Here is a 141961-nt window from a genome sequence, read left to right as displayed (position 1 = left end):
AAGTAGCACACCGAGTATCGGTGCACGACCTCTTTTATACAGTTTAATAGCAATAAAAAGATAGGCGTTTACAAGTTTACACATTTTAGGTACATATAAGGTCATTTTTGGAACACAGCCAGCATGTGGGAGGAGTCCAGTAGTACTGGTCAGTTTGGGATAACATTCCTAAAGAATGACCAGTTGATGTATAAGGCGCATGTGCGCTTGACCAGTACTAAAAATAGCTTGTTGCTGGGCAAAGTAGACGACCAAGGGTATCGAGAAAGGACAAAAGGGCATGCTGACCACGAGGCAGCGTGTTCATACAAATGGAAGCCAAAGGATTCAAAATGGCCCCGTATATTTTAGTCAAGTTAAGAGAAAAGATCATATAGCTGAGCTAAACGCTAATTCAGGAACTGCCAAAATACGACAGACGGCCCTTTTGGCGTTTAGCAAAAGCTACCTCATAACTGAAGTAATCAGGGTATTCATCATTAATATTGAGGGCCATTATCTTCATCATGTCATCATTAATTAGTTTCTCTTGCTTAATAATAGCTCGTTTGGACGGAATACAAGCTGTGATACATACAGAGCATAAGGTAGGACCACATTGAATACATAGACACAGGGAAAACAGTACTCCGATAATAATACATAGAATAGTTAATAGCTTCCAACCCCATGTACTAAGTAGAGTCCAGAACCAACTAGAAAAGGTCCATGTTCCATTCTCTGGGTGAATCTCAGCAGCTATTTTATGCAGCTTAGTAATAGCATCATACACGGAAGGTGAATTATCTGGCACGTACACACAGCAACTACTACCGATAATGCGGCATGCACCTCCACGATCAGCTAGTATCACGTCTAGAACCATCCTATTCTGGAGCGTTACAATTCTAGTAATCTGCAATTCTTCAGTTATGTTTCCCAAAGCAGAGGCAGTTTCATTAGCAACTGCTTCCACAACACGTGTAAGTCGTCTTATCTTTCTACTGTTTAATGCAGCTCCTACAAATGAAAATAATACTAAATTGAAATCTACATATTGCTGTAAAGAGGTATCGGTCTGGTCTACTCCATCGATATCTAATGTTCTTTTAACCCTATTTAGTACAAAATCATGATACAATACATAATCATTATGATACATAGGTGGGGCAATGAATACAGGCGGTAATACAAAAGATATGTAACAAGCTCCTAACCATCCAATTGGAAGACGATGATATCCCTTATTTCCACAAATAAAATATGTATTACGTGATGCTACGAATGCAATTCCATTTGGTGTATCAAATGTAAGCGTGATATTACATTCGCTGCGGCCTACAGGGATTGTACCTTTATTTCGAATACAAAGATCGGCTTTCGTATCAATAACAGTTATCACATGAGAGGTCGATACATTTATGAATCTTTGATTTGTAAAAATACGAGGTATAGATACATTGTCCGGACGGTATTCTTCCCATTCAAATTTAGTTCCTTCAGCTTGTGGATAGCCATCTTTGTCATTGAAGCATATTTTATTTAACCGAAAAAGTAGTCCACCTTTCGTTGGCCATCGTAAAGTGAAAAGAAGAGTGTACCAAGCATTGCAGGAACCATTATGAGAAAACGGGAGAGGAATGAATGGAGTTCCTCCCCTTTTCTGATGTCCAGGCAACATTCCACATACCCAACAATTGGACATGTTGGTCATGTTATGAGTGTGATCGGGGCGTGGCTTGAGCGCCGACTGTGATGGCGGCGTGAGCCCGGAGCTCCGTCCAGGATCCCTTATTTCTCCTGTTTATCCCTGCACCGGAGCTGGCGAAACGACCGGAACGATCGCCCCCCGCACCAGACTTGCAGAGGCGAACGTTGCGGGACCGGCGGAGGTCCTGCGGCGGTGGGGAAAGCCTGCGCGGAGCTCCCGTGGGATAGCGACCCAGCGCCTAAGATGGCGGCGGCGGCACCCAGGGCTGCTGTGACGGAGGTTGGTGGAGCTGCCTGGCGGTGGTGAGCGAGGAGTGGCTGCCGGCGGGCGCCCAGCGGGACAGCGACCTGACCGCACAGGAGGGGCCGACGACGCCCGCGCTGAGGGGAGCGCTCGGCGGATAGACGGCTGGTGGGTTGGTGGCCCTTCCCCCACCGCTGCGCAGAACAAAGGAGCGGGCTGCCCTGCGACGACGGGGCTATCGCTGGCGCTTCTTGAGGGGAGGAGGAGGCGGTCACCCCGGAGGCTGCCGGGTGTCGGCGAGGTGCAGTGGGCCCCCGAGCTGAGGTGGAGCGGCTGCTTGGTGGGGGACCCCGGGCCGTGCCCGACCATTGACTGGGCCTGAGAGGTCAGCGGAGGGGCTGCATACACGAAGTGGGGCGGCGCTGCCTGGGGATCACGCCAGCGCTTCGGGGGCATGGCCAGAGGGGACGACGGAGGCCGCTGCATCACGCAGCTGGGGGCTCTCGCAGGGCCTGAACCGGAGAGCTGCGCTGGGGGACCCACGGAGGTGACGGACTCGAGGGCCCTCTCTTTTCCAACTTTGGGCCTCCGGCGTCAGCTGGCAACGGGGCGCCGAGTGGCGGAGAGCCGCCCACATACACGAGGGCGCAGTGGGATGCGTCCCTGCACTACAGTATAGCTGGGGCCTGCAGGATACACAGGGATGAGTTGATCCCGGAGAAGCACGTGGACACTGCTCATCATTTGTAACTGGTGTGTGCTCCCTGACGCCGGGCGACCCTCAGTGGAGTGGAGGGCGCCTGCTCCAGACGTGGGCGCTGTGCTCGCATAGGACGATAGCCCGGCCTACGGCTTTGGGACTGAGGCGGAACAATTCACCCACGAGTGCTGTGACGAACGTTTGTGGGTTCTCTCAGATGGCGGATGTGGATGGCAACATGGCGGCTGGACGGAGTCAGAGCATGACGGCTGGGCCGGACGGGGCTGACGCTCAGCAGGAATGCCCGGATGCATCGGCGCAGGAACGCAGGTTGAACGCTCGCCTAGATAGTATATTGGAGGCGATTACAGCGACCAAAGAGTCCTTTCACCAGGACATAGGGCAGGTGGCTACGGGGCTGGGCCTCCTGAGGGCGGATCACGCCAAACTATCTGATCGGGTGAAAGACACTGAATCGCTTCTTCAGGAGCTTAAGCCTGCGGTGGTCACCGCGGAACATAAACTTTCTGATATCCTGGCCCGACTGGCGACGCTGGAGAAACGAGCAGAGGATTCCGAAAGTCGCAACCGCCGGAACAACGTCAGGGTGGTGGGCCTGCCGGAAAAAATCGAAGGGGACGATGCTGTGAGGTATATGGAGGACTGGTTCAGGTCCACGGTTGCTCCTGAAGGCTTGTCCCCGTTCTTTTCCATTGAGAGGGTGCATAGGGTCCCGTCTCGTCCTCCCATGCAGGGCCGTCCCCCCCGACCAATGATAGCCAGGCTTCTGCATTTCAGGGACAGGGACCTGTTGATACAGAGGGCGAGATCGGCGGGACCCTTCCAGGTGGACAATAGCCGAGTAACAATCTTCCCGGACTACACCCAGGAAGTTCAGAGGAATAGAGCGACCTTCCTTGCGGTCAAGAAAGAGCTCAGAGAGGAGGGTATTCAATATTCGCTGCTCTTTCCGGCCCGGCTGAGAGTGATACTGGATGGACAGACCCATTTTTTCCACTCCCCTGATGAGGCCTGGTCGTGGCTAGAAATGTATAGGGCGGGAACTGACCGCCAGCACAAGGATGGGAAGGAGAAGGAGAGGCCGACTCAGATCCGAAAGTCTCAACGGATCCGCAAACGCGACAGGCTAAAGCAGGCGATGAAGGAAGAAGCGTTGGCAGCGGAACGGAGGGGAGCGTTGGCTGCCACGGCGACGATAACGGGCTCGCAGCACAGGGAGTTGGAGGAGGACTCGGAATCGGACAGCGGAGGCCGCAAATCAGGTGGAGAACTTTCTGAAGCGGACAGCTCTGTGGGACCGTCGGTCACGCCGCAAACGGCGGATGGGCTGTTTAGCATATAAATGTGGGGGTGCGATGGTGGCTCTTCAATGGTGAACGTTTATCCAGTTGGTCAGCGTTTCGCAGGTACTCTGTTGTAATTTCACATGGGATCTTGGGCATGGGGTGTGGGTTGGCCCGCCGCGGGTTGGTGTCGAGTTACCCCCCTATTGCCCTTACGGCTCCTGTGGCGTCTGCCACAGATTAGTGTGATGTGTGTATTGTTGTGGGTTTGGATGGAGGCTGAAGCGACGTTGTTAGGTCCTGTCCTGGGGAGTGGGGTTGGGGAAGTTTATTGGGGTGTTGGGGGGGGTGGGTGTGGCTGCAATGATGTGATGGGTTGGTTGGTACAAGTGAAGAGGAGCAGGGACAGCAGCGATGGGGTCATTACCTGATGTGAAGTGCATAACATGGAATGTTCGGGGTCTCAGAACAATGTCTAAGAGATACAAGGTGCATGCTTATCTAGTGAGACGGGGTGTTCAAATTGCCATGCTACAGGAAACTCACTTAACCAAACTCGAATGTGATGCATTGCAGAAAAGGTGGCGTGGCCAAGTGTTTGGAACCTCTTATTCGGCGTTTGCGAGGGGGGTGCTGATATGGGTCAGGGCGGGAGTCCCATTCCAGGTCACGGATCGGGTGGTGGACCCCGGAGGTCGATATGTGGCAGTGAGGGGGAGGCTGCATGGTTCTGAGGTGGTATTGTGTAGTGTTTATGCCCCTAATGTTGACCAGGCCCGATATTTTGATGTCCTCTTGGGCTCCTTGGCCCACTTTCTGGCGAGCCCCGTTATCCTGGGGGGGGGACTTTAACTCAATCACAGATATAGTGTGGGATAGGTCCCATCCGCCGTTGGCGGAATCCCCGGTACGTAAGCTGTCGGAACGTAGGAGGGACTGGCAGGACAGGTGGGGTTTGCTGGATGTGTGGAGGATGCAACATCCTACTGATAGAGATTATTCCTTTCATTCGGCGCTGCACGCTCTACATGTCCGAATTGATTCTATATTGTGTAGCGCCCCCGTGGCAGCCATGGTGGTCCATACTGAGTATCTTGCTAGGACCATTTCGGACCATAACCCCCTGTTGATGGCGATCAGATGGCAGAGGACGAGATCTGAGATCCCTACCTGGAGGCTACGGCCGGACACTTTAGAGGACCTGGTGTTTGGGGAAACGGTTAGACAGGGATTAACGCTGTATTTTGATGAGAATGAGGGCTCGACTGCGACGAGATCGCTGGAGTGGGACGCAATGAAGGTGGTGGTGCGAGGTGTGTGCATGGGTAGCTTCTCGAATGTACGGACGTCCGTCCTGGCGGATTTGGGAAAAGCGGAATGTGTGTTGAGAGACATTGAGAGGAATAGGCCGGAACGACCGGATTTGCAAGAAAGACTGATGGAAGCGAAGGAAGTGGTGGCAAGGGAAACAGAGAGATTGAGATGTTATGATTATAAGCTATACCTCGTAAAGGTCCATGCGGAGCGGGATAAGGTGGGCACGTTGTTGGCAAGGATTGCTGACCCAGTGCCGAGGAGCGGCCCGATTATGTGCATCAGAACCGAAACGGGGGAGGTGGTCCACTCGCCGACGGCCATTTTGAAGCGTTTTCAGCGGCATTACACGGGCCTGTATGATACGCGGTTGGAGGCGGGCCCCTCGGATATAAGTGATTATTTACGCGAGATACAGCTCCCAGTGCTAGACGAGGAGCCGGCGAAGGATCTGGGGGGTCCGATCACTCTTATGGAGATTCGAGGGGCTATTAAACAGATGGCCAGGAACAAGACGCCGGGGGTGGATGGACTGCCTGTTGAGTTTTATGCAAAATACGTGGAGGTGCTGGCGCCCAGATTGTTAGCGGTGTACTCGGAGGCGATGACACTGGGGCGCCTTCCCGTTTCCATGAGAGAGGCGCTGGTAGTCCCGCTTCTGAAACCGGGTAAGGATGCACTGGAGGTGACGTCATACAGGCCCCTGTCTATGCTGACGGTAGACTACAAAATCTTGAGTCGCGTATTGGCTACCAGACTGCTCCCGCATATGACCATGTTGGTACACGGCGATCAGGCTGGGTTTATCCCTACTAGGAACACCGCCACTAACACTCGCAGGTTGATCGGTATAATGCAGGATGCCTTGGGCTCGGACGGCGAGTTGGCTGTTCTGTCAGTGGATATCGAGAAAGCCTTTGACAGCCTTGAGTGGTGTTATCTGGATACGGTGCTGGAGAGGTTCGGACTCGGTGACGGGTTTGTGCGCTGGACGAAAGTACTATATTCGTCGGCCACGGCCAGGGTGCGAGTGGGGCCACTTATATCATCTGCTTATCCGGTGCGTAGGGGAACTAGGCAGGGCTGCTCGCTCTCTCCCCTTCTGTTCGCTCTTGCGATGGAGCCGCTGGCGGCACGGGCCAGGGCGGGGGAATCCTTTCTGGGAGTCCGCTGCGGAGAGATTACTCACTACATTTCCTTATATGCCGACGACCTGTTGCTGTATTTGGAGGACACGGAGGTGGCCTTGCGTGGGGCCATGGGGCTGCTCTCCTCCTTTGGCGAAGTGTCAGGGCTAAACGTGAACTGGGATAAGACCTGTGTTTTCCCGCTGCGAGCAGATGCTCAGCGCCCTGCTCTTGCGACGAACGTGGTGTGGGAAGACAGGTGCTTTACATACCTGGGAGATCGGATCTACCATGATGCGGTGAGCCTACTGGAGGGTAATGTGGGGCGGTGTATCAGGGGATTGCGTGGCTGCATGTCCTTCTGGGCTACTCTCCCTTTGTCAGTGCAAGGACGGGTAGCACTGTTGAAAATGGTGGCGCTCCCTCGACTGTTGTATTATTTCAGGACCCTGCCTGTCTGGATCCCGCAGCGGGTTTTTAAAGATCTGCGATCGATGATTATTGAGTTCCTGTGGGGGCTTGGCAGACGCAGGGTGGCGTTGCACACCATGATTCGGCCCAAACTTGAGGGGGGGATGGCAGTGCCAGATTTTGAATTATATTATCTGGCGGCCCAACTCCAGATTCTGACGCAGAATGTGGCTAGGGAGTTTAGGGGTCCTGACCAGGTCCGGGGGATGGGTATCCAGAGACACGTCCTCTCCTACATTGTTATGCAGCAGCGGTTGGCGTTACGGGGGCTTACCTTAGAAGAAAAAACCCTCCGACTCTGTTGGAATAGGAGCCTGAGGCGAGCACGAGCAGTGCGACCGTATGCCCCGGAGATTCCCATGGGGATGCTGACGGCTCTACCGCATGGGGGAGATTGGTCTCCGCTGGCGGCATGGGAAGAGCTGGGGCTACAGATGGTGGGCGATCTGTTTGTGGAGGGGGTGTTGGCCCCGTTCGCGGTGCTCCGGGAGCGGTTTGGTCTCCCGGATGGGGATTATCTCCTGCACGCGGCGGTAACTGCGGCAATACGGAAGCACTGGAGGGGGGGACTGACGGAGCCGAGCACGACCATGGCCTGCCAGTATGTGGTGATGGCCGCGGGTACAATCAAGGCGGTGACCTGTCTCCAATCGCGGATGTTGAACGATGGGCTAGAACCGCTCACGGCGCTGAAAGCTAAATGGGAGGACAGTGTGGGCAAGCCTATTCCGGACACTGAGTGGGGCCACATTCTGGCTCGGACGTGGAAGGGTAGCAGGAATGCCCGGTTCCAACAAATTCATTTCTTCCTCTTGCACAGAGCGTATCTGACTCCGGGGAAACTCCACCGGCACTTTAAGGTGCGAGACGCGGCATGCCCGAGGTGCCTAGCCAGTGAGGTTGAACTGGACCACATGGTGTGGGGTTGCCCGAAGCTGGGTACATATTAGACCGAAGTGGGCGCCCTTCTGAATGCGGTTACAGATAGGGAAGTGGACTTTGACATGGCAGCTTGCCTCCTAATATGGTTTCCCCACACAGCAAAAACGAAAGTCACGAGCAAGTTCATTGATTTGGGGCTTATGTTAGCGCAGAGGGAGATCACCTGGCGTTGGAAAGCTAAGGAAGGCCCGGCTGTGGGACGTTGGACGAATGAGTTGTTGAAGTGGTCGAGGTGTGAGAGTGTATTGAGACTGCGGCAGGCCACGAAACTGGGGAAGGAGAAGGGTTTGGAGGCGGCTAGAGCTTGGGAAACGATTGTGCAGGCTCTGTGTGATCACTTAACGGTAGATACGGAGGAGAGACTCTCGGAGGCTGAGTTCCAGGAAACTAGTAGCACGAACATCTGATTATTTTTGACGACGCACTGTCATGTCCAACGCACATCATCACCACCCACATCAGCAGCAGTTGGAGGGAGGGGGGGGATAGAGGAGTACGTAGACTGCCCTGTTAGAGCGGAAAAGTGGATGGCGCAGACTATTCACCGGGCGGGTTGTCCTGTTGCAATAGGAGCGGGTTAGGCTCTGTGGACCTACTGAGCTTGAGTGTTGTTAGTGTGGTGGGTACGGCCCTTCTAGGGGGTATTTGGGGGGGGGGAGTTGTTGTTGAGGGTACAGAAAATGCGGAATCAGGATTGTGTTGTTGACCAGACGTCCCTGTGTACCAGGTTGGGAGACCTCTCTTGCACATTGATTTAACGCCGCCCTGCCTCCGGGATGTGGGCTGATGGGCTGTGTACTACTTGGGACAAATGTGGCATCTTGTATGAGGACGGGGCTGATGGTTGACATTCCCAATGTTTTGTCTGTAATTCTGCAATAAAAACATACTTTCCCCAAAAAAAATTTATGAGTGTGATGCAAAATCTGAATGAAACTGTTATTCAAATAAGTCTGTCTATGTCTCTCTTCATGATAAGGCAAAGTAAAATGGAAATGCTCAGATGGGCTTGGAGTGGTAGGCAGTAAATGTTCTCGTGCAGGAAACAATTGTTCTATAGTCCAAGCTATTACTGCTATTACCACTATAGTCAAAGCAAACAGTACAGCACCAAAGATTCTCCCCTTTCTTGTCGGAGGAGGTGCCATAGTTCACGAAACAAAATTCTTCAGAAGCAAAACTAAAAAATAAAAAGGTAGTTCTGGACTGAGGCTGCCGTTGGTTTTTTCTCCGAGATTCAAGACGGGTGTCGCTACACTGGACAGAACTGATCCCCCCCCTTGATATTCCCGGCTTCCGTTTCACAAACCTCAGAACGGTAACTAACCAGTTTCAAAAATGCTAGAAAAATTATTTCCTAGGACGTAGATTGTACTTCACTCCATCAGAAACAGTGTGGTCCGAGAAGGCTCCCTCCAGTTCGTTAACAGCTGGGCTTTTTTCTGCATCCAGAATATCTCTGTAGTCAGATAACACCACAGGGCTCACCAGGTCCGGAGAGACACGTCGGCAGTGCGTCGAATGTATCCACCGCTTCTTGTTCGTGACGCGCACAGCCGTCCGTGTTGCTAGCAGCACTTGTTCTGGGCCACGCCACCTCGGTTCCAGGCTGCTTGTTCTCTCAAATACCTTAATCATAACATGGTCACCAGGACGGAGATCGTGAGCCTCTCCAGTGGAGTTATCGGGAAGCGCTTCTCGAACCTGTTGATGAATAGAAAGTAAATCATTTGTTAATCGTGCCAAATAATCGTTCATCATTATACAAGGCACATCAAGGAATCAAACGAGGCTTAGGAACTCCCCAAATATTCATCGGCCTTCCAAACACCACTTCATAGGGTGTGAGGCCAGATCGGGAATGTGGCACTGATCGAATAGACAGCAATGCCAAAGGCAAAGCGTCCGGCCATTTCAAAGATGTGGATGCCACGATCTTTGCTAGCTTCAGCTTCAGAGTTGCATTATACCTTTCTACCAAACCTGCTGATTGTGGGTGAAAGACAGCATGGAATCTTTGCTTGATTCCCAATCCTTTCAGGACGTACTCCACTACTTTCCCAATGAAATGAGGACCATTATCATTCCACATAAACTTACAAACACCGTAGCGCGGGAAGTACTCTTTGAGTAACACCTTAGCTGTTTTCAATGCTGTATTATCTTTCGTGGGGTAAGCCTCAATCCATTTGCTGAAGGCACACACCATCACTAAGATATACTTGAGGTTATTACAGCGTTCCAGCTGGATGTAATCCATTTGCAGTACTTCGAATGGTGCAGTAGGTGGAACAAACCCTCCTTTGGGAGTATAAGTCCCTTGTCCAGGATTGTGCTGTAAACATATCAGACAGGTCTGAACCACTCTCTTGGCCGTACTAGCAATCTCATGATTTTCCCAAACCCGTGTAAGCAATTTAGTAATTGCAAGAGCTCCAACATGTGCCAGCCCATGTGTCATTTGAACCATTGTTTGTAAATAGGCCGTAGGTAATTTCCATCTTTCCATATGTTTACTACGCCAACAACCCTCATCATCCAGCACTCCTTCAGTGGCCCATCTCACAAGTTCTGCTTCAGATGCTGATCTCTGTATGTCTAATATTTCTTCTCTAGCATCGTGCCATCGCTCAGCTTGTGATTTCACCACATACATGGGAGAGTTATTTTGTAGCATAGCAGTCTCTCTCGCAATGCGATTTGCAAAAGCATTTCCTTGTCCTATTTTATCTGTCACCTTTTTGTGTGCACTGCATTTCACTATCGCTACCTTCTCTGGACATAATAGTGCATTCAGGAGATCACGTACCAATTCTCCATGCATGATATGCACTCCATGTGAAGTCAAGAACCCTCGTTCTTTCCAGAGTAGGCCAAAATCATGCACTACTCCAAAAGCGTAGCGACTATCCATGTAGATGTTCACACATAGTCCAGCACTTAACTCACATGCTTTCGTTAAGGCTATCAATTCTGCTGCTTGGGCCGATTTCTGGGGTATTCGTGCTGTTTCTACCACTGTTTTAAGTGTCGTGATCGCATAGGCTGCAGAAGTTGTTCCATCTGGTAATTTCACACATGATCCATCAACCCACAGTTCCCCATCTACATCTGGAAATGGTGTATCCTGTAAATCGATACGACCCTTTGTCTGTTCCTCAGTCAGAAAAACACAGTCATGTTGTTCTTCCTTCTGGGTCTCAGCAACAGGATAGGGCAATAAAGTAGCGGGGTTCAGTGTAGCACATCGTCTTAGTGTGATATGTGGCGCCAACAACGTCAGCTCATATCCTGTTAGGCGTGCACTAGTTAGATGCTGTGTTTTCGTTTGATTCAACAAAGCATCTACCGCATGGGGGACTAACACCAACAATTTGTGTGACAAAACTATCCCCTCACTTTGCCGTATAGCTACTGCTGTCGCTGCAACTGCTCGAAAACATCCAGGCAATCCTCGAGCCACAGGGTCGAGTACCGCCGAGAAGTATGCACAGGGTCTCTGTTTGTCTCCGTGCATCTGCACTAAGACTGATAATGCGCACCCATCTTTCTCATGTACGTACAATGTAAAAATCTTCATGTAATCTGGTGTACCTAACACTGGTGCAGAACAAAGAGCTTGCCTCAATTGCTCAAAAGCATTCTGACATTCATCTGTCCATTCAATGGGAATCGGTGTATCTTTGGACAACAATGCTAGCAATGGTTTAGCAATGTGAGAAAATCCCAATATCCATTGCCTACAAAAAGACGTCAGACCTATGAAGGCACGAACATCTTTCTGAGTACGGGGGACTGGTGTGTCTAAAACTGCTTGAATTCGGTCTGGTGTTAATGCACGGCCCTCCTTAGACAAAAGATGACCGAGGTAGGTCACCTTAGGTCTACAGTATTGTAACTTTTTCTTCGAAACCTTATGATTGTTTTTAGCAAGGAAGGAAAGCAAAGAAAAAGTACTCTCCTCACATTGTTCCTGTGTGTCTGCTGCGAGTAAAATGTCATCCACGTACTGAATAAGAGCCACCCCAGCCTGTAATTCAAAAGAATCAAGCTGTCTTTTTAAAGCCTGACTATAAATGCTAGGACTTTCTGTATAACCTTGAGGAACTCGACAGAATCTATGCGATTTGTTATTTAATGTAAAACCAAAAAGATATCGACTGTCAGGATGTACAGGAATCGAGAAAAATGCATTTTTTAAGTCGATAACTGTAAAAGTAGTTGCCGTCGGTGGAACCAACGTAAACAACGTGGTGATGTCAGATACCACCAGGTACTGAGGCACTACTATCTTGTTAATTTCCCTCAAATCGATAATAAAACGATAAACCTTAGTATCTGTATCTCTCTTAAGAATCGGAAGAATTGGGCTGTTACAAACATTATAGGAAACTTCCTCAACCACCCCTGCCGTAATCAAATCATTTACAATGTGTATCAATGCAATTTCGCCCTCCCTAGATATCTTGTATTGTGGGACACGGGGCAGAGATACGCCCTCCTTTACAGTAATACGCACTGGAGGAATAATCATCTGTCCTACATCAGTATCAGAAGTGGCCCACAACGTTTTTGGCAGGGAGGCTAATACTCCCGATTCTTGGAGAAGACACACTCGCTCAATTTCTGGATAATTTTCATTTAACACGACCCGTACTCCTTCCGGAGCACAACGAATAGTAGCTCGAAAATGTTTTAACATATCGAGCCCCATAATGTTATCTGGTGTGTTTGGGGACAGCAAAAATGGACATGGTGCAGCAAATTTATCAACATAAAATGTAACAGGTTGAGACAATGGGCTAGGAGTAGGTGTTCCATCGAACCCTATAGCTGTAATTACCTCGCCAGACAGGGGAGCCCTTGGAACCAAGTGTTTGGACAAAGCGCTACGAGTAGCTCCTGTATCTACCAGAAACTGATCAGTAGAACCCAAGACATGTGCTTCTATATATGGGCCCCTTTGATCAACTGGTACTTCAACCGATTCCACACCCCATCCTACGCAACCCTATGCATGACGCTCGTCACGTGACTCAGGCGAGTCACTCTCATTTATCTGGTATTGATTTCGTCGATCAAACGTGTTATAATCTGTCTGTCCACGACCCCTCACTTCACTCCTTCCACGGTCATTCGCTCCACCTCTCGATCCCCCATAATTATTCCTAGACCTTCCACTTCCTCGACCACGCTGACTACGCTGTTCTCTCAGCACCGGACAATCTGAAACCCAGTGTCCAAACTGTTTGCAGTATGCACACTGATCCTCAGAGATGTCGGAACGGGGAGGAGGCGCATTATTATACGATCCTCGTCTACCCCTATCATTCCCCCTCGTAGCCTGGACCTGAGCCAACATTACCTTAGTCTTCAAATCCTTCACTTTCTTATCACTACTTTCCTTTGCCTCCAATTCCTGTCGTTCATAGTATTGAGCCATAGTCAATAAAGAAGCAGGGGTTGCCGTGGTCCATGAACTTTCACTCGCCTTTAATCGTTTTGCAATCTCCGGTAGGAGATTAGCCACATACTTATCAACAAATAAATGCCTGCCTGTATCTTCTGTTAATGATTGGCCACTGTAATCATGAAACGCTTCCTCAAAACGAGAAAAGAAATCAGAGACCGATTCATCTATCTTCTGTTTACAAGAGGCCAACATGGTCCAATCAATTTTCTTAGCGGGAACAAGCGTTTTTAATTTGTTTAGTATAGCCCCTGGGAGTTCCAATATTAATTGACAAGGCTTACATGCTGGTTCCCTGTCTAAATCAGCTTGAGCTATATCCTTCCAACTTGCCCCAAGAACCGTTTGGTCATCAAACTTACGAATCGCTCTCCACATATCAGGGGGCAATATCAGCCCAAAAAACAGATCAATATCAACTAGTGTCATAATACACGAAGAAATTGCACTTTCAACACTTTCATAGAAAGCCGCTGGATTTTTACGGGGATCAGGCAGAGCATTCTTAAGCGCCATAACATCTGCTCTATTCCAAGGCGTATAAACCCAATTATATATAAAATAACCCTTCGCGTCTTTAGACGTTTTATCGTCATCTGTGCCATCCCCTTTATGAGGGACATACAAAGGCGCAGCTTCCCGCATAGGTCTAAAATTAATCGCGGCGTTCTTATCTGTTCCAAAGATAGAGCATTCTTTGGATATTTCCGTCGATCCAGACGTAGGTGAACCCGATGTCTTTTCCAACTCCCGTAGCCGCGACGCCTCATTCCGTAGCTGAACCAAACGCTTGAAAAACTCATCCGCATCTGAAAGAATAAAGAGACCTTTACGAAAGTTATCACGACCCTTCGAGATATCCTTAGGTTCTAACTCAGAAGAATACTTTCTAAATCGGTCAACAACCTCATCTCCAAAATGATCTAAGAAATACAATCGCTCCTTATCAGACCACTGTTCCATATGCTTACTAATCTCAGAAACAGTTATAGTATTAACATTTAGTTTTCGTGCAAGCGAACGTAATTCCGCAGTTCGATCCGAAGATAACCTAGTACGCTGTGTATTCGGATCTTCCTCATCCGATTCCTCATTCGGAGCTGTAGGTGCAACATACGGAGGCGGGCAACGATCTAATAACGAAAAATCATCTATTTCATTAGTAAGGACCGGATAAAGAGTACGTCGGATAGGGAATTGCCCATTAATCTGCAAATTACGTTCTCGAGTCTCCCTCTCTTTCTGTTCCTGTAACTCCTTCTCCTGTAGCTGTAAAGCTTTGTCACGCGCAGCCCATCGCTGCACCTTCTCCGCCAAGGCTTCCTCACGCTTCAATCGTTCACGTACCTCTTTCTCCCACATACGCACACAATCAAACATATCCTGCCTAGACCTACGCTGAAACAAACACGGCTCCACATATTGCACCTTTCGTAAATCAAATGACCCATGTAGTGACCATTGCAATTCATGATCGGCTTTGGTATACTTATGCCACAATGAACTATACATTATTGGCGGAATGCCAAATTTTACATACATCTCTCGATTTGGAGTCCCCTCTGGGGGAGCCGGCTGTGATTTATTTAATCGATAACTGGTACCATTTCCAAGGCAGCACATCCCTCGGAGTGTGCTGAAAACAGGCATGTCAAAAATATCACGAAAACGTGATACTACATAAAATGGCACTTAATATACTTTATACACGGTGTGCCGCTCAAACAAAAAGCAAAATCAGAGAAATATCCCTACATGCCTGCCTAGGTGAGGTGCACTCCACATATACGTCAAATTCATAGGTCCAAACGTTAGCTAACTCAAACAAATTCAAATTCAAATTCAAAAAGCCACAGTAAGTGTCAGTAGACTACCTTACCAATCATAAGCTTACCAAGTACCTTCAAACGTCCAAGGTCCAACTGCCAAGTTCTTTAGTCGAATCAGCCAAACGGCACTACACGACAATCCAAGATCAGAATCTCAGTCGAGGACCGGCGCCACCTGGAAGGTCGGATCAGAAGGAAGGAAGAAACACCGTGGGTGCCAAGACTCGGGTCACTCAAAGGCAGCGATCGCTTCCATGGCGAGTTTCCAATCCTTCGTCACGACCTCTCCTTCGGGCATCCGAGTCGCCGATGAGTCCCTTCGTGGTCGCCAATTGTGGTATTGGGTTCAATCAGGCCTACATACTTTGCTAAACTCTCGAACACCTTAGTATAGAAGTTGGCACGGACACTGGAAAATGCAAAAGACAGGTTTATTAAGACCCCATGGGGTGGTGGTACATTCCTACAGCACCCTTCGGCAATGCAAGAAGTAGCACACCGAGTATCGGTGCACGACCTCTTTTATACAGTTTAATAGCAATAAAAAGATAGGCGTTTACAAGTTTACACATTTTAGGTACATATAAGGTCATTTTTGGAACACAGCCAGCATGTGGGAGGAGTCCAGTAGTACTGGTCAGTTTGGGATAACATTCCTAAAGAATGACCAGTTGATGTATAATGCGCATGTGCGCTTGACCAGTACTAAAAATAGCTTGTTGCTGGGCAAAGTAGACGACCAAGGGTATCGAGAAAGGACAAAAGGGCATGCTGACCACGAGGCAGCGTGTTCATACAAATGGAAGCCAAAGGATTCAAAATGGCCCCCGTATATTTTAGTCAAGTTAAGAGAAAAGATCATATAGCTGAGCTAAACGCTAATTCAGGAACTGCCAAAATACGACAACAGGGTCAGACTGATTTGCATATAGCGATGTCTGAACTGGGGTGGCAGAGTGGGCCAAAGAACGGTGATGGATCAAACCCAGATCTTTTGACTGGGTGTGAGTGTTTGATTGGTTCTGATGCTCCGTCCATCACCACCCCCTTTTGTACCGCTTTTGGCCGCCATAAGTGTGGCAGGGTATGCTCAGACGTGAGTCCCTTGCTCACTTTGCCACTGGATTCAAGCAAGCCGGGCTGAAGACGGCTGGAATGCCAGAAACCGGTCCTCGGAAGCTTGTTTCCGGTCCAGGGAAGGCATGGCTTGGCAGTTCGGGCTGGACTGTTCCCATGAGGCACAGGGTCAGACTGATTTGCATATAGCGATGTCTGAACTGGGGTGGCAGAGTGGGCTAAAGAACGGTGATGGATCATACCCAGATCTTTTGACTGGGTGTGAGTGTTTGATTGGTTCTGATGCTCCGTCCATCACCACCCCCTTTTGTACCGCTTTTGGCCGCCATAAGTGTGGCAGGGTATGCTCAGACGTGAGTCCCTTGCTCACTTTGCCACTGGATTCAAGCAAGCCGGGCTGAAGACGGCTGGAATGCCAGAAACCGGTCCTCGGAAGCTTGTTTCCGGTCCAGGGAAGGCATGGCTTGGCAGTTCGGGCTGGACTGTTCCCATGAGGCACAGGGTCAGACTGATTTGCATATAGCGATGTCTGAACTGGGGTGGTAGAGTGGGCTAAAGAACGGTGATGGATCAAACCCAGATCCTTTGACTTGGTGTGAGTGTTTGATTGGTTCTGATGCTCCGTCCATCACCACCCCCTTTTGTACCGCTTTTGGCCGCCATAGGTGGGGCAGGGTATGCTCAGACGTGAGTCCCTTGCTCACTTTGCCACTGGATTCAAGCAAGCCGGGCTGAAGACGGCTGGAATGCCAGAAACCGGTCCTCGGAAGCTTGTTTCCGGTCCAGGGAAGGCATGGCTTGGCAGTTCGGGCTGGACTGTTCCCATGAGGCACAGGGTCAGACTGATTTGCATATAGCGATGTCTGCACTGGGGTGGTAGAGTGGGCTAAAGAACGGTGATGGATCAAACCCAGATCTTTTGACTGGGTGTGAGTGTTTGATTGGTTCTGATGCTCCGTCCATCACCACCCCCTTTTGTACCGCTTTTGGCCGCCATAAGTGTGGCAGGGTATGCTCAGACGTGAGTCCCTTGCTCACTTTGCCACTGGATTCAAGCAAGCCGGGCTGAAGACGGCTGGAATGCCAGAAACCGGTCCTCGGAAGCTTGTTTCCGGTCCAGGGAAGGCATGGCTTGGCAGTTCGGGCTGGACTGTTCCCATGAGGCACAGGGTCAGACTGATTTGCATATAGCGATGTCTGAACTGGGGTGGCAGAGTGGGCTAAAGAACGGTGATGGATCAAACCCAGATCTTTTGACTGGGTGTGAGTGTTTGATTGGTTCTGATGCTCCGTCCATCACCACCCCCTTTTGTACCGCTTTTGGCCGCCATAAGTGTGGCAGGGTATGCTCAGACGTGAGTCCCTTGCTCACTTTGCCACTGGATTCAAGCAAGCCGGGCTGAAGACGGCTGGAATGCCAGAAACCGGTCCTCGGAAGCTTGTTTCCGGTCCAGGGAAGGCATGGCTTGGCAGTTCGGGCTGGACTGTTCCCATGAGGCACAGGGTCAGACTGATTTGCATATAGCGATGTCTGCACTGGGGTGGCAGAGTGGGCTAAAGAACGGTGATGGATCAAACCCAGATCTTTTGACTGGGTGTGAGTGTTTGATTGGTTCTGATACTCCGTCCATCACCACCCCCTTTTGTACCGCTTTTGGCCGCCATAAGTGTGGCAGGGTATGCTCAGACGTGAGTCCCTTGCTCACTTTGCCACTGGATTCAAGCAAGCCGGGCTGAAGACGGCTGGAATGCCAGAAACCGGTCCTCGGAAGCTTGTTTCCGGTCCAGGGAAGGCCTGGCTTGGCAGTTCGGGCTGGACTGTTCCCATGAGGCACAGGGTCAGACTGATTTGCATATAGCGATGTCTGAACTGGGGTGGCAGAGTGGGCTAAAGAACGGTGATGGATCAAACCCAGATCTTTTGACTGGGTGTGAGTGTTTGATTGGTTCTGATGCTCCGTCCATCACCACCCCCTTTTGTACCGCTTTTGGCCGCCATAAGTGTGGCAGGGTATGCTCAGACGTGAGTCCCTTGCTCACTTTGCCACTGGATTCAAGCAAGCCGGGCTGAAGACGGCTGGAATGCCAGAAACCGGTCCTCGGAAGCTTGTTTCCGGTCCAGGGAAGGCATGGCTTGGCAGTTCGGGCTGGACTGTTCCCATGAGGCACAGGGTCAGACTGATTTGCATATAGCGATGTCTGAACTGGGGTGGCAGAGTGGGCTAAAGAACGGTGATGGATCAAACCCAGATCTTTTGACTGGGTGTGAGTGTTTGATTGGTTCTGATGCTCCGTCCATCACCACCCCCTTTTGTACCGTTTAAGGACTGAGGGCCAAGAAGTATGAGAGAAATTCCTGAGCCGAATCAAGAAGAAATTAATCTGAACTTATTAAAGTGCTTTTGGCCCATAGTACAAACCATAGCTGCATTTAACACATACAATTGTAAACAAAAAAGAAAAAGAAAAATGCATTTAAAAAAAACAAAGAAAAATGCAATATACTCTAAGATCAGAACCAAATATGACAGACCCAAGAAGTCCAAGAACATATAACAGTAGCTCTTTGAGGCAACTCACAAAGCGATAATAAACAGGATAGACACTGAAAGTTTTCTTGTTAAGCGTTCTGGAGTTTTGTACAGATGTCTCAACTGAGCCTCAAGTATAGACCTGTTTTTTCGTCGCATGTTCAGCAAGGTCATCTAACAAGAAGAATACTTGTTCAGATTTATTTCCAGGTTGCTCTTTGCATAGGATCTTAGTTATTGTGTTGGACCTAGCCTTGCTGTAATGGCCGCATACCGGCATAAAATGTTCCAGATCTTCTTTTTCACCAAAAAGGCCTTTGTCTGAAACCTTGTGGTTCCTTCTGTTCTTAATTATATTTAGGGGCAGTCATCCACCACTGGCTAGTCTATGGAAAACATTAATCTCTCTCTGTAATTAGCAAGCAGAACAAGGTATTGTTGGGCGTGCAGGGATGGGTCAAACAGGCCAATATGATGACTCGTTTTTACTTTTCCAAGGGAGGCCGCTGTTTCATGGAGTTTTAAAATTGACGATTGCTTATTAATTATGGTATTTTGCCTCTTGCATGATAGCAAATTTAGGTTAGAAGATGGCAATATGCCCAACCTCTCTGCTTTCTTGTTCCATTGAGGGATAAATGTATGTTTCAGTCAAAGGTGATGGCTTATTTGGATGGCCACAACAGAAGGTGTTCGGTGTTACTCTTAATTCTAGCAGTAAGTGCAGGTACAAGAATAAATGGATACTTTTGTAAAGTTTAAGAAGGAATTTGGAGCAGAGCTGGGCTTTCTGAATGGTTACAAGTGTAAAATAAGGTTACACAAGAAAGCACAACCAGTTGCAGTGAAAGTTAGAAGAGTATTACTGAATGTGCAAGAGAGTACGTGCAAGGAATTTTAATAACATGGGGGTAATCAAACAAATAGAAGCTACAGAGTGATTGATGCCAGTGGTAGCTGCATAGAAGGCTAACGGGGATAATCGAATTTGCACTGATTTAAGGGTATTAAATCAAGAAGTAATAGTAGATAAGTTTCCAATACTCACCATTGAAGAAATTGTCACAACTCTTGCTGGAGCCAAATATTTCACATCAGATTTGACTTTGATGTTTCATCAGATAGAGTTGGAAGAGAGTTCCCAAGATAATACCACTTTCATAATACTGATGCTCACATTTAAATGTAAGAGGATGCCATTTTCGACTTTTTTTGGTATCCTTTGTATTTCAGAGAATGATGATGGATGTTTTGGGATTAAATGGGCTAAATGTTATTAAGTCAACTTATTAATTTAAGGAGAGAATTTTCAGCAACATGATATCCGTGTTCGTGAGGTGATGGGAAGGTTGATGGCTGCTGTGTTACACGGAGGTTAGAAAAAAGCAAATTTGGCATATGTGAGGTGAATTATCTAGGGACATCTCGTTATAGGTTCAGGCTCATCTCCAAAAAAAGACTTGGTAGACATGATTGTAAGATGGAAAGAACCAAGTAACAAAGAATAAGCAACTTCCCAAGTTTATGAAATAATTTACTGACAAGCTGGTTCATTTATGGAGGTTTCTCACTAAAAAAGTAGAATTCCAATGGGGAAATGGATGTCCAAAAGATTTTTAAAGAATAAAACAGGATTTGCTAAGTGCACCACGTTTACAAGTGTTTGTGCCTGATGATGCAAAAGTGATAGAGACAGCTGCCAGTGCAAAAGATATACAAGCAGTACTTCTGAAGAAGAGAAAAGGAGAAGGGAAACTGATTGTGTGTGCTTCAATGTGTTTAAGAGGTTTCAAGATAAATTACTCTGTAAGGGATAGAGAAGTGTTGACCATTTTTTGGGGTGTGAACAAATTTAGAAACTTGGCCTGGAGAACACGTTTTAGGGTATGCACTCATCAAAGACCATTAAAAGCAGTTTCTATGAAAAAAAAAGATTTGGATACAATGTAATCCTGGATAAGGAAGTAGGTAATATTATTGCAAGAATTAACTTTTAGTGTGTAGTACATTTCAGATGTCAAGAATTGTTTGGCTGATTGACTATCTACCTTACTGAGTGTGCATGAGGATTCTGATATTGATGAAGTGTTTGAGGATGTAGAAATAAATGTGTGTGAAGTAACGCTTTGTACAACTGAAGTAGAAGAATGGAAGTAAGACTTAAAGAAAGATGTTGTTTTGACCAAAGTAGTGGAGTAAGTTACATTTGGGAAGGCTGTAAACTTGGATATTGATAATAAAAAGAACTTAAATGTATCACCCAGAAACAAATTGACTATGTCTATGTCGGGTATTTATAGAGCACGCTGTTACTCCAAGGAGTGTCCTGGCGCTAAAAGCTGAAAGAGATGCAGCGGGGAGGAAAATATTATTGGCAAGAGTAGAGCCAGGTTTTCAGTTTCTTTCGGAACAGAGGTGTTGATTCAATGTTTCTGAAATGGAATGGCAATTTGTTCTAGAGGTCAGGCCCCAGGTTAGAGAGAGAGTTGCCCCCAATCTCGACTTTCTAACTCGGGGTGTTAGCTAACAGAAGGTCAGAGGAACTGAGAGTTCTTTGTGGGGTATAGAATGTGATCTTGTGTTTGAGGTACTCTGGTCCAGTCCCATACAGGGCTTTCTGGGTAACGAGCAAGGTCTTAAAGATTACTGTTTTCCGTACTGGAAGCCAATGAAGGCTCCTCAGAAGGTGGGGCACTTGCGCATTCAGGGAAAGCTCAAAGATGGTACGGACTACTGCATTCTGGACAAGCTGAAGCCTGACCAGCAAATAACTAGGCATGCCCAGATAGAGACAATTCCTGTAGTTCAACCGGGATATAATCATGGCTTGAATCACCTGTTGTCTAGCAGCTCTTGACAGAAAAAATAGAAATTTCTGCCAGAGACGTAACAGGGAAAAGCAGGTGCCAACCACTGCATTGACTTGGGTGCGGAATAGCAGCTGGTTGTCCATTATGATCCCCAGATTTTTCACTACTGAGTTGTTGTTAGCTGTGCCCTGGAGATAATGAACAAAACAATGAACCAGTGCATCAGTTGGTGAAAGCAAATAATTTGGATTGAAGAGATATGTTGCAGAACACAGACCACTTATTAGTTGTCACCACAGTTTACAACTGGGAAATTACTGTTTGACTTCCTTAAAGGGAGATCTCCATGCACAAAGCTATGTCCTGGTAGAATAAAGTGGAATAAATAATTGAAAATTAGAGATATAGAAGAATGAGCAGGAAATTCAGCTAAAAAGGAAAATAAACTTTGATGGCGAAAAAAGGGTAAAGACTGCAAAGGAAAACTTAGGTGAATGAGTAAAAGTGAAAGCACATATTTAATATCAGGAATGGCCAAAATGTTTCAGGGCTATGAAAGTGATAAAGATTTTTTAAAACGCTATCAAAACTAGAAATGGAAGGGGAGGATCTGGATTAAAAACACATTGTAAATGTTCTTCCTCCGTTGTTGAGGAATGAGCAGAAAACAAAACAAACGGAGGTGAGAAGAAAGGGATGTGGTTGGTTAGGATGCTAGTGAGGGGAGGCAAACTGTAGGAGAAGAATTGAGAGAATACAAAGACTTCTGGGGTACATAGGTGAATAAGTAGGACACTTTTCACACTTCGCATTATTTATTTATCCATCTGAATCCAAATAAAGAAAATCATATTCTATTGTTTCAATGGTTGTTGCACATAATTATGTTGAGAATGCATTATATAAAGAAATAGAATATGTGCTACGTGCAGGTATGTTCAATTTATGTTAATTGCTGTATGGGAAATGTATTATATAGCTATAATTTGTCATGAGGGAAAAGTGTGATATATGGATGTGTTAGTATTTATTTAAGTAACGGTTGCCAGTCCAAGCCATTGAATGTTCTTGTGAAACATTAAAATGAATTGATTCAAGTTGCAGGGGGGTTGGAGCAAGGGGCTGTGTGGATGAGGTGCATAATATTTCCTGCAGCATCTCATTATTTGGAGTTATTTGCAACGGTGATGTGATATGTGTAGAGTCAGTTGCAATTGGACACTGAGTCAGCTGGATGCAGCATGCCGTGGGTGAGAATTACTTGGAAATAAATAATCTCAAAGCTGTAACTTGCTCTCTTGGCTTATTTACAACAGTGACTCTTAAGTTATTCAGGGAAAATCAAGGATAACATGTAAATAATTGAACTCTGGTACCTCAAATTACAGAAACTAAAAGAAAGTTATACTCAGACTTTCAGCATTTACATTTAAGCATAGTTGGAATGTATGACTGTAAACTGGGCCTGTTCCAATTAAAAAACAGTCTTATGGCCTGCAAATTAATTCTCATGCAGGGCAGGTTAATTAGTGCACAATCCATACAGTCCACAATTTCACTTAACATCTGTGGGGATCATTGCCTTTCAAACAGCATAGTGTTGATTCCCTTCAAATAAGTATGCCTAGATCATTAATCACAGGATTTACTTTGCTTTAACACTACAAGAGCTACGCATAAACAGACAAAATATGAATCAGTTTCACTTTTCACACAAACAGTAGTCATCCTTGATATTAACAGAAGACTTTAGGTCATAGCAAACATTTTTATTTAATGCAGTGGTGGATTAGTGTTCATTTACCCAAAAGGTATACACGTTGTGCTACTTTTTTTAAATTATTAATTAGTGCATCAACTCAGATCAGTAAATTAAAAAAAATCTAGTTCACTTTGTAGGAGCGCACTCAAAAAAATGTCCCTTATCCATGCAGCGCAGCATCAGGGATGCTGTGCATTGCTAAAAAAACATTGGCAGAGCCAACTGCGCACAAAGAGGAGACCTGTTGGATTTGCCAGTGGTTGTTTGTCTTAAAAGTTGACAAGCAGTTGAGTTCTCAGTTGTAGTTTTAATATATTTTGAAAACTTCAGCAAGCGTATATCAAAGGTCCATTTGTCTTTAATAATTTCATAAGTTTAGACAAAAAAAACGTGCAGGCAAAACATAGATCCCTTGTATTTACTTTAAGGGGCCATTGCAACAACCTTATTGCTGCGTACTTTCTTTTGTTACCGTGAGTCGTTCTTCAGATTCTAAAATAGACTTCTGCTTTTTATTAAGCCAGCATGTGTTAGTAGCATTTCTTTTAATGAAAATGACAGTCGAAAGATGGCGGCATTTCCAGTCGCTTTGTCCTCCCCAAGATGGGCACTGGTGGCACTTCCGGCGGATTGACGCGGCGCATGTCGGGAAGTAGGAGGGGGTACTTTCTATGGGCAGAGCGTCGCTTGACGGACCTCCGGGCTCTGCGAGAGAAGCCTTCTGAGCGCCCGGGCGGGACACAGCAGCTGCCTCCATGGTAAGCGCCTGCCAAAGAAGGGAGCAGTGTGTGAGGATGGGGATGGCTTTTCGTCCGCTCTCTTTTAGCGCAACAACAGGCGTACACTAACGGGGTAACGCTGGGAGACCGAGCCCTGGTTCTGACCTTCTCAATATGGCGGACCTGCCAAGACTCAATATTTTCGTAACGTCATTTTCAGGCATTGTTTGAGTATGCCTGGACTTCGTTCCCTATAGCAGTGGGCATTTGAGCCTCATTGCGTAAAATCCTGGGGACGCTAATTTGCTTTATTCAGAACATCGTTCTCTTCCTTCTAAATCGCTTCCTCCACTCCTCAAGATCCCTATTAGTGCAACCTCGCCTACATCGAGAGCGGGAAGGTAGTGATTTTGACATACTATCTTAGAGTAATGGGAACATGATTTGGAAAAGGACGGGTCAGATACAACAACTCACCTTTACATACCCACTTTGGTGGAGTTTCGGCCGTTTCCGGTGCCCTTTTAGTGGACTGCCACACTTAACATGGCACCGCTTCCGCTCATTCTGGATTGTCAAGGGCTGGGGATTTTTTTGGGGGAAAGCCACTATGAATTTTTTCTCATAAGAGCACAGCGAACCATACGAACTACATATTTCCTCTTAATAGTCACACCCCGCGCCATACCATTCCAAATAAACGTTTTCAGTGAAAGTTGTAGGACATTACTATTCCTAGTGAAATCAATTACAATCTGGTGTTGTGTATTCTATGCTTGTAGTCCAGTCTGTGCCCGTAGTAAAATGTGAAATATCACATCTAAGTAAACAAAATTCAACAATCAGGCTGTGTGTATTTTTCCGTCGTCCGATTCTAATAGCTTCATGGAGATCCGATATTCTTTTCGTATTTTTGTGTAGTATTTATCCATCTCATCTATTTTGCTTAGTTGTAGATTGGCTCGCGAGCCTATAGGCCTCATAGTGAGGCCCATGTGCTCTCACCAGACACCCATCAGCGATCTAACGTTGGCTAGAATGTGTCGTGTGAAGTAAGGCAAGGTAATCGGATAGCTGAGCCGGCCCTTCTCTGAGTCTAATTTGTAAACTGGGAGCTACAAACGTCTCTGTAACCTGTCCTAAACAACTGAGCTGTTTTAGTGTCAAGGTTGTCATACAGTAGGGACAGCGAATTACAAGTTTATTGCAATGGCTGTGGATTAAAACAGTACGGTTGTGACGAAGTGTAAAAAGCGACACCTCAACCCTGTTGAGCGCTTTAAACAAATAACATATTGGCTTACATATTAAAGTGAACTATCTCTTAGTGCTAATTAACGGACAATAAGCTTCTTGTTTCATACTTGGCAGTCATCACTGGCCAAAAAGAAGTAGCAATTTTTGTTTAGAAAATGATTAGTGTAACAACTACATCACAAACAGGCATTTCCAATGCAGGGGGACTCGCATTAGTAAACGTTTGAGCTATTGGCGCAGTAAATAATATTTGTTTGTTATTTTATTGTTTAAAAATACCCCAGCAGTAGCATAAGTAAGAAAAAAAAGTTCAGTTAAGCAAGGAAAGGGTGCAGTTCCACAGGCTGTTACTATGTGTTTATGTGGTGTTGTAAATGGGCCTCTATAAGCCACATAAGGTACTGCACCATTTCCTTGCTTCGTGGAATTTTTTATTACCTATGCAACTGAGGGGATATTTAAAACAATAGAATAATCTAACAAACATTTTGATTTGCAACTCCAATAGCTCTAACTGTCACTAATGCAAGGTCTATTGTGTTGTAAATGACAGTGTGTTCTAGCTACAGAAGGAGGAAAGAAAATGGAAACAGAAAGTATGCCAGAGAAAGGAGAAAAATGAAACTGGGATGGAACTCTAGAACTTGAAGGAACCCTACACGACGAAGGAACTGAAACAGACAGGTCCGTTTGCCTAATGGCTGTGTACTGTGACTATAGACATTAAACTTGGCGGCCATTATAGATTGATAACATCCTTGTTAAACTTTAAAATCCTGAGCCTGTTACACAAGCAGGCTGAGCCTAAGAATTTATTTGAGTGGAAAGAAACAGTTGACTGGGTAAGAGCAACATACTGTGACAGAAATTGATGCAACATAAAGAGTGCAGTGAGGGGAAGTGCACATCGAACACAAGCGCTGATAGGTTTGACAATGTCACGTGACGCGGAGGACGCCCATTGGGAGACCAGGTATGTTCAGTGAGTTGACTTGCACAGAAGTAATGGAGGGACGTCTAGGAGACACAATGAGTGAATGCGCCATGGGAGGGAACTAAGCGCACAAAGGCAGGAGAAGTATCACAAGTACTGTACAAAGCAATCCTACTGATTATTATGAAAAGATCCTTGAGAGAAAATATAACTGCAGCTTCCAGAACTGGAAAACAATGCCTCTGATGAAAAGCAGAAACACAACTTCTCCCAACTGTGCAGCTGTTACTGTACACAAATAATCATAAACTCTAAAGCGCACCCAACTAGGCACACTGTTACTGTACAAGGCAATCCCACTGATCATTATGAAAACATCCTAGGTAAAAAAAATGTAAGTGCGGCTTCCAGAACAGGGAAAACAATGCCTCTGTTAAAAAGCTGAAACCCAAAACTGCCTCCAACTGTGCAGCTGTTACTGTACAAAGCAGTTGTGCTTATTATAATTAAGAGATCCTCTGGTAAAAATAAAGTTGCAGTCCGGAAAGTATGCGTCATGCGTGCAGCATTCATTATAAGAGCCGTTGAGGAAAATAAAAGCCACAGTCCGTAAGGTGGTCCCTGTACATGCAGAATGTTAATACACAAGCCATCGCCCAAAGGAAAAAGTAGTGCGCACAAATGCACGTTAATTAAAGAAGGTGGAAGACCATATGTAGCAGGGGCGGCCCACAAGGAGGATCTAAAACTGCATAAAAAACAGGAGTAATTCGACATGCTGACCAAACAGAAGCATGAATTTATAAAAGGCACAAATGGGAACGAATGTAAAAAAAAAGAAGGGGCTTCAAGCCACAGTGTACATCACATGTAGCCTCTTTGCAAACCCAAAGCAGCATAGGGAATGTAAAATCATCTCCGAACAGTGAACATATTGCATATAGTGCATACCCTGACCACAAAGCTATAATCAATGATGCTTGACTGTTAGGAAGGCCACGGGGATTCATCTGTACTTATTGACAATCCATAGGGAATATTGCATTCATCTAGCCATTTTAAACATTAGCCAACAATGTCTTTCTTACAGGCAATGTAGATGGCACATATGTTTTTACCCTGCGGTAGGAGTGCTCATATCCTAGAAGCAGGTATCTCTCCACATCCAGCTGCACATTCTGTGTACCCACTTCTTTCCCTGTGCAGTTTACTAAGCTTCTTTTGTATGGTTAACTCAGCTTCTTTTGTATGGTTAACTCTTGCGTCTGTGAGTAAACACCATAGTACCCCACGTTCACTCCCATACGAGCCCACTCTCACCAGCTAGATAGTTGTCTAGTCTCAGCAGTGGGAGGTTCCAATCTACCGCTATAATGTAGTTCAGATATCCAGGCTGTGCAGAGTAGAAAATAATTCTGAAGTGTCTGACGTGCCCCTTCTTGAACAGAGGTGGGCCGTCTCTTGAGACGTTTTGAAAAGAGCAGGCATAGTCTGTAACCGTCTAATCTGGTCTTGTCACAGTGCTTGCGCTGTCATCACGCATACAGTCTATCTCACTTCTTTATTTTGGATGTCTCAACCAGCTTTGACGTAGATTATGACAGGAATGCTAACTCTGCTGTTGCTGCATGCCTGAAAAGTGGCTGTGTTTTATGCACGGACAAGGGTGGGGGACTCGTAATACAAAACACAGTTGACTACGAAAGGGCTTGTCAGACCCTCCTGGATGACAAGAAAAACTACATCCCTCTGACAAGAGATCCAACGGAGGACCTTCAAGCACGAATTACGTATCTTGTCAGAAGAGCAGAAGAGGATGGGCAAATCTCCAAGAATGAGGCAGACTTTCTCAGTACCAACGAGAGTGTAACCCCCTATTTCTTCACACTACCCAAAACGCACAAGAATCTTATGCCCCCCCGCCCCCAGGACGACCAATTGTGTCGGGCATTGGCTCCCTGTTAGAGCCACTATCGCGCTTCTGTGACCACTACCTCAAGCCGATAGTCCAAGGTACTCCGACCTACCTCAAGGACACCAAAAGCCTTCTCCAGTTGCTCCAAGATCTCCATTTCACAGAAAATACAGTAACACTCGTGACGCTTGACATCGATAGCCTTTACACCAGTATCCCTCAGGACGATACCATGAAGGTCCTGGGGGCGGCTCTCGACTCCATACCATGGAATTTCCAGGCGTCCAAGAAGTTGATTCTGGATTGTGCAACACTGGCACTCAAAGAGAATTTTTTATCTTAGAAATGCAACCTTTTCCTACAATGCACTGGAACTTCAATGGGCAGTACATTTGCCCCTAGTGTGGCGGGCCTGTACGTGGCAGATTTTGAATCAAAATACATCCTACAACCAAATAGCCCCTTCACTGAGTCCATACAAGTCTGGCGGCGTTACGTTGACGACATCCTGGTAATATGGACCGGCAATGATGAGCAGCTACAGGCTTTTCTTAATTGGATCAACACCCTTGACCCAAATCTAAAATTCTCACATGCAACTAGCAAGACAGAGGCGACCTTTCTGGATGTAACGATCAGTGTCACCGGAACAAGACTTACAACAAAAACGTTCCATAAACCGACCGCTAAAAACAATCTCCTTGAATTTACCAGTTTCCACCCCCGCCCACTGAAAGAAAATCTCCCATATGGCCAGTACCTACGGTTAAGACGCAACTGCTCTGACCTGCAGGATTTCAAGGCTCAATCTGCAGACCTTTCAGTCAAACTGAAGTCAAGAGGCTACCCAGCAGCAATAGTAGACAAAGGTTACAAAAGAGCGCGTAACCAGCCAAGGGAGGCACTCCTTGAGGATAAGGTCAGTGGCCCCAAAGACATACCACTAACCTGTGTAACCACATACAGCACTTTGTCTAACTACATGAAAAAATAAATCAACAAAAACTGGAGATTCCTGTCCAGTACAAACAAAACTTGTGAGAAACCCCTTTTCTCCTTTAAGAAAGCGCGCAGCTTAAGAGATGCGTTGGTCCATACACGACCAAAACCTGCTGCCCCTGACACAGTAAGATCAGTCACTGATTTATGGGGCCTACCAAAAGTGGTTGGCCATTTCCCCTGCTCAAATTGTAGTGTTTGCCATCTCACTACACACTCTAAAACACTTGAGCTCGAGCCAGGCAAAACGTGGACTCAAAGAGATCACACCAACTGCAACACACAAAACGTGATATATCTCATCACGTGCCCATGTGACCAACGCTATGTGGGCATGACCAGCAGGAAGGTCAAACAAAGAATCTGTGAGCACCGTTCCAATATCAGGTGCAAAAAAACGACAACGAAAATGAGCAGACATTTTCTGGAAACCAACCATACAACTAATGATATGCAATGGACGGTCATTGAACATCTGAACAGTGGCAACAACATCTGCAATCGCCTCTTTGAGAAAGAACAACGATGGGTATATAGACTAGGGACCCATCTCATTGGATTAAATGATGACATCCCCTGGAATTCCGGGATCAAGTGAACATTGTGTGAGCTCAGACATTATCACCAACTCGGTACCAACTTGCAGCTACAATGACACGTCACCTCTCAGTCTTAATGCACAGCCTCACCCTCTACACACTAGATAATGTGTACAATAGCCTGTACGCTCGCCACCTAGTATGGAAGTGCATGAGAGTTACCTGGCACCGTAACGACCCTCTTGCACTGAGCTATTAGCTTACTTGCCAATGGAGTCCTCAATTACACGTGGCAATTTTTTTGCCCTCAAGTCCACGTGATTAAAGGAGCATTTCACTCGCATCGTCCATTTATATCATACTCTCACTTCGCTTCATAATGGCATTTATACGATGTGAGATTCTGACACGAGCATACTAAATGCTCTACGTTCTCCCGCATTGCTTCACATCACCATAGCAACGCGGTAGGACGTCATCTCCGCCTTAGCGAGCGCGCAGGGTGACGCGCCCAGTTTCCCTAACAACGAGCATACTCGATCCGAGCATGTGACCACCTCGTCACGGTCTTGAAGACTCTCGGATTGGCCCAAACCAGGGCGTCGACGGCATTCCGTCTTCGGCCACGCCCCACCCGGAAATCAATCACCGCCTCGCTGACTAACCGGTATATACAGAACTCCCGGCCCCGCGTCTACATCTTCGGGGTCCAGTTGAGGGTGATGCAGGTACACTGAGGGTGCCGAGCGTCGAGGGCGTGAGTAGAAGCTGCAACTCAACTGTCATTTCATCTCATAGCTAAGTTCCGACGCTGTGTCACAGACTTATTGTATGTCTTTCTCTACTCCCCTTTTTTTGACAAACGCGCAGGGTGTGCCAATTATGTTCCCACTCCCTCCTGTGACCCATGGTGTACTTCCCTGACACCACAAAAGTGAGACATTTTAATTTTATTGTTTGAAGCCATCATACCATAACCTTGATCGCAACCAGGAAGTTTACTTCCCTTTTACCTTCACCAACACGATTATCTTGTATCATGTATAGTACACAGCACCTCCTTCCTGCTAGTGAGTAAGAACCCAGGGGCTATGGTGGTGATAACTATATCGTTATTTTGCCACGAATGTCTCTATACCACGAACTGGAGCACCATAGACTTACAACTGCGATCAGTACTATTACTAAACGTTTGTTCTGTCCTACATGTGCGTCTATGTCCTTTTGTTATTTCCAGGTGCAGAAACCATAAAGCTGGAAGCCTCCTAAACCAGGAGTAATTAAGAAGCAAATCTTTCTTCTTAATTGTTTTGCACTTTTTCACCCTTTTTTTGTTATTTTCACTTTCACGTCCCTAGGTAAGGGCTTAGCGCGTCCATACCGCCAGGGTTTAATACACCAATAAGTCCTGAAGAATGCCTGGTAACTTTACATCGTTTCATGGCTGAAACATGTCGACTGATTTGTAAGGAAACTACCACTTAATTAATTGTGGACTCTTTTCCAAACACAAACATTTTAATAAACCTGTCCTTAGTGATCAAAGAATAAAATTATTTCTGATACACTACTGACTTTTTAATCCCTCACCACTCATTAGTTAGATTTACTTTGCACAACACATCTGAATCTCACTATCCTGCTCCGCAGTAAATCTGGCGTTGTAGCACACCAAAGTGGCACTCTTGTCTCTTTGGTGGGGCCCGATGATGAAACATGTCATCGCCAGGTGGTGAGTGAGGGCTTTCCTTAACGTCCTGAGTGAGGCCGTCAACCCCTATCTTAGCTGCTCCTGATTGTGGCCTGGTATAACCATTTGACACTCTTTTCTTGTTTACTGTGTTTTATGCACAACACTTAACGTTAGTCCTGGCTTTTTGGCTAACAATACTTTCCGTTTGAACTTTTGAGCCGATGTTAAAATGGGAAGAAGTGCCAGAATGCAATGCCATGTTTGCTAAATAGCGAGGACTAGTTGAATGTGTGCCACGCTTAATATTGGGTGTATTTGATATCAACAGCGAGACTTGTTACAGGGAATACAGGTCGTTTGTTTTATCCCCAACCATGAGGGATATGCTTTTGTGTGGAAAAGTTCATCCACATGCTGTGACCCTGTCAAAATAACAAATGGACTTTAAGCAGGGCCAGCATTTCAATGCCAAAGGTTCCTTTTACAGTGTGTTAAAAGCCTTGCATAAAAGTATCCTCGAAGTAGAATATTTATACTATAGAAACGTTCATTTAAATTCCCCTAGCCCCGTCTGCTTCGGAGCAGAAAGCAATAATTCATTTGCATATTCATTTTACACACAATTACTATTTTCACATCCTCCACCCTGAATTCACACCTACCTTCCAGGTTGAGTCCACTTCCTAGTGGCTCCAGGCTGATGTACACTGTACATCATAGTTGCAAGGAAAGGGGTTCTAGCAAATCTGCCATCCTTTTACAGACGACCGTGGCGACTGTACAGGACGGATGCCTGTTTTTCGCTCATCAGCACCGAATCTTCCTGTGCACAAATACTTTGAGTCACTGCCTGGGCCAACTCTGAATCTACCTTCAGGCGTCGCAAGAAGAGTGCTTAACCTGGATTCACTCTTGTTCATTTTGGGCTGTCGCTGCCTTACCTCCGGTCTGTCCTGATGAAGTCCCGCCTTGACTACCTAAGGGAGCAAAATTTGGGTTGAAACATCGACGACCTAGCCAGGTCCAGATTGACGAAGGCTCTGCACACCAAAAGAATAATCAATATCCAGCAGTCATTGTGTTTCCAGAATTATCTGCCCTACCCCCCACATGTACATATTTTAACCACCCTATATAAATTGCACACCTCTGAACACACTTGTCATTTGATCACCCTTTACTTGTAAATTTCACCTCATATTGACAGCTGTGATTATATATGTGAAAATATACATGAATGATTTAATTCAGATAAAACAAAACAGTAAACAGCAATTTGAGTCACATGTTTTATTATTTGCGAAAATGTTTCCTATGTTTAGGCGGTTGAGACACGAATGTTAAATATGTGACACTAAGCGCTCTGAAAAGAAATGTCTGATGAACCCGTCAGAACCACTTTTTGTTTGCTTCGTTTTCTGCATGTCACCTTAGATTTTTTTGCCTTTTTCCAGACACCATTTTTGCTGGGTTTTGACCTCTGCCTTTTACTCCAGCTAAACAGGAGTAAAATGCCTGTGCTTCCCCTTTAAACATGGTTAAATTAGCTATCCTTAATTTACATATTTAACTTGCCAATAGATCCCTAGTATATGGTGTAAGAAATTAACCCAGGGCCTGTCATTTAAATGTTACCTGTGGACTAAAGCATCCTATGGTGCCACTCAAAGTGTTGGCCTGTAAAACACGGCTTCAGGCCTACCATGTGTAACCTGAATGCAGCAGTCTAAAACCTGCTTTTAAACCGGTCTAGTAACCTTTAGTGACTGGCAAGAGACCCTGCTTTTAAGTGTTAATACGTTACCCCTGTTTACATCTTGTTGCTCACAAGGTAGGATGCTTAATATTTAAAAGTGGAACATATACGAAAGGCCAGTTGGCATGTTCCTCAAGCGTCTATATCCCAAAAGCTGTTTTTTGTGGCAGGGCTGTAGGTGTATTCAAGAAAATGTCAAAGTACATATTATAAACTTTAATGTGTAAGTTTTTACAGGAAATGGCTAAAATAGTTATTCAGAGACTGTTTCATATTTATTAAAAGTCCAGTTCATTGGTAAAGTTAGGTTTTTTAATAAGTATTTAGAAAAAGTAACTTTCTTAAACTTACTTCTCTATGCCTAAAGCTCCTGGAGGCAAATTTGCATTCAACTGACAGCAGCTGCCTAGCAAAAGCTTGACCGCAACAAAGTATGAAACTGCTCCCAGAGCAGAACAATAGATTATGCCTGGTTACAGGATAGTTTGGGTGTGGGATATTTGATCCCTTTCAGCTCAGAAAGTACAGTTTGGCTGGGCCCCGGAATGTTTATTAACATGAAAGGGCGGGGTGAGGCCTGCCCATTCATAGTTTAATGTAAGGAGAGACCTGCGGAAGGAAAAAACCTTTTTCCAAAAGGCCCCCCCTAGCCCATCTATCTCCAAACCGAGGGGGAGGGAAGCTACCTCCAGAAGTAGTATTGAGTGGGCAAGGAAGGTGTTCATTTCCCTGCTCACACCTCTGTGGCCAGGGACGCAAGAGCTCTGCGCAGGGAATGAAGGGTCCCCTCGTCTTGGATTTTTGGATTGAGGGGCCTTGTGGGACTGTTTGCAGTAGGGCAAACGAAAACAGCTGGAAAAGTGGGTAGGGTTGCCCCTGGAACATTTGCCACATTGATTAGGAAGTAGCCAGAAATAACGCCACCCACCAGCTAGTGCCAGCCATAAATTTGGCATCCCGAGGCACCCTCCTCGTAACAATTTCTAGACATGCAGAACATACATTTTTTTTATGTTTGCACCTGCTGTCCGTGACCTGAGAGGAACTCTGAAGGATTGGACTCGCTCCCTTTTGGACCTAGGGCAAAGAAATGGACTTCAAGGTTTATTTGGCTGACATAGTTTGTGACTATAGGGACACAATTAGCTATAAGAGGCCTTTTTAGGTCGAGCTGACGTTAGCATTCATGCGAAGCATGAATGCTGTCAGCATGAATGCTAACGTCAGCTCGACAACTAATGTGATCCGTTTTTAGGAGAGTGGACACCAAAGTGTTACGAGCGTTTTCAGTGCCGGATTTCACCTCGGGAGCGCGCAGCATTGTCTGCAGTGGCAGTGTCAGTTTCGCTTTTTTATTACTTTCGTTTTTCCCGAGGCTGGCTGAGGCTGGCTTGGAATGAACAGGCTTGCCCCCGCGCATGCGCAGAGTAACTCACAGCCCTTGTTTATATTTGTTTTAGTTCCGTGATGCTCCGATCTTTGCCCCTTCCGAGTGGAGCTTCCGAGTGGAGCTTCCGAGTGGAGCTTCAGAGTGGAGCTTCAGAGTGCAGAGTGGAGCTTCAGAGTGGAGCTTCAGAGTGCAGAGTGGAGCTTCAGAGTGGAGCTTCAGAGTGGAGCTTCAGAGTGGAGCTTCAGAGTGGAGCTTCAGAGTGCAGAGTGGAGCTTCAGAGTGGAGCTTCAGAGTGGAGCTTCAGAGTGGAGCTTCAGAGTGGAGCTTCAGAGTGGAGCTTCAGAGTGGAGCTTCAGAGTGGAGCTTCAGAGTGCAGAGTGGAGCTTCAGAGTGGAGCTTCAGAGTGGAGCTTCAGAGTGGAGCTTCAGAGTGGAGCTTCAGAGTGGAGCTTCAGAGTGGAGCTTCAGAGTGGAGCTTCAGAGTGGAGCTTCAGAGTGGAGCTTCAGAGTGGAGCTTCAGAGTGGAGCTTCAGAGTGCAGAGTGGAGCTTCAGAGTGGAGCTTCAGAGTGGAGCTTCAGAGTGGAGCTTCAGAGTGGAGCTTCAGAGTGGAGCTTCAGAGTGGAGCTTCAGAGTGGAGCTTCAGAGTGGAGCTTCAGAGTGGAGCTTCAGAGTGGAGCTTCAGAGTGGAGCTTCAGAGTGGAGCTTCAGAGTGGAGCTTCAGAGTGGAGCTTCAGAGTGGAGCTTCAGAGTGGAGCTTCAGAGTGGAGCTTCAGAGTGGAGCTTCAGAGTGGAGCTTCAGAGTGCAGAGTGGAGCTTCAGAGTGGAGCTTCAGAGTGGAGCTTCAGAGTGCAGAGTGGAGCTTCAGAGTGGAGCTTCAGAGTGGAGCTTCAGAGTGCAGAGTGGAGCTTCAGAGTGGAGCTTCAGAGTGCAGAGTGGAGCTTCAGAGTGGAGCTTCGGAGTGCAGAGTGGAGCTTCAGAGTGGAGCTTCAGAGTGGAGCTTCAGAGTGGAGCTTCAGAGTGGAGCTTCAGAGTGGAGCGTGGAGCTTCAGAGTGGAGCTTCAGAGTGGAGCTTCAGAGTGGAGCTTCAGAGTGGAGCTTCAGAGTGGAGCTTCAGAGTGGAGCTTCAGAGTGGAGCTTCAGAGTGGAGCTTCAGAGTGGAGCTTCAGAGTGGAGCTTCAGAGTGGAGCTTCAGAGTGGAGCTTCAGAGTGGAGCTTCAGAGTGGAGTGGAGCTTCAGAGTGGAGCTTCAGAGTGGAGCTTCAGAGTGGAGCTTCAGAGTGCAGAGTGGAGCTTCAGAGTGGAGCTTCAGAGTGCAGAGTGGAGCTTCAGAGTGGAGCTTCAGAGTGGAGTGGAGCTTCAGAGTGGAGCTTCAGAGTGGAGCTTCAGAGTGGAGCTTCAGAGTGGAGAGTGGAGATTCAGAGTGGAGCTTCAGAGTGGAGCTTCAGAGTGGAGCTTCAGAGTGGAGCTTCAGAGTGGAGCTTCAGAGTGCAGAGTGGAGCTTCAGAGTGGAGCTTCAGAGTGCAGAGTGGAGCTTCAGAGTGGAGCTTCAGAGTGGAGCTTCAGAGTGGAGCTTCAGAGTGGAGCTTCAGAGTGGAGCTTCAGAGTGGAGCTTCAGAGTGGAGCTTCAGAGTGGAGCTTCAGAGTGGAGCTTCAGAGTGGAGCTTCAGAGTGGAGCTTCAGAGTGGAGCTTCAGAGTGGAGCTTCAGAGTGGAGTGGAGCTTCAGAGTGGAGCTTCAGAGTGGAGCTTCAGAGTGGAGCTTCAGAGTGCAGAGTGGAGCTTCAGAGTGGAGCTTCAGAGTGCAGAGTGGAGCTTCAGAGTGGAGCTTCAGAGTGGAGTGGAGCTTCAGAGTGGAGCTTCAGAGTGGAGCTTCAGAGTGGAGCTTCAGAGTGGAGAGTGGAGATTCAGAGTGGAGCTTCAGAGTGGAGCTTCAGAGTGGAGCTTCAGAGTGGAGCTTCAGAGTGGAGCTTCAGAGTGCAGAGTGGAGCTTCAGAGTGGAGCTTCAGAGTGGAGCTTCAGAGTGGAGAGTGGAGATTCAGAGTGGAGATTCAGAGTGGAGAGTGGAGCTTCAGAGTGGAGCTTCAGAGTGGAGCTTCAGAGTGGAGCTTCAGAGTGGAGCTTCAGAGTGGAGCTTCAGAGTGGAGCTTCAGAGTGGAGCTTCAGAGTGGAGCTTCAGAGTGGAGCTTCAGAGTGGAGCTTCAGAGTGGAGCTTCAGAGTGGAGCTTCAGAGTGGAGCTTCAGAGTGGAGCTTCAGAGTGGAGCTTCGGAGTGGAGCTTCGGAGTGGAGCTTCGGAGTGGAGCTTCAGAGTGGAGTGGAGCTTCAGAGTGGAGCTTCAGAGTGGAGCTTCAGAGTGCAGAGTGGAGCTTCAGAGTGGAGCTTCAGAGTGCAGAGTGGAGCTTCAGAGTGGAGCTTCAGAGTGCAGAGTGGAGCTTCAGAGTGGAGCTTCAGAGTGGAGCTTCAGAGTGGAGCTTCAGAGTGGAGCTTCAGAGTGGAGCTTCGGAGTGGAGCTTCAGAGTGGAGTGGAGCTTCAGAGTGGAGCTTCAGAGTGGAGCTTCAGAGTGCAGAGTGGAGCTTCAGAGTGGAGCTTCAGAGTGCAGAGTGGAGCTTCAGAGTGGAGCTTCAGAGTGCAGAGTGGAGCTTCAGAGTGGAGCTTCAGAGTGGAGCTTCAGAGTGGAGCTTCGGAGTGCAGAGTGGAGCTTCAGAGTGGAGCTTCAGAGTGGAGCTTCAGAGTGGAGCTTCAGAGTGGAGCTTCAGAGTGGAGCTTCAGAGTGGAGCTTCAGAGTGGAGCTTCGGAGTGCAGAGTGCAGATTCGGAGTGGAGCTTCAGAGTGGAGTGGAGCTTCAGAGTGGAGTGGAGCTTCAGAGTGGAGCTTCAGAGTGGAGCTTCAGAGTGGAGCTTCAGAGTGGAGAGTGGAGATTCAGAGTGGAGATTCAGAGTGGAGCTTCAGAGTGGAGCTTCAGAGTGGAGCTTCAGAGTGGAGCTTCAGAGTGGAGCTTCAGAGTGGAGCTTCAGAGTGGAGCTTCAGAGTGGAGCTTCAGAGTGGAGATTCAGAGTGCAGATTCAGAGTGCAGATTCAGAGTGCAGATTCGGAGTGGAGCTTCGGAGTGGAGCTGAGCTTCAGAGTGGAGCTTCAGAGTGCAGAGTGGAGCACTCTACAGCACCCCGCACTCTACAGCGCCCCGCGCTCTACAGCGCCCCACGCACTACAGCGCCCCGCAGCGCCCTGCACTCTACAGCGCCCCGGGCTCGACAGCGCCCCGCGCTCTACAACGCCCCGTGCTCTACAGCGCCCCACACTCTACAGCGCCCCGCACTCTACAGCGCCCCGCACTCTACAGCGCCCCGCACTCTACAGCGCCCCGCATTCTACAGCGCCCCGCATTCTACAGCGCCCCGCACTCGACAGCGCTCTACAGCGCCCCGCACTCTACAGCGCCCCGCACTCTACAGCGCCCCGCACTCTACAGCGCTCCGCACTCTACACCGCGCTCTACAGCGCACTGCACTCTACAGCGCCCGCACCGCAGCCTACAGCGCACCACAGCGCCCCATACTCTACAGCGCCCCGCACTCTACAGGGCAACGCGCTCTACAGCGCAACACACTCTACAGCGCAACGCACTCTACAGCACTCTACAGCGCCCCGCACTCTACATCGCCCTGCACTCTACAGCGCCCTGCAGCGCCCCGCATTCTACAGCGCCCCGCACTCTACAGCGCCCCGCACTCTACAGCGCCCCGCACTCTACAGCGCCCCGCACTCTACAGCGCACCGCACTCTACAGCGCCCCGCACTCTACAGCGCCCCGCACTCTACAGCGCCCCGCAGCGCCCTGCACTCTACAGCGCCCCGGGCTCGACAGCGCCCCGCACTCTACAGCGCCCCGCAGCGCCCCGCACTCTACAGCGCCCCGCACTCTACAGCGCCCCGCACTCTACAGCGCCCCGCACTCTACAGCGCCCCGCACTCTACAGCGCCTCGCACTCGACAGCGCCCCGCATTCTACAGCGCCCCGCACTCGACAGCGCTCTACAGCGCCCCGCACTCTACAGCGCCCCGCACTCTACAGCGCCCCGCACTCTACAGCGCTCCGCACTCTACAGCGCTCCGCACTCTACACCGTGCTCTACAGCGCACTGCACTCTACAGCGCCCGCAGCGCACCGCAGCGCACTCTACAGCGCACCGCAGCGCCCCATACTCTACAGCGCAACGCGCTCTACAGCGCAATGCACTCTACAGCACTCTACAGCGCCCCGCACTCTACAGCGCCCCACGCTCTGCAGCGCCCTGCACTCTACAGCGCCCCACAGCGCCCGCACTCTACAGCGCCCCGCACTCTACAGCGCACCGCACTCTACAGCGCACTCTACAGCGCACCGCACTCTACAGCGCACTCTACAGCGCCCCGCACTCTACAGCGCCCCGCACTCTACAGCGCCCCGCACTCTACAGCGCCCCACACTCTACAGCGCCCCACACTCTACAGCGCCCCACACTCTACAGCGCCCCGCACTCTACAGCGCCCCGCACTCTACAGCGCCCCGCACTCTACAGCGCCCCGCACTCTACAGCGCCCCGCACTCTACAGCGCCCCGCACTCTACAGCGCCACGCACTCTACAGCGCCCCGCACTCTACAGCGCCCCGCACTCTACAGCGCCCCGCACTCCACAGCGCCACGCACTGCGCCCCGCACTCTACAGCGCCCCGCACTCTACAGCGCCCCGCACTCTACAGCGCCCGCACTCTACAGCGCCCCGCATTCTACAGCGCCACGCACTCCACAGCGCCACGCAGCGCCCTGCACTCTACAGCGCCCCGCAGCGCCCTGCACTCTACAGCGCCCCGCAGCGCCCCGCACTCTACAGCGCCCCGCACTCTACAGCGCCCCGCACTCTACAGCGCCCCGCACTCTACAGCGCCCCGCACTCTACAGCGCCCCGCAGCTCACCGCACTCTACAGCGCACCGCAGCGCCCCATACTCTACAGCGCCCCGCACTCTACAGCGCCCTGCGCTCTACAGCGCACACACTCTACAGCGCACCACGCTCTCAGCGCCCCGCAGCGCCATGCACTCTACAGCGCCCCGCGCTCTACAGCGCCCCGCAGCGCCCCGCACTCTACAGCGCCACGCACTCTACAGCGCCCCGCACTCTACAGCGCCCCGCACTCTACAGCGCCCCGCACTCTACAGCGCACTCTACAGCGCCCTGCACTCTACAGCGCCCCGCACTCTACAGCGCCCCGCAGTGCCCCGCACTCTACAGCGCCCCGCACTCTACAGCGCACCGCAGCGTCCCGCACTCTACAGTGCAACGCAGCGCCCCGCACTCTACAGCGCCCCGCACTCTACAGCGCCCCGCGCGCAGAAACTTTTACAAATAATAGAAATCCCACCATCGACAGTAGTCAATTTATCCACGAAAGTATTGACAAGGGATGAGGAATCTGTCCTCAATCTAGGTTTAAAATGTGTTCCCAGTCAGCAAACATACAAGGCAGCTCCAATAATATCCTATTGGCGAGCTAGTCCTGACAATAGTGAAGAACGAAATTAGCAGTATTTCACTATCATGACATGTAATACATACCTACACATGTCCCACCTTTAACATACACTGCACCCTGCCCCTGGGAGTGTCTTGGGCCTACCTTAGGGGTGTCCAACATGTAGTAAAAGGGAGGCTTAGGGCCTGGCAAGAGACTGCACTTGCCAGGTCGACTTGGCAGTTTAAAACTGTACTCAAAGGCACTGCAATGGTAGGCTGGAGACACGTTTACAGGGGTGCTTATATGGTTGGCACAATCACTGCTGCAGGCGCACTAGATGCATTTGATTTACAGGCCTTGGGCACACACAGTGCACTTTACTAGGGACTTACCAGTAAATCAAATATGCAAATTATGGAGAACCCAGCAGAATTAAAAATGACAGAGGTAGCATTTGCACTTGAGCACTGATTAGCAGTGGTAAAGTGTACGGAGTACATAAAACAGCAAAAAAGAAGTCCAGCATAACATCAAAAATACAGGTGGTAGAGCAAAAAGACAGAGGAAAACACGTCAAGGATGCCAGGTCTTGCAACTGCTTAGAGATCTTTGAGTGATGACAGGTCACATTGCCTCTCTCTCATCGTCTCATGACCCCAAAAGACAGAGGTCAGTCGCAGGTGTCTAGGGATAATTGGTGCACCTGAGCCCACTACAAGAGAGCGCTTCGATCCACGAGAATCCACTGCAATAATCAATCTAAATTACACCGCGCTGTGTTTGTTTACACTTCCTCTCTCGGGTGGGTTCTTTTCAGATGTGATCCCATTTGTAGCTCAGCAGACAGCAGCTTACCCTGACAGAGCAAGAGAAGGATGATCCGCACTCTGCTGCTTTTGGTCCAGCTCTCTCATTTATGTGTATTTTGTTGCCTGCGAGTGTTGTTTTTGTTATCACAGGAGAGGGGCTTGGCCTGATTCTACTCCCCACTACGAGCAAGGAGCCACGTGAATATCACCTGTGTATGTCCATTACGAAGTGATGCTAGAACACGTTTTATTTTAAAAATGGATTAGGCCCCAGAAGGTGTTCAAACAATTTCGAGGCATGGTGCTCATCTTCTCAGCATGAGAAGGATGAAATGCTGAGCCGAACTTGCTTTGATTCCAAACTAGTGGCCATTAGGTTGCAGTTGCATCATTGTAACAGGTGCATCAACCAACTGAGCTAGCTTGAAAAATTCCGGAGTGCAAACATACTAGATTAATAATGTAAGGTTCCTTTTGTAACACCTGCTTAGGACAGCTGCTAATCACCAAACATCTGATGCAGAGACACGCATTTTTTCCTTGACTGAAGCAACTATAACGATGATGCATATGTCATAAGTACATAGAAAGCTCACGAAAGTAAGCATGTGATGCTGAACATTTAAAAACATGATGGAATAACAATCTAGTATTTTAGCTATTCATCTTAACAAGACCAATGCATTGAACACCGTTACGTTGGCTGATAAAAGCGCATTTTATTTACAGTAGTCTAAAAGAGCAAAACTGCAGGAAAATGACCACTATACAAAATAAAAATAGCACTACTCTGCGCGCCGCCACTCCCGTGCACCATTTTAATTATGAAGACCCGGCCCGGCTCCAGTGCGTACCACTACCAACTATTTAATTAATTTTAAAAAGGCTCAGGCCAGGCCGGTAGGGCGTGCGCACCACGGCACCATAATTAATGTTTATAGGCCGGGGCCCGTTACCATCCGTCCCTGGCGTGCGTTGCGCACTGTAACTATTATAATATAGGCTTGCCTGCTTGCTTGCTTCAGCAGCAGCCGAGGGCAAATGGAGCAGGCGAGGAAGCAACAGGGGTTGGGGGGCTGGTTGAGTGCAAGGGCGAACCCAATATGGAGGGAAGCGGCACACAGGCAAGAACAGAGAGCAACACTGAGTGCGGCCCCGGGAGCAAAGAAGTACAGAAGCGAGAAAGCATGTTCTATAGGAGGGACAAACACGAGTGACAAGTTGGGACATAAATAAGAAGCAGGCAAATGCGCGACAGGAAAGCAACTAATTAGTGCACGCAGCAGGCCTGGAGGCAGGCAGCCAGCAGCAGCCCTGCCCCGCCGGTCGGTGACGGAGACGGAGTGACAGACTCTGAGTGACTTACTTTGGTCTTCGGACTCGGATTCGGAAATCGGACAGGGCAGCTCAGCGTGGGCGGGCCTGGCCGCCTGGCTGCTTTGTCTTGGACTTGGAAGGCAGTTAAGTTCGTAGTTTTCGTTGTTCTTCTCTTGTCTTCTTCTTTGGCTATGCGCGCCGCCTGCCGCGCCCCATATGCCACGCACAGGGGCTTACTGCTTATTGGCCCGCATGATGTTGTGCGTGCCCTGGGGCTGCCTGGCATTGCTCACCACCACTCAGCAGCAGCCAGCCCTGCTGCCCACGCCCCCCACGCACGCGGCACGCGCATACGCGGCGGCGGAAGTGCGGAACGGAAAGTGAAAGAAAAGGATAAAGGCCTGTCCCGCGTCCCGCCGCCATTTCATAGAATCAGGCGGGCTTAGACTAAGATAACAAAAAGTGCCTTACACACTGTGTAAGGCACGGTTTGTTATCATTGTCACTTTTGCCTCATGTAATGTAACGTTTGCCTTTGTATTTTGTTCACTAGTAATGTTCTCATGTATCAGTTCTGTTTCTATTGTGAATTCGCTCTGACACCTTCGGGTGAAGTCCGCACATCCCTTCTTACTCGGCTTGCTTAGCTGGCAGAATGGTGTTGCAGCGTTGGCTAGGAGTTTATTATAGTTGAGCTTTTTTCTTTCAGTCAAACAATAAAGTAACATTCATACAACCTAAATTCAGGATGCTGCCTCCCTGCCAATGTTTTAGTCATCTCTCTTTTTAAAGTCGGGAACATTCTGTTAAAACAGCTGTTTAGGATGTAAGGTATTACTTCTCACGAAACACACTGATTTTTGATAATGTCCTGAATGCAGCAAGGACCGTCTGAATCAATGTAAAGAATTGCAGTGTTCCTAATGTTCTATATGCGATTTGCCTTCAACTAGTAATTACCATTGGATCATTGTGTGCTGTCTCACTCTTAATGCCTGTTTAAAAAGAGTGCTCTTTATGCTGGACCCAAGTATGTTGCTATTTAAACAACACCAGCGATCAATGCACGCTTCCACCACACGCACACAGAACCAGACGTCGGTGCACGCTTTCACCAGGCGCACACACACACCACCAACCGTCAGTGCACACTTTCACCAGGCACACCCCATCAGCCGTCAATGCACGCTTTCACCGGGCACACACGCCACTAGCTGGCAGTGCACACTTCCACCAGGCACACACACCATTAGCCATCAGTGCACATTTTCTACAAGCACACACACACCACCAGCCATCAGTGCACGCATCAATGGTTAGCACATCCACAATTAACTATTGTAGCAATCGCAGTATGGCGCACTTTACTTCTAAACATGTCAGTGCACGCTTTTCCACCATGCACACACACCATCAGCCATCAGTGCACACTTTCAACAGGCACACACACACCACTAGCCATCAGTACATGGTTTCATCAGGCATACCCACCACCGGCCGTCAGTACACACTTTCAACAGGCACAGACACCATAAGTCATCAGTGCACGCTTTCACCAGGCACAAACACCACCAGCCGTCAGTGCACGCTTTCACCGGGCACAAACACCAACAGCCGCCAGTGCACCCTTTCACCAGGCACAAACACCAACAGCCGTCAGTGCACGCTTTCACCGGGCACAAACACCACCAGCCACCAGTGCACCCTTTCACCAGGCACAAACACCACCAGCCGTCAGTGCACACTTTCACCAGGCACAGACGCCATAAGTTGTTCGTGCACGCTTTCACCGGGCACAAACACCACCATCCGTCAGTGCACGCTTTCACCGGGCACAAACACCACCAGCCAATACAGAGTTTGGAAAAGAATTCATGCAACACATTGTCATATACAATGCCAATAACTCAAACTTGAATGCTGCGAGACCTATTGCATTGCAAATGCTTGTTCCTGAAGTGACCAGCTGACCAGGAGCTACTAGACCTTGGTGGTGGTGTCTGGTGGAGTAAGTTGTGGGCCGGGTACACAAGGGTAAAGCTGAAAGCCTGGTAGGGAAGCGGCCCAGTAGTCCTTGGAGGAACTCATCTCTCACTTCCTGTACCCCTGTAGTGTGAAATATAGTTAACGAATTCTCTCCCTCCAAATTTAATACTAAAATTACATTGAAAAACAATTCATTGATATCACCAGTAAGATCCTATATGCAATATTCCACATGGTTATCTGCTACAATCCTTGCAGTTAATTACAAGGATGGGACATCCACTTTATTTTCAATCCTGTGAATGCTCACAGTATATCTACTTCAGTGCTGTCTACTCCTTAACATACATTATCCTAGTGCACCATGCACGCTATAAATAGGTTGCCACAGTACACACAGTGAATTCCCGCATGTCTGATCTCAGAAGCCTTCGGGCCACACATACTTGCTTACTCCTAACAACTTGCTAACCGCAATTAACCACCTTCTCCTCAGATTTGTGTAGGCTGTGCAAAAAACACATTAGGTGAGCTACTATTTCAACCACAGTATTGCAAATCATGTAAGCACTGCTCTGATGTTCAGAAATCTACCATCTTGATGAGAAGCCATGAAATGTAACAATGCCAAATCTAAAATTGTGACAGTCGGGCTTAGACCTAGGCTTTAGAGTTGGCTCGATATTGCGGTTAGTTGTGCCTGTTGTAGCTTGGGCTTCTGCAAGGTTACCGGTTCATGAGTTGTATTTGCTTGACTGCATAATCCTAGCTAGAGAGCAGCAAATGCAGGCAGGGATTGCGGTTAGCATTCAGGAGAGAGCCAATTTACATAGTGTTAAAATGTTTTGGCCTACTACTCTACCCAATGCCGTAACTAACCTCCACATACAGGAATAACACCCCCTCTAATCACAAGAAACTTCCATTAATACAATGACTGTTCAGGAGTGTTTTAAGTCTAAAGAAACTGTGTGTTGGGCACTTCTCAGTGAAGATGCTTACCCCAGGCGATACGTATTTCTGCTGTAGTATTTCAGCATAGTTCTGACTTGGTTGGGCTGGGAATAGGTGCCCCATGACTTTAGTCTTGTTTTGATTGGTGTGGAAAGTGAGGCCATTCCTGTGATAAAAACTCTTGTCGGTGACTGCGAAGGCAGCGATGTGAGCCCAGCTCTCCATCAGTCTTGTGCTGATTGTTTATGGGAAGCTAAACATGTAGTATCTACATCCTAAGAATACTGCTATTATAAAGCACTGCATATTGCTGTGTGGTAAGAAAAATCTTAGCCTGCTAGTATGTGTCATGACTGATGTCACAATGACAGCGGCCCAGTAGGTTGAGCTAGTTGGTCTTTCTGTGGGGTGACTTTACACATGAAATAAAATGACGGGGGATACAACTGGAGGTGAAGCTTTGGTAAGTTGAGCAATTATTAACAATAAGGATTAGTGTGTCAAATCTAGGTGCCACACATCGCTTGTTTGAGTTGATCAGGTGAATTGGGGTTTTATGCCCACTCATTGTTTCAGTTCTTGCTTCAAAGTTTTATGGTGACTTTATGTATGTGGTATTTGTACATCGAGAACTTGTCCGAAAGCAGTGGAGTGCTGTACACGGGTCAAAGGCAACCATACAGTCAAAAAATAGTGGAAGAGGTAGCTAGATCCTGGGAGCAGAAGTTTACTGCTTCTCATTGTGACTGTGAATGCAACATTCGGCATATAGTGGAGTGTGGAGCCACTGAAGTGTGGTGTTTCTATGAAAGACTGGGAAGCAGGTGTCCAGGTCGGATGTTGCTTGGGAAAGTCTGTCACACTAGCAATCGTTCTACAGTTGTGTGAACATTGTTCCCTTTTGGGCTTCTGTGATGCTTCCTATTTTGTTTGTGTCTTTGTTTTTATTTCCATCCTAATAGTGTGGTAGGCCGATCCCCAGTGGTTTCAGCTTATTCCTATCTGTCTTGCCTTGTTTAAATTCTTTTTGCAAATGGCTTCCTTTGGATCCAATTGCTTGTATATCGTTTTTCGGGCATCTACTTGTACAGCCATGGCAAAAAAATGGGTCCATGACAGAAACATTTTTTGATTGGTTAGGGTTGTCTAATGGTGTTTATTTGGCGTTTTATGTGGTGTTTTTAAGGTTTTTTTTAAACAATGTACTTTTTTAGCTAATATGTTTCCCTAGTATTTAGGCAGATTAATACAGTATGATGTTAAAACTCTTCAACCTACAACTAGGTCAGCACTTAACATTTCAAACATTCCAAAAGGGAAGGATGGTACTATATTTGCAGGTTCCAGATCCAACTACTCTTCCATCCACTAATCCTCCAAAGCATGTCCATGGTCCTGTTGACCACCTTGGAGAGCCCCCTAGTCTGCAGTATTGCCTAACTTTGCGGTTTTGTATGGCCATTTCTTTAAGGCAGGCCCCATCACCTAAGTTACTGTACAATTTTATTGAGGTTGGGTCAGGCCATTTTGTTTACTGTGAAGATCATACCTGCCATGCTAAGTCCACATTGAACCAAGGGGGGTTCCTATGAAATTTAATGTGTCACAAGCCAGGTTAACAACCCATTCTTTAACGCATGTATTTTTCCAAATGTGTCAACTAACTTGCCACCCAGTGTGCAAATAGTGCCTGATTGTTTCCAAAAGCAAGGATGTGTAATAACTGGCCAAATGCTGAAACATCATGAAATGGTGAACATCTTTCTTAATGCCAAGATTGTGTTCCTATTGAACCGCTCCCACTCCATTAATTTTAGCTTGCAGACCAAATTCGTAGTAAGGTGATGTACTGAGATCTCCGACGAGTGCTGTCACTTTGATGCCTGGTCTCTACAATGACTTCCTAAAAATTGAGTTTTATATCCTTTGCATAGGTTTTCAGCAGTCCATTGGTCCCATTTACTCTACCCACCCCCTCCCCCCTTGTTGGTCAGTCACCCAAGCATGACTTTTATGCACCACTCCAGTTTATTGTTGCCATTCATTATTGTGTATGTCGAATACTCAGTCCAAATTAGTGTTAATCTCATTAATGGCAGGTTGTTGTTTAATCATTGTCCTGGATACCAAGGCTGGTCACGTCCTTATAACTCTTCACCTGTGTACCTACCTCCCAGTAGCATGAGCTGAGGCTGCTGGCTTCCACTATCTTCAAGGGTCCATGTTTCTTCAGCAACTAGAATTCATGCATCCTCCCCATGGGCAACTTGTTATTCCATCAAGGGTTTACTTTTGAATCAGTAAGCAAGCGAAAAAGCCAGGCAGTACGATCAGAGGATAAGCATCAGGAAGGAAAAGAATGTTTTTTTAGAGTGAAAATGCTGAGGGAAATGAAGACCGGCCTTTATCTTCTCACCTGCACTGTTGGCACCTTAACTTTGATTCGACACAGAACCCACTGGCTTAGGCAGAACTCTAAATACACAACCGGAGAATTGGGAAATCTGAAGGTGCATTTTTTTCTGAAAAACATCTTTGATCCCAGTATGCCTTAGGTCATTTTTGATGTTAAGATGTGAGGAATCCATCTAAGATGTTGGATGCCCTATGCTCTGATAAGAAGTGCAATTTAATCACAGGTTTCTTTAGTAACAAAATCTCTTTGGTTGCCTCGGCACTGCAAATTTTATTATATAGTCAAATGTGATTCTGTCACCTTTTCTGGTCCAGTTTGCTTTGGTTACTTTCCAAGTTCTTCCCCTTCAGCTAGCAGGAGTTCCTTTTATTGGTTCACAGATGTAAACTTTCTCGTTCGCCCAATTATTTAGTTCCTCCAAAGATCCACAAAAATATTTGTTGTTGGCTCCTGATTTCCCTAGAGCTTTTGTAAATGTTTTTGTAAATGTTTCTCTAACTTCAAGTCTAGTTTCCGCAAATCTAAAATTTGGCTTTAACACTTTTGTTATTAAAGACACCCCTGCTTGACCCAGAAAATATTAACTACTTTCATTGTGTGAGGTTTGCTCCAGTTCAGATCATGATGCTGCAAGACCAGATGCTTTCCCATTTAATCTTTCATCTGCACTTGATTCCCCAGGCCTCTCATTGAGTTGTGGGGTTTTGGTCTCTATGCTTATGATAACTGTCCCTGAAAATATCGGGGAATGTTCACAGTCTGGCCTCAAAGTTGACTAGACTGAGATGCTTTACCCTGTTATTTTAGCTCCATTTATGGGATCTCTGGTATGGGATCTCTGGTTTTGAAACCCCTTCCACCCACATTCTGTACCCCTTGTTAGAATTGACTCTGCTTTGGTAGTGGCAGATCATGTCCAAGCTTTAGTGCCAGCCTACTTTTTTGTTGTTGTTGTATTCTCTTAGAGACTCATTCCTTTGTCTGTTTGCTTTTCATTTTCCTTATTGGGTCTCCTTTGGAAACTGTTAATTTCAGCACGCTTGTGATGCACCAACGCAGTCTGCTTGGCCCTACCTTGTTATTTGATTCACAAACTACAACCTGTCCAAAGCTACGCAGCTAGACTGAAATTCCAGGATCACATCTCCGGGGTCCTTGTTAAGCTGCATTATCTGCTGGTCAAGGAATACATTAAATTCATGTCTAGTCCACAAATCGATGTATGCTTCTCTAAACCATAGCCACTTGGACAGCTGTTTAAGTGGTATACTCAAACACTAATGCTGAGATTTGTGAGATGTTTTGTTAGTGAATCCTTGGTTACAATGGTAAATAGTACACAACCATCCCTTGTTGCGAGTTACAGCAATATTTAGAAATTCTTTGGCTTATTCCAGCGACAAGAGGCCTCCTTGCTCTCATTTGGTTTTGGCTGTTCATGCAGTCTTTAGTTTTATTGTCCCTTTCTACTTCTTCCCTACTTAAAGATTTTTCAATGTGCCCTTGGGTTGACAGTGCCAAGGTACCCCTCAGGGTGAACGTTGCACTTTAGTCTTCTCCCCAGCCCATAAAAAACAGAAAGGCCATGTATAATGTGTGTGATAGCATCCCTGTTATATCTTTACTCGCACAAAAGAGCGGTTAGAATTGTGCAGATGATCATCTAAATGATTAAGAGGTAACTTACTCATGAAATAGAAAATGTCCGTCTGGCAAGAATGATGTGGCACAAACTCTGCATACCTAACACAACGCAGCTAAATTTTTGAGTAGGCCCCTTAAAAACCTTATGCCCAACATTGTAATCGTGCCATTCGGATTCAGCGACCATCGCACCAATACTGGTGCCTTGGATTGGGGGGGTATTGTTGTGGAGCAGCCAAGGCACGCCAACCCTGAGATAGCAAAGAAAAACTGGATTATTTTAAAATAGGAAATGGTAGGCAAAGCGAAAACTGCCAAAGTTGTGGTCAGCAAAAGACTCAATGACATTATGACCCGTCTGGCAGCAAACCCGGATCCAATACTTGTAAAAGCAGCCTTTGACAGAATCTTATCAGAGGCCTAACAGGCATTGACTAGGGAAAAAACAACTACCAACTAACTCCCCAGTCCCAAAATGGTTTGACCAGCCATGCACTAATACTCTTATCAACCTTGCAACTGGCTCCCAGATCCACTCCTAGGGATGCAGAACTAGTTAAGATTCTGAGGTTTCGTTATACAGAGGCAAGGAAGCGGAGAACCAATATCCTTAAGGAAGAAGCTTGGGAGAAACTACCCATCCGCTCTCTCAAGAAACGATAGGGATTTCCGGGTAGTTATAAATGCTCCATTTCTTAAACCTCCTGAAGACCCGAGTATAGCCTGTCTTGTGGATGAGGACTCCTGGATCTTAGACTTTTCCCCAATTTTTAAAATCCCTGCTGAGGAACTGGCCAACTAGCTGATATTGAGTAGCTCTCCCATTAAATCCCAGCTACGTTTTAATCTACTCTCTTTCATAGTCCTCTACTAATGGATCTCCCGGTCCGAATGGCACACCGGCAGATCTTTTTTTTATGGAGCACCCTAATCTATGGGGACCGGTGTTGACCAATGTTTTTAACGTAATAGCCATGGTGGGTCCACCAGACTCGTGGAAGTGGTCAAGTATCATCCGTATCTATAAGAAAGGAGATGCATTTCAGCCTAAAAACTACCGGCCAATCTCTTTACTAGACTGTACGGCCACTTTGATGGGCCATGTTGTCCTCAATAGACTAGAGGAATGGGCTACACACAATAATGTCCTGAACCCGGCTCAATACACGTTTTAAAAGGGGAGTGGTACTCTGGACCAATTCCCCAATCTAAGCTTATTATTGGTCAAGTATACCCAGGCAAAGCAGGGGAAACTATACTTGGCATGCATGGATCTTTCAGCAGCATTTGACTGCGTAGCACACCACCACCTATGGAGAATAATGGCAGAATTGGGTATTGACGAGGGGATAACCACTTTTACAAGACCGCTTTATTCATCAGCCTCGGCAACTGTGTGCTATGGGATCCAGGGTGAGTGTTCTAGGGCGTTTCCAATCAGGAGGGGAGTCCGCCAGGGCTGTGTTCTAGCCCCATTCCTCTTTTCCGTCTATATGAATGGGGTGGAACAACCCCCGCTGAACTCTACATCGAATGTCCCTAGGATTAGTAATACGCAGACAATGCTGTAGTAATTGCCCGCACTAGCCGAGGTTTACAACTTCTGCTAGAGATCTAGGTAAATTATATGGGTAGTTTAGATTTAAACACAATTGAGTCAAAAAATCTCTCGTGTTAATTACAGGGCGTAGAGAAAGGAGGGTTTCACACTTCTACATAGCAGGTCTATAATTGCCCATACAGACACCTTTATAACTTTTGAGAGACATCTATCCTGGACCAGGATGATCACTACCAGGGGCTTAGCTATGGAAAAAGTATAATTGCACTCCATTTCTTTACAAAGAAACTGGGTGCAAAGCCCACCTTTTATAACTTTTGAGAGACATCTATCCTGGACCAGGATGATCACTACCAGGGGCTTAGCTATGGAAAAAGCATAATTGCACTCCATTTCTTTACAAAGAAACTGGGTGCAAAGCCCACAAACAATCAAAAAAGCCTGTTCTGCCAAATCAACATCTGTGGCAACTTATGGAGCGGGGATATGGGGTTTTACTAAGTCTCACACCCTTCAGACTTTCAGACTAACGAGAACTCTTTTTGATAAAAACTGACTGGCCTCGCAACAAGCTGCTCTAATTTTATATGCCATGCCGAGCTGGATGTCCCTTATATTTAGGACATAATCAGGCTGACACCTATACTTTTATGGCATTCGATCTGGAGACTGTTCATCGGTGAACCTTACTCCGAATTTAATAGCAGATTGCCTCCATCTGGAATATGCTCAAAGGATCCCGTGGTTATGCTATATTAATAATAGACTCGCCTCTTTTGGTTTAGACTACTTATATTCCTCGCCAGCAAAGTGTACCACAGTCTCAAAAAAAAAAATTAAACCATTATTCCTAAAAAAAAAAAAGAGCACTCAAGATAATCTTTGAATTGTTCAAAAGTGCTTGTAAAAATGGATCTTGAGGGTCCAATTGATCAGAAAGGTGCACCCCCATATCTATCTTATGTGACTAACCCACGTCACTGTTTTATTTTAATGAGGTTTCGATTGAACCTTATTCCTTGTATGTTTTCCCATCCAGCAGGCATTTATTCTATTTCTGACCTACCCCCTTGCCCGTGCATGACTATTCTCCCCAATCTAACTTACACATTCTCTTATTCTGCAAATTCTACAAGGCTCACTGCAATGGATTTATCCGACCGCTTATGTGTAAATATTTTAACCAATGTCCAGCTCTGTACATTCTACAACTATTGCTTGAATATCTAGTATGTTTTTCTGTGGCTTTGTTTTTACTCTGCTCGTGGAAGACTAGGCGGCTGGGTAATCTTGCTCCATGGATTGTGTATCTAAACTCTGTTTTAAAACCTTTGTTTTATATGTTTTTCATATCATTGTCAATATTAGCACTATGGAAACTGTACCTCTTTTAATCTGCATTTTATATTGTGTACCTTGTACTTTTATGATCTTATTAATTAACTATCAAATAAAGTGATTGACTGAGTAGGGTTGTACTAGTTTAAAATAAGTGAAAAGTTGTATACTAAAACATGGGCTCACCTTTTGGATTATGTCATGTCTGTGGGATTGGCGTCTGCGGACACCGGCATTTCGAAACAAAATTATGTAGTGATAAAGTTAACATTGGTGATGTACAAAGCATAGAACGCTACATGTGTTCACTGTTTAAAAGGTGATATTGTACTTATTGAGTATCTGTTCTATCAGTCAACAGTCGGTTTCTTATCTTCAAGGCGAAGGACGACAGCAGCACTCTTATCTGGTGTCATCCGCCTTTATTTCGCACACATTGCGAACAGTGGAACGCCACAGAAATGGCCAAAGTGTTTCGGTAAACACTGCCTTTGTCTGGACCAACTATCAACTATAAGAAATATTTATTTAGGCCACAATAGCGATGAGTTTAAAGTAATTAAGGCCACAATAGCGATGAGTTTAAAGTAATTAAAGGAGTAAAATCACAAGAGTTCTCAAAAAATGAGATTAAAGGGTAATGCCTCCATGTTTAAATACATAATGTTGGGAGTGTCATGGAACTAGTCTGTTATTTCCTACGTCTGTATAGATTTAGTTGCTATAATGCAGTGTCTAAAATGTTAGACAGTCAGTAAGTGATGCAGTGCTCACCATAGGCATATTGGTATGGTAAATAAATGCACTACAAATAAAACAATATTGAATACCTGATTTGTGAATTTTTTTAATATTTCAAGTATATATTTGTTTATTTAACACTCTGATATATATTTGTGTGTTAAAGAGTATCATATTCTGAACAGGCGCTGATGCCATCCTAATGTGGCAGGCAATAGAACTGTAAATGAATTGAATGTTAAACCTACAGGTTTTCTGAAAAATTATACTGTTTATAACGATGTGAATGAGGACAAAGTTCCTTTTTAACATTAGTATTTTTGTAAAGGTAAAGTTAACATGAATTAATTCAAAGTTTAATAGAGAGTATTGTTGTAGGTTTTCCACTTTCTCAGTAGGAACGGTTAGTTGAACAACATAAACGTTGGGATGGTCCCAGACTGATTCCATGCACCTCCTCAGGATATGTTTGCCACAGTGCCTCCATAAGTACCCCTACACCTGATGAGGCAACAAACGTTTTTGGCAACCTCAGAACATGACAACCCTGGCTCCACCAAGGAATCGTGGTAACAGATTTGGGAACCTTTTCGCTGTCACTTGTGCATACTCAGAAAGGTACGCAAGAAATGCACAAAGGGGCGTTTCAATATGTAGTGAACCATTGTGATTCTTGCATAAAATATATGCGCTGCAATGATTAATAGACAGAAGCAGATAAGTGATTAGCAGTATATGAACAGTGAAACTGATAAACTATTCCACCATTGTGCTAGCACAGTGTATATATGCAGGCATACAAGTACTGGGTATAGTGTACTCCTGCTATGAGTTACCTAAGCTAGTTTCCCAGGGTGGGTGTTTTGCCAGGTCCCCTAATGGATGATCCCTATTACCTGAAGTCAAGAAATGTAGGTCTCAGTCTCGGTCACAAGGTGGATATCCCTCATCGCAGAGAGTAAACGTGAATCAGCTGGGCTGAGGCTCCGACACAGCTCCGACCTTTCAATGATGGCAGAGTGCGCCTCTAATTTGAGCACGGAAGTGCATGTATATTTATAATAACCTCATCCATGCTTCTGTGTCAAGGCTTCAGTCAGGCCGACATTGTTTGTCTTTGTGATCGCCATGTCGCCGCATGGACGAATAACAGATAACATTTGCCCAATGTGTGTTCAGGCCTTTTACTAAATGTTCAAGGTGTCCTGACAGTGTACTTACGAGGTGGAATTGTAAGCAATGTGGTTTTAGATACCCGAATCCTGCACTGTCACACAAGTAAATGTGTCAAAAGTCATCATGCAAAAAAGAAGATAACTTAAGAAATGTGTTCATGTGAAATGGCAGGGTTTCTTCCCAGGCCTAACCTAGCCGCATGATCGCATAGAAGTGTGTACATAATCTCCTAAACCTCATAGCACCACTTGTAGGCAAACTACCTGAATAGTCTGTATGTGTACATTTATATTATGAATCATACATGTCACCATTATCTATTAGCTATAATATGGAGTCTTAATTTCCCCGCAAAAAAACAAAAATGCACAAATCAAAAAATACTTTTGATACCGTATCAGTCTTCGAGGAAATAATGAACTTCAGGATCTGTATTGAGTCCTCTTACTACTGCTGTGACTCATGATCCAATAGGCCTCGACCCATCTTTGCCTCGCATTTATTTTATTCTGTTTCATCGCATGAAAGCTAATATTCAAGCCCATCTCTAGATTCTGAGGGGTTAGTTTTCGGGGATAGGAGAGGCAGTTTTCAGGGATGGGAGGGTTTTAGAGCTCAGGGTGGGGGGCTGGGGTCGGGGTAGTTTTTTGGCCCGGAGGCCGTTTTAGTGCTCAGGACGGGAGGGTGGGGTTGGGGTAGTTTTCCGGGCTGTGGCTGTTTTAGGGCTCTGGGCAGAGGACAGGGGTTGGGGTAGTTTTTTGACCTGGTGTCTGTGTTAGGGCAATGGGTTGGGGTAGGTTCTTGGACTAGGGCAGTGGTTCCCCAACTTTTTCGAACTGCGGCTCCCTTGACCCATTGGCCTTTGCCCGTGGCTCCCCACTGCTACTTTTTTTGGAGGGTGGGAGGGATGTAATCCCTGCCTCGGAAGTACTTGTATTTTTCTCACTTAAAGTAATTGGGACCAGATTTAAACTAGTATTGTCTGCCTTTAAAGGATGGCGATCAATTCGGAAGCTTATTTCTCTTGGACGTATTAATTTCTATACTCCATGTACTTCTACAGAATTGCTTCCGCCAATATTTTGGGATCGCACTATGTCTACATGGGGGGAAAAAGGCATGATATCTATAGGCACTATGGTTAAGGATGGTACAATCGCTTCATTTCAGGAGTTAAAAGATATATACAGTCTCTCTCAACATGATTTTTTTTGAGTATTTTCAAATACGCTACTTTATTCTTAGGCACCCAAATGTTCTACCACTTTGTCCAAACGACTTTATTGAAATACTTAGGAAACCATCACGTATAGGGACTCTATATAACCATTTGTTGAATACACAACAGGACGATATGGGATTGCAGGAGTGTAAATGGTGTATTAGATTGGGTACAGTGGCAGTACCCTTTCAAGAGTCAATTTATACTGCTTCTAAAATTATTTTGTCTGCCAATTTATACTCGCGGCATTATAAAACTTTATTTAATCTTTATCATACACCGTTTAAAATGTTGAAATGGGGTAATGCTTATAATGGGAAATGTTATAGGTGTCAATCTGACCAGGCTGATATTGTGCATATATTTTCAGATTGCCCAGTGTTAAAACCTTTTTTTATATCTATAGAAAAATTCCTGGCTCATATTACAAAATGTGATGTGGTAATTTCAAGAGAGATGATTATTTTTGGTTTATCTAATGACACCAACCCGTTCTTAGGGTATCAAAAAAATAGATATGTTTTATTTATGGCTATGGCGGTAGCTCGCTTATATATATCTTCAATGTGGCTGCAGCCAGATGCACCTGTATATGAAATGTGGCGAGCTAAGTTTTATAATGTTTTTTATTTAGAATGTAATCTTTATCGGATTAAATCACTTAGTAAAATGCAAAAGGGGTGTAAAATTTGGCAGGCAATGATGGACCATTTGGGTCCTTAAGAATGATATTTCTCTTGGTTGTATATGGCGATATTGTTTATATTGTATTTTCGATATGGCTCTTATTTATTATTATTATTATTTTTTTGCTTTCTTGTTTTTGATTATTTTAGATTGTGTACCTGCACCATAAGCTTATCTGTGTATACGATTTTTGGCTATGTTACAATCACAATTGTTTTGCTTTTATTTTTTTTGTGGCTTTGCACTGAACCAATAAAAAAATTAAGTAATTGGGATGAAGCTGATGAAGGTTTTATGATCATATACGCAGGGTGTTTAATATTACTAAGGCGGCACCTCTAATTAAATATTCCTAGTTACGCTTCTTTGCCCTTGCCTTTTTTTAGAGTACCCTCTCAAACCTTTTTATCCCACTTAGTGCTACATAGCATCCCTATGCATGTAGGCCCCATTGCCAAAGTGTTTCAGTGCTTGAATATTTGCATGCACTTCAATTTCTATCCATGTCATATGTGCCAACACACCTGTTTCAGCAGGCTGGCTTGCGAATTTTTAAACCACATACAGCTTTTTGTTTTGCTGTCTCCTCCCTAAAATTGCCTCCAATTCAATGCAAGTCAAATAAATTACTCACATTTTTTTTTACATTTTTATTTATTTATTTATTTCAAACGTTCCTCTTTCTTGCTTCCAAATGTTGGCATTATGGTGTTTTACTCCCCTGTGATAAAGGATAGTCAAGGCCTGTCTGGAAATGTATGTGTACTGTACAAATGTCAATACTTAATAATACTTAGTGTATTTAACCCCTTCCATGCTGATGACGACCCGGCCGTCATGCACTACGGTGGGCGTGTGCTGATGACGGCTGGGGGCTGTCATGAACCCGCCCACTCATTAAAAGCACCGCACAGGTGCAGAATCGCGCCCAAGGGGTTAATAGACAGAACAACTGTACTTTCCTGATAACTTGCATTGGTGTTAAATGCATTTGGAAAAAACGAAACTATAAACTAATCTAACATAATAAATCGAGCATCTTCCGCTTTCTTTGGGAGTGTTGGATCGTGGGGATCCAGTGAAATATGGAGGTAATCTCCCTCAACATGCCATCAATTAGGCACCACATTTACAGCTTTAGGAATGTTACTTACACATCATCTGCATCATGCGTTTGTCTAATTAATTTAACTGAAGATCACAGACCCTTCAACATTAGATGCATTAAAGGGCTTGCTGCGTGGCTCCCCTGGCTAGGTTTGACGGCTCCCCAGGGAACCATGGTGCACAGTTTGGGAACCACTGGACATGGGTTTAGGGTAGTTTTTAGGGGTGGGGTGCATTTCAGGGCTAGAGTCTGGTTTTTAGGGCTGAGGGCGGGGGATCGGGATAGTGTTTAGGGCTCAGGGCGGGGGGTATTGCAGTGCTGCCAGCCAATTTTTAGGGCTCAGGACAGGGGTGTGATCTTTATCACAGATGACCTTTACCGATAATGCCTTTACAATGAAATTAGTTGTAAAGGCATGCATGGTAAAGGCATGCGTGGTAAAGACGCGTCGTAGTTGAGACCGTGTGGTTTAGACATGCGTTGAGGCCTGTGTTGTTCTATCATACAACCCTCCTCAATGTATCATTTAAAGTGTCTATAAACTCTGAATCCTCCCTGCAGTTCATCAGTGTATGCATGAATGATCGAATTGCACACCATATTCTTCTTGTTCATATTACTAACAGTACAATTATTTATAGTTCAATGCCCTGCAATTATATTCCCTCCTTAACTGATTTAAGTGAAAATAGTATATTACATTGATTCTGATTCAGCTTGAATTAGAGTAGATTCTTTATCGTAGTCAAATCTACCCAATTAGTAGATATTACCTACTCATTGGCCTCACCCTGAGGAAGTCATAAAGTGCAGCGCCTGCTAGATGAATTGCATGTTGGCAGAAGGAACACAAGTACAACCTTTAAAACAATTCTTGAGATTTTATTGGACAAACGATAACAGATCTATACAGTGCAATTACATATTATGACGCGTTTCCTTAAATTACTTAATATCTAATAAACCATTACCTGTGTACTAGTATGGAGGCATTTTGTATGAATATTTTATATAACTCACTCAACATTGTGGCATCTCTGCATATTTTACACAATGTCAAAGGACTGTTAATAAACATCCCCTTTAAGGTGAGAGAGGTTGCTTTTAAATCAAAATGGGATCACAGGATACAGCCTCACTAGAGTTATGACAACCACCGAGTACACTCTACCCTCGTCTCTGGCGAAAATCCCAGGGTACTTCCTGCTGACCTCTATTCCAAAATCTGTAATGGATTTTATTTGTAACCCTCACACCCTATTGGTGTCATTCTTCATCATTTGTTCTCATCCTTGCCCATATAAACCAGGATGGGCTCTGCTGTATTTCAGGGAGCATCCATACGGGATGACGTTGCAGCACGCGCAGGTCCCGCGATTGCACGGAATGCTTGAAAAACATGGCTAGCTTCTCAGTGAATGATCAAAAGCTGGGCAGAGCAGAGTAGAAGTAGGTGTAACTGAGGCACTGCACCCTTGGACTAGTAAGTGGACTACGAGATTGTTTATTGATAACAGGTAAGATTACAATCTTAAAATAAAGGGATTCCAGGGTGCAAACTAGGTATTTTTATTTTACACTCTCTAAACCCCCATCAGAGGAAATAGCTTAAGTGCTCTCTGAAATACGCTCGAGCCCATAATGGTTTATAGGGACCCCGATGAGACCTGATGGTGAAGCATGACACCAGTAAGGTGTGTGAGGGTCTCAAACCCATCAGGGACTTTGGAATTGATATCCGCTGGCAGTTGCCTTGGGTTTTACACAGAGATAGGGGTACAGGGTTCTCAGTAGGTCTCTGCATAGTGACCCTCGATCTTGTAACCCTAAATTACAAAGGATATCTCAGTCATTGCTGGGTATTCTCTTCCTCCCGTTATCCTCCCCTGCTAAGTGACATTGGGTCGGGACGGCCCACTCGGCTCCGCTTGTTATGCAGAAACTACATTACTGTTAACCGACAGCAGTACCAAGAAACATAAAATACTTTCTCTTATTAAGTCTGGGGTCTGACCCAAAGCCTATCCCATGAGCATTTGTTGCACTCCTGCTCTTTAAATCCAGTGCTATCTATGTTCAGCTGCTGTGTCACTCCCAGCACCGCGCAGCTGCCCCTCTGGTCCGGTGTCATGAACAGTTCTGTAAAATAGCTTGTGTAACTTTGAAGTGGCTATCTCCAGTACACATCCTCACAGCTGTTTCTCAAAGCAGCTTCAATGTCATCTTCTCATAGATCCATCATCGTCTTTGAAACTGAATTGGTGGCTCTTTTGATCGAGATGCGCCCTCAGTTCAAAAAGTTTCAATCTTTCTCAATTATTTGTATGGATATTTCAGTCACAATGTCTGTACAGGACCTGACTCACTAGCAGCAGAAGACCATATTCTTTAAACTGTTTTCATGGCAATTTCTGTAGGTAATCTTTTCACACGCAGCATGAGTAAAAGCAAGCCATAGGCATAAAGTAAATGGAAAACAAAATCCTTGTTGACTATAATTAATTGTTATTAAAACAGAATACATAATTTACTGTGAAAAGTATATTCCATAGTCGAACGTGTTTGGGAACCGAAACAGAACAATGTTGTTACTGCCAAACACTTAATGACTTCTTAGTAAATCACGCAGTGGTGACTGTATTTTCTTCTCCTATATGAAGTTATGAGGGTATATTTGTCTGTTAAAAAAAAAAACCCTTCACCCATAAATCTTTTGAAACTAAAACAGATTCCCCTCTGTCATGGTGCCTTATTCAGTCAAGATAAATTCCAAGCTAAGCACCTGGTTGCTTCGTGGAAAGATATTGGATAGGGTCCAGGTTTTGGCATATAAGCCAGTTAGCTATGTATTTGTTTGCTGGTTCAGAAGGTGCCTTGTGGCCCTATGACACAGTCTGTAATGTTACAATGTCAGTAAATGCTGCATGGTCTAGCCTTTTTATATAAGTGACACAACAGCCATGCTTTGACTTGTATTCCCCATTCAGGCCTGACTACTTCTGAAACCAATCTCAGCTAATGTAACTTTGGGGAAAGGTGTGGGTCAGAGAGAAATAGGGTAAGTCAAGAGTTGTCCTTCCCTTTTGATGTTTTGTATTGCATTTTAAGCTCCCATGATACTAAAGGATTACTGGTAGCGTGCAGCTTTATGTGCAAATCCACGGTGCACTGCTCAGGAAATAGGAGGGGCCAATATGTAATGATCGTGAACAGACTGAGAAAGGGGATCCTTGATGCAGATGAGCTAAAAAGGTGGTAGGTGTATTGCGAGTGCTCTGCCCAATCTGGAGCAATGTTTTCCATTAGTTCTGTTCACTCCGACAGCACTGTGTTTAGTTTCACAAAGAAAATATGGTGTAGTGAACCTAGAGCATACTCTCGCTTATGTACCCATACCTCTTACTGGGGTTATCCAGATCAGGTCTACATCTGGGTGATGGATGCCCAGCTACAGCATCGGGTATGTGCAGTGACTGACACAGCAAAGGCATTTTGATATTACTAGGCACTCCGTTAAATCTGTGCTTGCTTAAAAGAAATGCAATGGAACAGAATGTTAAGCCAGTCTCAGGAATAAACAAACGTTTGAGTCCTTTAAATGGGCTAACCCCATCTGCATAAAACCTTTTCTTTGAGCATTATACCGTGGTCCTCACCTTGTATTTTCTCCATGTTTAATCTAATCAAAAGAAACACTCCTCAAGTAACTTGATTTTTGTACTGTAGAACTTTATTCATTCTGAATGTAATAAAGACATTAAGCCCACACACTTAGCTATTACATCCCATGGTCTCCATTGTGGTTTTTACCCATTCTAAAATATTAGTTACTTTACACACTTCTATGTTAAGCTTATTTTCTTCCACTTAAAAATGAGTAACAATAGGTGGTTTTGGTGCTAAAGCTACATACATACATACATACATACATACATACATACATACACTCAGTGAAATCTTCTCTTTTGCCCAGAACTATTACCCATGGATGCCACAACAGTTTTGCACCATTTATCTCGTTCGCTGAAGCTGGATATGTTTGCAGAAAATCTGAGTTTTTGCAGCCTCACCATATGAAGCATACTCCCAGGCTTGGTACATTTCTCTACAATTTGAGTGAATCCCTGTGGCGATATTGCCAAGCTTCCTGTATAACATGTATCTGAAGGTTACTGATTAGAAAGGAGTGTTGGTCGGGTGCCTTGGAAGAAACTGCTGGTTGGACGAGGCATAGGGTGACCGAGGACTGACTTTACTACATGCCTGAGTGCTTGTTGGTTGCATCTTTAGAACAGCCTTCTCTTTCGACACTGCGCTCTTCTTATGTGTTCTTATCTTTCTCGCATTTCTCCTTTGTTTAATGTATCATTTAATTCCTTATTGCTGCAAGTAACAGCGCAGCGGTTTTCAGGCTATTGGACATCATTCTTTTTTGTGAATTTGACTTGTGGGAATTGCTGGCCCCGGAGGTAGTTTGACTTATGAAGTCTAACTCGCATAGAGAAGCACCTCCTCCCTCCCCCTGGAAGTCTTAAACACCTCTCCATAGCTCAACATAAGAGACATCCATGGATATTGGGGCAGGCAAATTTGGAGAGGCCCTTGTGAGAGACTGCTACTTTTTTGCACCAACCTTGTGGTATTGCCAATGGAGGAGTCTTCAGGAAATGCAGTACTTGCAGATGCTGATGTGATTTCTTACCCTTTGAGTTTAGGGGCAACAAGTGCACAACATTGCACTGCCTTGAAGGAACTGAAGGGGGTCCCTCTCTTCGATGCAACTGATGGTGTGAGACTCTACGCATTGGCTCTGGTCTATGATCTGCCTCCTTTATGCTGCAGACTCTGGCATCGGCAGGGGATATTGAAGCATCTCCATCCAATGATATATGCTTCTAAGAAGGGAGATGAAGGTTCAAAGGAGATTAAGACTACTGGGGAATCGATTCAGTATCTCCCGGTGGGAAGAGCAAGCCAGGACCAAACCAGCGAAATGGTGATAAATCTGATGTCTTTGAGAAGGATGCAGTTGTTTCTGAATCATTGGATACTTCATTACCATCTCTTTCGCAATTGCCAGTATGTATGGTGGATACTCTGCCTAAAATCTTGCTTCCAAAGTTTAGCCAATTTGAGGCTTCAAAAAGTCTGTCATTGGCCATCTCTTCTCTGCTAGATCATTTAACTAAGAATGATGATGACGTTCCTTTTTTTTTTTTTTTTACCTGACTCAACCAGATCGAACAGTGAGGCATGAATTTGGAGCACGATGCAACTAAAGAGCAAAAATGTGTAGATTATGCCAGGAAAGAACTCTCCTTGTTAAGGATTAAATTAGAAGAGTTGGAAAACCATTTGAGGCGTTCATACTTTACGACTGTTGGCATCCCAGGGTGGGTCGGGGGGAGGGGTCATCACCACCAATTTCCCCAGCTGATCTATCAATCCTGCAGGCCCATCGGGTCCTCTTGCACTCTTATCCAAACGTAAAGCAGCCACAAACTATTTTGATTAACTTTTTGGACTACAGGGACAAGGAACCAATTCTATCTGGGGCTATTAATTAGAAGGCCTTTGTATTGGAGGATGGCACAAATGTTCTGAATATTTTTTTTCTTACCTCTCCTCTCTATTGTGGTAGCTCTACATAGGAGAGAATTTAAGGACATGATTGGGGTGTTTAAAGTGTCCGTAGCCCAAACTGTTATTTATCAGAAATCAAAACTAAAAGTGCTTTTATAAGGGTCAGTTTTTAGGTGCTTTCCTCGGGTACAGAGGCTAATGATTTGCTAAAACCGGTTCAGATGAATTCAGTTGAAGGGGGCCCTTGATATGTGATGTATGATTTAAATACTACGATTTTACTTGGTTGTTGACTTTGTTTTCTATTTATTGTGAGTTGGAGTGAGAGTTTAGCGGTCAGTGGCGGCTTCTCCGCTAAGGCAGAATCTCAACACCCTACTGCTTTGCTGCAGTGAAACACAGGAAAAATAAAATGATCACTGAATGTTATTTTATTTTTTCCTGCTGCGTCCACTTTGTGGGTAGTGCTGCTCTCATCTCAGAGCAGGGGGAGGAGTGGTGGGCACACTCTGTAAGTGCACATGACTGTTTGGCCGGCTGTCTTGGGCCGGCCAAACAGTCAGGCGCACTTTGCATGTTCTCCACCCAGGCTGCTTTACAGCCTGGGTGGAGAACATGCTCCGGTTCCCATTCCCTAGCTGAGCACCGAACCATGGTGCTCAGACCAATCGCAATGCTGCAATGAAGCGTTGTGATTGGCTCAGGGGAGCCTGGGTGCTTCCTGTTCCAGCCCGACACGATGGACAGATGTGATGATAAGGTAAGCTGATTTTGTTTCTCTTTAACACCCCATGGCCCGCCGATCCGTGCCAGCCACCACTGTATGCAGAGCAACTCCAGGGTGTCCATCAATTGGGGAGTGAACAGTGCAGAAGGGTGTTGTTGTGGAGTTTCCTTCTTTGGGAAGGGATGGTGGGCCTTGGGGATGGTTCTGGGGATGTTGGGTGGGAGGTGGGCAGGTTGATGGAGGGAGGATGCATACATTAGTTTCTGTCCAGGTTGAGACTGGTTTGACCAAATCTTGAGATATCAGATGGTACTTCGATAGGACTCTTCTATTGGATGAGAGCTGGAAAAACGCAATCTGGTTTTTATAGAAGAGTTTTTCAGGCCCAACAGTAACTCTGCCTTCATGTTAATTATCTGGGAAACCTTTAAAGGCATGTTTTCGTCGCCAGATTGATTTTAAAGTAAAACAAGTCTATTCTCACAGACCAATTTTCAAGGAAATTCTAGATAACAAGAGAAGGAAATCGGCATGAGCATAACCAAAATCCTGTTACTGCTAAAATGAGAGAACTGTGTTCAGGGAGCATATGAGAATCTCGAACATGTTGATCGTGCCTTGGCATGATCTGTAAGGTTTAGAGCCACTGGGATAATCGAGGTGATGGATCCAGTCACTAATTAGTTTACTTCTTATAGAGAGGCTATACAAAGAATTGTTTTTGAATCATTATTCTGCTCTTTATTAGGCTCCCGCGGAGACATCGGCAGATGCCATCTTAAAATTTCTTGATCCAAATCCGATTTCCCATCACTCGACCGAACAAGATAGTTTAATTAAACAAATATTAGAAACCGAGTTTTATGAGGCCTTGACATTCATGGCTGATGCGGAGTGAGCAGGCATTGATGGTATTCCAGTTGGGTTTTAGAAGGATATTACCCCGCTCTTTCAAAGATTTCTTGATTAAACTTTTTAATGAAATCATTTCCAGTGGTTCTATATCTACATCCTTTACTGAATCCATTGTATTAAGTTTAAAAATCATAAAGATAAACCATCTCAATCCTAACTGTTATAGGCCAATTCATTTGTTAAATGCAGACTATTCAATTTTGATGAATATCTTAATGAATATGCTCCTCTGCCCAGAAATGTATTATTGGCGAAAAGAACAGTTTCTTCCTTACAGGGCAATGGTAATTAATACTATCTGATTCAGGCCATGAATTATTTTGTGACCAATAAAACTAGAGCGGCTGTGATTATGGTCGATGCAGGTAAAGCCTTTGACCAGGTAAGTTGGGCAGCACTATTTCAGATACTGAAGTTTGGTTTCCTTGACCAATTTTTAAAGATTCTGAAGAATCTGTAATTAGGGGCGGTAGCTTTGATCAGTATTAACTTGTGTAATGTAGGTTGATCCATATTTTTCTGCAGTTGCCCCGTGGGTGCCCACTCTTGCTGGTTTTCTTTACTCTTTTTATTGAGCCAATGGCTATTCCTTTACGGAATGATGATGATTCAATTCTACCGCCCAGTTTTAGGTATGTCTAAGCTGAAACTCTTTGTTGACAATATAATTTTGTATCTGGATGCAACGAAAGCTAATATTCAAAGAACCCAGGACAGATTTAATGAATTTGTTTTAATTGGGGGTTATAAGATTAATAACAAGTCAGAAATTCTGCTTTGTATTGCTTTGAAGGAGTATGTTCCCATTGCAATTATGGGTCAGTGGGTGCCTATTCGACCCATTAGATTTCTTAGGCTGTTTGTAAGGTCCAATATTAGACCTTTTAAAGTTAAATTAATGTGCCTCGCTGTGTATTGTTAAGATTGTTAGAGCAATGCCATTTTCTACCTTTGTCAATTATTGGTTGAGTTGCCTTAAGTAAAATGTCGATGTATTTTTATTTCTAATGTCCTGATTAAGCTCAGTAAGAACTATTTTAAGAAGATTGATTGCTTAATTAGAAAGTTTATTTGGAAACAGCAGCGCTCATCTATCAATTTGACTATCATTAAATTAAGCAGAGGAGGGAAGTTTGGTGCTACCTGATCATCTGTGATCCCAATATTTTATTTTTAAGGGCAATGGTTTAGGAGTTTAGGACTTCTTTTGTTTTATTTTTTATTCGGAAATGCCCCAAACAACTAGGTATAAAGTTGTAAAAGAAATGATTTTGCGAAAAAATTAAATTGGTGTACAATAATAATGATTGCTGCTGATTTTTGTTCTTTACAGGATTGTAGCAGTCTGGGTTAAAGGTCCTGGAATATGTAATTACACTTTTGAATAGACACAGGTTTGGAATATTATCGGGTTTTATAATAAATGGTAGGTGGGAGACTTTGCAACAGTTAGCTATCCAGGACTATGAGAGCACTTCTGTTCTTTGGCTCCGTGTTGCACAAATTTCCAGGTTCCTGCGGGATTGTAACCTTGATTATAGAGCTTTTAATTTGGATTTTTTAAAATTAATCTTTAAAAATAATATGGTAGGGGTCAGCAGCTGGTACCGGAGGATTCAGGAATAAACTACTCCCAAATTTGTACATAAGATAACATCAGTTACGGGGTGTGTCATTTCCGGTATGAGTGATTTGATATTTCCACTTACGGTTTTAAACTGTTTAGAGCAGCAACATTTAAACAAATTAAATTTTTTGCTAAATGGACGCTTTGTTATACCCTCAATGTTGGAATAAATGTTTTCTAATGTTTCTAATAAGTGTTTTAGATGTCCTACAATGGTACAAGGAGATTGGGCTTATTTTATGTTTACCTAGCCAGTTTTGCAACTGTTCTAGGACAGATATGAATTCAACAATTATCAAAAAGAGGGAAACACGACTTACTAGTTTTTTTTTTTTTGGCTTGTTGGGCAATAATGAGGCTTTTGGGAGGTCTGAACAAACGTTTACGTTTATTAGCGGTCTCAATTGCAAGATCACCCATTTTACAATTTTGTAAGACTTCTAAGTGTCCATCATTTGCTCAATGGCATGCTAAAATGACCCTTGCAAAATGTGAACAGTTGTGGCGTTTTCTTTCCCCGCTGATCAAGGGGGTGAACAGTTGTTTACAAGAGATGTGGGGCCATGCACTTGCACTCTTGGATTTGTCTCTGTATTTTTTAGAATGTCAAATCAAATCAACACATTTATAGAGTGCGCTACTCACCCGCAAGGGTCTCAAGGCGCTGGGAGGGGGGTGTGTAGAACGTGAGGCGGTTGTTGAGGTATTTGGGGCCCATTTCGTGGAGAGCCTTGTGAGCGTGGGTGAGGAGCCTGATTGTGATCCTTTTGCTGACGGGGAGCCAGTGCAGGTCTCTCAGGTGGGCAGAGATGTGGCTGTGTCGGGGGATGTCCAGGATGAGTCGTGCAGAAGCGTTCTGTATGCGCTGGAGTCTTTTCTGTAATTTGGCTGTGGTTCCAGCGTAGAGGGCGTTCCCGTAGTCCAGTCGGCTGGTGATGAGGGCCTGGGTGACCATCTTTCTGGTTTCGGTGGGGATCCACCGGAAGATCTTTTGGAGCATGCGCAGGGTGTTGAAACATGACGACGAGATGGCGTTGACTTGCTTGGTCATCGTGAGGGAGGAGTCCAGGATGAAACCCAGGTTGCGTGTGTGGTCCGTGGTTTTCGGGGCGGTGCCCAGTGCAGGGGGCCACCAGGAGGAGTCCCAGGCGGACGGGGATGGTCTGAGGATGAGGACTTCCGTCTTGTCTGAGTTCAGTTTCAGACGGCTGAGCTTCATCCATTCCGCGACGTCTTTCATTCCTTCCTGGAGGTTGGCTCTGGCGGTGTCGTTGGTGAGGGAGAGGATCAGCTGGGTGTCATCAGCGTAGGAGATGATGTTTAGGTTGTGTTGGCGGCGATGGGTGCGAGGGGGCTCATGTAGATGTTGAAGAGGGTGGGGCTGAGTGAGGAGCCTTGAGGTACGCCGCAGATGATCTAGGTGGCCGCTGAGCAGAAGGGAGGGAGGCAGACTCTCTGAGTTCTGTTGGAGAGGAAGGAGGTGATCCATTCCCATGCCTTTCCTTGGATCCCGGCGTGGTGGAGGCGGTTTGTTAGGGTGCGGTGGCAGACTGTGTCGAATGCGGCCGATAGGTCCAGGAGGATGAGGGCAGCAGTTTCCCCGTTGTCGAGCAGGGACCTGATGTCATCGGTGGCTGCGATGAGGGCGGTCTCGGTGCTGTGGTTTGCTCGGAATCCGGACGCGATAGGTCCAGGGAGCCGTTTCTCGAGGAAGGCGGTTAGCTGTTTGTAGACGGTCTTCTCAATGACTTTAGCGGGGAAAGGGAGGAGCGAGATGGGGCGGAAGTTCTTGAGGTCCGTGGGGTCCGCGGTGGGTTTCTTCAGGAGAGCGCTGATCTCCGCATGCTTCCAGTTCTCCGGAAAGGTGGCAGATGCGAAGGAGTTGTTAATGATGTGCCGGAGTTGGGGTGCGATGATGGAGTCAGCTTTGTTAAAGATGTGATGAGGACAGGGGTCTGCTGGAGAGCTGGTGTGGATGGTGTTCATCACGCTGGTGGTGTCTTCAGTGCTGACGGGGGTCCAGGCGCAGAGGGTGGTGGTGGGGGGTGTTGGTTGGGTGCGTGGTCTGGGCGCCGAAGCTGTTGTGTATGTCGGCGATCTTGTGGTGGAAGAACGAGGCGAGTGTGTCGCACAGGTCTTGCGAGGGCGTGATGTTGTTGCTGGGGTTGGAGAGCTCTTTAATGATGCTGAAGAGTTCCTTGCTGTTGTGGGTGTTGTTGTCTAGTCGTTCTCTGAATGCTGTCCTTTTGGTGGTGCGGATCAGCTGGTGGTGTTTGTGGATGGCGTTCTTGAGGGCTGTCATGTTTTCTGTTGACTGGTCGTGGCGCCAGGCTTTCTCGAGGGTACGGCAGAATTTCTTGGAGTCTTTGAGGTCGTTGGTGAACCACAAGGTTTTCTTGCTTCCGGGTCTGCTGGGAGGATTCTTCAGGGGTGCAAGGGCATCGGCGCAGTTGGTGAGCCACTCTGTGAGGTTGCGGGCTGCTTCGTTAGAGTCTGTAGTGTTGGTGGGAGGGTTTTGGCTCAGGGAAGTGGTGAGCTGATCGGTGGTGATCTTGCTCCAGCATCTTCGTGGAGCCTGTTGCGGGTGGTGGTGAGTCGTGGTTTTCCTGAAGTTGAAGTGGACGCAGCTGTGATCGGTCCAGTGGCTGAAGGAGATGTGGTTGCTGGAGGAGAAGACTGGGTCAAGCGTGTGGCCGGCGTAGTGGGTGGGGGTGTTCACCAGTTGCTTGAGTCCGAGGTTGTCCAGCAGGGTGGTGGTGTTGTCATTGTTGTTCTCCAGGTGGAAGTTGAGGTCCCCTAGGAGGATATAGTCTGAGGAGGTGAGGGCAAGCGGGCTGATGAAGTCTGCGATGGCTTCGCTGAATTGTGTGCGTGATGCCGGGGGTCTGTAGATGAGAGTTCCTCTGAGGGTGGTCTTGGGGTTGGTGTGTATCTGAAAGTGAAGGTGCTCCGTGAGGGTGTCGTCGGAGTTGGTCGTGATGCGGATGGTGTTTCTGTGGACGATGGCGATGCCTCCTCCGGTTTGGTTGACGCGGCCCTCCGGGATGGCTATGGCGATGTCGGGGGCTGAGGAGGTGTTCATCCAGGTTTCTGTGAGGAAGGCGATGTCTGGCGCTGTTGTGTCGAGGAGGTTCCAGAGTTCGACGGCATGCCTGTGGATGGAGCGGGTGTTGAGCAGGATACACTTGAGGTGGTTGTTGCTTGTGCCTGGTCTGGCGGGTGCGGTGCAGGTCCGGAGGCAGGTGAATTTGCAGGTGAAGGGTCTGTGGGTACGTTTCGGGGTGGCTCGGTGGCAGGCGGGGGTCCGGCCGGTGTTGAGGGCATAGAAGGTGGTGTCGTCGTAGCTCAGACGGGTGGGCTGGTATCGTCGAGGGCCAGGGGTCCTGGCGCTGGGCGCGGTCCAGGCGCAGACAGGCTTGCCTTTGGCGCGCCCGCTGCGCGGCCTCCATATGAGGGGGAGAGGGAGAAAGGAACAGCTGGGAGGCGGGAGCGGGGCGGCCAATGAGTAGCGAGGGGGCGGGGACGCAAGTGGCGGGAAAAGTGGCACAGAAGGCAAGAGGGGGCAGGGGGGAGAGACGGGGACAGCGGGCGCAAAGTAAAACAAGGGCACAGTAGAACAGGAGGCAAAAAACGGAGAACAGTCAACAGGGAAGCAGTCAATACGCAACAGACCAGTCTGCAGGGAGGCAGACAACACGCAGCAGCAGCAGCAGCACACGGGGTCTGCACAGTGGCAGAGGGAGCGACCTGCCTGGTCCCAGGGTCGCTCCTCTCACCACCGTGCGGCCTCCATATGAGGGGGAGAGGGAGGGAGGAGCAGCTGGGAGGCGGGAGCGGGGGGGGGGCCAATGAGTAACGAGGGGGCGGGGCCGCGTGGGATGCGAGCGGCGGGAAAAGTGGCACAGAAGGCAAGAGGGGGGAGAGAGACAGGGACAGCGGGCACAAAATAAAACAAGGGCACAGTAGAACAGGAGGCAAAAAACGGAGAACAATCAACAGGGAAGCAGTCAAACATGCAACAGACCAGTCTGCAGGGAGCAGCAGCGGCACACAGGGGGTCTGTGCGATGGCAGAGGGAGCGACCTGCCTGGTCACAGGGTCAAGGGTCGTCCAGTTTGCTCAGTGGTCCCTGGACTTTATTGAAATCTTTGCACTATTTACAACTGCACTTAGTTTCTAATTGCATGTTTGCACATGGTTAGATTTTGTTGGCCTCTTTTGGGCAAATAGAAGTATTATTTTTGTATGACTGTTTTACTCCTGAAAGTGGTATTATAAGGTTTGTATCATAAACCTACTTATAGTTTTCAATCCTTGTATTAGGTGATCATTATATGCAGTCCAGATCGTAACAGTAATTCCGTTGTCTCTTGGGGTTAAATTATTGGGAGATCAAGGAGGGATTAGCTTTTATGGTTGTATCTAATATCTATCTGTGCTATAAAATATTCTCTGTATTGTCTATTTATTGGGTATGTGTGCTAAATAGGTGGCTGTGTGATTATTTAACCATCTAAATATTATATAAAACAAGTGACGGGCACAAAACCCAGTTATTCACGTTTATCCAGCACTCCAACTAATAATGAAAACTCCAGTTGGAATTCTACTCTACTGTGATCTAAAGTCTGCACTTGTGTGGTGTCTGTTCAGGAAGCTAGATGTGCTTTTGTGCATAATTAAGGTCTGTGAAATTAGAGGGTCAGTACATGTTTTCCATAGCATCCGCGTATAGCGAAGAATAATTCTACTGTCTTGGGCCTTCTGGATTTGTGTATACTGACTGGTAGCTCTGTTCTCTTTTGTCTTCAAACATACAATTTGTGTTGCATGAGCATCCGAGAGCGGGTTAATCAGGAGCAATCGGGTGAGTGTAAGAGGCCATCTGCAGCAATTGCATTGGCTGCCAGTGCCACAACGGATTATCTTTAAAATACTGACACTGGCCTTTAAGGCCGTTAATGGGCTGGGTCCTGCTTATTTGAGGAAAAGGTTCAGTCGCTATTCCCCCAATAGACCTCGGCGCTCTGTTGATCAAAATCTGATGTTGGTCCCGCGCTTTTGTCGCTCACGGTTAGGAGGACAGTCAATTGCTGTCCGTGCAGCCTCTGCTTGGAACAGACTTCCTCTGTTCCTACGATCTATCCCGAATTTTGGTCCATTTGAAAAAGCTTTGAAAACTCACTTGTTTGGGATTGCTTATTAGTTTTCTTTATGCTGATCTCTTTCAAGGCCGCTTTTTCTCTTCTTCATTCCGCGCCAGGATCCTCCGGTAGTAATAGAGCGCGTAATAAAACAGCATAATAATAATAATTCCTTCAGGGCTAATGGGGCCAATTAACTTTTCAGTGGTTCATACTAGATAATCAAGGCACTTTCTGTTCGAGCTACAAATGTTATTCATTGGCAGTGCTTTCCTACAGCATAGCTTATGCCATTTTAATTTTTATAAAGCACAGAGCACATTCAGCACAAGACTTTATCACCAATCCCATCTCCTTTTCTGCTACAGGATGTCTTTCTTATGATCCGCCATCAGAAGACGACCATCTTCACAGATGCCAAGGAGTCCACCACGGTTTATGATCTGAAGCGGATTGTGGAGGGTATCCTGAAGAGGCCCCCTGAGGAACAGCGACTATACAAGGTGACTTGTGACTGAGCTGGGCTCCACATTTTGTGTTTGTATTTTACCCTTGAGCTCTTTTAAAAAAAACACCTGTTGCCTTGGGCTGATAAAATAACATGTATTGCCTTACAATTTGAGGGGGGAATGTGGGTGGCTATCTTCCAACCCCATTCTATGTTGGAAAGCCATGAAATGTTAATGAAATTTGAGTGAACTATTTCTGTGCAATTTGACTGGACGGTGGTGTCTTACTTTATCGCTACTATACTTTTGCATCTCTCGCTTTGAACAATAAGCTGCGGGGTGAAACTCATCTGCATTGCTGGTGCAAGTTGTTTTCAGAGAAAGGAACCAAACGTGTTTTTCTTGATGTGCAAAGTGGCGTCCTCAGAGTTAAACACATTCCTCTGATGTGTATGGTCATCCCAGTTATGGTTTATGACTCCCAGGGCAGCTCTGACGGCAGCAGCCTTCTTAAAACCAGATTCAGCAAATAGTAGGAAAGTGTTGTCCTAGCAAACCTTTCTCTAATCTCTAAAGATCAACCTGGAGGAAAGGGGAAGTTGAGTCCAGTCTGACTACCAAGGTAGTGGCATTATTATGCGTCTGTTTTTCTCGCAAGGATCTGCTATCCTGCTGTAAAACTGAACCCCCACTAAAGAAATGAACCCATGTGGAGCATGGGAAAGGATGGAGCAGCTATGATAAAAATGTGACAGCTGGAATATGTTAATTGCGGCGCCTAGGGCTGGGTAGCAGAGCCAGGCCTCGAAGACCCCGCTGCGACAGGGGCAGCTGTTGAGTTAGTCGGAGGCTGGCCTGAAGAACACCTGTGTTGTCAACTGTTCACCTCCTGCAACTGTGAACTCTGCAGATCCCTCCGCGGTTGAAATGGTGCAGCTTCAGTGGAGATGGACACCTAACAGGACTATGTGTGGCATCTACCTAAGGAGGCGGTGCAGCCGTGGCACCAGCAGTTCTAAAATGAATAGAACTAGATGTAAAGCTCCAACTGATCGACTCCTGAGTGGCAGCAGGCAGATACTGACTGCATCTTGTACTCTGTATGCAGAGGGCTGAATAAACAAGGGGACTCCACCAGCAGAATATTCGCTCAAGCTGAACTTGCAGGTGTGGCTCTTTTGGTAATCCTGATGTTGGAAAGGAGTGCTACTAATTGGCGAAGAGTAATTAACAAGTGTCAGGCAAGCACCAGTTGTTGGGACACTCGCTGAATGACAGTTTGGTTCTGCACGGTAATATTGGTGATTTGTCCCCTGCTTGCATACCTTTACTAACAAAGGTTTTCTGGCAATAGTCATGACAGGCTTTGGAGACAGAGGAAACAGGCATGTGAACAGCACACTATGTTCAGGGGTGAACACCCGGAAGCGATCATTGTGGACGAGGATGGTACAGATGCTTCCAACGGATACAAAAACGATTTTACTAGACCTACAGATGGGCATCAAAGCTATTGATGGCAAGATCAATACAGTTAAAGCGTGTATGGATCATCTAAGGAGATGGCTGAAACACCACAATGAGTAAATTCTCATAGAACCCATAGTGTCCTTTGGGTTCTTCCTGATGTTACAGGACAAGGAAGGATGTTGAAGTGGGAATGGAGACTACTCTGCTGACCATATTTCTATGATTTCCAGAAGATCAATAAGGCTTTCAATGGTGTCGTGGATATTAAATATCTTCTTGCCTGCTGATCTAGCAGATTGGGTCTATTTATGCATCTGAAGAATACCCATTACTGCACTTCCGTCAATAATTTGAGGAGATAGTTACTGTTTATGCCCTAAGGTGTTCTTTACTGGTTTAGGTAAGTTGGTGTGCACGTAGATTACCTGTTGCCAACCACCACAAACTGTTCTTATTCATTGATATCTAAGTTTGATGAGAAGCAAGAAAAAAGAAGATTGGAGATCGTTTTCCTTTCTGACTCTAGCCTTTAGGTGAAAGAAGACTACAAAGCATGTCTTTATGAGCAATACTAAGCTGCTAAATTAATAGAAGTTGTAAGTAACTTATTTAATTATGGTATGCTGTTTACGAGCAAAGGTGATCTCCGAAGAGCAGAGGTGGCTATGCTGCAAATGCCAGCGTAACACAGTGAAGTTAACATATGGCTCATGAAGCTGAAAGATCATCAAGGCAACTAAGGGAGCGAACTACCAAATCAATACCCTGAGGAAACTTAAACCCTTCCTCCCTGCCAAAGACTTCCAAACTGCAGTACAAGCACTAGTCATCCCTCGAATAGAATATGGCAGCATCGCCCTCTGCGGACTCCCCCTAACTACTACCGCACCCCTAAGAGCTTCTCTAAACGCTGCAGCGAGACTCATCACTGGGTCAAAAAAACACTCACATATCTCCCCGGACTTGAAATACCTGAACTGGCTACCTTTTGAAGCCAGAATACATCTGAAAATCGCCTGCATGACGCACAAGGCTGTCCACCTGAGTTCACCCGGCTATCTCACTCAGAAGCTGACAATTTCTGGCGGCTCTAGAAACACCAGAGGCACAAACAATCTTCTGCTGAAGCCTCGAAGATTCCGGAAGGAAAAAACTTATAAACGCTCCTTCTCAGGAATGGCACCCAGGATCTGGAACTCACTCCCTCCTGAAACGAGGCTCATCTCCTCCACTACACTGTTTAAGAAAGAAGTAAAAGCTATCCTCATGGCTAAAGACACTAGAACTATTATTTTGGACTCTTTTAAGACTGCGCCGACATGTACTACTTGTTCGACCCCTTTGCTTATTTGTTTTACTTGTATTATCGACTTACGTGATTTTCTATGCTCCCACGTATTTGTACTATTAGCATTACTGACGTACCTGTTTCACTATGCTCCCTCATGTTCCCCCTTTCTATGTAAAGCGCTCTGATATCTGCAAAGATCTTGTTCGCGCTATATACAACTTTCAAAATAAATAAATAAATAAAAATAAGTAATTTCACATTCTACTGCAGTGTATCCATTTAGCATTGGATACAGGACAGAAGAACCGCAGGGTTTATGACACCATCTTTAGATATTGATCCACTAATGCTAAATTTGTCTGTAGCTGTTAGGTTTAGCTATCTCTCAAAAGTTAATTAAGTAGGAATGCCACTACAATTATTTGTTGGTGCACACCAATTTAAGGAATGCCACTACAATTATTTGTTGATGCACACCAATTTAATGTGTGTTTGGAGGCTAGCTTGAGTGTTCAGATATGTAAGACTCAGGTGAAAGTTACTTTGAAAACAGAGATGTTGCTCACAGGTTGCTCGAAAGTGCACATTTCTTAAGGGGAATGTAGGAATATGTTGCCAGTTTCCTTTTCCAGTCTAGCCAAGGTCCTTGTAGGAAGCTTTTTGGCAGAAGGGACTAAGCCTTTCCATCTGTTTACCTTCCCCTGCTTCCCTCCCCAGTGATATGTTTCAGTGAATCTGATTAGAGCTTCCACCACATAGTTCGTTCAGGTTTATTAAGCACATCTTGGCCGGTTTACACACCAGAAATGTACTGGGACACTTTACAGAAAATAGACTCAACAAGGGACTGGAAAAGAGTACATGAACTAAGTAAAATGAAAAAATACTCCCATTGTTTGAGAATGGGATGGGATTCCTTATCTGTTGGACTGTCGGGTGGAGGGTGGTTTAAAATAGATCAAGTTGAAAAGTATGCAGACTGGCCATTTATAATAGAGGGGTTTGCTTCAAAAGTTGCTCTCTAGGGGCAGTTGGGGTGTTGAGTCATGTGGTTTGATGCACAGGTTTGAGAATAGACTACACTAATGATTGTAGCCCATGTCATTGAACAGTTCCCAGAGCAGAAACACAACTCAAAATTGCTCACTGGTTCAGGTGCCTTCAAGAGAGCAGCATTCGAGACCACGTGCTCAGAAACTAGAAATGCTGAAAGTAGGGGCTCCTCAGCAAAGAGTCACTGGAACTGAAGGTCAAGCATGTTGCTGCTTTTGCTTAAATGATGTGTGGTTTGAGGTGGCAGTGAGTTTTCGTGGTGTTTTGGAGAATTTTAGTGTTGGGAATTTGTCTATGGGAGTGGGTATTGGGTAAATGTGGGGTTGAGAGGCAAGACTTGTTGGGTGAAGGGCTTTGTTGGCCATACATGTTGGACAGTGGGGGTTACTGTTACAGTGGATGTGGAAGATGCATCACTCAAGGTCTTCTCTTCTTCCTGGCTGTTTTCTCCAATAGGATGACCAGCTCCTGGATGACAGCAAAACACTGGGAGACTGTGGCTTCACCAGCCAGACTGCCCGGCCACAGGCCCCGGCTACCGTTGGGCTTGCCTTCAGAGCCTCAGGTAAGTAGGTCTGGCACCCTGTCTACTTCAGGCCTTCCCTGGTCTAGATCTGCTGCCCCAGTCTTGTATGGGCCTGGCACCCCTGCAGTGGACCAGGCATACTCCTGCACTCAGTATGTCCTAAAGTATGTCAATATGTTCATTCCCATTGAAGTGTACACTAAACTGATTGGCCTTGATACAGGTTCTGTGGGATCTGAAAGAGTTTTCATGTTAACCTTTGAGCTTCGCATGACCGTTTCTAACCTGCTCCACCAATGTTTTCTGATCTTTGAGAAATCCGGTAAAAGCTGCCTATTCTCTTGGGATCGCCTAAAAATAATATTTGTGGCCCCATTTACGAGATTGGGAGAGGGTAGTGAACACTGGTTTGTGGGATGGAAAGACACCAATGAACGTATGGGATAAAGTGTTTTAATGGAAGGGTTAGAGTATCTCGTTAAGGTTCTCGAATTCAGAGTCCGTCTAGAATTTTCATGAGATGTGACGGCCTTGTGCCTAAGTAGACGTCCGCTGTATGATCTCACCTCCGAGCCAGAGAATCCAGTCCAAAGCCCAACAATTTTGAAGCTTGTGTTTTTATACCTGAAGAGTGTTTTCTTAACATTGCAAGTTCCAAACGAGCTCCTTTGCCTTCATTGCAAGCCTCTAAAATACTCCAGCACTAGGATAGACCCCAGGAAGCACTGTAGTCTTCTCTGGATTCTTTTCATCGCAGCATAGTTTTGAAATCATGTGTTCGAAATTGTGTGCTCATTAGTGCCTTAGTTGGGAGTGGGCCACAATGGTTTAATGTTTTCTTATTTTTTAAAGAAATGCTACAGTTGCTGCTTTATCAGTTCATTCATCCAAGTTTTAGAGAACTTTGGACTTTAAGCTCAATTGCTTCTAAGGGTGCCTATTTTTCTACCTTGCTGTGCTGTCTTATAAACCTCTTTGCATTGTCCTCTCTCCTCTATTCCTCTTTGATGGGCTCATCACTTCCTATTTTGTGAGCGCTCATGCTGCACATCTGTGCTGTTCTCTTCTGCCTTAGGACCCTCTGTTGGGAGGCATCCCAACCCTCTTATCCCTCCTCCCATATGTTAAATTCTGCTCCAGCTCAGTCCACCCTTGTGTAAGCCCTTGTGTTCTACCTCCAATGGCTGAATGACTTTTTCCCACCATAGGTTCTCACCATTTAGTGCATGCTCACGGTTTGCCCTCATCTCTGTTCCTTGGCCTAATTTGTTCCTCTGAGTGTGCACATCCAGGCCATTCTCTGTATTGAATCCCTCCCAATTCATCTGAAGGCTCGCACTCTGTTTTGCATCCTCTGAGCACCCACCCTGGGTTAATGCACTTGTCTGGCACTTTTCTTCCATGATCACCCATGCCTCTGTTCCTCCCTGCACCACAGGATCTGTGTGGTCCTCAAGTTTTTTTCTTCTTAAAGTTGTCTAAATATGATGGTTTTATGAGGTGTACTGCCTCTCCAGCCATCTCCCATTCGTTCCAAACCCTGATCCCAGGGATCATCAGTGATCTTCTACACAATCTGTCCTATTTTATTTTTATCCTCCTGAGCCTTTTATATAACCGTTCTTCATTACACCTTGAACCCGACCCTCTTGAAGCATTGGCACCCTCTTGTTTTTAATTTTTGTTTCAAACCTCCATCTCTCTCGTCTGGAAACCCTGAAAAAGTGCACCCTCCCCTCTTTCTCCCCCCAGCCCCGCTCAATCCATTCTCTTTTTGTCACTTTCTGAACTTCTGCCTCAGGTGCTGCATCCCTAAGGTTTGTTGCCCCGTGCCCCTAAATGTATTGCTCTTTTTTTTCCTTCTGATTCTCTACACTACAAATTTAAACCCTCTTCTTGCTTGGCTTTTCCTTTAAATCCCTTGTTTTGTATGCTCATAAGCCCCTCTTAGTTCCCCGATTTACCAATTATTTCAACGTTTTGCAATCCACCACCATCCGCTTAATAAACCCTAGAATTTTCCCATCCTGGTCTCCTATCCATGTAAGTCATCCCACACACCACGTCATGGCAGTTTGTTGTCCCCTTTCTACCCTCCCCCGCCTCTCCCAGTCAGTAGTTCGAACACCAACATCTCGGGCCTCCCTCAGCCCCTATTTTCGCCATTTGAGAGCTCTGATTAGGTTTTCTTCCCTTGTCAATCTTGATTCAACTCGTCTTGATCTTTTCTACTTCGGAATAGATACCCAAAAGCCATCCCTGGCTTTGTTTGACACTTTCTGCTCCCCCACAACTCTGGTACCTTAGGTGCAACATTCTGTTTATTGTTTATATATAAGGCTCCCGGTTTTCCGTTTTTACTGATTTTTACAGATAATTACAGACAGAAAACATTGTTTCCTGTCTGATTTTATTTTTAATAGCAGAAAAATACAGAAAATTGTGCTTCTTATGGATGACTCTCCATGCTGTTTTTCGTGATTTCTAGGACAACAGCTGAGCAGTTAGGCTGCATTGGGAGTTAAAAATAGGTTGAGATTTCCCTAAATGCGGGTGTATGGTAACACATTTGTATTATAATGCTCATGTTTACCTGTAGGTGTAGCGTTTTGCCAAATTTGGCTGCTTAATTTGCCAACATGACAGGCAGCAAAGTATGAGTTTATGTTTATCAGTTAAATGCAGAAATATACAATTTTGGGACTATATTCTCAAAACAGAAAATAAATATGGATAAATGCCAATAAGAAGGGTAAAAAATAAATATGGATAAATACAGACGGATATGTTAAAAAAAATAAAAATACCATAAAACCAAAACCTTGTATATCACTATACTTTTTTCGGTGTCCCAAGCTTTAGTTTTTATGAAGGAAGAGGTTTTGTGTCCTAAAACAACACGTTTTTTTTTAAATAAATCAAGACACCCTGAGGAACAGTTCTCACAGCTTTTCATCATGACAATGGCAGCACTTGATTGTGGTTTCAGTTGTCACACTTAAATCTGATCGACCCAAATCATAAGTGTCCTCTCAGAATGTTTGGTTACACTACCATTGTAGGTAAATGTTAAAATATCGTCTGTCTTATGCTCCTCATGTTGTAGCCCAAATAGATAGATTGCAGCGCTAAAAGTGGGTTCCCAAAAACTGGAAGGTTCAGTAATAGGGCTAAGTGGTGTATGGTCGTTTGTCCATTCGGGCTGGAGATACCAGGGAATGTTGCAGTAGTTTGAGCACCCAGCACCTGAGCACATTTCCCCTGTTGCCGGTTTCTGTGAGTTTGTCTGCTTCACTTTTCTGAGGCTTTGAAAGCTTCTGTAGTACTCTTCTTGTGAACAAAAGGGTTAATTGACGCACTATAGATAATCTGTTAAATGGTTTAATATTGTACCAGTATCGTTCTTTTTTTCTGTTGTATGCAGGTGAACAAATGCACCCGGGCAAAAATAAAATCTTAAAACTCCAAGTGACACCACACTTTTTTTCAAGTTTGAATTACAAATGCATTAGTTCTGATGCAGGCTTTTCAGTGGTATCGATTTCCACCATTGGAGAAGACCACACAGAACCTTTAGTTGAGTTAATTTTATTTGCATGGTTAATAAAAACCATTGCATTACAGTTCAAAAGAGCCAGATCTCCTACATGAAAATGAATTTAAACAAGACATCAGTTTAAAAATTCCCATTATTTGGTCTGTTATTAAAACCATTTCTAACAAACTAGAGTTTGAGATGAAACATGTTGACACCGTTAACAGAAAGTAAAAGCTACGACTGATAGATCCTACAGTCTGGGTTTATTGTTTCCCCAGGCCCGATTGATTCTTTATGTGCTTTCCCTGTGCGTTACTAGGGCAAGTTTACCTTTATGTGAGCCCCCTGGTTCCAAACCGTAAAGTGCTGCTTGTTGGTGCAAATGAGGATCCCTTTAACCTGGTTATAAAGAGCAAATATCGTGCAAAAGAGCTCAATTTGAGTTAACTTGACCCTACGCCTTCATATTCCCCCAAACAATTCAGGCACGAGAGTCAACCTCTTGAAGTGGGATTATAAAGAGCAGTTATACACCTTAAGCACAGATGTATGTCCTATTTCTAAAATCTAGGATTTCCATTTCCAACACACACCAAGATCCCACCACGTGTAGGTGAGGGTCTAAGCATTTCTTTTGCGATAGCGAAAAAAGTGAGACTGAGTGCGGGACGAAGGGGGTCGACCACAAATCTTCAGGAATGATGGGCAGATTAACTGCTTACTCGCCCTCTTAGCTGCATAAGTCAATTTTTTTAAACAATGTTACCGTTTAGAGATAATTAGGTAGCACATGCCTGTATGTATCTGCTGTGCTTTCTTCATACGTTGGTCAGTGGGAGGTTCGGTGAGGTTCTTTGGTGTGATGCCTTTCCAAGTTGGTGTTGATGGTAAGATTGTTATAATTTCTTGAATTAAAGATGATTCCTAACACGAAAATTAATGTTTAGGCATTGTTGAGCCTGAATTCTGTGCAGTTGATCTGGTGCCTTAATGTTTTTTATCTTAGTAGTAATATTGTGTAATGTCTTTACCTTGGTGTTGGTGAAATCCTTTCAGGTTCTTGTTGCTTTATTTTGCTGTCAGTGAGATCTGTAAGGCACCTTTCCTGGTTGGTGTTAATGAGACCTCGTAATATTATTGGCTGAGGTGGTGGTGGTGGGGGTAGGGGCAGTGCCAATTACGGTTGTTAGTGGTGAGTATGTAAACGTCTTAGTTGTCGTCTGTGAGGTCATATAATGCTCTTGTCAATAGGAATGGTCTGTAAATGTCTTGATTGGTGGTATCTTTCCTAGTTGGGATCAACAGTGAGATATATTGAGTGTTTATTACCTTAAAAAAATACCACTGTTCTAAGCTTGTATGTAGGTAGGGTTGGTGCCCATTGTGTGACTGTTTTTGGGTCATAGCTTACTCATTAGCATTAGTGATGATAGCTGTGCTTATGTCTTCTGTGACTGCAGTAGAATTTTTGTTTTCTGGCATGTTGCAGGTACTTCTTGAGATGTTTTACTAGGCTGGGCACATGAAATGTTAAACCAATTGGTGGTAGTTGTCTCCGTATGAAGTCTGTTTTAGTTATTGTGGGAATACCAAAATGTTTGATGGCTGGAAAAGGGTGTGTGCCTCATTTCCAATGGTTAACTTATTTCTTGTCTTCTCTCAGATGATTCCTTTGAGCCGCTACGCATAGACACCTTCTCCAGCCCACCAGAACTGCCCGATGTCATGAAACCCCAGGACTCCAGCAGCAGCGCCAATGAGCAAGCTGTGCAGTGAGGGGGCATCCGACGGAGGGGAGAGATCCGTCCTCCACACAGTTCCTCCCACTCTCACATCTGTTCCCTTCTTTCCTGTACCCCATCACCCTTCTCCCTCTACCTTATCTACCCACCATTGCGCTGAAGTGGACTCCACCCAACACCTTTCACCCTATGTAGTGGCCGAGGGAGCATGGGAGTGCGTATACCAAGGCTCATTAAAGATGCACGTTTATTAGACGCGTGTGTTGGACTCAAAAACGGTGACGGCGTCTCTGTAGAAAAAGCTACTATTTGACAAAGGTTCTTTTTTGTTTTTGAAAGTATTTTTCTTTTCTTTTTTGCTCAATAAAGGTTTGTCCTGTTTCTTTTTCTTTCTTTCCCTTTTTTCTCTTTAATGAAAGGGCCGCAGTTGTGTGTCCTCCCTGCAACCCTGACAACTCTGTACTCTTAAGTTAAGTTTGAGAAAAAATACACGTTTTTAATTTAACATTTGGTTTGTCTTTTGTGCAATCTGTCATTTATTTGTTGTTTGTTTGAGATAATTTGTAATTGTAAATTGATGGATTTGGTAAATGGACCTCTGGTTAATTTGAAAACTGACATACATTATGAATAATGACCAGTTGCAGGGAGCCTTTGAATTTTATGTGTTACAGGTATCAGCAGAAAAGTGAGTCACTGATCTATCTAGCCATGAAAGTTTGTGTCAATGTACACCTTTCATTTTTTTAGGTAATTTAGAGGGAACTTTGCAGAGCAGTGTTGTGACGGCGATGTTATGCACACATACTGGTCATCCTGCAGTAACCAAGCTCTTCACTGATAACTAAACTCCTAGCTGAAAGCTTTTACTAAAACATGGAACCAAGAGCTCCTCTCATACATTTGTTGATGCTTCATCCTTAACCCTATCTGATCTCAAGTCAGATTGCTGGGTTTGAAATGTGTTTTGGGCTTCAGTATAATCTTAGTAAAGTTTTTCGGCTTTTATTCATGATCTTACATAGAAGTTGTAAGGTTGAGATTGGACAATATCTGCTCCCCCCCCCCCCCCCCCCCCCCCGGAAGTGCGATCACTGAAAGTTTAAGTTGATTTAGAATATATACATGCAGGAACCAGGCCTTGATGAAGTTTTGTTTCATTTCCGGAGTTTTTTATAGCGCAAACTTGTCCCGAAGGTATCCGAGTGCTTTACATGAGCACTAGTTGCGTTATACAAGGACACATTCATTTTTTGTTGTTGTTAGGCACAGGAAGATTAAGCAATTTGCACAGAATCGGAGGGTGTTTAACGTTGTTGCCGAGACTAGAACCTGGTTCCCCAGATAGGTCGACTGCCCTAGCCGTTAAGTCTCAAGCAAAGAAAGAAAGAAAGAATTGCCTAAAACAAACCTCAACATTCTGAGTTTCTGGGATGTTAGAGGCTGCTTTCAAGATGAAGTTGGTGGGGGAGAAATGCAACACTTGAGCTTGTTCATTTCTTGTTTCCTATTATCTTTGTCAATGTTGATTTAAAAGATGCTTTATAAAATGCTGCTCTGATGCTGTTTTAGTGTGTCTGGCTTCGATGTAATTGTATATATAAATCATCCACAATTCTGAGGCACGAAGGGAGGCGCAGAAACCGGGTACAGACCACCAGAGTAGATAGTGCAAATAAGTGCCTTTATTCCAGAATGGGCAGCAGCATGACTCGTTTCGTCTGGGAAACCCGGACTTGATCACATGACATGCTCAGAGAGACCAAGGTTTAAATACTGCTGAAAAGTCCCATCATGCCCCACCTCCTTAATGCCATAAACATAGAAGAAATACTACTTTATATCATTTTGGAGTGTGAATATCTGGTTAAACAATAAAAGGTAAACATAATCAATACAAGAGACGAAATAATAATACTATCTCCAGTATAGTCTAACTGTATATATAGATATACACTCTTAAAAGTTAGACTCGCTACTTTTTTTGTTAACATATACGTAATGTTGTATAGATTTGCATTGTATAGGCTATTAATGTGAAATATACACCACATAAGAAACCAAGCTATGTTGGGACAAGAACAATCACTTATTGACAAGGGTAAAATCCCATCGCCTGCTACAAATTTTAAATGGTGCATACATATTTGGACAATGCATTTCACCATAAAATAACAAAGCAAATACTAGAGTAATGAAAATCAATTGAGTGCATAAGGGAGATGGTGTGTGTGTGTTTTTGTTTTTCATGCAAGGGCTCTTTGGTGCAATTACATTTACAGTTATGTAAAACTTCCCTTTAGGTTTATTGCTTCATTTGTCATGTTTCCACTTTTCTTTATTTTTAAGACCTAAAAGTTACTTCCTCAATTCTAGCAAGTCATTTCACGACGCCAGAGCTTCAGGGACTCTGGCCTGTGTGGATTTTGTCACCTTAGCATGTTAACTTGATGGTAATGTGCAAGAATTTCACCAGTGTTTCGGAAGGTCTTCCAGAAAATGTAAAGACATTGGGTAGCAAGGACTGAATCAATTGCAGCCTCCTTGCTGATTTAGCCCCAATCTGGAACAGAGTACACACTCTGAGCAAATAAAAGGCAGCAGTGACTTTGTTTTCCTCATCTGTAATCATCCATGAACAAAAGATTGTTCTAAGAACAAAGAATCTATTCTAGAGTGAAACAACAAGGGGAATCAAATTCTCATCCAAAAGATCCTTATCAGTAGTCATAAGCACCAAATATTCTTGCCTAACTGCGGGGACCCAGGAGCACATATTAAATATATATTATATAGTATAAAAATATGTATGCAGTACTGAATACATTTGTATGCATTTATGCAGCCTATGTTTTTTTTTTTTAGAACTTTATTCACAGCTGCAGTATCGTATATTTGCCCATTACATTACACAATGTCAACATATCAGCCGATGTTTTCTATTTTCACCCCGTGCATGACCCCAACTTTTTATTTTTCCACATACTAATTGGAGACATTAACATTAGTAATGCACAATTCTGTCGCATATCAGCATCATAAGATGATACAAAGGTATCGTCCAAACATCCCTACGCCCCCCCACCTCCCCCCACCCTCTTGTGTACATGAACTTCCCATCTCCAGGCGGTAGATCAATACTCCCATCTAAAGTGTGCTCGGACGCATCTGGCTGATGTAGGCGGTAATTTATGTTGCATCATGGGGTATTACAGGTAATGGTGCAAGGAATAACTGGGGCACACCCTCACTCACTATATTCCGTGTGACTCTTCCTGTCTAGGTCCCCGATCCGTCCCCCACACTCTGGGTTAGGTCCTCGCTCTCCAGTGTAATGAGCATAGCCTCCCACTCCTGGGAAATTGGAAATTTCCGGAGGCCATGTGTTTCCTCCCTCCTGAGTGTTGTTCCCTCCACCCTTCCCCATTTAAGTACTTCTGCCTGCCAAAGGTGTATCCCTGGGGATCTAGAGAACTTTCATCTCATTGTGATTGTCCTGAGTGCTAACAGCAGTGCTAGGTCCAGTAGTTTCAATTGGGCCTTCAGCGCTTTAGGTCTTCTGCGCAGACCCAACAGACAGTACAGCGCCTCTTCTGGCACCGGCAGGTTCGTGACCGTCCGCAGTGTCCGGCTCACCCCCAACCAATACTCCCGGAGTCGTGGGCATAACCATAACATATGTAGGAACCCGGCCAGTTACTCTCCACAGCGCGGACAATTATGGGGAGAGTCCGGGAACATCTTATGGAGCCTCATAGGGGTCAGGTGTGCCCTGTGTAAAACCATCGCTAGTATAAATCTGAACCGGACATTGCGAGATACCCGCCTGGGATGTTCTAGTATCGTGGCCAGTCCTTTTCGGACACCTCTTGGCCCGTGTCGTGCGCCCATGTCTGCAGAAGCGCGGTGAGGGAGACTGCTGCATGCACCCTAACCCCCGTGTACAACCATCTCACTAGGTGTCCTCCCGGTCCCATGTAGTACAACAAGTGTACTAGTTCATGTTGTGGGGGTTGTAGGCGTTGGGGTGCCCATCTGTGTTGTATGTAGTGTGTGACAGCGGCATGTAACAGGTACAGTCTGGGGGGGCACCAGTGGCCTGTACAAAGGCCTCATGAGTAAGAAGGTGGTCATCTCCAAAAAAGTCCCTAACCCTTTCCACTCCCGCCTCACGCCATGGTCGAAGCACTCTGTCCGTAAGCCTGCCTTGTGGTGTCGGAACACCCAACAGTGGAATGTTAGCCGCATACGCCTCAGCCGAGGGCGTATATGCGAAGGCTTTCCGCCAACATCTCAGAGCTGTGCGCAGGAGCGGGTGGCACTCCGCAGGAATGCGGCTCTTCGGGAGTAGCAGGGCATGCAGTTCTCCCCGCCTCAGTCTGTCAGTCGTATAATCTATTTCGTGCAGGTTCCGTCCTGCCGTCCAGTAGGATAGCCATTGAAGTTGGCTAGCATAGTAGTAGCCTCTAAAGTCAGGGGCACCCAGCCCACCGGCTCTGGTGCCCAACTGTAGCTTACGAAGTCCAATCCGTCGTCTCCCCGCCCCCCAGATCAGAGTGGTTAGGAGCGAATTGAGGGTGTCAAAGATAGACTGTGTCAGAATTACCCGTAGATTAACAAAGAAGTAGAGCATGCGGGGGAGCATTACCATTTTAGAGATCGCGATTCTTCCCATGATCGAAAGTGGCAGCGTCGTCCAAAATCCCACGAAGGCGCGGAGACGTGATATAGCTTTTTAAATATTTCCCTCTATCTGGTCCTCTTGTTGCCTATAGACCTGAATCCCCAGGTATTTAAATGTAGCAGGAGCCACCGGGATGAGGTGAGCCCCAAAAGGTATGGAGCCGGGATTCGGAGTGTTCCGGAAGTAGACGCCAATGGACTTCTCAGGATTAATGGCCAGGCCCGAGATTGCGGAGAAGTTCTCAAAGATCTTGTATATATCCGTGTGGTCAGTCTCCAGGTCGCGGAGGAACAACAATATATCGTCCGCGTAGATCGATATCAGATGTTGGACTCCACTGCTGGGGATACCCCTCCGTTCCATCCTGGTCCGCAGGGCCACGGCCAGGGGTTCCAGGGCCAGGACAAAATGCAGTGGGGACAAGGGGCAGCCTTGTCTAGTGCCACAATGGATCTCACATGCGTCAGAGATATGCCTCCCCATGCGTGCCCTTGCTGACGGAGAGGTATAAAGCAATCTGATCCACGCCAAGAGGGGGGCAGGAAGCCCAAATCTCTCCAGAGCCGGGAACACATACGACCAGGCCAGTGAGTCGAAAGCCTGTCGGAGGTCTAAGGCTATACAACCCGCCCTAGGGAGGGTCGGTGGAGTGGACGCCATGAGTGCGTGCAATCGTCGCGTGTTCATGGAGGTGCTCCTCCCCGGAAGAAACCCGCATTGATCTCTGTGGATCAGGGCAGGGAGGTGCGTCTGCAATCTCAGGGCTATAACTTTGCTGAGTATTTTGTGTTCCGTGGAGAGCATCGATAACGGCCTGTAATTTGTCATCTCTAGGGCATCCCTCCTGGGTTTAGGTAGCGAGACGACTAGCGCCTGTTTCGTGGATTCAGGCAAACGGCCTTCTACCAGTGCCGCGCGGTAGACTTTCTCCAGGACTGGCACCAAGATGTCTGAGTAGGTCGCATAGAACTCCACTAGGAGTCCATCCATGCCCGGCGTCTTCATGCGGTTCAGGGATTTGATAGCCACCCGTATTTCGTGTTGCGTGATAGGGCCCTCGAGGTCCTTTTGGGCCTCAGCGGTCAGTACTGGGAATTGGAGTTCAGACAAAGTCAGAAATTCGATCTGGGTCGACGCGTGTAGGCTGCGCATATAATGCAGTCAGGTGATCATGGAACGCCCTGTTTATTTCAGTTTGCGTGTTCACCAGATGTCCGTCCCGCGTCCTAATCCTGGTTACCACCGGGATGTCTGGGTGCTCCCGAACCAAATGGGCTAACAATGCACCCGATCTATCCGCCTCTGCATGTTGTCGACGGAGGTGTTCTTTGTGGTCAATGACTCGTAACGTTTCGAGAGTATTCGCGTGTTCTATGTTTTCTAATTGCAGTTCTCCCCTCTTGGTGGGATCGACCCCTACCTCCCGCTCCAACCGTTTAAGCCTGTCCTCTGTCTTGTAGTTTCCGGTGTATTTCCCGTTGGGCTCCCACTAGTTGCCCAATCGCCGCTCCACGTACCACCACCTTCATGGCATCCCAAAGTACTAAATTCGTAGAAGCTGTGTCCCAGTTTTCAACAAAATATTTGTCCAGTGTCTCGGACAAGGATGCCCTGAAAGGGCCATCTTCAAGTAGGAGCGGGTCTAAGCGCCAGGTGGTGACCGGGGTAGGAACCTTCCCCCATAGGAGGGTGCACGTCCGGGGCCTATGATCCGAAAAGGTTTTCGCTAAATATTCCGGATTTTCAATTCTGGACATCAGCTGTTCGGAACAAAGGAACCGGTCAATCCTAGTCTGGAGCATGTGTATGTGGGAGTAGTGAGAGTATTCCTTGTCCTCTGGGTGAAGGGAGCGCCAGGCATCTCGCAAGCCCAATCCCGTTGCCCATGTATGAAAGAGCTCCGTCAACCTGGAGACTCCCGCCACCTGTAGGGGGGATGTGATCTGTCACAATCCAGATCCATGATCATATTCCAATCTCCTCCTAATATCCAGGAGGTAGTGGTCCAGTCTGCTAACGCCAGTCCCACTCTCTGCAAAAATTTATCCTGATCAAAATTCGGGGCATAAATACATCCTAGCTCCACTGGTGAGCCATCTAGCGTACCCCTCACTAATATGTACCGTCCCTGATCATCCACACTCCTTTCTACTTACAGGAATGGTGTGCCATGTCGAATCCAGATTGTTGCACCTCTAGAGAAAACAGAATAGGTCGTAGACAAGATTGTGCCCCTCCATTTTTTCCTCCGTTTAAGAGCCTCTGATGTAGTAAGATGGGATTCCTGGAGAAAAGCGATCTGTGTGGTGTCTCAACAGGAATGCATGTATTCTGTCTCTTCTGAACTGCCCCCAGTCCTCTCACATTGTGATCCTATACTTCCCCGTTGTATCAGCCATAATCAAAAGTGTGCCTACTCTGCAACCTCCAACGCCCACCAGCCTGAGCTCTACTTAACCGCCAGGAGAGCCCCCACCCACCACCCTTAATACAAAAAAGAACCATAACGGCGCAGCTGTAGAACCAAGCTGGGCCCAACAATTGAACAAGTCTCGAAAGGACCAAAACGTCAGTGCGTTCGCCATCGGGGGGGTTGGCCGAGCACCATGTCAGTCTTCACTTGCAGCCCAACGGGCTCCGCCGGCTCTACGGCAAGCTGTCCTTGGGGCAATGTTACCAATGTGTAAAGGGGGAAATAAGTCCCTGATAACCCGTGCCTTACATACTTATCGAATTACATCCGTGCTCGATCAAGTGTAACAGGATACAGACTAGGTCAGCAGTGGCAGCCACCCATGTTAGATCTATCTCCCTCCCCAGACCCAACAGCAGTTACTGTACATTACATAAGCAAGTAATAGAAAAATACAATACGGTTTGTAGTCCGTTCAGCTACTTCCGGTCAGGTCTTTGTTCCCGTAGTTGTCCATCACCTCATCAGCTGTGCGGGGCGTTACAGTGGGGAACAGGAGTACACTATGGTCTGAGTCCGAGTGAACCGTACTATCTTCAGAGTCCGACGTGATCTTCTTGGGGTCCTCTTGAAAGGTTCCTGCCATCGCCAAAGTGTCCAGCTGTTTCTCCTTTTGCTGTTCCCGTGAGGGTCCACGCCTTCGTCCGCTACGTCTCAACTTGGGGGGCTCCTTCTCCTTCGCGTTCTGGGTGTCGCTCAATCCAGCCGTGTTCAGTCCCTGTGAGGGGCCTTGGCTCCCGTCCATTCCCGTTACCTCCAGCCACTCCTCGACGTCCAACGGGCTCTCGAAGAAGTGGGTTTTCCCATCATGCACGATTTTGAGACGGGCCGGGAACAGTGCGTACTTGAGGTTGGCCTTTTGCAGTTTCCGTTTCACCTCCAAGTAGGACGATCTTTGTTTTTGGACCATGTTGGTGTAGTCCGGGTAGAGGGAGATTTTTTGGTTGTCATACTGGATAAGGGACTTCTCCCTTGCCTTTTGTAGCAGTACATCCCTGTCCCGGTAATTCAAGATTCTAACTATAACTGGGCGTGGGGGTCGTCCGGGAGTAGGCCTACCCGTCGGGATTCTATGCGCTCTCTCCACGCAGAAGTGCTGTGAAAGGCCCTCCTCTGCCACATGTTCCCGAAACCATTGTTCCATAAAATCTGCGGCTTGAGTCCCTTCACAGCGTTCCGGAAGGCCTATAACGTGGATGTTTCGGCGGTTACGACCTTCCGCATCCTCCACCCTGTCCATAAGAGAGGCGACCTGAGTCTGGAGCTGTTGAATAGAGGCTGTATGTTCCGACATGGTTGGCTTGATCTCGCTAATGGTCAGGCCTTGCTCTTTCACTCTGTCCGCCAACTTTCCATGGTCCGCCTTCAACAGGGATAGGTTTGTCGTCAGGGTGTCCATTTGCTGTTCCAGGACCGCTCTAGAGTCTCTGATTTCCTGCAGGATGATGTCCAATTTATCGATCTGTGGCCCTTCCGTTTGTTGCTGCGCGTCAAAGCGCCTTCTCCACCATGCACCGTCGTCGGTCCCCCGGAACTCTCCACCGCCTTCCCACCCCTCCGAACCATTCTGTGCGATGATCCTGGTCCTCCGCGCGCGATCCGGCAGAACACTCGGCACTAGACACTCGACAGCACCACGGCCGGCAGAGTCCAGCTGTGGGTGTAGTGCCTAACCGCCCATAAAGCAAAGTATCTGCAGTGCGGCTCCAGACCTCTCTTATACCTTCCCGCAGGGCCCGTCGTGTGGTGGCGTGGGTGAGCCTCTGCCAGTGGCCTGCGACTCATGATCTCTTCGAGGGGAGGTGGGGGCGGGGAAGGAGGATCTCGGGAGCTCTCGCGGCGTCTTCCTCTGCCCAGTCCGAGCCAGTCTAGATCCCTGACGATGCGCCCTCTCCGCAGGGGGAAAGCGTGGTCCGCTCCAGCTGGGCCCCCAGGCGCAACAGCTCCTCGCCTTCTCTGTAAGAGTGGGGGTGAGAGGGGTAGCAGGAGCTCTCACGACGTCTCTCTCTGCCTATTCACACCTCATCTGAAGTCCAGTAGATGTCCAGGCGCAGCGGCTCTCCGCGTGTCTTTTCGGGGGGCGTGAGGAAGTGTGGGAGCTCTTGCGGCGTCCCCCCCCCTGCCCTGTGCGCAAGAGTTTGGCACCCCACCGGTGGACAGCCCTAACCGGGAGGATCCCGGCCTGTCCCTGTGGGACCCCCCGCAGTCCAGGTGCAGCAGCTCCCAGCCAATGGCTCATGGGCTCCTCAGGTCTTCATGGAGCCTCTGCCCTCAACAGGGTAGGGAAGGGCAGGGGGGCAGCCAGAAGGGGGGCACCCAGGATAGCCCCCACGCAGTTTCAGGATAGCGCCCCTCCCTCGGTAGCACCGCCGATATATGGACGGATCGGCGGGAAGGGGCGGGGGGGAAGGAAAGGCAGTCCAGAGCAGGGGTGGGGGGGACGAAAAAGGCAGGCAAAGAAAGTCCCCACGTTACCAGGGTGGTGTCCGTTTAATACTCCGTGTGGCCTCTCCCCATGCGCACCGGTAAAGGAAGCTCCGAACGCTGCCGGCCGCCAGCGCTTGTCCTGCAGCGCGGTTTCTCCTCCGGCGATTCTCACAGGTGGTCCGGGGCGCTCTCCGACGATAACCATGCAGGCACCTAATCTAGCGGCGTATTATGTTCAGGCCCGGCTCTCAGCCTTCGGATGCTTCCGGTGCCCGCAGCCGTGGGCCGGACGGCCTCACCATCTACTGTGGGCCCCGGTCTCAGGCCGCACACCTCTGCTGTAGGCCGCACCACCGGAGTCCCGGATTCACCGTGGTGTCAGTCGCCCCTCGGCGGGTGACGAGTGTAGTCGTGTCCAGGCTCTATGTTCCCCCATAACAGGCAGGCACCCCGGGAGCACCCGGGGTGAGTTTTGTAGGATTATGCCCCGATCAGCGCCGGAGCCTCAGCGGTGCACGTCCGTTCGCATGGCCTGCTAGCCACGCCCCCCATGCAGCCTATGTTAAGGGCAAAAAGTGCCCTATGTACATTGCATTTTCCTTTAATAAATCAATTACAAGACTAGCATTTCAGTAAATCAGAAAGAGAGCATACATTTCAAAAATACATTATTTATTGAAGAGAAAACTGCATAGGAAGTCAAGGCATTGTTAGCCAACAGGCTGTATTAAAATTCTAACGGGCGAAAACTGGCACTGTGCTTTTGAGACCTCCAGGACCCACTGTATCCCATCATGCTTTAGAGGTCAGTTATTTTTTCCGGCTCCTTCCGTCAGGACCCTGGAGTGCAGTCCCAGATGCTGATTTCCAACCAGTCATGAGAAGAGAACAAGATTCACTTCCAAAGGTAAAAGAAATTCCTATTTGTTCTCCTTTGGGAACGAATGTGCCCGCTGGACACAACTTGCCTGCAACATCTTAAGTGAAAAAACAAAGACCGATGTCGAGAGACTCACCTAAAAGAGTTCTGTTGACAGTGACACATCTACGCAAGCCGTCAAAGTCCATGCCGTCGAGAGAACGCCATAGGTCTTCATCGCTACTCCATCACTCAACCACGAGCCAGGTTCACTTGTTGGCCACTCAGTTGACTGCAAGTAGATGCCATTCGTTGTTGAGACCGACATTGCATCTGTCAGCATCAAACAGGCAATGGTCGACGTCAAGACACACACCTCTGTCAATGCCAATGAGACTGCATTCAATGTTGAGGCACCCTCCTTCGTCAACATTGACCAGGTGATGATAGCTGTCGAGGCATATTGCTTCATCGATGAGACATACTCCACCAGGTGACCATCTGTTGGCAGAAACCAGGTGCCGTACAAGGTCGAGAGACACTTATGTCGCTGCCGGCATCACGGCAAGTATCTTCCAGGCAGGCTCCTGCCCTGGTGGAGAAGCATAAATCAAAGTTGAAACCTCATTCCTCACCAAGACATTGACTTGTCTAAGCAGAGATCGATCTGGGAAGGAAGGTTTTCTCCTTCCTCCACTAGATCCTCTTCACTGTCTTCTCTGCAGGGACAAGAACCTCCATTCCACAGAGGCTTCCATCCACCTGTCTCCCAGATGGCTAGTGTCCGCAAGTGGCCCGTTCTACGGAGTCCAGATTCTCCGTACTCTTGGGCATGCTAGCCTTCAAGGTCTCTTCCACAAACACCTTCTTCAAGACCACCATGTGCCTAGACTCCTCTGGCTCATTTGGCAGAGGCCATCTCTCCATCTCCTTCAGACAGGGTGCCTGGAGATACCACTCATAGAGACAGACCCAGGTCTGCTACTCCTGTTCGGCGGCCTACATCGCACCATCGGTCACACAGATATCCCGTATGTGGTCTACATCAATACACTGTTCAAAAATAGACTATTCACCAGATCTTACTGATAGTCCATCAGTGTGAATATATCCAGTGGATGACCTCAATACGTTCAATGAGGCATTGTTCAGGGGGGCGGCCAAACTGAATATTGACATTCCAGTACACCCTACAACCTCTTCTGTCATTTTCGAGATCTTACATCACAGGTCCTCCTCGCAACCCTTGCTACCTCTGGTCCCAGGTCTTATCCAACCAGTTATGGATATTTTTTTTAGTCTACCCTCTCTTTGAGCTGCTCCAGTACAAGGCTCTGGAACAAGACCCTTTATGACTACAGTCCGACCCTCCATCAGACTCTGTAATTATTGCTGCCGTCAAAAAAGTTAACTCGTGGTAGCCTCTTTTTCTGTATCTCCGTACAAGTATAGCAAACACTTGTATTCTTTGGACAGGTAGATGTGCAACACTTCGGCCTCATTGATTAAAGTCTTTACTGCCGCATCTATACTGGGACTTTGACAGGTGTCTCTGGGACTCACTCTCCAGATTCTCAGAAAAACTCCCCAGATAAAACAGGCAGGACTTTGAGGATATTCTATAGGAAGGAGCTTTAGTAGCTAATCAACTAATTAGTGCAACTGCAGATTGCACTGATCTCGGGGCTCACGAATATATTTATATGGCGTGTGTGCACAACATTCCTCTTGGCTTCGTCTGACAGCTCTGATGCCAAGGCACAGCAACGCATACTAACCCTACCTTTCATGGGCACCTCGTTGTTTGGGTCACATATGGATGATGAGATAGCTAGAATGAATACAAAACACAAGAAAGGCCTGAGGAGGTTTAAAGACTAGCTGGGGACGGCTCCCATCTCTCATAACTAGAAATACACAAAATAAAGCCCCTGGGTCTCAATATCGAAAAAGAATGCCGGAGTATCCCTTTTACAGTACGGTGTTATGTAGTTCCTATAGGAATTTCTGAGAATAGCACGACTGAACTACTCAGATTCTAGTGTTAAATAGGTACCCAACCAACGTTTGGCGCCATGTCGTGTAGTTCCTATAGAAAATATACAGGGTAGTGTTGAGCTCTATGTTGAACAAGTGGCTACAAGAGGCCTGTGTGCCATCGTCCAAGCGGAGTCTCCATGTTACAAACTTCTGGGAGGCTTAGCAGTGCGTAGAGCTTGCTATGGTGTCCTGCGTTTCATCATGGAGAGTGGCTCCAAGGGCTGCGAGGTGGTGGTCTCTGGTAAACTTCGAGGCCAGAGCGCCAAGTCCATGAAGTTTGTGGATGGCTTGATGATCCACAGTGGAGATCCTGTGAACTATTATGTTGATACTGCAGTCCGCCACATGCTGCTCAGGCAAGGTGTGCTTGGGATCAAAGTGAAAATTATGCTGCCATGGGACCCAAGTGGCAAGATTGGGCCCAAGAAGCCACTGCCTGACCATGTCAGCATTGTGGAGCCCAGGCGTGAAATCCTCCCATGTCTGAGCAGAAAGGAGGAAAACCAGAACAGCCACCACAACAGCCGCAGCAACCACCAGCCATGCCTCGGCCAGTTCCTACAGCCTAATGTGTCACGGTGCGCCTGAGAAATGTCTGGATACAGAGCTGTAAAAAAATAAATATGAAAAACCAAAAAAATATATATATATACAGGATCTGCGCGTTTAGACAACATACACTGTAGGATTGGTGTCAGATGACCTCTGATCACCCCTACTCTGTTAGCCTTTCTTTATCTGCTAGCTCACAGTGCCACTACAATCTCCTCTTACCCAGAAGAGATTTGTTTCTGGCAACCTCTGAACATGACAACCCTGATCCCTCAGGACCATGGAAACCATGTACTACTTTTCGCTCACTCACTCGTGCTTTCTTAGTTTCTCTCCGAGATACACTGAATAAAACAAGCTGGGCTTTTTCAATAATCATTTGTTGAACAGTTGTTATTCTAGGGTCGAATAGATGTGCTGCAGCAACCGTTAGACAGTTTAAGATATAAATGATTAACAGTACTATGAAAGTAAAAGGATGGTATATTTCTACTATCTTACTAAAATCATGAAAACGTTAAAGTATATGAAACTCATGACAAAAGGTGCGTACCCCCGATGATTCCTCTCTATCTAGATTTACCTAGCATGGTTGTTGGTGTTAACCCAAGAATTCTTCTAGGATCTAGTCAACCTTTTAATCTGCAGTGAAACTGTGGGACCCCGTCCTGGTTTAGAGTTGGACACCCGGCGAGGGATTTTAGACCACTGCGAGCTGGAGTGTCTGCATGCAGGAACCTCATCGTCTCTGGTTAGTGTGTCAGCCTCTCGCAATCTTAGCAAGACGTGATGTATATATACCCATAGGTCTCCCCAGGGGTCCTACCTTGATTTGTTACTGTGTCGGCCAAAGGATGACGTTGGGCCTGAACTTTGTACATAGATTTTATACAGGAGATGGTAGTCCTGCTGTGCTTCCAAGAACCCTCATGCATAATGTAGGAGATTTCGAACTAGGGAAAATCTGCTTTCTGAATGCAGTGTAATGTCTAGGTAAAACGTCAGTCCCTGTAAACCGTGAAGTGTAATGTAGGGAGAGAATATAGGTGAAGGGTAACCATGTTACTGAGGCCTATATTATAGTACCTACATGGAACATAACACCCACTCCTTTTCCGAATGGACGACCTAGTTTTAAATTCTACACGTACTACTAGATGTTCTAGATATGTGTACGCAAATATACAAAACATTAGTTTGTCATTGTGTTAAAAACATTTGTTTAAAAATGTTTTTCTAAAGAAAAATGTTTTGCTAAAATGAGAGCATTAAAAATTGACAGCTAGGCTATTGCTCTAATATGTCCGTAGGTATAGTCCAAACTACTACAAGCATTTTGAAAGCCATACATGCGTAAAAGGAATGTCCATTTCAGATATAGAGCTTCCTTTTTCTGTATTGTTTTTAAAAAGCCAGATTTCTTCCCAGCACACGATGGGCCAAATGAGTCAAATGTTTGTGTCCTGGCTGGTAGATGCAACATTCTTGTTGTTTGCTTCCGCAGTTGGCGGTCCCTGTAACACCTCGCAGATTAGGTCTATTGAGCACAGATGATTTTCCGTACTGTCCACAGCCGGTGCTGAGGCAGCCTGTACGCCATCCAAGACCTGGATGTCCGAGAAGGAGCCGATGTCTGTACCAACAGGTGCTGATGTTACCTGCGGTGGCTCTAAGAAGCCGACATCAACATAGGAATATGCTGGGGACACTGCAAAACATGGGCCGTTATTGGGTCCTGTAAAGCGCCAACCTCCGGTCGCGCACAAGATGGGAGTGTCAGACAGAGATCCATCACGCATTCTTCTCTGCAAAACAGGCATTGGAGGACAGGTAAGATGCAGTCGATCTAGACTGGTCTGAACAATAAGAACCAAGAAGCCCTTAGTTTCCTTAGGGTGAGGTGTGCCTAGAGGTTTTACCATGTGATCACAATATTTTCTCTCCCGGAGTACTGTTTCCATCTCCTTGGTGATTGGGATGTCCATTGCGTAGCAGAAAAACGACAATCAGGATACCTGCTATTAGAAACCGGATCCGCGGCAGTCCTCCAAAAATGCTTCCCAATATGGAGTGTATAAAGCTTGGAATAACGCTGAGGACCGTTTGAAAGGTGCTTAACATACAAAACTTACGTTTTTAAATAGGTGAAAAATGCCTGTCGAATCAGACATGTTAAAAATACGATTTACCATATCTGCGAAATGGAAAGGGCAGTTGGTACATAGAAGTACCTGTATCTCTGCTGAAGACCTTGCTACTTGGAGATCAAAAGTCTCTCGAGCAGAGATTAAGGGCTCTAATTTCTGTGTAAGCATGGGTTTCGTTCTGTACAAAGTATCAAACCGTATTAATGAATTATTTAATGAAGGTCATAGAGGCACCTCCCTGACTGTATGTGTCGGGGGACGGGGGGCGGGGGAGGGGGGTCAATACTTGCATACAGCAAGTAACCCTGAAGCTTACAGTTACCAGATATGCGATGCTCGGAAGCATCCCACATCAACCTTGATCATTCAGCATACAGTAAATCCCATTCAAAAGTAGTTTGAATACTGGAGTTATCATGGCCTCTGGGGGCACCCTCTAAGTGACAGGACGGATTTGCTATCAAACCATTACAGGCCCCATGAAGCATTATATACTGGCATATACGTTTTTTTTCTTTTTCTTTTGGTGGTTTTGTATAGCGCGAACAAGACCCTTGCGGGTATCGGAGCGCTTTACAGATCAAATATAGGTAAAGGCATATAAATAAATATAAATACAGTGTATTATATGAATACAATACTGGGAACAATTAAAGATTAGCACATAGCTGCAGTAGTGTAGAAGACAAGTTCAAGTGAATTTGGACATGAGAATTGATTTCACTTCTTTTTTTTAAAAAGGCTGCAGATGGATTAAGTCTCGTTTCTGGGTGTAGAGCGTTCCATATCCTGGGGGCCATTCCTGAGCAGGTGCGATTGTATGTTTTTTTTCTTGGAGAAACGTTGTGGTTTCAGTAGAACGTTGTTAGAGCTCCTGGTAAACCTGTTGCCGCCTGATAGTACTAGTTTCTCCGCTAGGTATCTCTGGGTTTTGTGATGAAGTGCCTTAGGTGTCATACAGGCGATTTTTTTTTAACTGGATTCTGGTCTCAAAAGGTAGCCAGTTGAGGGCCTGAAGGTCAGGGGAAATGTGGCAGTTGCGTTTGGTGCCTGTTACTAGTCTAGCGGCTGTATTGTTAGAAGCTCTGATAGGAGCGGTCTTTGAATGGGAGTGTCGCACTCTGTGGTCTACCCAAGAGTCAACTATGGGAATTACTAGAGATCAAACTGCCTGTTTGAAGTCATTAGCGGGTAGGAAGGGTTTCACTTTTCTTAGTGTGTTAATCTGAAAATGTGCACCCTTTGTTGCAGCGCTGATGTGTTTCAGCATGTTTAGTTTATCATTTAGGGTTATTCCCAGAGATTTAGCGGAATCAATGATGAGAGGTTGACCGTCTAGTGCCGTTATATGCTCCATCCACTCGCAGAGGATCGTTGTTTGGTTGGGAGGGGCGATTAAGAGGAATTCTGGTTTTAATGTTTTTAGTTTTAAATGGTTCTTAGCTAACCAGATCTGTGTATCTTGGAGCGTTGAGTTAAGGGACTTGATGTATTCAAGAGATTGGACCTTAATGTAGAGTTGTGTATCGTCTGCGTACATGTGATATTGGATATTTGCGGAGTTGAAAAGCTCTGTGAGTGGTTCCATAAACAGATTGAAGAGTCTTGGGGGGAGAGAGAAGATCCCTGAGGAACTCCCAAAGTGACAGGGATGGAATTAGATAATGATTGGTTGATCTTGAAACGTTGTGTTCTGTTTTGGAGGAAAGAGGTGAAGCAGTTTAATACTGTTCTAGATTGCCCCATTCTATGCTTCAGGAGGTCCAGTAGGACGCTTATGGTATTTTCGCTGTTAGACTGCTAAGAAACACTTATTTTCCCCAACTCCGGCATCAAAATCTGTACAGCAATTTCCAAGATTCCTTGATGAATTCCTTACCCATTTCCTCATATCTGCCTGCCTGTATTTGTTCTAGGCAATAATGGAATTGAAAGGTTGTGACCAGGAGAGTTATGTGGCCATTGATTAACCATTCTGTGGTTGGGGATTCTGCTACTGTAAATGTTAATATGTCCAGTTTTTCAACGCGCAGCATTGTATACTTCGCTCCCCTCTCTGCGATTTCTATCGGTTTCTCTGTCAGATTGTACGAGGAAAACAAAGATGTGCTGTTTATAAAAGCCATGGCACATAGCCTGCGCACAAAGATTGCAGCATCCAGCTTAACAATATAATAGAACGCACTTGCGATTGCCTATGTTGTAGTATGGACAAGTCTTGTTCTAGTACATCGATAGCAGAAGATACAATGTTGCCCAGTGAATATATCCTCGATAAGGTTGTTAACCCATTATCAACCACTGATAGAGCTTTCTCTAGATTTAGACAATCGATTTCTCATAATCTTTCTGCGGCCTCTTGTTGAGATATTTTCCATATTTCATTATAGACAGCATACAAAAAACGTTTTGGACGTGGTTTCCTAGCACCTAATAAAAAATGCAGCAGGTCTACATTCCCTATAAGTGTTTCACCTGTGTGAGTGTTGAGGTTTGTTGCCAATCGAGGCATAACTTCCCAACACTGATGTCACTACTCCTGGGTGTTGTCTCTGTACATAGCTTGGATCTCGCCTATTGATACTAAGTCCTTCAGTTTTACCCAAGAATCTTTCTTGACAGTTATTGGTGTCTGTGGGCCAAATCAACCATCCCTCCCAATCAGGGTCTGATCTATTGCTTTGCAAGATGTCATCTATAGTAACCACTTTTTGTGATGTTGTATTCTCCCCAGTGTGTGATGGTCCTGGCACCCGAGGTGTATTCAATCAAATCTTTATTCCTGGTATATCCAAGACAAGTTGTTTGTTGTACTGTTTCATTTAAGAACCTTATTTGTTGAGGAATGAGACCTGCTCTAAATAGTGCCTCTGTTCCCTGGACCTGCCAGTCTCTAGTACCCCAGACCGATTTTAAGTCTATTGTTTCTTTCCATAGGTTGAACCCTTGTTCTGACAACTGGGGAATAAAGGAAGCAGACTAGATCGGTTTGGTGTTTGTCAACATATTTTTCTGTGCTGGTGTAGGTGCAACCTCATAATATGAGGCTGGGCCTGCCGTGTTAAACCCTGACAATATGTACATTTTTGTACAAATGTCTTTGGACTGCTTCTCGGCAGTGTTGGGCAATGTTCCCATTGGGGATATGTGAAAACATTCCTAGGGTTAGCAGATTTATGCAAAAAATTATGATTATAATGTTGATAGCAATACATTTTCTCAGTCTGATGTCTTCTAACATTTCATTATTAGAAAAAGCAGCAGATTTCTCAAAATCAGACCAGATATCCGTTAGTTTCATAGTCCTAATCGTCGGGAAATGTACTTGAGGTAATATCACTCAATCATATTTTGCATAAATGTGGTATTTTTAAAAGTTGTAGAGACAAATATATCAAAATCAACCTTGTTCCCTACTCTACCATCAGGTATAGGAACTGCTGTAATGTTCACTGTTGACAGGCCTCTTCTTTCACGATGTGATGATAGGTGCTGTTTCAAGATCACATTCACTTTTCGTGTCGTAGAGCTTCCTTGAAGATAAGTCCCATTAATAAGCACACTAAAACCAATGAGGGGCTCGGCCAAGCGGGCAGTGGCGTCAGACGTGCTCTGTTCAGACCCCCCAGGGTATAGCGGCATGGATTAGCAAATTTAGCGGCACAAAATGGAAATTTAGCTGCAATTTTGTGGCATTTTATTTGGCAGTTTTTCCTACAACAAATACAGATATCTTAGTGGGCACTTTTGTAAAAATCGTGGCATTTTTACAAAAGTGCCGATTTTGCGGCAAACCGCGAAATCCTGGCGGATCTGACTAGTGGAGAAGTTACTGACGTCATGCCAGGTGAGCGTTGTGGGTGAGGGAAATCCTTTAAAGAGTCATTTTCTTTCTGGATTTCCCTTCTCTTTAAATTCAAGAGCAGCAACATTGTGGTGTCACCAGGGCTTTAAGCGGAAGCTTTTTCAATATTATATGTAACAAGCCAAAGTTGCAAATTATTTATCTTATGCAACTAATAACCATTGACAAAGCCAATAGTCCGGACTTGTTGTAGGTATGATGTTACTTGTTGTATCACATATCTGAATGCAATGACAGAAACAGCAAAATACAAGTCGGGCGGCACACTATGCTAAGCACAGATTTTTAGCGTGTTTTAAAGCCACGCTCTTAATTACATCGGCCTCGACCCTTTGAGAGACCCCTGTTTTTTCATCCCACTTAAAGCCCTGCAAATACTCATAATATAACACAGCGCAATAAGGGGTTTTGTTTCCTCACAGAAGGATGTTTTCCACATGGAGAAAAAAGTTAAAAAGTCAAATTAATCTGAAAGCATTTTCACAAGCACGATTTTTCACTACATATATGAAGACAGAATTGCTTTTGCATGGGCATAATTTGGAATACACCACACTTTTCCACCAGTTCTCTTGGAAAAGTCTGTGAATTCTAAAAAAATAATGAATCTTTACCCACAGATTAAATCTAGGGGGACCCAGATGTATTATTTAAAGAAAAAGAAACCACCATGTTCATGGAAAGGGTCCAAAGTCACAGGCAGCACGGATTCAGCAATGGACATCTGGATTTCGCTGGCACTTTTGTAAAAATCGTGGCATTTTTACAAAAGTGCCGATTTCGCGGCAAATCACAAAATCCTGGAGGGTCTGTCTGTTAGAGCTCCGTCCCGACTTCGCCGCCAATATATCCGTACTAGTGCTCTACCGGGGCTAAAGACCACCTGCATCGGACCGTGGTCGGGTCCAGAACCAGTTAACCCGGCTACAACTGCCAGGCAGCAGCGAGGGCAGGAGGCCGGGATGCACCGGAGCCTTCGGTATGCAAGTACAGCAGCCCTGCCTGACCTCATGATTACCAGAGAGACAGCGGCTGGCCAATACACACGATTATGACAGCAGGAACCCTGTACGCGCATGTTTCAAAGGGGCTGAAAACGCACGAGGAGCTGGGAAAAAAACAGGCCTGTGGCCACGGTCTTGCTGGACCAGCAGTGTTTGTCACCATACACTCAGGGGCCCCAGAGATGGCATGGTAACCCAGAAGCTCCTGGCAAAGTAGAAGGCAAGCCCCCCTTCCTTTTCTCCGGGTTCACGGGGGAGATAGATCAGTCACCTACCTTTGCGGCTCATGGGACTGATGAAACGGACTTTGTGGGCACTGCAGTGGACACCTGCGGGATGAACTGGGACTGCTGGTGTCTTGGATTTGCCTTAAAGGGACCTCTGGACCTAGGACGGCCTACAAAGCCCATGGACTGCGTTGTTTGAAAAACTCAATACCGCATACAGGTTGCTGTTACGACAAGAGATGCGATGACTAGTGTGATTAGTGGGGCCATAGAACTGACAGCATCCAACCCATATACAATCACACCACACCATATAATGTCTGTTAACGTGCCCAGTAAACTATCGCTATTCGCATGTAGCGACCCTATGTCACAAAGAGGACGGCCACGGAGAGGAACCGGGGGCCACTCTGCCCAGGCTCTCTTAACCTGTGCACAGATAAGATGGATGTAGAAGGGTCAACAGAACCAGATGACTGACAAGCAGGACGCATTCCTAACAGCGGTAGAAAGACTAAATGAAACCATGGATCAAACTCGCTTCTCACTAGAAGGTACAATCGACAAGGTGGCAATCAATTTGAACCTGCTGCACGCAGATCGTAAACTGGTGAATAGAGCGTCTGCTACAGTAGCAGAGATTCTTCTGCAAACTACACCCGTGGACAAACGCATTAAAGATCTTGAATCCCGCATTGATTACCTACAAAATCGTGTGAAGGATGCTAGAGGGCGATCGAGATGCAATAATGTGCGCCTAGTGGGCCTTCTGGAGAGAGAGGGAGGTAGAGATGCAGTGGCATATGTTGAGTCCTGGCTTTGTAATTTGATACCAACAGAAGCACTCTCCCCCCCCCCCCCCCCCCCCATTTTGTCATTGAGAGAGCACATGGTGCCGGCTAAACCTCCGCCTCCAGGTGCTAACCCTAGGCCACTCCTGATTCGCGTGTTGAGCTACAGAAACCGATGTCATCCTCCAGGACACCAGAGAGCTGCAGAAAGTGCAAATGGGTAACAACGCCATTGTGTTTTTTCAATACTTCATGGCAATGGTCCAACAACAAAGATACTCCTTCATGGCTGTGAAACGTCGGCTCCGGCAGCAAGACCTTAAATACTCCTTGCTGTTTCCAGCTAGACTAAGGGTGATAGCGCAAGGCAAACCGCAATTTTTCAGCTCCCTGGAGGCAGCAGGCGAATGGTTGGACGCATGGGAACCTGGAGGGAACACATCAGTCTCAACTGGATCAAAAGAAACCCATTCCGACGGCCAGAACGGAAAGACTAGAAGAGACAGGAAATTCATCAAAACCCTAAGGTCGCAGCCCCTTGGACCAAACGAAGAACAGATGAAGCAAGACCAACCAAGTGCTCTACTGGCAGCAGCGGAAATTGGTGGGACGCAAGGGGAGATTTTGTCTGAATCCAACATACAGGGGAGAGACAGTGAAGAGACTCTTTATTCACAAGACTCAGAAGACCTCCCATAGATCACCCCACAAACCGCGGCCGATGTACATTAATCTTTGTCTCAATACTTCCAGAACGTGCTGATTGTGATGTAGCCAACATACACGCAAGCACATATGGCCTAGTATATGAATACCATGTAGCAATGTTCTGTAAAGTTTATTTGTTGAGGTTGCTACATGCTGCGCAAAGTGGTGTATGGGGGATGGGACTGACTTGTGTTCATCCATAAAAATGTCGTAGTTGGGTATACGGCCCTGACCTACATTTGCAGTGATTGCCCTAGTATATGACTTCCATATTGGAAATTTTAAGGGATAACATGAACGGGCAAAACACCTGGGCCAGATGGCCTACCAGCAGAGTTCTACAAGGCATATGTAGGAACACTGGCACCTCAGCTTAAGAAAGCCTATGATTCCTCATTCACTGATTCTATGCTCTCAGTTACGCTAAAAGAAGCACTACTTATTTCTCTTCTCAAGCCAGGCAGAGACCCATTAATGTTAGGATCAAATAGGCCGCTAGCGTTACTTAACATGGACTATAAGATCCTGGTGTTGATTATAGCTGTGAGGTTAGCCCCACTGGTACGGTCTCTGGTACATACTGACCAAAATGGGTTCGTTCCCACCAGAAACACGTCACTTAATTTCCGTAGACTCTTCAGGGTATAGAAGTATGCTACAGATGCCTGGCCTCGCTCAGGATGCCTGGTGTTGGATTTAGAAAAGGTATTCGACTCCCTAGAGGGGCTGTACTTATTTGCAGTATTACGTGGATATGGTCTGGGTGACTCATTCCTACATATGATCAGCTTACTTTATATGCAACCCTCTGTCAGGGTCAGGACAGGGCAGCTACTATTGGATAATATAGAGATCAATAGAGGGACTAGACAAGGCTGCCCTCTATCGCTGCTCCTTTTTTCGCTGGCAATGGAGCCACTGGCAGCACAGCTCCGCAAGGAGGGTGCGGACTAAGGCATCCGGCTGGGGGATGGTCTGCATGCTGTCTCACTTTATGTAGACTATCTGTTAATATATCTGAAAGACCTACATAATATACCCCCATCCTTAGCCAACACCCTTGGAAGCTTTGAGAAGGTGTCAGGGCTCAGAGTAAACTGGTTGAAATCCTGTCTGTACCCCTTCCGGGAAGAGACCACAGATCAGAATTTCCACATTAAGAATTCGCTTCTCCATTGGCAACCAAACACTTTCCGATACCTGGGCATATTTATATACCGAGACCCCATGAATATTTTGGAGGGCAACCTGACCAGGGCTGTAACTGCCATACGAGCGCAGAGCAAATTCTGGAGGGTGCTTCCATTCGATGTGATGGGTACAGTAGCTTTGAGCAAGATGGTAGTGCTACCCAAATTATTATATTATTACTTCTCCAACCTTCCGGTTTATGTCCCAGCCAAGATATTTAGGGAGTTCGGTAGATGATCCGAGGGCTTATCTGGAATTCAGGCTGTCCCAGGATAGCACTATGAAAACTCCCTGCCCCTGCTGAGCGGGGAGGCTTGGCGGTACCCAACTAAGAATTATATTATCCAGTAGCCCAACTACAATGGGTAACAGAATGGTTTGTTGGACATGGCCTGGAAGACATGGCTACGATGCAGCAACCATGGTCTCAATCTCAGATATGTCACCTGTTCCACCCAATTGATCGGCTTGTGGGCCCCTTGCAGGCATGCCTTGACTTGGCCAATCGCTGCTATAGGAGAAGCTTATACCTTACCAGAAGTACGGTGCCGTATGCCCCACTGCTCCCACTCTTTGGACGCCCATAGGAAAAGTGGGTACCTATGGCGGGACGTTTACACAATGGCATGTAGCAGAGTTCCTCACTTTGGGAGACCTTTATGCTGATGGAGAAAAGATACCATTCGAGAACCTAGAGTAATATGGCCTACCAGCAGGACAATTCCTGCTATACAACTCCATTAAGAGATCGCTTACAGCAGCATGGGGAGACGTCAATATAGAGCCCAAGATGCATCTCTTGATACAGTATTTGCATGTAATTGGCAATGGATCACACATAATACTCTGGTTGGTTGAGGCATTACTAACTCATACGACAAAACCTATGACAACATTGCGCCTGAAATGGGAAGAAGACAAAGGAAGCCCATGGACAGACCGCGAACGGCAGACTATACTAGCTAACCCCACATACACACCACGGAATTCTAAATTCCGCTAAATACAAACATACATCACACACAGAGCATATCTCTCACCAGACAAATTGAACAAATATTTTAATATGACCACCTCGGTATGCTCCGTTGTCTACAGACCAATTCCGACTTTCTTCATATGGTCTGGTTGTGCACCTCCCTCAACATGTACTGGCAGGCAATTACAGAAGTGCTACCGAAGTACACCGGTAGACCACCCTTACAATCGTGGGAACAATGCTTACTAGGCTTTTACCCCAGATCAAAGGAACACAGTCACAGCAAGGTTCACTGATCTAGGCCTTATAGTGGCCAAAAGGTTAATAACAAAATGATGGAAACATGCAGACCCTCCAGTCCTAAATAGCTGGAAAAACTCACTTCTAGTATGTGCTCAGGCAAGAGAGCATGGCACTACACACGGAGGAAATAGCAGGACTGCGCACATACTCCATTGCGCAGCATTGGGATATCATGCTGGCGGAAGTAAAGTACATAGACAGGGAAGATGGGACCAACTTCTTGCAAGCGGTGGATGAGCGAGATTTAGATGCTGATCTTCAGACACCCGGTACTTCGGCCTCGCAATGAGCCAAATTCTGTCATGCCCATGAACGACTATATAGGGAAAAGCAAAGTACTAAATATGTGAGAGAACTAGTTGCCCATCGCACAAGATACTGAAAGAAGGGAAGCGTTGGGCAAACTGAATTAAAAGTACATGTATGACTACATTTTCAAAACATTACACCCAGCCGCAGCAGACTAGATGGTATTTCTTCTTTCACCTTTGTTTGAATATTTGGTTTAAAGTAAATTGTATCGCATTTGCATTAAATTGTATCGTTGTATTGAGAATAGAGAAATATGATTTAAGATTACACAGTACATATTGAAAGGGTGAATAGAAAAAAACAACCCTCTTGGGGATAGGGGCATGGTACATTAGTCTAATAAATATATATACAGTTCAGCCCATATGTGATCTGTCTCCACAAGTATACATACCAGCTACATATGAATGCATGATGGTTTAAGGCCCACGATCGCCATGGGGTTTTGAATCTAATATATATAGCTAAACGCACTAAAGAATATTATCTTTGCAGTGACTGTCTCACCCTTATCTCTCATGTATTATGTTTTACTTTCTTTCTTACCTCTACTGTATACATCTGAAAAATGAAATAGATATAAGAAAATATATAAGCCTACTAAAAACAATTGCAAGGCCTATCCAGAAAAGAAAGAAAAGTATTCCTGTAGATGCCCAGAGTTCCACCCAAGGTGATACCAGGTAAGTCTTTTTGAGAAAGATATCAAAGTCTTTAAATTGCTGTAGACTAGTTTTTTGGGCTGGCGTCGTTTCAGTTTTGCTTGGATCTAATGAGAAGGTGTCATAGTCAATGAAATAGCCAGATGCAGTTCGATCAATTTTCGGTAGTTCCCCAGTTTTTGTGGAAACTGTAGCTTGCTCTTGTTGGGTCATGTTGACATAGATATCTGTGTTTGATCAAATTGAAATTTGTCTTTCAGTGGAGTTCTCATTTTGAACTTCAGTTTCAAGATGAATGAGTTCCAGTGCATTGTTGCTTAGTCCTTCATTCCATGCCGGTGTCTCTGAGAAAGAATGTCAATCTGTTAGCTTTCAGGAAGGATTTAAAATCATGGCGGTTTGTCCAGTAGTGCTCATCTCCCACTTGCCTGTTTTCTTGTCCGTGTTAGGTCTGAAACGCCGGAACACTCCTCGGAGTAGCTGAGGGCTATACAAAACCCCCCTAACATAACATAACATAACATAACATAACATGTAGGTGGCCCTTCAAACGTGATGAGTCTTTCTGTTTGAACTTCTTGTATTTTCTGTTTGAACTTCTTGTATAGTTGTGAGAGGAGGGTGTCTGTTACTTCGGAGTCCACGCGACCTACTATTCAGTATTAGCCACATAGTGTGGTTTGATTGAGTCATTTGAGACGCATCTTTTCTCCTTTTTAGCTGCAAGAGGTGGCAGAAGTGCCGTTCTTGTTTCTTCAACTGCCAGGACAGGTACAGACCTGCATGATGGCCCAAATGTTTTGTCCGCTATTTTCTCTCAGACTAAATCCCTGACTTTAAGGATCCAGACAGGTTTTGCCGTGACACTTTTTGCTTCCCCAGTGGTGTTCTTCTTCATATTAACATTCCTCTATTGCGCCCTGGCTTCATTCAGGTATATGGATGTCAAAAGGTTTTTTATCCACCACTGTGCCTTCACAATTAAGATCAGGTACCCACATACTTGTCCCAAATAGGGCCTCATAAGGACTGACCCCCCTCGGAGAGCTTCTTGGCTGATTATTCAACGCTCTTTGGACTCCATAAGATGTTTTACCCAATTGCCACCCAAGCCTAATACTCTAGCTGGTAAAGATTGCTTTAAGTCCCGTTTTTTTCCTCTCCACAACCAAATTTCCCTCGGGATAGTATAGAGAGGAGTACCGCAATGCTACACCCAGACTTCCCATAGCTTCCTTGTCAGCCTGAGAGCTAAACGAGGGGCCGCGGTCAGAATGAAGTGTGCCTATTGCATATGTCCCTATAAAGAGTCACAAAATCAATAACAGTTTGAGCGCCAGCCTAGCGCTGGGGCCACACACATAGGAACCTGGAGCAGGAATCCACTGCAACTATGATATTCTTGTAAGCCCCATCAGATTGTAAGGGGCCGCAGTGGTCCAAATAAACACACAAGAGTGATATGTCTGATATTAATAAAGGTGTCTGCGCTGGACGTGTTACGGTGGAGCCTTTCATATGCTGGCAGATATTGCATATTAATAGCATAGTCTTTAGTCTGCCGCCTTAGCCCTGGCCATCAGTAGCGTTGTTTCAATGGGGAAGCAGTAGCCGAAACTCCTGCGTGTGCAGAACCTATACCCTTGTGTGCTGCTAGAATTAATCCTAACCTTCAATCCATATTTGGTATTAGTCTTATTCCCCTCTCCAGGAATCTGAGCAAATGGAACATTGTTTGCATCTAACTTGTAGGAGTACTTGAGTGGAAACTTTTTCGGTACTGTTGAGTTATTGCGTGTGGCAATAATTGCAACCATTATTTCACCGTCTATTCTCGTTTTTGAACAAATGATTGCAGCTACGGAAGCCATGCGTACAGCCCCCTTTGCGGCTTAGTCAGCCAATGAATTCCCTTCAACGTGAACACCATCACGTTGATTACTCATTGTGTGTTTCACGTGAGCCCTTGGTAGTTCGTTTTTCAACTCCACTACCTGTCCCCATAGCATTTTGTGCTTAATTGTGCCACCTTTTGCATCTTTAAACCCATTCTTTCCCCAGTGATGTAGATATTCATTGTATGACTGTTCACAGTAAAAGGAATCACACACAATTAGTGTGGGGAATTCTCGATCCGTATTTACCTGTGCCAGTATTAGTGGTTTTAGTTTTGCCAGCTGCGTCATGCAGTCTCCAAGAGACTGTGTTTTTGTGCAATTTGGATGAAATTGTTCATCCTGCTTCCGGCCTTTAACGATTGAACACGCAGCACTATATTGCTGTTTACTCCCTATTGCCGGTTGCGCAGAACCATCAGTATAAATAATGTATTCGTACCCATCTAGAGGCATTATTTCATTTGGTAGAGGATATTCTTGTTCGTATTGCAGAAATGCTTGTGTTTTTAAGTTTGGGTCGTACCTTTATTCTACATCTGTTACAGTGAGAGAATTGGCCCGTTCTATCCATCTTGGATATAAGGCATTAGCGTTAGAAATGCTTGCCTTTGTTGCAGCCTCTAAGGCTGGAACCAGGGTCACGACTATTATACGGTTCCCTTGAGCCAGGGCTCTTTTTCGAACTACAGCAGTCTGTACTGCTGTCATACTTTTTTCAGTAGATGAGAAACTCATCTCAGCATTTGTGTACAGGTGAGATTTATATGCTATTGGTACTGTTTCATCTTCATTATATGTTAAATAGGTGTAACCTGATTGATCCGCATCTATTCGGATCCCCAGGTTGCGTACATTTATGCGTGTCTGTAAGTGTTTGGAAGCTATCATGTCCGCTTGTAAGGAACGAAGTGGACCTGTGTGTTCCTGTGTCCATTTGCTAACTGAAAAGTCAAGTTTTTATTAAATTGTAGAAAGGTTTTACTCTTTCTGCGTAATCCAAATTGTATGTTCTGCCAAAATTCAAGAATCCCAAGATTGATTGTAAGTTTTTTAATGATTTTGGAGGTTGGAGCAGCGCACACTTTTCTAAAAAAGTTAGCTGCCAGGCTTTTTCCTTCACTTGAAAGTTCATATCCTAGAAAAAGGACGTTAAGGTCGGCTATTTTTTTTTTCTTTTTTTAAGTTGAATTTGTAACCCTCAGAGGCAAATCCCAAAATTATGGTGTTCACTCTGTTCAAGTGTTCCTCCCGGTCATTGTCCGTAAGATAAATAACCACATAGGACAATGCCTTTTCACCCAGATTTTGAAGTAATACTCTGACTGTGAATAACCCCGGGCTGTTCTTATACCCCTGAGGGAGTCTGCAAAATTGCTGTTGAGACCCTAGCGCTGAGAATGCGGTCAAGTATCTGCTCTCAGGTGCTAGATTCTGGCAAAAGAATCCATTTGAGATAACTATTGTTTTGTATTTTTTCCCGCACAATTGTATTCATTAATGCGGTGCGGTCTGCATTTTGGACAGCAAACGCCTTTGTGCAAATGTGTAAATGTCTGTAATCTAAAACTAAATAATATGAATTGTCTGGTTTTGATACTGGAAACAAAGGGTTATTCATTTGAGAGGTGCATATTTCAATCACCCCCTGATATTCAAGTTGATCTAAGATCTCCCTGGCCTGTTTTTTAGCCTCTTGCTTTATAGGGTACTGTCTTTGTGCAGTTGGAGTGTTTTTGAGTGGAATAATGTGGTGGGTTGAATCCTCATCCCATCCAACATGGTTTTTGTATAATGCTGGAGCCTGGGCTACCGCTCACTCCTGCGCATATGTATATTTTAAATGTTTTGGAACGTGGTTGGAAAATGCTGGTAAAATTACTGTTTCTCCCCTAGGGAAATCCATGACTAATGCTGGCGGCCAATCTTGTTCAGCTAACAAAATGTTGTAGCCAAACGTCAGCTTCTCCCAGAAGAGACCTCTAACTGTCCTACATTTTCCCCCCTCCATTTGCAGTGTTATTTCATACAATTTATGTGGTACTCTCACCCTTGTGTCTGGTGTTTCCACTGTGATGTAAACATTCAAAGCCGCTGTCACCAGAAATTCCATCAGGTTCTGGTGAGCTATTGTTACTTCTGCCGCATTGTCTAGCATCGTCGGAGCCCATTCCCTGTTCAGTAGTCAAGTCCTCAGAATTCTAGGCATGTCTAATCTTTAAACCTGCAACCTTCTTTTTGAACTGTGGCTTTGGTTTTGCTTAATCTTCTTTTTTGGAAGTATATTCTGCTTGTCTCTGGACTTTGTTGCTCTTCTAGTCTTTCTGGCTGTCCTTCCTTCTCTGAGTTTTTCGATGAACCCTGAAAGGAACGAGAGGAACGTGCATCAGTATCCTGATACCTGTCAGATTTCCTAATGTTTTTTTTCTTTTTAAAGTTTATTTATTAGTTTCAAACTAGCACAGCATGTACATATCACAACAGGTTTCCTAATGTTATCCCCATTCCTAAGGTTATACCTCCTTTCGGAGGGCTCCTGTGGAGGAGACCTACCTCTGGACTGAGATCTTTTTTTCTTTAATACTTTGTTTTTTGTTATTGTCCCACTTCTTGTTAGAAGGAGCAGGTGTCTGCTTGAAAGTCTCCTTCTCGAAGCTCTCCACGAGTTGTGGTTTTAATGCTTTCCCCACCCAAACTGTCCCTGCCTAATTCTACATACTCAGTTTCAATTATTTTGGGTAGTTCCTGCTCCTGTTGTAAAGCACTGAACTCCCTTAGGCGTTGATGGATGGCCACTGATTGTGCTTCCCCTTTAATATTTCCCAGTATTATCGCTGATACCTGGGCATAGTTAACTAGTAACTTCATCCCTAAGTTCAGAGCAGGCTCTGCTCCGTACTCCTTTTGTATTGGTCTTAATACGTCTGGAACTACTGCTAATGACGGGATACCATGAGTCCTGGTATATATGGCAGCGAAAACTGTACCCCACTAGGTACAGTTCTCTAGTTTTGGTGTGATCCCCATGGGCAAGCAGATTGTTAGCATTCTGTGTTTTTCATAAGGGCTTGTATTTGGGAATACTGCTTCTAGCGGTGTTATTTTCTAAGCTATCCAGGATAGCATTTGTTTGTTTTGCGGGCATTTTACCCATTACCCCGTGTAAGGTTTGTGTTGTAATTTTAGTTGTTGTATTTTGAACTTGAGCTGTATTTGTTGTTACCATGGCTGGCTGGACTGTAAATGTCCTCATGTGTAAAGTTTTTTATTAATTCTTTGTGAAATATGAGTAAGTCTGGTCCTGGCATAGTTTCAATGTCCGGATGTGGTGTATAAGGTGCCAATATTGGCCATGTTGCTCCTTCTCTTCCGAGAGGACCGAGTCTTACTCTTCTTATATGGGGTAGAGCGCCTTTAAGCCAGTGTAAGTGTTCCTGGTTCGTAAGCGGAACCTCAATGTCTTCAAACTGACAATATTCCGCTGGTGCATCACCTTCTGTGTAGGTGTGAAATGTTTTTGTTCTTGCATTTACTGCTGGGAATGTAACCCATGATTAAAATACCTCTCATCTGTGCCTCGATCAGGAAAGCTACTGTGCCACCCCTAGCCGCTAGACCATGCGCCAGCAATTTCTGGTTGACTGTATGCCAACAATTTGCCGTATTCTGTATTGCGTCTGCATCCACCTTGTCTTCTGAGAGGGGCACTGCTTGCTCTAGTGTATTTATGTCCGTGTTAGTCATTGTGTTCTCAGAACACCAAATAACCGTTCAAGGAAACTAATATAAGGTTTTTGCACAATTTTTAGGAACGTTTTGTCCTTCATGCTTGATTAACCAACAGCCAATAAATAGGATGTTTGCCTACTCAGCTGTGGCGGGTTTTAGCCTACCCATGCCAGACGTCTGTGGTGTTTTGTGAATAGGAATTTCTGAGAATAGCACAACTGAACTACTCAGATTCTGCTTTTAAATAAGTACCCAACCAACGTTTGGCGCCATGTCGTGTAGTTCCTTTAGAAAATATACAGAATTCGCGTGTTTAAACAACATGCACTGTAGGATTGGTGTCAAACTGATCACCCCCACCGGGTATGTTAGCCTTTCTGTATCAGCTAGCTCACAGTGCCACTACAATCTCCTCGTACGGAGGAGAGAATAGTTTCTGGCAACCTCAGAACATGACAACCCTGAACCCTCACGACCGTGAAAACAATGTACTACTTTTTGCTCAGTCACTCTTGCTTAGTTAGTTTCTCTCAGAGAGATACACCGAATAAAACAAGCTGGGCGTTTTCAATAATCATTTATTGAACAGTTGTTGTTCTGGTGTAGAATAGATGTGCTGCAAAAACCGTTAGACAGTATAAGATGTAAATGATTAATAGTAGTATGAAAGTAAAAGGATGGTATAGTTCTACCATTTTACTAAAATCATGAATACATTCAAGTATATGAAACACATGATGAAAGGTGCGTACTCCTACAAGGCCTCCCTATTTAGATGTACATAAATGTATCTAGCATGGGTGTAGGTGTTAACCCAAGAATTCCTCTAGGATCTAGTCAACCCCATTACCCTAAGTGAGACTGTGGGACCCCGTCCTGGTCTCAAGTTCGACACCCCCCTGAGGGATGTTAGACCACTGTGAGCTGGAGTGTCTGCATGCAGGAACCTCGGCGTCTCTGGTCAGTGTGTCGGCCGGGAAGTCTCGTTCTCCTCTCGCTATCTTAGCAATACGTGATATATATAAATATACACCCATATGTCTCCCCAGGGGGTCCTACCTTGCTGTGTCGGCCTAAGGTTGATGTCTGGCCTGAACATAGTACAAATATTTTTTACAGGAAATGGTAGTCCTGCTGTGCTTCCAAGAACCCTCATGCGTAATGTATGTGATTTCGAACTAGGGAAAACCTGCATTCTGAATGCAGTATAATATCTAGGTAAAAGGTCAGTCCCTGTAAACCGTGACCGGTGTAATGTAGGGAGAGAATACAGGTGAAGGGTAACGAGTTTACCGAGGCCTATATTATAGGACCTATATGGAATATAACACAGTTTCCCTCACCCACCCGAAGGTGGCATGCTTCATCATAGGGTAACCTCCTCGGACTGCGAACCTGGTCGCAGTGATTGCTAGAACACCCTCTCTACGAGGGCGGAGCTCAGGGATGTTTTGTTTGTCAAGCAATAGAGGTATTCTAAAACCTGTAGATGAGCAGGGTGTAGTAAGGGAAAGAAAGGGAGTATGTGAGCTAAAATGGACTCTCCGGTATGCCAGCCAAGCTTTATGAAGGCATGCTGAGGTCAGGATTAAAAATGATGCTGTGACAGGGTATTCAACCTGTCGTAGAGCAGTGAAGGTCGACATATTCCAGCCTCATACTCGCAGCAGAGGTGTGGCGACTTTCATCTGGACCAAAGTAAAAAGACCTTTTTTGGGTGAATACCCCCTAAAAACCATAAATGAACAATGCCGGCTAGTTACATTTGAAAGTGGGGAGTCGTAAAATTTGTGGTGGAGTGCACTGTGGTGTGCGAGTGCAGCGAGCGCGTCTGAACAACCTAAGGGGGCACGGGGGGGGGGTTCTCCCCCGAGAACAATTTGAAAAAATAGTAGGCAAATGGTGCATTTTCAAGTAAATTTGAGAAAGCTAGAAGGTTAATAAAGCAATTGTGAAAGTGCAGGTATTATATCCATAATGAGAGTGCAATATTGCAACACCACAGCAGCTCACTAATATTAATGCAAATAATCTCTGTGATGCTGTCCCATTTCTCATATGTGTGAGGTACTGTATTATGTATTGATCTAAAAGGATGTTGCATGAAACATAAACTAAACAACATTTTGCAGAAAAATGTTAGACTAGTCTCACACATCACCCACATTAAAAATAAATGAAAGGAAAATATTCAGGAAAGTTTTTCCAAAAATCTGTTTAAGTATCGTTGAAGGTCATCAGGGCAAGACTGCAGAACAGAGCGCTCTGTTTTTCTCTGAGAAGCTGAAGCATACAGGCTGCGTGCCAGCAGGCACTTGCTGTCCGAAACATTTCTATCTACTAGGAATGTTATGTTTCTGAAGCTAGGCCCTGCTGGCAGTGATACGCTGCGTGTATGCTTTTCAGAGTGCGTGCCAGCAGGGCCTAGCTTCAGAAACAACATTTCTTGTAGATACTAGAATTGTTTCTGAAGCTAGGACCTGCTGGCACTCACCTCTTTAAGGTACTGCCATTATTGCACATAAGAGTTACAGCTGCTCTGAGAAGGAGCTCCAGGAAACCCTAACGCACTCTTAAATAATATGTATGAATGAAATAAATATATAAAGAGACTGCAGTGTAGTTGACAGTGTATGAGTTTTCATGCTCTATGAAGATGTGCTGAGAAAAAAGTTCTTAGGATAGCAGCTAAAATAATCTAAATGAAAGGTGTGTGCAGTGTGAAGTCGGGAGCTAAGCAGGTTCTGGAGGATATTCGAGGGAGAAATGAGGAAGCTGGGTGAGGTGGGGTCCAGGCAGGCGGCTCAAACTGGTATAGCTTTTCCATCTTAAGGATTTTTGGGCCCCCCTATTTGGAGCAGCTTAGAATGAATTACTCGATTTCATCCAATTGAAGTCCCCCTGGTGTCCAACACTATTGACTTACATGTGAAAGCTTCACAAAAATATCTAAAGGTTTGGGCTCCCTGACTTTTACCAGACAAATACTAAAACAAGCATTGGCATAGCCAATAGGTCTTGCCTTTAGGACCTTTGTAAGTGTTTAGCCATGCAACAGTTGATGCTGTTGTACCAATGATATTGTGCTGCATAACTAAATACTTATAAGGTCCCAAAGGCGAGACCTTTTGGCTATGCCAATGCTTGTTTGTTTTCCAATGTATAGTCACAGCCATTCAAAGTCTTGTTCTAGCCTGGGCCTAGTTTTGAAAAGCATATGGTAACACCAGCTAACCAGTACTAAATCTTAAATAAGAACAGAGGCCCAAATATTTTATTAGGGGTACATTTCCGACTGCTGGGATTGCTAAATAGCAAGGTCTCCCTGTCTCACTGCATCTCATGCCTTTTTCTTCCACCACTCTAACACTTCCCGTATCACTCATGTAGGTTCTTTCAGTCCCTGCTTTCTCCCTTAGTCATTGTTTTCCTGTTTTTCGTCGCCTTCCCTTTTCTGCCTTTATCCCTCTTGCTCTGAAATGATGAAAAATAAGTCCTGTTCCCAAAAATGAGTGCAAGTGCCATCACATGTTCATCTCTGCCGCGGTGCTCTAGTTATAACACAGGTCCTCTCCTCATGCTGACCTACAGGGACCAGTTCTTCTGGTTCATGAGCTACTCTGGTAAATCACTAAGGGTGTAACCCCCACTCCCTGCGGCGTTCGATTAGCGCACATGTCCTGAGTACCTCCAACTGTTTTCAATAAGTGCACTCAGTCACTGAGCACCTCAACTTCGCAGACACTTGCACACATGAAGCATCCCTGTGAGCTGAGCCCCGGCGCCCATTGAGTATTCCCGTGCCACTGTGTCCTCTGGGTGTCACTTTCAAGGGAGCGCTGTTGAAAACAGAAAAGGGCCCAGGTGTGGGAGCAGTAAGAGCGAGCTGGAGAGGCGCTGGGAATAGATGGAGAAGAGGAGGCCAAGAGAGGCACCGGGCAGAAGACGAGGGGTGCCTGGGTGTGAGGGAGGGGGTGAGCGAAGAGAAGGGGGTGAAGTGGAGATGTGCTGAGAAGGAGCTGTGGAGAAGGATGAAAGAAGCAGCAGGGTTTTCCCGGAGGAGATAGCGAGAAGCAGGACAGGAACCAAGGAAGAGATGTGAGGAGCTGAAGATGGGTGGAGACGAGCTGGGGAGGTGCAAGTCGAGAGCTGGAGAGGAACTCGGGATGGTCAAGTAGAGTAGCAAAGGTCCTGGGGAGACACAGGAGAGGTGTGTGGTAAGCAGCAGAAACTTTCTATAAGAAATGCAGAGGTGGGGGATGTTCAATCTCCTAATGCATTAATTCATTCATTTTGACCAGGGAACTATACGGCGCCATTCTCAAATTATTTAATCATTTATTGCTTTTGAGCTTTGTCATCCTTCATTTTCTTGTAACTATAAAACTGAAAAACTGACAAATTTGTGCTTGTTTAATCACATCGTGCTCCCCTGTCTTCGTGACATCACACCACCTGAAAACACATCAGAGGACACAGCTGACAGCACTCGCCTGAGTGGAAGCTGAGCGAACACTGCCCGCCCCCGTGCAACGGAGAGGCAACCTGTGCAGAGCTCTTGGACAGGGCGATGCAAACCTATTCGAAACTTGCAAATCACTGCAATCGGTTCAAATAGTGGCACTTGCTGCAAACATACTTTACACCTTCAACATCTTGAAATAAAGCATCTCTCCTTGATAATTCCTTCCATTCCTGGCGCAGAACGGAATAAAAATGATCTGCCCTGAAAACACAGCAAAGAAACTTCAGCGCTGCTTTTAACTTGCACCTTGCCGCCCTGGCATGCGAAGCACTGGGCCGCTGCTTTCATTGCTGCAGAAGGTGCAGTGTCACTTCATACCACAGACCTGAGGGGGGTCCACTGAACCCTGATTATTGCTGTAGTTCATTATCTAAACAGCAGCCGTGGGCCCGGGGCCTTCTTGGCACTGTGGCCCGTGACACACTGGCTACGCTACTGACCAAGCAATGCTGGCTGTGGAACGGGCTCTGCGCACACACGTGTCACCTCTCGCTCCCTCCTCTTGAATGGCAGGGATGTAACACCCCAACCCCCCACTCCACTCCACCCTCCTTCAAAGCTACGCCCCTGAAGACAAGGCTTTGTTTCCTACTGTAAGCAGGCGGGAAGAGGTGTATGTCACATCATCGTCTCCCTACATTATGGGTAAAAGTGACCCCTTCACAGAGCCCGGCGGGCCAGATGCAGACTGTTACCATCCAGTGGAAAATAATAAAAATACTTTGTTGCGAAATTCCAGGTCCTTTGCGAGCACTCACCCCTTTGTTACTTCAACAATGCAAACCAAGACTGATCAAAACAGACCGTATCTACAGAAAAGAAACAACTCTACAACAAACAAGCACGCGCGCCTCGTGCTGACGAGAGGAGGAGGAGGCAGTAGGGGGAGGGGAGAGAGGAGAGAGGAGGGAGCCTGCGCCTGTTTCCCTTGCGGGAGCGAGCAGGAACCATATGTTAATTAAAACCATGTGGTTTTAAAGCTCGCTCCCGCAAGGGAATCGCCAAACGTGCACGCGTTGCCATTAAAAGCAATGCAACACGTGCACTTTTTTGGGACACAAACTGAATCAATTGCTTAAAGTCTTTTTCCTATGCAGCGCATGCGTGTTGCGTAGGCGAGAACTAAAAAGAAAGTTTTGATTAATGATACCACACCCCATTAACCGTCTGAAACCGGCTATTCATCTCCAGGTTAGATGGTAACCCAGTACCAGCAGGCGTGTAGCCACTACATGCTTAACAAGCATTTGCAATGCAATAGGTCTCGCATTTGCGACATTTTAAGCTATTGGCATTGTAAAACATAGAAATAAAAGGAATTATCATTTATAATACCAATAGCCTAAACTCTCGCAAATGCGAGACCTATTGCATTGCAAATGCTTGTTAAATTATATAAGTGTAAATTGCAAAGATGCAGAAAGGTCTTGACCTTGCGTTGTGCATGTAAAGATTTATGGAGCTGCCTATTGGCAACTTTCTTGCCTGAAAGAAGTACACAGCAATCTTCTTAAACCCTTAAGTAGGCAGGAATTTCAGTCAATCTCTCCATTTACTCCACAGGCACAACAGCTGAGGCATGAAGCCCTGCCTCTAAACCAATCCAGCACTTTCACAGACATTTTGCCTTGAGTGTCGTGCACTTTAGATTCCTCATAGAAATATAATAAATAGAGGCAGTTGGCAGTTTGCCGTTTTCCAAAAGCAGTGACGACGCCCACAAAATAGAGAGAAAGGCCCAAACATTGAAATTGGGTTGCACTGTAAGGTTGTTCAATGGAGATATTATTATTACATATAAGGTCCTGCTTCAAATCTATAACTTGCCCTCGTAGCACTATAATACACAACTCCCTATTACCCACTGCACCAACCTGGTTTCAACTATGTGAATTTTCGGTCAGACACAGACCGCTGCAGTGATCAGATTAACCAGTTGAGGTCATAATTTTAAAGAGTGGATTTCCCACTAACTAGTTTAAAAACTTGCTGTTATGTTTTTGCACCTTAAGGTGCAAAAACAGCACTATAGTTACACAATGTTGTGTTCTCTGTAGACATTTCTTTGACCTGGCCACCACACTTGCCGACACTTGCCCCGCAGCACTCCAGATCAGTTCCCATGCCCTTTATGTTAACTTATCACTATAAATGAAGACAGACTGGAAACTCGACAAATAAATAATGTTGTGCCATCTTCATTTACAAATTCTTGGAGGCTTTTCCTCCTCTGGGAATGCAGCCACAAAGTCTAAGGAGGGTGATTGGGTGTAGGGAGACACGCCCCACAGTTTGAAGACCTTCACTCCAAGGGATAAGTGGTGGATAAAAAAAAAATATATATATATATATATATATATACACATATATATGTACACGTGATACCGCTGTTCATTTCAGTCTGTGACTGTAATGGGGAGGCCAGTTCATTGCAGCAGAGTTTCCGGTACCGCATGGACTTGGGCATATGTGGTGAGATGTAAAAGGGTGACTCAGGAGAAGAGTTTTTAAGACCAGGACATCGGGACAATTTAAGCGGCCCCTATACATGTTCGGTCGCGATCACCAGCACTCACTTTGGGGTTTCAAGAGTCTAAGGAAAATGCTTACCTGTGAGCCAAGATGGTGCTCTCTGGGTAATGTAGTCTACAGAGCGAGGCTGCAATGAGGCGTTCCAGAAATCACCTGACTCAGCTGGGCTTCGACCAATGGAAGTAAAATGGATCATTGAAGAGCAACAGGCGCCAGCTAGCGATGTTTGGCATATGATTAAGGGACTTATCCCGAAACGTGTCATGCCTCCGGTGTTTTAATAAACGAATCTTCCAGTTTCCCCTTTGTCCCCCTCCGGTTCTCTTTCTCTGGTGGTGAGGAGCCTTGCATGTAGATTTTGCGCGTTGGCCCTGGCGCATTTGGGGGACCCGTCTCGACTGTGGCCAAAACTTCAAGGGCAACTACTTCACGGCTTTTTGTTTCTAAGGTATTGGATAAACTTTTGGCCCCCGCATCCCAGGACAACGTGATACCGCTGTTCATTTCAGTCCGTGACTGCACGGGGAGGCCAGTTCATTGCAGCAGAGTTTCCGGTACCGCATGGACTTGGGCATATGCGGTAAGACGTAAAAGGGGACTCAGGAGAAGAGTTTTTAAGACCAGGACATCGGGACAATTGAAGCAGCCCCTATACATGTTCTGTCGCGATCACCAGCACTCACTTTGGGGTTTCAAGAGTCTAGGGAAAATGCCTACCTGTGAACCAAGATGGTGCTCTCTGGGTAATGTAGTCTACAGAGCGAGGCTGCAATGAGGCGTTCCAGAAATCACCTCACTTATTTTTATTTTATTTTTATTTATTTATTTTTAAAGTTTTGTATAGCGCTGGCTAGACCCGGAGGTATCAGAGCGCTTTACATGAGAATCAGATCATAGTTACAGGTTACATAATTACAAAGGTTACACAGTTCTTAGAGCATGGCAACATAGTTACATGTAAGGTCGAGATAAACAATAAGCACAAATACGTAAGGGGAAAAGCAGGCAAGGTGAGAGATTCAGGGGAGGGGGGTTGGAGCACGGGAAGTAGACAGATAATGAGGGCGGGAAAGGGGAGGGGCCGGTGACAGACACAGCATGGGAAGAGGAGGGGGAAGGGTGATGGGGACACAAACCGGTAGACGAGTCAAGGCAGCGTCCAAAGTCCAGTAAGCTGTGATCCCAGGGCAGAGAAGGGGAGAGATTCAAGGGAGAGAGGATAGGAGCTAGGGAAGAGACAATAAGGAGAGACAAAAAGAAGTCTGCCTAAAGACCGACTGGGTAGGTGACGACCAAGGAAGGAATCCACGGCCCATCTCCCCTATAGCTAAACCAAGTAGCTCCATCGGGCGTCAGACAAAATAGTTCAGTCTCAATACATTGAGAGAGGAGGGAAGGAGAGACATAAATAGAGGGAGGATGCGGTAGGAGACGACAGGAGAGACGAAAGGAAGTGTAACTATGTGGTTCAACAATAAACCAGAAAAGATCAACAAGTAAACATTATATCAAACAATCAGCAATACAATTGGGGGAGGAGAGAAAGGAGAGAGAAAGTAGTGGGGGGTAGAGGAGGAGGGCAAGTGAGGATAAGGGAAGAGACAACCGTAGAGACGAGAGGAAATCTGTCTAAAGACCGACTGGGTAGGTGACGACCAAGTAGGGAATCCACGGCCCATCTCCCCTATAGCTAAACCAGGTAGCTCCATCGGGCATCAGACAAAATAGTTCGGTCTCAATACATTGAGAGAGGAGGGAAAGAGGCATAAATAGAGGGAGGATGAGGGAGGACGCGACAGGAGAGACGAAAAGAAGTGCAACAATGTGGTCCAACAATATACCAGAAAAAGTACAACAAGTAAACATTAAGTACAACAGTCAGCAATACATTAGGGGAGGAGATTAAGGAGAGATAAAGTAGTGTGGGGTAGGGGAGGCGAGAGAGTGAGGATAAGGGAAGAGACAACCGTAGAGACGAAAGGAAGTCTGTCTAAAAACGGACTGGGTAGGTGACGACCAAGGAGGGAATCTACGGCCCATCTCCCCTATAGCTAAAACCATGTAGCTCCATCGGGCATCATACAAAATAGTTCAGTCTCAAGTGGCGAGGGAAGAGGTTCACAGAAAAACAGGGTGGGGACAAAGGGCAGGCGCATGCGAGGGCAGAGGACAGAAGCTGGGCTTCGACCAATGGAAGTAAAATGGATCATTGAAGAGCAACAGGCGCCAGCTGGCGGTTTGGCATATGATTAAGGGACTTATCCCGAAACGCGTCATGCCTCCGGTGTTTTAATAAACGAATCTTCCAGTTTCCCCGATGTGTCCCTCCGGTTCTCTTTCTCTGGTGGTGAGGAGCCTTGCATGTGTGTATATATGTATATATATATATATATATATATATATATATATATATACCAGGTATTATATTGATTTATTGTTCATGACAGAAATGTCGCTCAGGGATGACAGGGTTTGTGATACCACAGGACGAGTACACATCATTTCTGTGCTTATGTCCTACATTTGTTGCCCATCCACTCTAGAGGCCCCTTTAAGGCACTAACCATAGTCTATAAAGTCTTATGTGATAAACGAACAGTCTTTCTGGCCTCAACGTGCTTAATTTGGGTCCTGAGTAGTCTCATTTGTGACAATCAGAGGCCGACAAAGTTCAATTAAGCCCAAAATTAAAAAAATTGTAGCGGAAGAAAACCATTACTCCCTACATAACTGCAACATCAAGGAATAAAAGGGTAACAACTTCTTGTGACTGACTTTAAAGTATATTCATTATTCATGTATAAACTAAAATAAAACAAACCAGACATACATACAATTCATAACTTTTATGGTCGGTTTTTAATTCAAAATAAGATTAATAAAGTATTCAAATATTTTTGCAAAAGTATGCGTCATGCAGCGTCAGCCTTTTCGACGCATAGCAGATTTAGCGTACTACTCTACTTGCAAAGTAATAAAAAAAAAACAAGAACGCATTCACAAGTCCACATATATACCACAAATACAAATGACAAAAACAACGTAACGTGCTAAGACATGGAGATTTGAAATATCTTCACTACCTTGAATACTGCTGTATGACACGTGTGAATGTAATGTAAGATATCCTGTTTTCTTCCAGAATACTATAAGGCTTGTTGTCCAACGGCACCCCCTACAGACTAGCCACAAAGCTGCAGCACACTTACAGAAAACGATACTGAGCCAAAAACGCACACATTCTACTACCCAAATCAGTTTTCCGTTCACGCTGCCCACGCAAAACCTATCATTATATCTACTGCTTGGAAAACCGCAGAGAGTGCTACAGTGATTAAAGTAACTACATGATTGCGTTCCAAGTCAGCCTGCAGAACTATTCACAGCTTGGCAGGAACTCTGCTTTGGTGCAGGATTCCCACCTGGAAAGCATGGTTGAAAAAGAAAAATGATAATGCGTACACGCCAAGACTGCGAGAGACACCTCCAGGACCTTCCACTTGTCTTTTCGCATTCACCACTCCCTCTGCAAAGTTACAACTGAAAGTTGTAAGGGTTGTTTCTCTATGTGCAATGATTAAATAAGTAAATTTTTTTTTAATGAGCGCGCTGAAAAGGGTTGTACGCATGCACAGGCTTCAGTAGGGGCAAACTGTGCTGATATCTCCTGTAGGCGAGAGATAGAGCCACTGCTCGTGCCTGCACTAACTGGTGCCGTGTGTGAGCAAAATATCCAGTCAGGATGGGTGGGGGCCTAAGGTAGACAGGGCGGTCACCAACCCCGCATCCAAAGAAGCCAGACAGAAAACCAATGACTATAGGTCTCGCAAGCGAACAGCGTATGCGCTACAACGCAGGCGAGACCTAAAAATGGTAGTACTTAATTGACAGCCAGGCTTGCCCAGATGGTCAGGAAGAATGATCACATAACGTCTGTGCGCCTAGAATTACACTGGCTTCCAGGCAAATGCAACCTAACCTTTAAATGCTGTTGTTTAACCCACAAACCATTCACCTCAGCCCAACTGCTAATCGATCTGCGCAACTTCTCCATTGTCAGAAGAGGCTTGATAAGGAGAAATTGAAATTCGCTAGTGCGTGCCAGCAGGGCCTAGGTTCAGAAACATTTCTATGTACAAGAAATGTTATCTTTCTGAAGCTAGGCCCTCCTGGCACACACCTCTGAAAAGCAACTCCCTGTGTGCCACTGCCAGCAAGGCCTAACTTCAGAAACATAACATTCCTTGCAGATAGAAGTGTTTCTGAAGCTAGACTCGGTCAGTGCCACGCATCTCTGAGCAGTATACACACGGTGTGCCAGCAGGGCCTAGTGCCAGAAACATTTCTATCGTCATGTTTCTGAAGCATGCTTCTCAGAGGTGCATCACACGTGGCAGGGCCTAGCTACAGAAACATTTTCTACACCAGTCTGTGTTTTAGCTCTATAAACACTAACATTCTTTGAAGTGCAGAGTCACTCTGCACTTTAAAGAGTGCTGGTGACACGAAGCTCTGTTCAGTTCTGCTTTTGATGAAGGTGCTTATTTCCTTTGTGCGATTGTCCTTTAATTGTTCCAATTGCCCCTGACGATCAGAGAAGGCAATTAGAACAATTGAAGGACAGTCGCACAAAGCAAATGAGCGCATTCATTAAAAGCAGAACTGTTCTGGTAATAGTTATCGGCCACGGCTGTACCTGACAGCCTTATATTAACACTTGTTTATTTTTGTCCAAAGTGTCATACTTGTCTGAAATCAATGTTGCTTTCTACTTATCAGACTACTTGATTTTTTTTTAATTCATCTGAAGATATTGCAAATCTTTATAGAATTCTTAACTTTCAAAAAGTGCACCGAAGCAATTTGAGGATCAAAGAGAGACAGTCACCTGTAACCAGTGCATGTGCCCTCGGAGTGAACTCAATTTACCGGCGCACTCTGCATCTCCCGAACCGGTAACTAACCACACAGGTTTTGTATTTCAACCTGGAGCCTCGGTAACACCTTACACGTTTCGGGTTGAGATCGATGGAAATCAAGCATCAAAAGTATGAAACAAATTAATATGCTCGTCGATCACTAAAGTAAGAATTAGTCTGCGTGGAGCAACCCTTGGTAGAATTATGCTGCAACAGATCACGCCATGTCTTTAGAATACTTTTACAAGCATCATTAATGTGACGTCGTCCCCACAGAAGAACCACCAATGCATAAACAGTAATACAATATGCGCAGCTAGTAGTCAGTACTCACTGAATCCTCTGAGTCTGACTCTAGTCTGCACTCAGTCTCAGCCTCAGGTTCAAGACGGCAGCGTACAGTGCCTGCAGCAGGGCTTGCAGGCTGCCTTCCATGATGTAGTGTGCGTGAGGCCTCCCAGGGCAACGAGGTCGGGGCCCCAGGTGTGCAACGCCCATTGGACTCCAAGGGCTTCAGCTCCCCACCCCCCGTCGTGTGTGGCAGCCACTTCCCGAGCACACACACAGCCGCACCGGAGCACTTCACAGGTCTTTTAAAGACCTTTTGCTTGTTAATGATGCTTTGATGTTTTCAACCCTTCTTAGAGCCCCTGGAGCTCCACTCTGCCTTTTGCTTGAAGATTCAGCCCCCCCCCCGAAATTTTTATTAGCCCCCCGAATTTTGACTCTAGTTGCGCCTCTGTCGGGCAGAGCGCTCTGCTCCAGACTCTCTCTCACTCCCTTGCGTTCCTTGTGTGCAAAATGCAATCCGCAATGCCTTGCACACACAGGGGTGGGGGAGGAGAGAGGCTGAGCAAGGGCAGCAATGACCAATGACAGCACAGTTTCACAATAAAGCCATGCAATGATTGGTCCATATGCTCCCCATGCTCGTGGACATGCCCAGTCAGCATTGTCTGCCTAGAGACACTGAGCCAATACAGGTGCAGCTAAAGCAACGCTTGGATTGGCTTGGGCAGGAGAACTCGCTGCTCCTTAGGAGGCCAGGGGGCTGTGGCTTCGACCCCACCCCCTCCTCCACTGTATAGGCAAGACCCTGATGACGGCGCATGTAGGGCTGGCCAGGGAAAGGCACCCGGTCAACCCAACATGCGTATTGCTGCTCTGGCTGAATGCCTGAGTCTTGCAAGTTGTTCCCCCTCCTAACCCCACCCCCGGAAGCCTGCCGCAAGCAGGCAGAGTCAGCCTACAGTGAGTGAAGATGACAATGTCAGGTAATGCCAGCGGCTGCGTGAGACAGCTGACTGCTGCCGTGCCGCGGGCTGAAATTAATTAATTTTTATAAAGTAAAGTGCTGGTGGACCCCCTGGAACAAAATAATCAGCGGGGAAACGCCCCAACGTCCATACAAAGGAACCACCCCTGTAAATGAAAGACATACACAACCAGTGGTTGGAGTGATAGTCACTCAAGCGCGAAAAACCCTGGTCTGGGTACTGCCTGTAAAGAGACAATATGTTAAATTATAGGACATAGTTATAACGCACACTGCAATTACTGATATCACCAAAGTGTATTCATAACAAACTAAGTTAGTGAACCCTTTAACGCTCCTTGTTGAAAAGTATTCATCTGAAAGAGACACGCTAGTGATAGATTCCTTAAATTAGAATTATCCCCAGGTATCAGACTAGATCCGGAAAGTTTTCGTCAGCAGTACCCCCGCGCGTCGGAAGGTGGCGTCGTGCGGCTACGCGTCCGTCGTGATCGCCGGGATGACGTCGCGGCAGCTACTTAGATGCCGACCTTGCGCGCTGACGTCAGTTCTTTCTTTTTCCATGCCAGTAAGCGCAGATCAGGAGAGAGCAGTACCCTGAGGCAATTTTTGACTGAGTTTTTTGGGACTTTTGTCGCTACCTTTTTTGAGTCTTTGACTCCTGGTGTTGTAGGGATGCCCAGTTTTAAGTCTTGCAAGGTTTGTCCCCGCTTATGTCGGTGACGGGCCCGCACCGCAAGTGTCTCCACTGCCTGGGGCGCGACCACGACCAGACATCGTGCCTCGACTGCCGGGCCATGGCTCTGAAAACTTTGCTGGAGCAGTCCCGAAAGTTGCTTGAGGCCCGGGAGTCGGCTCCGCGCCATTCAAGGTCCCGGTTCCGTGGGAGGTCGAGGGACCAATCGCGGAGCCACCACCATCGTTCGACTAAGTCTTCACACTCGGGGTCAGGTAAGACGAAGAAGCACCGTCACGCGACAGGGCTGAGGGTGCGGGTGGTGCCACCCCTGCGGCTCTGGCAGAGCCTACGCACTTGCAGATGGCCTATCCGCCTTTCCCGGGTCCGTCGGTGACTCCGGCCAGCTGCAGGAATTTCTGTCAGGCATGGGCCGTCTCTTTGGCCCGTCGGGCCCCGCGGGCGCTGGTCCGACTGGGGGTCCTCGCCCCTCTTCGTTGATGGCTCCGAACCCGACATCTTCGACGGCTCCGGCCTCGGCGCTGGAGACCCCCATGGATCCATGCATGGATCCCAGCCGATGTCAGTTGACCTTGTATGACCTCCATCGACGTCCCTGGCCGATGCCGTCCCCGGCTTCCACCCCGACATGTAGACAGTGCTGAAACAGTGTCGATCGATGCCGATGGGGAAATTTTATCAGTTTCTCCGTCCTCCTCCTTCTTTCCCACCTGCCCAGCAGGTTATGGAGGACTGGGAAGACTGGAAGGGGTCTGAAGACCCTCTTGCAGCCCAATGCGAGTTAGACCCGGACTGGGCAGAGAATTTGGAGGGCGCCGGTGATATGGATTTCTCCCCAGAACCTGGCGCACTGTCTCCTTCCACCGTCGCTACAGAGGAGGGTGGTTCTTATTCAGTGGTGTTGCGTAGGGCAGCAGAGGCTCTCCACCTCGAGCTCCTTACAGTGGCCCTCTGGACTAACCTACTGACAGAAGTGCGTAGGCCGGCGGCTTCTTCTGCGGAGCCGCTGCTGCCCTTCAATGAAGCACTTTCAAATGTTCTTTTGTGCACCTGGTCCAGGCCCAACACAGGGGCTCCTGTGGATAGGAACGTGGCCCGACGCAATCGCCCGGCCCTGGGCTACCCCATTTTCCCCTCCCAACTCCCTACCTCTGAGACCTTGGTTGTCTAAGCCTCTGCGTCTCCGAGCGCATTCCCTTCCGCACCTCCAGACAGGGAATCCAAGAAACTAGAGCAGTTTGGGAAGAAGATTTTTTCTTCCACCAGTTCAGGCTTAAGGTCTGTGTACACTGCATGCCTCTTGGGCCATTATTCCCACTCTGTGTGGGATACGGTGGCGCAGGTGCTGCCTCAGTGTCCAGAGGAGACCCGGACGGTGTGGCAGGATTTGCCATCACCTCCCCCATTGGCGCACCATCACTTTGGACAGGTGGGTTTTACTGAAAGTCCGCAGGGGCTACTCCCTCCCCTTCAAGACTACCCCTCCAGCCATGCCACTTCAGTTCCACCGCATGTTGGGGGATCACTTGGCACTTCTCCAGCAGGAAGTTGCGGCTCTCTTGGCCAAGGGGGCCATCGAGCGCGTTTCGACACCAGAAGTAGATCATGGTTGTTACTCTCACTACTTCCTGGTTTCAAAGTAGGACATGGGTCTGTGTCCTATCCTAGACCTTCAGGACGTCAATCGCTTCCTCCAGAAGGAGAAGTTCAAGATGCTCACACTTGCTCAGGTCTTGTCTGCCCTAGACCCGCAAGACTGGACGGTAGCGTTAGACTTGCAGGACGCTTACTTTCATATCCCCGTCCTGCCGGCCCACTGGCGTTACCTGCGGTTCACGGAGGCCACGAGCACATTCAGTTCACTGTGCTCCTTTTTGGCCTTACCAGCGCCCCTCGGGTGTTCAAGAAAGTGATGGCGTTGGTCGCAGCTCATCTGCGCAGATCAGGGGTTTCAGTATTCCACTATCTCGATGACTGGTTGTTGAAGGTGGGCTCGTCCCAGGCAGTCGTCGCCCACCTAGAAACTACAGCCGATCACCTGCATTTTCTGGGGTTCTCCATCAACGTGCCAAAGTCACACCTGATCCCCTCTCAGAAGCTCCTCTTCATCGGAGCGGTTCTGGTCATGGCGCAGTTTCGGGTTTATCCTCCCGAGCAGCGAGTACGGGACTTTCGGGCTATGATTCCGATCTTTCAGCCCTTGTCCTGGGTTTCGGTCAGGATGACCTTGAGGCTGCTGGGCCTCCTGGCCTCCTGCATCCTGCTGGATCAATCATGCCAGATGGCATATGCGGACTCTGCCGTGGGACTTGAAGATCCAGTGGGCGCAGCATCAGGGGAACCTGTCCAACAAAGTCCAGATTTCGGAGGGCACTGCATGACAATTGCAGTGGTGGCTCATGAACCAGCATGGAGTCAACGGCAGATCCCTCTCCCTTCCCCAACTGGAGCACACAGTGGTGACGGATGAGTCCTTCCTGGGATGGGGCGGCCACATGGGAGAGGCGGAGATCAGAGGCCTTTGGTCTCCGGTGGAGTCCAGGCTCCATTTCAACCTTCTGGAGCTCCGGGCGATCCTACTTGCCCTGAAGGCATTCCTTCCCTGTGTCAAGGGGAGAGTATTGCAGGTGTTCACAGACCACACCACCGCCATGTGGTATTGCAACAAGCAAGGCGGGGTGGGGTCGTGGACCCTTTGTCAGGAGGCTCTGCGCCTCTGCACGTGGCTAGAGCACCAGGGCATTTTCCTTATGGTTCAACACTTGGAGGGTTCCCTGAACGCCAGGGCGAACAAACTCAGCAGCAGGTGCATGATGGATCACAAATGGAGTTTTCACTTGGAGGTGGCGCAAGGTATCTTTCATCAGTGGGGAGAGCCTTTGTTAGATCTATTCGCCACTAAAGAGAACGCGCAATGTCAGCAGTTCCGCGTATTGGAATTTCCAAGGCGGCACTCGCTCGGCAACGCTTTTCGCTGTGAGTGGAGTTGCGGTCTATTGTACGCCTTTCCGCCTATACCACTTCTACCCAGAGTGCTGAAGAAGATCAGGCGCGACCGGGCCCAAGTCATTCTTGTGGCTCCGGACTGGGCTCGAAGAGTTTGGTATCCCAAGCTACTCCGTAGGAGCGTAGATCCCCCTGATCCGGATCCCCGATCCAATTGCCTCTTCAGGAGGATCTTCTGTCGCAGCAGCAGGGGGCGGTCCTCCACCTGAACCTGTCCAGCCTCCACCTTCTTGCATGGAGATTGAGCGGCAACAGTTGATTCCATATAACTTGCCTTCTGAAGTCTGATTCAATCTGGCAGCCGGGCGTCCATCCACTAAATCGGTATACGCCTGCAGGTAGAACAAATTTGTGGCATGGCGCGCAGCAAAGGCTGTGAATCCCCTTTCTGCCCCTCTTTCAGAAGTCCTTTTGTTTCTTCTTTTTTTAGCCCGGCAGGGCTCTGCTCTGGGCACTATTAAGGGCTACCTTTCTGCAATTTCAGCCTTTCCCATGCTCCCCGATCAGCCCTTTTCAAGTCCCCAGTTGTAAATAGATTTCTCAAAGGCATTACTTTTTCCCTCCTATTCCGTTTGTGATGCCGCAGTGGGACTTGAATCTGGTTCTTACTTATTTGATGTGCGCTCCTTTTGAGCCACTTCACAACTGTCCTCTTCGTTTACTAACTTAAAAGACTGCTTTCCTGGTTGCCATCACATCCGCTAGGCACGTGAGTGAGCTCCAGGCTCTTTCCTGTAAACCTCCTTTTCTGTCTGTTCATCCAGACAAGGTTGTGCTCCGCACTCGTCCTTCCTTCTTGCCAAAGGTTTTTACTGCCTTCCACATCGGGAAAACGATCACCCTGCCCACTTTCTTTCCGCCTCTGCATCCAGAGAGGAAGAGGGGCTCCACCGCCTGGACCCAAAACGTGCGCTCTCATTTTACCTGAATATCACACACAACAGTTCCGGATGACCAACTCTTTGTTGGCTACGTAGGCGCAAAGAAAGGCTGGGCTGTACACAAGAGGGCTATCTCCAGCTGGGTCGCCTTGTGTATAAAAGCCTGTTATTCTCTGGCTGAAAAGGAACCTCCGGTGGGGCTGCGCGCCCATTTTTCCATGGCGACAGCAGCTACTACTGCATTGGGACGTGGTGTCCCCCTGCATTACATCTGTCAGGCAGCCACATGGGCCTTGCTGCACACTTTTACTAAGCATTATTGCTTTGTCAGCCAAGTCCGGAGAGACTGCTTCTTTGGCTGTTCTGTTCTCCATGACTTTCTGGTGTGATCTTGATTCGCAGACCCACCACCGGGGTTGGTATTGCTGGGGTATCTATTCTAAGATAAGGAATCTATCACTAACGTGTCTTTCAGATGCACAAGTTACCTACCTTTGGTAACGATATATCTGTAAGAGACATTTGTTAGTGATAGATTCCTTACCGCCTCACCCATCCTCCCCGTTCTGCCAACTGTTTATTAGGGTTAAGGTCATCCCTTTCAGGGCCCTAGTTTCAATGCACCAGTTGTCAGTATCTTACATGACTCTGCGTTCCTGGCGCGGAAAGTTGTGTACAGAACTGACGTGTGCGCGCAAGGGCGGCGTCTAAGTAGCTGCCGTGACGTCATCCCGGCGATCACGAAGCCTATGACGGATGCACAGCCGCACAACACCACCTTCCGATGCACAGGGGTACTGCTGACGAAAACTTTCCGGATCCAGTCTGACTCCTGGGGATAATCCTAAGGTAAGGAATCTATCACTAACTAATGTCTCTTACAGATCTATTGTTACCGAAGGTAAGTAACTTGTGCTACAGTACTTAATTAGATTAGCTGTGAATATAGCTTACCCGTATCTTTGGGTAGCCAGGTGACACCTCGGCACAAACACTCAAGGTGGCATCCAAGTTCTATTTTAAAAGTACAGGTGGGGTTTAGTGGTTAAACCATTTAGATACGGACTTGAAAAAAACACACAGTGTAAGCAGTTGATTAAAATCCTAATAGTGAAAAACCAAAAGTCAATCTACACTAAGAGATGGCAATATAGATTAGAAAAACAATAAAACAATGACTAATATATTAATTAATACACTCCTGGTGGAGAAAGAGGTGTGTACAATATTTCACAGTTCCCTTAGTGTTGCATATATCTAATCGGTTGACTCCTCTTAATGAAAAACTAAAGGTCAGTCTATACAAAGAGATCGGCAATGTAGATTGGGAAAACAAGCACTTAACTGTAATGCTGATGGAGAAAATGGTGTGTACCATGTATTGTGGTTCCTTTAGCGTAGCATATATCTAGTCGCTTGAGCAAATCTTTCTCGACATGTTCAGGTAGAACAAACTAAATGCTTGCTTCAGTTTCTGTGAGCGAAATGAAGGCTTGTTTCCTAGGCATTCATAATTAGCAAGACAAAGGGTCTCAAAATGAAGAGGAAAAAAGGCGTTTCAATGTGGAACTCAAGTTTTCACAGTGAGAGAAACTCACGTCTGTGTAAAAAAAAAAAACTAAAAAAAAAAAAACTCACATTATGTATATTATCACGGCGTGTTGTGTGTGCTCCCATAACACTTGTATGAAACATACTATCCTGTCTCTGAAAACAAGACTACAAAATAATAATAGCAGGTATAAAAAAACGTACAGATATACCTGTTGTGGATAGACGCCGCAGGCACAGATTCATGCCATTTCACATTGAAACACCTCTTTTTTCCTTTCATTTTGAGACCTTTTGTCTTGTCAAATATAAATGCCTAGGATACACGTATTCATTTTGCTCGCAGAAAATGAAACAAGCATTTAGTTTGTTCTACCTGAACATGTCGAGCATGATTTGCACCACCGACTAGATATATGCTACGCTAAAGGAACCACAATACATGGTACACACCATTTTCTCCATCAGCATTACAGTTATAATGCTTGTTTCCTTTCCTAATCTACATAGCCGACCTCTTCGTATAGACTGACCTTTACATTTTCATTAAGAGGAGAGATATATATATGCTACACTAAGGGTACCATGAAAACTCTTTATCCAAAAGGAGTGTATAATTAATATAAGTCATTGTTTTATTGTTTTTCTAATCTATATCGTCAATCTCTTAGTGTAGATTGACTTTTCGTTTTTCACTATAATGATTTTAGTCAACTGGTTACACTGTTTTTTTAAAGTCAGTATCTAAAGGGTGTACCACTAAACCTCACCTATACTTTTCAAACAGGACTTGGATGCCACCTCGAGTGTTTGAGCCGAGGTTAAGGTGTCACCTGGCTACCCAAAGATAGGGGTAAGCTATATCCACAGCTAATCTAATTAAGTACTGTTTAATACTTTTCAACAAGGTGCGTTAAAGAGTTCACTAATGTCGTTTATCATGAATGCACTTTGGTGATATTGGTAATTGCAGAGTGCGTTATAACTATGTGCTATAATGTAACACATTGTCTCTATACAGGCAGGTTTTGTATACATTTCATTTATGATTTTTTGAGGTATTCACCCTAAAAACGTCTTTTCACGTTGGTCCTGATGAAAGCTGCCACACCTCTGCGGATGATATGAGGCTGAAATATGTCGACCTTCACTGCTCTATGACAGTTTGAATACCCCTGTCATAGCTTCTTTTTTTTTTTTTTTTGTGAAAACCTTTATTGACATCAAAGGAAAGACAATTCGAGGCCTACAACCAAGCCGGCCGGCCGCAATGTGTAGAAGAATCAGGAGTCATCAGGCAAATATTACATAATCAATCAACACAAATTAGAGGCCGTATAAACGTAGAAGGGGAAAATTACAGAAACCAAAAGGCTAAAACACAGGAAAAAGAGATAGAAAAGGGCCATAGAACCAGAAGACAAACAAAAAATAGAACCCAACCCACCCGTCCCACCCTGCACCCCTGTAGAAGGCTATGGCCCACCCTTCAAACAGCGTGCCTGTCGCCCTAAACCAGAACCCGAAATATAGCAAGAAGTAAGAGAGAAGAAAGAGACAAAAAAGGCAGCGAAAGCGAAGAAAAGAATACAGGAGGGAGGAGCAGAATTACCATAATCCGAACGGGCGGCCGCAGCCCTCCGCCCAACCAAACAAGCACAATCAAAAACAGACCAGGACGACACCCCATCACGTGCCACAAAACATTAGGAGAAGGGGACCCTCCATCTTTCAACGATTAAAAAACAATCATGCTACGAAATCGTATACCGGGAATCAGACGGAAGTCGTACATTTCACCCCCAACCCTTTCGAGCGACAAACCCCACCCACCACACGGCAATGTAAAACCACATACTAAGTACTAAATCAGCATGTAATCGAGTGGAATGGTGACTCGCATAGTTACGTGGGGGATAGATAGGTCCACAAGGGAGCAATAGTTCAAACAAAAAGTATCGATGTATCAAATATCGCAGCACGAGCAATGAAAAACAGGAGTTCAGTTGCGCCACTGGAGCAGGCGAGGTGGCCCCCAATATAGACACAGGCAAAGTCAGCGAAGCAGGCACAATCGGCAGTCCACCAATAGTTTCAGGCAACAATGTCGAACAGGGTCGCAGCACAGCATCCAAGTCCCCGGGGTCCGAACCTTGAAAAGCAGGGCGCCCCAAAGGTACCAACACACTAGACGATCTGCGATCAGTGGCGGAGACACTCAAGTCAATCGAGGGGGGCGAGGCAATGAAGTCGTTGAAACAAGAAGGCGACAAGACGAAATGGCCGCCCAAAATGGCGGCAGAGCGTGGGGCATCCACCGAGACGCCCAGGGCCAGGGAAGCGTGTAGGGATCTCAAGGCTTCCAGGACATCTCCGACCGTCGGCTCACTGCCACCAGATCCGCTCCCCACACCAATAGGCAACACGGGCCCGCCGCCACAGGTTGAGTCTCGTTGCAGAGGGTCGGCCGCCATTTCGTGAATCAGCCCAATCGCCGCTCACCAAGACCCCCGGAAATAACAATTCTCAAATGTAGGACTTTACAAGCTCCGGGGGTCCCAGCAAGGGCGGCCTCGATGCCAAATGAATGTCCGCCCGAGACGGGTTTCCGCCAGCACTAGTACCGGTGCCCCAATCAAGCGGAGTCCGGGCCCCGAGGACCAGGGCCGCCGGACAAAGCAGCGGCGGGGAGAGACCCCCTCACAGACTCAGGTTCCCGGCCCTCTCACCCACGTCGGCCACGCGGCCACCAGGGCAGGCCCGGGTCAGGATCGCCGGGATCTTCGCACATCGGCTCCCAGCACTGGTTCTCGCTCTCGGCCGGGGCCGAGAGCCGTCGGATCCCACCGGACAGGTCCTGGTCCAAGTCTCGCAGAGGCCCGGATCTCTCAGAGGCCACAACTCCGGAGCCACTGCACACCGAGACCCCGGGGTCGGATGGTAAGTACAAACAAGCCGTTATGTTTCCAATGCGCCAAAAATGTGTCGTCCCCGGACAGGATGGAAGACAGGATAGGCAATCAGGACGGAGGGCTGCGGGAGCCGAGCTAAAGGGCGACCATTACGGCCGCAAGCTAGGCTCCTCCATAGCTTCTTTTTTAATCCTGTTCTCAGGATGCCCTACTAAAGATTGTCTGGCATACCTAAGTGTCAGTTTTAGCTCACATACTCTTCCCTTTCTTCCCTTACCACACCGTGCTCATCAACAGGTGTTAGGATAACGCTATTGCTTGACAAACAAAACATCCCTGAGCTCCTCTCTTGTAGAGAGGGGGTTGTAGCCTGCAGTGCGACCAGGTTCACAGTGCGAGGTGGTTATCTTATGATGAAGCATGCCACCTTTGGGTGGGTGAGGAAAACTGTCCTGTACAAGGGATACTCCAGCACACTTTTTCAATATTGAGACCCAGGGGCCTTTTCTGTGTAGTTATAGCTAAAATTAATGCAATTTTAGCCATTCTCAAGGCCGTGGGCATAAAGAAACAAAAGAAGTTTTGCCACAGTGACTATACCATTAGAGGGTTTAAACCCCTCACTGGTTTTCACGACAGCAACAGGCAAAACCGGAGTATCAGCCCCCATCACTCAGCACGTGGCCAAGGAGCTACCCAACAACAACCAGCTTCCTCCAAAACACCGGCAAACCATGAATTGTCACTTCCCCCATTCCGGTGTGGGGGTATCTCCAAGTATCTCAACAAGTGGTGCACCCTCACCAACAACAAATGGGTCTTAAATACTGTAGAGTAGAGAATGGGTACTCGCTTAGTTTTCGGCTTCCACCTCCGATGGTTCTACCTTCACAAGCCACTTGCCACCTCCTGAAACTACTGCAGAGCGACTTCTCCACTCTTCTTCACTGTGACACAGCAGAGGACGTACCACACTCGCAGCGAGGACTAGGTGTATACTCCTGGTATTTCTTTGTAAAGAAAAACAAGCACATCTGTAGAATTCAGACCCATTCTGGACTTACGCCTACTAAACAAATATATACGCATGGAAAAAGTTTGAATCTTTGCTCTCCACAAAATATACCCCCAACTTAATCAGAGGGGCTGGATGTGTTTCATAGACCTGCAGGATGCCTGCTTCCACATCTCAATAGTGATGAAACCTCTTAAATTCCTGCAGTTTAAAGTGGCAACCAGGAATTAGCAATACAAGGTGTTACCCTTCGGCCTGATGTCAGCTTCCCACACTTTTACAAAGTGCATGGCGGTAATAGCAGCAGTCTTACGACCCAAAAGAATATTCATCTACCCTTACTTGAATGACTCGCTGGTAAAGGAACACTTTAAAATCTGCAGGAATACCCTATGATCATTGGGTCTCCACATCAACATCGAAAAGTCAAACCAGACTCCAACCAAAAGGCTACACTACCTAGGTGACACCCTGGACACAAAGATTGTTAAAGTGTGTCCTTCAAAAGAGGGACTGTCACCAATCATTCAGAAGTGTACCAAAATCCTGAACATCATGCATCCATTGGTCATGCAGATGGTGTCTCAGCTAGGGTCAATGACTTTATGCATTTTTCTGGTTCCCAATGCCAGATTTAGAATGAGATGTTGCAACAGAATCTTGAACATCAGTGGAACCAATTCAAGGATCATTGGGACAACAGGCTTGTGCTATCTCAAGCTGCGAAAGCATCCCTACCATGGTGGCCTAATCACCAAAATGTACTGATTGCCGTCCCTTTCCACCAGAGCACTCCAACTCAAACGCTCATAACAGACTCATCTCTACAGGGCTCGGTGGCTCACAGGGGTACCACACAAACTCAGTGACTGTGGTCGGCAAGGAGCAACAATATATCAATATGCTGGAGTTGTCCTCAAGTCTTTCTACCCAGCCATTCGAACCAACTTGCTTCAAGTCCAAACGGACAATGAGACCACAATGCACTATTTGTATAAGCAAGGATGGACTTGCTCTCCATCTCTCTCTCTCTAGAAGTGCAAGCAATATTGCACTGGCTCGTAGCAAGGGGTCTAACAATCTCAGCAATCCACCTGCCAGGGATCCAAAGAACGCAAGGAGACTTTTTAAGTCGTCACTTCGCAGGACAGCCCAACTGACTTCCTCACGTAGATTTCCTAAGCTACATTTTCAGAGAATGGGGGCATCCGCCGATAGACCTATTTTAGATAAGCGCAATGCAAAATGCCCAGACTGAGCATTCAGGTTCTACTGACCAGGGACAAAGGGGAATGCTCTTTTGATAGCTGGTCTGGGACTTTTCTATATGCATTTCCTCCCAATCCCCTGATACCAACGGTCATTAACAAACTGTATCAGGACAGAACCAAAATGATAGATTGCTCCAGAGTGGCTTCGCCAGTGGTGGTTTCCAGATCTCCTCCACCTGTCCGAACGGCCACCTAGGAGGCTTCCATGCAGACCAAATCTCCTCTACAAGATAGGCAGGAAGATTTCCAACCCCAACCTTCCATAGTTGATCTTGACAGCATAGCTCCTGAATTCTTACAGTATGGACATTTAGGCCTTTCTCTGGAGTGCATGGACAAACTTAGGGTATCCAAGCAACCTTCCACTAGATGGTCCTATGCGTTCAAGTGGAAAAGATATTACATGGGGTGTGTTCAGAATCCTTTCCCACCTCTGCTGGGGCAGGAAGAGGTTATATTACCCTATCTTCTTCACCTAGCCATAACTGGCCTACAATTCTCATCAATTAGGGCACATCTTGCAGCCATTACGGCTTATAGAAAATCCTCCACTCAAAGATAATTTTTTCAAATTCCTGTAGTAAAAGATTTCTTGGAGGGTTTGAAGAAGGTGTTCCCACCTGTCCTACCTCTTCTCCTTGGGAATTGAATGTTGTTCTTTCCAAACTCATAGGTGCCCCATTCTAACCGATCCATAAGGCAACCTTACAGCACCTTACATGGAAAGCTGCTTTTCTGGAAGCTATCACTTCAGCACGCAGAATCAGTGAAATTCAGGCTCTCTCTGTCTAACATCCTTAACCCCTTCGACGCTCATGACGAGCTGGGCTCGTCATGAGGTAGCCTCCTGCTACGCTCATGACGAGCCCAGCTCGTCATGAATAATGGGTTTTTGTAAAGAAGAGCACAGGAGGGGAATTTCGCTAGCGCTCATGTGGTTAAAAACCATGTGGTGATGGGAACTCATCCCCGTTTTCTCCCCAAGGTAGTGTTTGATTTCCACATCAACTAAACAGTTTCACTTTCTACATTCTTTCCAGACCCTTTCAATCCTGCAGAATGGGCTTTACAATCTTAAGATCTTGAAATTGTATCTATACAAGACCAAGACAATCTGACCATCTGTTTGTTAATTATGGTCCACGAGGACCATCATAGCCTCCTCTAAACAGTCCATTTCTAGATGGATAGTTTTGTGTATTCTGTTCAACTATCAATTGGTCAACAAACAGTTGCCTGCCAGACCCAAAGCACACTGTACAAGGGGCAAAGCTTCAACAGCAGCCCTACTTGGAAACCTTCCCATCTCCGAGAGCTCTAAGTCAGCTACTTGGAGATCGGTGCATACTTTCCCAAGGCACTACTGTCTCGATTCAGACACTAAGACAGACATCCAAGTAGGGCAGGTCTCCTTGAGAAATCTATTTCAGTACATTTTTACAGCTGCTTGTTTCTCCTCTTGATTCATCTGCAGAGGTGTGGGATGGGCATGCTACTCTAGTCAGTGCTTATGGCAATTGATGAGGATCCCCTGGAAGAGAAGGATAAGTTAGTTACTTGTAATCCTAGTTCTCTTCCAAGGGAATCAATCAAAGTCATAAGCAACCCGCCCTTCACCCCGTACGATTCTAATAAGCAGTGGTTCATACAAATTCTGGTGGTCTCTTCAAGTCACAGGAAAAAAGTACTTACCTATATGTCTTTCCCACCGCAACCCCCCCCCCCCCCCTTCCGAAGCATGATGGGATACAGGGGGTCCTGGAGGTCTTGAAGAGACCGTGCCAGTTTTCACCTGTTATAATTTTAATGCAGTCTATTGGCTAAATATGCCTTGATTTTCTATGAAGTTTTCTCTTCAATAAAGGCTGTATTTAAACTTTATGCTCTTTTTCTGATTTACAGAAATGCTTGAGATTTGTAATTCATTTATTAAAGGAAAATGCTATATACATAGGACATTTTCAGCCCTTAAAATAGGCTGCATAGATATGTAACAAATGTTTTTTTAAGTACTGTGAACATATGTTTATATTTTACATATATACATATTATATATTTAATATGTGCTCTGGGGTCCCTGCAATAGGCAGGAATATTCAGTGCTTATGATTTTGATGAGGAGTCTCCCTGGAATAGAACTAAGATTACAGGTAGGTAACTCACCCTTCCGTACATGGCAGGACCAAAAAACATCTCCTGAAACAAAGAAAAAAAAAGTTGATTTATGTTAAGCATTATTCTCAAGGCTGGATTTTAACAGACAGATATAACTGACCAGAGGACACCTGTGGAGATATTCACTCCAGAGTGGAAAAATTAACCGAGCTGACTGACTCTTTCCTGGGTTCTTAGACTGCAGCCCTTTGGAGCCTTAAAATGGCAGTATGAACATTATCTTCTGGGAGTAGAGGCCATTTACACATTTTGCTACTTTTGGTTTTCCCTGATGGATGTTGTCAGACACGAGTATGCAGTCTTTTATACCGATACTGAATATTCCTACACTGCCTTATGTTGTTGAAAACACAAAACATTAGAGGGCACTTTGGTGTAATTATTTTGAATTTTATACGACTAAAACACATCTCCACAGTTCTTTATTTCTATTTGACTAAAACAAAACCTCTGCAGAAATGCCTATAATTGGGTAAAAAGAATCGTTTTTTGCCATCTACAAGAAGGGCACCAAATGTTTAAAAAAGTGTAGCTCCTACCTTAACTTCACAGGATAGCCTTTTCCATGCTACTGCGAGCCTCAACAAGGCATTTAAGAAATATATTCTCCATCTGTGGCGCATCTGTTAGCTATCTATTGAGTCCACACCATCACCTTTAAGTCTAGGTTCATCAGTGACAGAGCGGTGACGATCACGCCCCCATCCTACCTGGTGCAAACTCTGTACATCCAGGGTTATGGAATTCTATAAAATATGTGCCCAGGGAACATTATGCGTCAGACAGCTACTTGTCCTGTTTAAAAACAAAAAAAAAATCTGCTTCTCTCTTTTGGTGCCATGCAGTAAGTTGAGAAATTATGCAAGCGTTCTCATTATATCAGAGCTCTGATTATGTTCCTATTATAGTGGGTTTGGGTTCTAGCAAAGCTCTGATTGTTCCCACTCTTATGCAAAGCAACAGAATTAAGGCTGGAAGATAGTGGAAAGTGGTAGCTCCAGGGTAGGAATACACTGTGATGCTGTGAATATCAACCAATGCAGATACTGCAGGCTGTTCATCAATCTCTCTCTAATCACTTCCCACAGTATAAACATTGGAAATTAACGTCTGACAAAGACAGGAGTTTATTTAATTTTTTTCCAGGGTGGGGAAAACAACGGGTGTAAAAAATAAAAACATTAAATGTTGCAATGGCTCAAAAGATTTTTGCATGTGCAAATATAACACGAGATAGTGTATATTTGTAAGGCACATGTTCCCCCTAGGGTCTCGGTGCTGAATAACAAATATTTGATACCCAACTCAATAGGATTCGTTTTATCGACCTTGGAGGAATGGATAAAAGGCTAAGTGGACTTGCAGGGATCCGAACCTGCATCCATGTGTATTTCCTCATACGAAAACTGAATTCACCATCATTTGTTAGGAGCAAAATATTTCCAGGCATGCCTTAGTAAACTTTTTTGAATTCCTGAAACGTGTAAATCTACACAAATGCAAGGATCTATATCTGTGGGTACACTTTTATGTCTTTTTTCAAAATGTGTTTCCTTAACCTATTTTCATGTTGCCCTAAATGATTTTACACCGATTCTCCCTTCATTAAAAAAAATATATTGGCATGTGTCAAACTAGTTTTTCTAAAAGATGCCTCAGAGAAACCGTATCTAAAGTTGTATGACAGTTTACATGTTACAGTACTCGCACTAGTCAGGTATGCAATCTGAGCTCACAGGTCAAATCATTTGCTAACAGGCTGTCTATAAGACTGAAGATTTGCATTAATGAATCATATAACAAGTTCAAAGCACATGCATATACAAATCTACATATTGCTCTAGTGGCAAACATTTCTTTTTTCAGATCTGTACTGTAAACTGGTAGCAAAAAAGTTTGGGCCTAATTGTCCTGCAGACAAAGTAAACATGAAAGCTTGTTGGCCTTGACTCCAAACAATGTGTCTTGGGTGTCCGGTGATAGGAATTTGAAACGTTGACATCCGTGGAGGGCAATGAACCACAAAAGCTAGACCACGCATAAATACTTTTATTTGATTTGTTAAAATCGTAAAAGGGTGGAACTTACCACCATGTAATAAACATCAACATCTTTGAATCCGCATAAAACAACACATGCCCCCGTGTCCTAAGCGACTTTGCACAGATATACATCATAAGTAAAAACAGGGTGAGCGTTTTTAAATGCCTGAAGATAAAAAGAAACAGGGGTAGCATTATTTTAGCGCAGTGGCCCTCTCATTGAAATATAGGGCCCAACAAATGACTGTTATAACAGGGGGTGCTGCACACATGAGGGCTTATATTTAATTAGATGTAACTGTCCTCTCTTGTCTCAAATAAAATGCTTACAGTGTGCTAAAATAACAGAGAAGGGGAGGGGGAGGAGGGTGACTGTAAAGAGAATGAGCTAGACCATTGAAAGACTTGCATCAATGGAGAAGCAGCTGTTCACCAGCTATGCACCCCTAAACTACGTGGTGAAAAGACCTAAAGACCCATCTCTTCATGTAGCACCTCTTTCAGCAGTAAGGAGTCTCCCAGCTCCCTCTAACTATACACGGGGGTCAAATAAGAGTCTCCCCCACCACACTCAGTGTACAAGATTTCTTAGTCTTCCAACTACTTTGAAGAATGTAATTTTTCCTCTGCTAAACAAGCTTAGCATCATATAAATATCAATCTACGTACAGGGACAAAGTGGCTGTTAAACTTGGATTGGGAAGGTAGGTAATTGGAAGAAAAAAAAAGTACAATTTAATTTGAGATTGATAGAAGTTTCAATATGAATATTTATGGCTAGGATGGGAGACATCACCCAGATAAGGTTTCTAAGACATTGTTCATACATCATCTAACAATCGTTGACACATATTTGGTTTAAAGATTACTTGGCACGCCACAGAAACACCAAGTTAGGTAAGCTGTGGGACACCCATTGAACGAGATATTTTGTTGAACTTGTCATACTAACCATAAATGAACAAACAAATAAATGATTGTACTGACATGGGAGCTGCTATCCTTGCTGGTGATGTGGGTGTATTATAACTTATATTAAGGGAGCCATCCCACAAAGCATCCACCAGTAGTTTCCTAGCCTATTAAGCCCATCCCGCTCCTCTTCCACTGCCCCTCACTAGTGGTTGAGTTCTAATTGGCATAGAAGGTGACTGAGGAAGGAGCTGTAACTCTGAGTCATGGCCAGCTCTGCAAGAAAAAAGCAGAAATGGTGGTGGTAGGAGGGACCTGTAAAGTTACGATTTGATATAGACTTCTAGCTGCAGATTCCTTACCTTTGAATTTCCCAGACGTTAGACTGGATCCGGGAAAAATTTGCTCAAGC

General features: G+C 46.0%; 1 protein-coding gene and 1 pseudogene across 1 annotated transcript; both read left to right on the top strand.

Moving 5' to 3' along the window:
- Nucleotides 1-23894: 23894 nt before the first annotated feature.
- Nucleotides 23895-81492, top strand: ELOB (elongin B). The gene is made up of 4 exons (XM_078652878.1): nt 23895-24028; nt 71287-71421; nt 75638-75746; nt 80909-81492. Exons 1-4 carry the CDS (start codon nt 24026-24028, stop codon nt 81019-81021), a joined length of 360 nt encoding a protein of 119 aa, XP_078509004.1. The 5' UTR covers nt 23895-24025; the 3' UTR covers nt 81022-81492.
- Nucleotides 81493-93656: 12164 nt separating this feature from the next.
- LOC144766937 (small ribosomal subunit protein uS3 pseudogene) lies at nt 93657-94093 on the top strand (annotated as a pseudogene).
- Nucleotides 94094-141961: the final 47868 nt, after the last annotated feature.

Source organism: Lissotriton helveticus, chromosome 7 (assembly GCF_964261635.1).
Source record: "Lissotriton helveticus chromosome 7, aLisHel1.1, whole genome shotgun sequence".
In the NCBI taxonomy this organism is placed as follows: Eukaryota; Metazoa; Chordata; class Amphibia; order Caudata; family Salamandridae; genus Lissotriton; species Lissotriton helveticus.
The sequence above is the reverse complement of the archived record's forward strand: the minus strand, read 5'-3'. Positions and strand labels throughout refer to the sequence as shown.

What these genes read in the sequence shown, in the direction of transcription:
- ELOB (XM_078652878.1), top strand. An exon ending in AGGAACAGCGACTATACAAG is followed by an intron (nt 71,422 to 75,637) that starts GTGACTTGTGAC and finishes TTTCTCCAATAG; the next exon opens with GATGACCAGCTCCTGGATGA. An exon ending in GCTTGCCTTCAGAGCCTCAG is followed by an intron (nt 75,747 to 80,908) that starts GTAAGTAGGTCT and finishes GTCTTCTCTCAG; the next exon opens with ATGATTCCTTTGAGCCGCTA.